General features: G+C 36.5%; 15 protein-coding genes, 1 non-coding gene and 3 pseudogenes across 18 annotated transcripts; 13 read left to right on the forward strand and 6 right to left on the reverse strand.

Annotated features, from left to right (window-relative positions):
* Nucleotides 1-3244: 3244 nt before the first annotated feature.
* LOC103958036 (nuclear transcription factor Y subunit C-1) lies at nt 3245-6112 on the forward strand. Its single transcript, XM_009370259.3, has 2 exons — nt 3245-4034; nt 5838-6112. The coding sequence occupies exons 1-2, from the start codon at nt 3319-3321 to the stop codon at nt 5839-5841; spliced, it is 720 nt and encodes a 239-aa protein (XP_009368534.2). The 5' UTR covers nt 3245-3318; the 3' UTR covers nt 5842-6112.
* A 1323-nt stretch (nt 6113-7435) lies between these two features.
* LOC103964047 (probable methyltransferase At1g27930) lies at nt 7436-8374 on the forward strand. Its single transcript, XM_009376933.3, has one exon. The coding sequence runs from the start codon at nt 7436-7438 to the stop codon at nt 8372-8374; it is 939 nt and encodes a 312-aa protein (XP_009375208.2).
* A 507-nt stretch (nt 8375-8881) lies between these two features.
* Nucleotides 8882-11936, reverse strand: LOC103958053 (TITAN-like protein). Its single transcript, XM_048589409.1, has 7 exons — nt 11515-11936; nt 11195-11321; nt 10777-11062; nt 10529-10605; nt 10370-10424; nt 9706-10133; nt 8882-9189 (listed from the first exon to the last, which is right to left on the reverse strand). The coding sequence occupies exons 1-7, from the start codon at nt 11793-11795 to the stop codon at nt 9169-9171; spliced, it is 1275 nt and encodes a 424-aa protein (XP_048445366.1). The 5' UTR covers nt 11796-11936; the 3' UTR covers nt 8882-9168.
* Nucleotides 11937-17043: 5107 nt separating this feature from the next.
* LOC103958034 (zinc finger protein SHOOT GRAVITROPISM 5-like) lies at nt 17044-17871 on the reverse strand. Its single transcript, XM_009370257.3, has one exon. It carries the CDS (start codon nt 17798-17800, stop codon nt 17288-17290), a length of 513 nt encoding a protein of 170 aa, XP_009368532.1. The 5' UTR covers nt 17801-17871; the 3' UTR covers nt 17044-17287.
* Nucleotides 17872-20442: 2571 nt separating this feature from the next.
* TRNAL-AAG lies at nt 20443-20523 on the reverse strand. The gene has a single exon. It is a non-coding gene; the product is annotated as a tRNA-Leu (tRNA).
* A 4130-nt stretch (nt 20524-24653) lies between these two features.
* LOC103964080 (probable deoxycytidylate deaminase) lies at nt 24654-26133 on the forward strand. The gene is made up of 4 exons (XM_048589932.1): nt 24654-25087; nt 25226-25279; nt 25504-25605; nt 25898-26133. Exons 1-4 carry the CDS (start codon nt 25022-25024, stop codon nt 25976-25978), a joined length of 303 nt encoding a protein of 100 aa, XP_048445889.1. The 5' UTR covers nt 24654-25021; the 3' UTR covers nt 25979-26133.
* A 1561-nt stretch (nt 26134-27694) lies between these two features.
* On the reverse strand, nt 27695-29386 carry LOC103958032 (F-box protein At5g50450-like). The gene is made up of 3 exons (XM_009370256.3): nt 29090-29386; nt 28831-28993; nt 27695-28737 (listed from the first exon to the last, which is right to left on the reverse strand). Exons 1-3 carry the CDS (start codon nt 29257-29259, stop codon nt 28006-28008), a joined length of 1065 nt encoding a protein of 354 aa, XP_009368531.1. The 5' UTR covers nt 29260-29386; the 3' UTR covers nt 27695-28005.
* Nucleotides 29387-40068: 10682 nt separating this feature from the next.
* Nucleotides 40069-44158, forward strand: LOC103958031 (ubiquitin-like modifier-activating enzyme 5). Of its 2 annotated transcripts, XM_009370255.3 has the most exons (14): nt 40069-40341; nt 40820-40888; nt 40977-41090; nt 41191-41319; nt 41495-41563; nt 41765-41917; nt 42001-42037; nt 42419-42501; nt 42620-42694; nt 42877-42951; nt 43112-43198; nt 43307-43422; nt 43597-43643; nt 43810-44158. In XM_009370255.3, the coding sequence occupies exons 1-14, from the start codon at nt 40252-40254 to the stop codon at nt 43941-43943; spliced, it is 1278 nt and encodes a 425-aa protein (XP_009368530.1). In that variant the 5' UTR covers nt 40069-40251; the 3' UTR covers nt 43944-44158. The 2 variants fall into 2 exon arrangements, with proteins under 2 accessions (XP_009368530.1, XP_048445794.1); XM_048589837.1 differs by lacking the exon at nt 40069-40341 and having other exon boundaries at nt 40977-41094.
* Nucleotides 44159-50320: 6162 nt separating this feature from the next.
* LOC103964052 lies at nt 50321-53704 on the forward strand (annotated as a pseudogene).
* Nucleotides 53705-54040: 336 nt separating this feature from the next.
* On the forward strand, nt 54041-56508 carry LOC103964051. Of its 2 annotated transcripts, none has more exons than XM_009376935.3 (5): nt 54041-54487; nt 55059-55409; nt 55563-55641; nt 55930-56023; nt 56111-56508. In XM_009376935.3, the coding sequence occupies exons 1-5, from the start codon at nt 54056-54058 to the stop codon at nt 56172-56174; spliced, it is 1020 nt and encodes a 339-aa protein (XP_009375210.2). In that variant the 5' UTR covers nt 54041-54055; the 3' UTR covers nt 56175-56508. The 2 variants fall into 2 exon arrangements, with proteins under 2 accessions (XP_009375210.2, XP_009375211.2); XM_009376936.3 differs by having other exon boundaries at nt 55059-55316.
* Nucleotides 56509-57666: 1158 nt separating this feature from the next.
* On the forward strand, nt 57667-60987 carry LOC103958029 (probable inactive purple acid phosphatase 27). The gene is made up of 11 exons (XM_009370253.3): nt 57667-57995; nt 58201-58292; nt 58476-58542; nt 58653-58775; nt 58965-59057; nt 59149-59278; nt 59366-59580; nt 59676-59881; nt 59968-60093; nt 60184-60487; nt 60573-60987. Exons 1-11 carry the CDS (start codon nt 57795-57797, stop codon nt 60876-60878), a joined length of 1863 nt encoding a protein of 620 aa, XP_009368528.3. The 5' UTR covers nt 57667-57794; the 3' UTR covers nt 60879-60987.
* Nucleotides 60988-73142: 12155 nt separating this feature from the next.
* On the forward strand, nt 73143-79077 carry LOC103964054 (nucleotide pyrophosphatase/phosphodiesterase). Its single transcript, XM_009376939.2, has 12 exons — nt 73143-73448; nt 73572-73663; nt 75270-75333; nt 75428-75550; nt 75637-75729; nt 75840-75969; nt 76953-77034; nt 77118-77250; nt 77395-77600; nt 77687-77812; nt 77919-78228; nt 78572-79077. Exons 1-12 carry the CDS (start codon nt 73242-73244, stop codon nt 78875-78877), a joined length of 1872 nt encoding a protein of 623 aa, XP_009375214.2. The 5' UTR covers nt 73143-73241; the 3' UTR covers nt 78878-79077.
* A 500-nt stretch (nt 79078-79577) lies between these two features.
* Nucleotides 79578-83817, forward strand: LOC103964082 (probable inactive purple acid phosphatase 27). Its single transcript, XM_048589508.1, has 12 exons — nt 79578-80055; nt 80493-80584; nt 80740-80809; nt 80912-81034; nt 81147-81239; nt 81443-81572; nt 81726-81807; nt 81910-82042; nt 82351-82556; nt 82658-82783; nt 82907-83216; nt 83338-83817. Exons 1-12 carry the CDS (start codon nt 79870-79872, stop codon nt 83641-83643), a joined length of 1857 nt encoding a protein of 618 aa, XP_048445465.1. The 5' UTR covers nt 79578-79869; the 3' UTR covers nt 83644-83817.
* Nucleotides 83818-84271: 454 nt separating this feature from the next.
* Nucleotides 84272-86371, forward strand: LOC103958025. Its single transcript, XM_009370249.3, has 5 exons — nt 84272-84554; nt 84683-84853; nt 84969-85058; nt 85182-85301; nt 85425-86371. Exons 1-5 carry the CDS (start codon nt 84381-84383, stop codon nt 85467-85469), a joined length of 600 nt encoding a protein of 199 aa, XP_009368524.1. The 5' UTR covers nt 84272-84380; the 3' UTR covers nt 85470-86371.
* A 4789-nt stretch (nt 86372-91160) lies between these two features.
* Nucleotides 91161-93690, forward strand: LOC103958024 (annotated as a pseudogene).
* Nucleotides 93691-96404: 2714 nt separating this feature from the next.
* Nucleotides 96405-99113, reverse strand: LOC103964056 (SNF1-related protein kinase regulatory subunit gamma-1). Its single transcript, XM_009376942.3, is given in 7 exon segments — nt 96405-96957; nt 96959-96982; nt 97069-97232; nt 97346-97621; nt 97703-97885; nt 98153-98325; nt 98883-99113. Coding segments are annotated over 7 exon segments (1272 nt in total). The 5' UTR covers nt 99070-99113; the 3' UTR covers nt 96405-96692.
* A 2528-nt stretch (nt 99114-101641) lies between these two features.
* LOC103958021 lies at nt 101642-104482 on the forward strand. The gene is made up of 6 exons (XM_048589155.1): nt 101642-101859; nt 102796-102841; nt 102973-103099; nt 103298-103368; nt 104059-104165; nt 104239-104482. The coding sequence occupies exons 1-6, from the start codon at nt 101737-101739 to the stop codon at nt 104275-104277; spliced, it is 513 nt and encodes a 170-aa protein (XP_048445112.1). The 5' UTR covers nt 101642-101736; the 3' UTR covers nt 104278-104482.
* A 6163-nt stretch (nt 104483-110645) lies between these two features.
* On the forward strand, nt 110646-112983 carry LOC103958049 (cytochrome P450 94B3). The gene is made up of 2 exons (XM_009370269.2): nt 110646-111692; nt 112089-112983. The coding sequence occupies exons 1-2, from the start codon at nt 110909-110911 to the stop codon at nt 112841-112843; spliced, it is 1539 nt and encodes a 512-aa protein (XP_009368544.1). The 5' UTR covers nt 110646-110908; the 3' UTR covers nt 112844-112983.
* A 16780-nt stretch (nt 112984-129763) lies between these two features.
* Nucleotides 129764-132774, reverse strand: LOC103964060 (annotated as a pseudogene).
* Between the last annotated feature and the right edge of the window lie 4604 nt (nt 132775-137378).

The following is a 137378-nucleotide window of genomic DNA, read 5'->3' on the forward strand; positions in this document are numbered from 1 at the left end:
CTTGGAGCTTGATCCCGCGGCTACTCCCTTGGAACTGCTTCAGGTGGAATCAGAAGAATATGAGGATGACATGGAGGTGACAGGTGAAGGATGTGATGGTGAAGATCCAGTTGGATTGTCAAAAACCACCAAGGAAGAGGCTCTGGTGGATAATGGCAAAGTAACTACAGAAACAGGCTTGATAGAAGAGGCTGAGAAAAAAGACTTGGCAGACATGATGAAGAGGGAGAAGGAACACCAAGGGCCGACGTTGCTAGTGTATAGTCGGAAATGTTTCAGGGAAGACAAAAAGAAGGGTGCCGACTGCTAAGTGATTGCAGATTTAGTGGACTGGTCGTTAACAGAAGTAGAAGACTCGCAATCTCGTATCCACCCGTGGAATTGGAAGTTCATCCCCTTTTCCTGCATCTTCTTCTCCAATTAAGCAGATCAGTTATAATGAGTCGCAATACTAAGGTATATCGGTTTTAGTCCTCGTATCTTTATATTGATGAATCCACAGTTTAGTCCGAAGGCGTGCAAATGCCCTTGAGACAAGTTTCAGTTGTATTTTCAATTTGAACAACGGTTTAGGAGCTTTTATTTTCGAAGTTTTAGTACCCGGAGAAGGACTTTTTCGATGTTGTTGCAGCTGGTCGAAAATGCAGACCTAGGAGCTGCTAGATCTTTTTATTGGTATACCAAAAAATGGTTTATGGGTTTGTTTTCTGTGTTGTATCAAACTTGGATAAACTCTTGAGCCAAAGCAGAAAGAGTAAACTGAATGAAATATTCAAGTTTTTAGTTCCTCGTGTTACTTGCTTTTGATTGCTGTTCTCATAACTTTATCATATACTTGATTCTTGATCGTATTAAATTTCAGCATTTCACATTCATTTTTGAGGGATTTCGAATCGAATCGTGGTATTTGTCTTGTAAATGTTTTAGTAAGTTTCTACAGGTCTTGTGGTTTTTAAAGAAAATGCTAAGATTGCAGGAATACTTGTGAAATCCCTGTGTTTTCATAGCTTTGAGTAAGCAAATGGTACTAAAAACTGAGTTGCACAAAAAGGAGTTAAAAATAATGTTTGGTAGGTTAAGAAAATGCAACGTAGAAATAGAGAGAAACTTCGGCAGGTAACCAACACTAGATGAGATCCGTATCCATAAAGTCTTATGTTTTCGTGAGAACTACATTACAGATGACGGAAAATTTCAATAGAGCAGTTGTCATACCAAGTAAAACTAAAATACATAAAATCTTATGTGTTTGTAGGAAGAATGTTGACGCTACAAATAGCGTGATCCGAGGGTCCATGCACAAGTTTTTTTTAGAGAGTTCGAGAGTGTCTTAGAATAAAGCACTGCATGAAAACTGGATACGAGATTCTCGTTCTTGTTTTGGTAAATGTTGTTTAAAGTAAGGGACAGTAGGCATAAGTCAACTACAAAGTGTTTGCTTTTGCTCATTGACTTTTAAATCCTTTTAATAGTCGGCAAGCCTAACTTGCAAGTTTTATTAAAGGCTCACCGGTTCAGAACATCGAATTCGAAATCTCTCACATTTTTTTGTTTATTGGAGAGTCGTAGTTCGCGCCTCAACTATTGAGCCACTTGTTGTGGTTCAACCTATTTTCTAAATTAAGTTTAATTACAACATATTTATATCAAGAAACTATAAAGTTTTCCAAGCGAAATGTGTTTAAGATAAATTAAATATAACTAATTCCGAATAGGTTGATTACAAGTAAAAAATATTTATAATATAGGTAGTTAAAAATGATTTATATGTGATATAAGTAGATTATCGACAAATTAAAAAAAAAAATCTATGATACATGTATATTAAATAAGTAAAAAGATTGTTTTGCATCATGGTTGAAGAGATTTAATTCTTAGATTTTCGATATTATTATTTTTTTAATTTTTTAGTTTTATAACAGACTTATATTATGCACTTATGCCTGATGAAAGCATAAGAGAGAGATAGATGCATATGGTGACTATTTTAAAGGGTTAATAACAAAGGAAGCAATTTTTGCAGTATTATTTTTCCCATTAGCACACATTTGTTCATTTTTAATTTTTGAAGTGACCAAACCAACAAAATTTAACAAACATAAATAAGCAGGAACGTGCAGAAATAGAAATTTGGTGACCGAAAATCATTTCAAAATAACTCTTCCTCTATATTGTATTTCCTCAAGATTCCAGTGTATGAAACTCTTATGGGCGAGACGTTTGTATAAAATATCTTTTCTTTTTCACCTGTCAATACGAAACTCGAACAAATTGGCACGAGTGTGTTCATCTCACAATGAGCTATCAATAATATGGTTCAAATTCGTCTTTGGCGAGAATCAAATCTAAGATATCTCACTTACAAGTAAAGATGAATATCACTAGACTGTAGTACTAAGTAACAAAATAGTAATATAAAATATTCACTCCAAATATGTATACTTTGCAACATATTTTGCATCTGTAGGATACTTAAGAGAAGGCTCTTCGTCGATTACTTTTGATAACGTTCAACTATACCTTATTTGTATTTACAAAAAAAAAAAGAAGTTAATATAATAAAAAATAAACAATGATAAATGATTACTTAATTTTTTATACAACGATACACTAAAAGGTGGGAGATATATTGCAACGTTGCTACTTGCCCTATGTGTAATGTGCAATTTTGCTAGATACTTGGGGGAAAATTCAATGTCTGTTGCTGAATGCGGCTTTGTGGGATGCTCTCTGGATGGCGAGAAGTAGAGGTTTTAAGAAAATTTGTGTGGAAGTTGATTCTAAATTAGTGATTGATACCATTTTAGGATCCTCCAATGTTCCTTGGCGTTTAAAAGTTTGGCGGCCTTTTTTTTAATTCCATTTCTTGGACTCACGTTGTTAGAGAAGCAAATTTTTTAGCAGATACGATTACCAGTGCTAGATTTCATTTTAATAATCTTCTATGTGTGGGATAGATTGTTATCTATTGTGACTCACAAGGTCTATTTATTTGAGTGTATGAAAACTCGTTGTAACCGTTGTCATTTGGTTTAATTTATATCTCAGTATTTAAAAACAAAAACAAAAAAAAAAAAATACTTAGGTGGTATAAGCATATTGGAAGACAAGAAAACCTCCCAATAAACGAGCATCTGCAGTGCTGTATTATATCCCATCCCTGTCTCGATTCCTCTCTCTCTCCCCTCGTATGATATACATCTCCAGCCCTTGAAATCCTCAAATCCCCACCACAAAAATCACCAAAAATCAAATCTCAATCCCACACCCCCACTCCCCCCAAAAAAACCCACCATTTGGTTCCTCCCCATCCCACCAATGGACCCCAACCCCAACTCCGGCGCCCCCACCTCCGCCGCCGCCGCCCCGACCCAGCAACCACCGCAAGCCCAATCCTCTCCTTACGGAGCAACCCAATCCTCCGTCCCCGCCCTCCCATTCCACCACCTCCTCCAGCAGCAGCAGCAGCAGCTCCAGATGTTCTGGACCTACCAGCGCCACGAGATTGAGAGCGTCAACGACTTCAAGAACCACCAGCTGCCGCTTGCCCGCATCAAGAAGATCATGAAGGCCGACGAGGACGTCCGCATGATCTCCGCCGAGGCCCCCGTCCTCTTCGCCAAAGCCTGCGAGCTCTTCATCCTCGAGCTCACCATCCGCTCCTGGCTCCACGCCGAGGAGAACAAGCGCCGGACCCTCCAGAAAAACGACATTGCCGCTGCCATTACCCGCACCGACATATTCGATTTCTTGGTGGATATAGTGCCCCGCGACGAGATCAAGGAGGAGGCCGTGGGGCTCGGAGGGATGGTCGGGGCGACGGCTAGTGGGGTGCCGTACTACTATCCGCCGATGGGGCAGCCGGCTGGTGGCCCCGGAGGGATGATGATAGGGAGGCCTGCGGTAGACCCTGCTGGGGTTTACGGCGTGCAGCCGCCGTCGCAGGCGTGGCAGTCGGTGTGGCAGACTGCGGCGGATGATGGGTCGTACGGGAGTGGAGGGAGCAGTGGACAGGGCAACCTCGACGGTCAAAGGTACTGTGTATCGTACTTATCTATCGAAATGTGGCTTCTTTTCGGAAAACTTTGATGATTCTTGATGTGGGAATTGCACTTTTGAAGTATTGAGTAACTGGGTTTGTGACAGTTTCACGGCTTCTTCGACAAATTTAGCTTCTTTTCGGTTATGTTCTGTTTTCGTTAGCGTGATTAGGCGAAATGTGTAGCTTAATTTGTGAAGTTTGAAATGGTTTCTTTGTGAGTGTCTTCTGCGTTGAATAGGAGTTATGAAGGAGCTAAATTTTATAGGTTTCGAGGCATAACTTATCTTTATTCCAAGAGAAGCATTTGAGTGTTGTGTGATTCGGACTTTCGAGTTTGCAAAGATTATATTTCATTGCTTATTAAGAAAATGGAAATCTTGGATGAATTGGATAATCTAATTAGACCATCTCCAACCCTCGGTTAAAACCTAAAATTTTTAACTTATAAAATTTAGATTTTAATCCAGAAATAGTTTTTGTCCTCCAATTCTTCTAGGTTAAATTTTATTAAAGAATGAATTTAGGATAATTGTTTTATAGAAGTAACATTTAAAAAAAAAAAAAATATTAAGTAGACTCTCATAATTTAATTTTATGAACATTTTAACTTAAAAATATTTAGATTCCAATAAATATTGAAAAATTACTAAGCCAACACCATGAAACTCGTGGAACACTAAGAAATAATATGAAACACATAAAAGAATTATTTTTAATTACTTTAGCGGTTGGATTTAAATTTGGACCGTTAGATCTTTTTTTTTACCATTGGATTGATCATATTAGATCTTAGCTGTTGGAGAGAATGAATTTATAAATATAAAACTAAAAAAAATACACATATATGGTGAGCCAGCCCCACTAACCCAAGGGAATCTGGCCTAAATTTGCCGCAGAAATGAGTTTTGGGTTAAAACTCATATTTGCTAAGGGTTGGAGCAAGTTGGGGTAGGTTTAGAACCAAAAATTTGAGTTTTACTCCCAGTTGGAATAGGTCTTATAGTATCGAAGTTGACGCAACATGAAACTTGAGACTGCCATTTGCATCCAACTCTTGAAACTAGTATTTCTGTGGGTATTGTTGCTATGGGGTTATGTACTCAAATTCAATGGCTTGGTGATTTATGGATCTGCTTGTTTGGGGAAAAGAGTTTGAGGAGAACAAGGAAAATTATTAGCACGATAAAGATGTTCCCTTTACTCGTGGTATAGTGATGATCCAAGTCAAATTCCTTATGAGTTTCACACTTTCACCTTCTATGTAACGGGAAGAGTGGTCTTGGAACCATTGCAGTAGTCTATGATACTGTCCGATGATCTTCTTTGCAGAGTTGCCTTTATGTTTTCTGTGTCTCGAGTCAACTTAAACGACAGGTACTTGCCATCCCAAAAACTGAAATCAAGCCAATTTGCTTTGTATCGATTGATTGATTTATCTTCCGAACGGACTACCTTCTGCATTTTCTTTGCCATCACTTTGCTGGCCTGCTATGGACTGTATATTACAAAACATCGTGATCATGCATTAAAAAACCTGCATTTCGCGGTGATGGTTCAAAATGCCTGTTGAGTTTATGTCGGTTTAAATTCCTTCCGGGATTTTAGTTCCTTCTGCAAACTAGTCATTTTGTGAAGGGAATTTAGTTCCTTGGGTGCATCAGTAAAGGTGACCTTGCTGATTGGCCGTATAATTGTGATCATTGAACCATTAGCATGAAACTTTCTAAGCTGTAGCACGAAACTTTGTAACTCGAAACAAATACTAATACCGAGTGTTTCCAATTTCTGTATGCAGTTAAAGAGACTAATTTGAGGATGATTTGCTGCGTGGGGGGCATGGAGGAACGATCGGCGGATGATTTTTGAATTGCTGAATTAATATTATTGTTCTTTCTTATGAGGATGACTTAAAGACCTGGTAAGACTATTGATCCAGAGCCGTTGGAAAATCACTGCTGTGTAATATTAAATGTGCAGTCTTCTATAATTTAGGCTATCTTCTCTCTTGTTGCTAACTCCAATCATTGTGGCTCATTTCTTATTAATCAAACCTCCTAGGTTTTAGCTCTCTCTCTCTCTCTCTCTCTCTCTCTCAGAAAATGATACACGCACCATTTTTAGCCACTTACGCACTCATGTTTAATCATGGCCGTTGATTTTGTTTGATTTATTGAATCCGATGACTAGGAATAACGTGGGGCTATCTTCTCTCTTGTTGCTGACTCCAATCATTGTGGCTCATTTCTTATTAATCAAACCTCCTAGGTTTTAGCTCTCTCTCTCTCTATCTCTATCTCTATCTCTATCTCTATCTCTCTCTCTCTCTCTCTCTCTCTCTCTCTCTCAGAAAATGATACACGCACCATTTTTAGCCACTTACGCACTCATGTTTAATCATAGCCGTTGATTTTGTTTGATTTATTAAATCCGATGACTAGGAATGTGGGGTGCGTAAGAAGCTAGTGAAAGTCACTTTCCATTTGTAAAGCAATGAGGCGGAGAAACTATGTTACCATTATTAATAGTTTGAGGATGTCATAATTTTCAGCGTTCAACGTAGAATCATTGAATGTTCTTAGTTCTTTTCGATGTCGGATGCTTCAACGGCTCTTCAGTTAGGGAATTTTTTTTTTTTTTTTAATAATTAAATTATGTGACGGTACTTTCTTGGGTACTGCATGAGTACAGAGTAACGGATACTCTGAATATCTTAACCATTAGATCTTTGTTTCAAAATATAAAAATCAAGATCTAGCGGTTAGAATATTCAGAGCACGCCATACTCCAAAGCACCCAAGTCGTGACTAAAACAGCTATGTACTATACAAACTTTTAGAGGTGATATCCGCACACTTTTTTTCTCATTATGCACGCCCATCTTTATTTCTATCTTCAAATCTTTCATTGAGTTCTTCAACTGAAATGTCAAAAGTGAACGAGTGTGCACCATGGAAGAAAAATGATGTGTGAAAATCACTTCCCAAATCGTTTACATCGGTGCCTACAAGCCATCAAAATCAATAATCATCAGTCATATTGTTACTTTGTTAGAACCTAACAAATGGTGGAAAAAAAGTCATTGAAAGTTGCCCAGCAACTACTCACCCGTAGAAATTGTTGTTATTCATTTTCCAGAGGTAAACAAATAGCAATTGGATAAGAAAACGCAGCGTTTTATTATGTAACAACCACGCACCTGACTAATAAAAAAACAAAAGAAACCCTTGAAACCAAAGCAAACCTTTACTTGGTCTTCACTCAACCAGCCGGTGAGCCACCACGCTGTCCTTCAGCCTAACTGCTTCAACCATCAAATACCCCACCACCGGACATCTCCTTACAAGGTGTGATAGCGGCTGCAGAGGAGGTGAAAGAAAAGAGAGACCCAAAAAAATGCCACCAGAAGTGCCTCATTTTCGCTCTATCGTAACTCCTCTGGTTCGGTTCTCTTCTCCTGTCTCACCAGAAGCACAAGAGTGCCAGCCTCATAGACACAAGCAATCGAGAGGATCTAAAGCCATGAACTTTTCCAGAACCAAACTCTTCCCTTTCCTTGTTTTGATCCTTTCGATCGTTTCGGTGCTCAGACTTGTTAGAATTGCTGTAACTACACCTCCTCCTCCTCCTACTCTTGGAAAGACATGTTCTTTCTCTTCCACATGCACCAAGTTTCGTGCAGAAACAAACGCCTCTGCCAACACCTCCGGCCTCATGAAAAAGGAATACCAACTGCTGTTGAATCTCATTTCGCAGAAAGCTCCCTGCAACCTCCTCATATTCGGGCTTGAACCTCAGTATATGTCTCTGTCATCAATCAATGCAGGCGGCATCACTGTCTTTCTAGAGGATGATCAAAAGAAGATAAGCACACTGAAACCAAATTCCAACACCACCAGAGTCTACAAGGTGGACTACCAGATACCTGCAAAAGAGGCGTACAGGCTGCTCAAGCACGCAAGGGAACACCCAGACTGCGCACCCAGCTCAAAACTGCTTCAACGATCAAAATGTCAACTTGCATTGAAAAATTTACCACAAGAAGTTTACCAGCTTAAATGGGATGTGGTGGTGGTGGATGGACCGAGCGGGAATGCACCAGAGGAACCGGGTAGGATGTCAGCAATCTATTCTGCTAGTATGATAGCAAGAAATGCAAACATTACGCATGTGGTAGTGCATGATGTAGACCGAATGATCGAGAAGTGGTTTTCCTGGGAGTTTCTGTGTGATGAGAACTTAGTTTCTTCCAAGGGGAGATTATGGAACTTTAGGATCACAAGCCAATCAAATTCTACAAATTTTTGCCCTGCCAAAGCAATTAGGATAGAGTAACATAATAGCTTTATAATTTAGCTTGTCACCCTGAGCTATAAGTACAAAGAACAAGCTCCTTTGATTATTAAGCTTTTTCAATAGAGCAGTGGTAAAAAGTAGGAAAACCAGATGCCAAAGCAGTTCCTCGTGAACCAGCTCAACATTGAAGATAGAAAGACGGTTATTTCAAATTGTGAGATTTCAATCACAAACAGAGTAGGAGCTCTTTCTATTTCTCTTGGGGTACAGAGACCTAGTAGACAAAGATTTACATCAATTATTTTTATTTTCTTTGCAAATAAGAATCATTATTTGTGTGCAAATCTCTGTGTCTATGACTGGAATGCGGAAATGTACAGATGATAAATCTGCAGTCCAAGTGCGGGGCCTTGCAGGCTCTGATATCCAGTGCCTAACAAAATCAATTCTACTAATTACACTGTTTGAACATGAACTAATTAAAGATGATCTAGGCATTAATGTCACCAAAGAAATATTGTTCTCATTTGCAACATGCATAAGATCTGAGGCAAAAATTTCATTGAATATATTTTATCAGGAAAAATTCAAGTTGGATACAAATGAGTGCCATAGTCGTTTGAACTTACAGCTCTATTTTGTACAGTAGACTAATAATCAAATTCGGGTTGAATTTCACAAGTGTGCTACCTGCCTGCCTTCATACTTCCAGCTCCATTTGACGAGATCTACACCTCCAAATTCAAGGGAAAAAGTAGAGAACATGCACATTCATTCTTCCGACATGTCTGTCATTGGAGCTACTGTCAACTTGCATAACCATCACGGCAAAATTATTCACTCGCATCAGTTCTCTGCAAGAAGAGGGAAACAAATTAAGTGCCTAAGGAATCGGTAAATCTTGAAGAGTGTGTGGTGTTGTGTCTGCCTAAATTTCATGAACTTTACTCACAAAAACACTAAAATGAAAGCCTCTGGTCAGTTCTCTGCATGGTCTGGACTGTGATAAGTTCAGAAATCTATAATCCCAAAGCAATAAAATAAAAGCCACTAAACTAAACCCTTTGGGTTTAGGGTCAGTTTCCTCCCCCACCCCCTTAGTGTAGATAATATCGTTTGTTAAAAAAAAAAAAAAAAAACCCTTTGGAGACTCAATGGTGGAAACTTCTTTTTGGGGCCGTGCCAGACATCTCATCCTCATAACCATGAGGTGGAAAGTGGGTTTAAGTATGTATATGAGTGAATATGCTCAACCAATATGAGGAATGGGGATTACTTCAAAGAAAAATCTACTAAAACGGAAAAAAACTAGCTTTAAAAATCTTGAATTCCACAACAAACTTAAAGCTAAGATGGAACATGGAACTCACCATTCGTTTGCTGACATAAGGCTGTATCTTAATTGGCATGTCCGACTGAATCTCAACCTTACGTAATTTGTGTTTCTCCAACTCAAATTCTTTTCTGGACTCTTTTCGGCTACCAGACTGCCAAACTCTACCAAAATTAGGGAGCCAATTGGCATCACAGTCACTCATGACAATTTCCCCTCTTTTCTCCATCTCCATCTCCCTCTTTCTCCTTTCTGCCCAAGCTGCTCCGACACGGTTTGGATTCAATTTCTTGGACTTCCCCGACTTATTTGACAGGGAGATAAGGCTACCTGAAACTGGTGTCAGTGGAACACTAAACTGAATTTCTTCATCTGCTTGAAGCCAAGGAGGAGGTGCCCCAGTATGCACATTTCCACTAGCCTCTTTAGGACCCAAGGATGATATTTGAGTGAGATTCTGAAAACCTGAAGAGAAATCTTAAATGAGGATCCACAGCTAGAACATACCATATCAACCTCCTACGCCAAGCCATTCAGATTCGAGACAGATGCATACAAGTTTTGCTACAATTCCTAAGAATTGATGGCTCATTGCTCAAGTTATGCATACATTGTGCATCAGGATGATCAGCTGAACAGAAGCAGAGAGAATACGAACATAAAAAGAAAAAGAAAAAAAAAAAAAAATCAAAGGTTGATACCTGGAGAACTGCTCTGCCCTTTTGTCATTCTTCCATGCTGAGACTCCTCTCTCATCTACACCAAACATATCACATGTTTTCCGATTTTATAGCCATTCATATAAATGCAATCACAAGAAACAGATGCTTTTAGTGAAGAGTGTGGATGATCAAACTTACCCTTTCGTTATCGAAGTAACCATCAGCTGAGAATTTTCTACCATTAGAAACCAAAGGATGTTGGGTACTCCTGCTAACTGGGTGAGTGAGTAAGCACACAGCAGAGGGCACAAAACACACATAAGCCTTTTACTCATACGGGAGGAGCTTCTATTAAATACAAACCAAACAGATAATAAATATGATATCAACATCACATAATTGAACATGCATACCTGTTAAACCGTTTGAATTTATGGAATTTGTACCAGACCGTATTCCCACATGATAAGAAACGTTAGCAACAGCTTGCGGAAAGCAGCCAACATTTGTATCTTGAGGGAGTCCTGAATGGGATACCTGATTCTCATTTGTATGATATGGTAAAGGAATGACACCATGTGAAAAACATGAATTACTATTATTTTCAGAAGTATCTATAATTCCATATTTCAGTTCAGTATGGATATCATTCGAAGGTCCAAATGCTGGTCCTCGAGAGCCTTCACCACAAGGCACAGCTTCAAGCTTCAGTGAATTACACTTCTTCTCCCACTGCAGACACAAAATAATCACCGTTCGTTAATGAATTGCCTCTAAAATTGACTAGAAGTCACTATTCTAGTATCTTTTCTCAACAAATCACATCAATGATGACTGAAACTGAAGGCATATATATATATATACCTTAGCAAGTTCATTTTCCGAAATTCTAAATGTATCGATGCGGTCCATTCCTCCACCGTATTTCCACAAGAAATGCTTCAAATTCTTCAGATGTTCAGCGGTCGCAAGGTGATTAATCGCATTACCACTGACAATTAGAAAACCAAAAACAGAGCATAAACCCAATGTGATATATATCAATATATCACAATGCACGATTCAATTTTTTTCCAATTATACAAACTGCACAAATCTCCCTATTTTCTACCACTTTCGTTTGATTTCTCGGCAAACAAACAGAACTTAAACAGCTAATTGAAAATTAAGGACAGAAATCTTACCAGGCGAAGGAGCTATAGAGCTCGTCGATATCGGAGTCGCAGAAGACGCACCAGAGGCGATTGCGGGACGCGTGTTCGGGGCGGAGAGGGCTAGGGTTTTTGAGAAAGAAGCGGACGTCGGCGAGCTTGGACTGGAAGCGAGAGAGGAAGGCGGAGAGGGACTTGGTGTGTTTCGGGATGTACTTGTGGCTCGGACCTTGGTCGTGATTGAGCTTGCAAACCACGCAGTACTCGAACTCGTACTTCTTCTTCTTCGTGATCCCTTGCCTCTTCTCCTGCATCTTTCGATTGGGTTTTAGGGTTAGGGTTTAGGGTTTGACTGTGATCGTCCCTTTCCTCCCTCTATTTTGTTCGGAATTTGGAGGCAAACGTTTAACCGTCGCTAACTGCCACTAAAGTCGCGGTTTCTGTTAACGATTTCACAGTCTGTGATAACGGCGCTGTTTCCCGTACCATAGTCGGATATCGCTACTGCAATAAAAAATGTTAGTCACGACGTTTGGACCGACGTGATCAACATTTTTTTCTTGGTTAATTTCGAGTAAAGTTTTTATTACTGCTGGTAACAAAATTTTGAGGATTTTAATGGTGGAGAAAAACTTTACAGGATAAGTTTTCTTTTGTAGGAAGAAACTCAGTCTTATCGTTCAGGTAATTGGAACATTAAGATGACGGTATTCTAAATCAATCACGCGACGATAAATTTTCTAGTTGTTAGAGAGAAACTCTCACACAACTGGAACGTCAAAATGTCGGTATGTCAAATCAATCAAGCGTTTATGTTCTTAGAGAAAAACTTTCACACAAGTGAAATATCAAGATAACGGTACAGTCCAATGATGCAATGGGGTGTGAATCACATTTCCACATGTATGACTGCAACAATTTGAGTCCCACCATGAATCCATGATCATCTGAACTTTCCCATCTTCAAAAGTGACCTCCTCTTTTTCTCCATTTGGTTCATGGAAGATGATAGACTTGAGTTGACTGCACAACAATAATACTAATGTCTATCTCTATTTTGTTACTAGTTAAAACATATGTACAAAAGTCTCATTATTTATGGAAATTTAACATTCCCAGATCAAATCTACGAACAAATGAATGCATGTGACTATGAACTCCACCCTATCATGTCTCCCACATCTTGCCAAATCTTTTGCCAACTCTCAGTTATTGTAAAAGCATAGGCACTACTACTCTTGGGAGCTCGAGCAGTGGTCGGACTTCTCTTGAGATTCCTGAGCAGTGCTCGAACTCCTCTTGAGACGTTTGAGCAGTGCTCAAACTCCTCGCAAGTGATTAAAATGTTTGAAAATGAAAATACAGACAAAGTCTTTAACATGTCGAGAATTCGACTACTTTTCAAACTCCAAAAGTTGGTTTTATGATAATATCAACAGCATTATTCTGTGCCACATGGACAATGGTTGGTTCTGAATTCCATTTAGATTCAGTCATGCTGCACAGCATATGAACAGTTAATTATATGCTCCACAATAATACTTGAATGCTCTGTAGAACTCGTACAAAAAAAATATCAAACGTATGAATGTGTTGTCTATTTGTTTGTGATATCTGTGGGTTCTGTGGTTCCCCCTTTGCTCATCTACGAGATATTGGAAAAAGATTTCTTTGTCCTACCAAGAACGTCTCACTTGATATGTCTAACGGTCTCGAGTCATGACTCATACTAGTATATCAGCCATCCACGCACCAATATGTGAACATTAATTAATAATTGTCTAATGCTCTCGAGTTGTGACTCATACTAGCATATCAGCCGTCCACGCATTAACAAGAACATTAATTAATAATAGTCTAATGCCCTCGAGTTGTGACTTGTACTAGTATATCAGCCGTTCACGCACCAATACGAGAACATTAATCAATAATTGTCTAACGCTCTCGCATTGTGACTCATACTAGTATATTAACCATCCATGCACCAATACGTGAACCTTAATTAATTTCCACGATCGTCTAACACTCTCAAGTCATGACTCATACTAATATATCAACCATCCATGCACCAATACGTAAATATTAATCAATAGTCGTCGTGTGTGTGGATGGTACAACAGTATAACCCTAATGTAATAAAGATCGTAAGAGTAAGTAAAATGTAGAGTTATATGTATGGTTAAAAGTATATATCTCTACAGAAATAAGAGCATCAAATGCATCATAAGTGGACAATATGAAAAGACAAATGTTAAGGTTATGTCATGATGGCCTAGTTTGATGGTTCAACAAGCAGATGCCCTACATCTTTTATCCCTTTGCTCATCCAACCTTCTGAAAGAATTGATGGATGGCCCTCGTATTTTGGTAGTATTTGGTATTTCTGCAGATAAGAAATTCAAAGACAAGGCATCACCCATACTGTGGGTAGTCATATGTCAGAGTACTGCCTGTATATATATCATCAAAGTTTACGATTACATCATACATTAAATCAAGGCTAAATCTAGGAAAGGACTATGATATATTATATACCACGAGTTTTGTTTCGTCCTTAAACCTACTAATAGTTTATCTCGTCCTCAAATTATGTCATTTGATGCACTAGTAGTCATTTTGGTTAATTCCTTCAACTTTTCTGTTAAGTTGAGAGCCAAATTTAAAAAGACCACTATACAATTAAATTTGACAGAGAAACTAATATGAGAATTAAAGGACGAAAACTAACATGTGATAAGTTCAGAGACCTTAGCTACCACACGACCTTAAATCAATTAGGCTACATTAGTAGGCACTTTTTATAATTATATTTTTTTTTTTTTTGGTACAAATGGTATTGAGAAAGAGAGGAGCCGAATGTGAGGATTTGGAGACTTGTCAACATCATAAAGATTGACAAACCTTGCAAGGGCTTATATACGTTGATCAACTTTCCTAATTGCACGACAATCAGCTTTGAAGTGGAACTTCAATTTTCTTCTTAGTATCATAGCAAGTTTACCTACGTGTGAAATCGATGTATGAGGATGTGAAGAATTGTTCTAATATCAGAAAGTTAAGAAACCTCATAAAGGCTTATAAAAAGTTGATTTACTCCCCTCATTGGCACTTGACCCTGAGAAAGAACCTCAACTTAACTTCTTTCATTGAACACAGAATATCGAGTTCAATAATGAATATTCTTAATCAACTGAGTTATAATACCCTTATTTTATTTTTGTTAACTTTTATGCTTTCAAGAGCCATGAACTTCCATCATTGGTTTCCAACTTTTGAGCAGAGGGCATCTCATGATAACAACTGTTGGGTTCCTATAGGACAAGTACATTCAATTCTTTAAAATATTACCTTTCTTTTGCTCATTGGTGAAGATTTTGATCCTTTTCACAGGAGTAAATATAGAAACATGCAAAGGAAAATCACTTAAAATAAAAAGCAGCCATGATAATGAAACCACTAGGCCATGCTCATATCTGCAGACCAAAAGATTGTTTTAGGGAATCATCTTTTTCAAAGGACAAACAGTGAACAAGGGAAGGGTGGTGGGTATTTCTGTCTTTGTAAGTTTAATGTTAGGACAGTTGGGGAGCTAAGCAGTAAACCCAAAAAGTGAAAAAAGAGGATGACATACAGTTAGTTAAGGCAGTGTATCTTTCTTTTTATACTGGGATTCGAAAATCAAATAAAGGATCTGTCTTGAAATAATTAGCCAAATCTTTTATTACCCTTTGTTTTCCTTCCCATGCCTCCTTGCACTTTTCAGAAGCACCTAGTTTTTGAAAGTTTGTGACCCTTTGTGCCCACTAAACTATGTCTAGCTTTTGCTCTTATGAACTCATCCAGAATCAAAGTCATTGCATTATTGTAGGCAACCATATATATCCTTCCCTGATTAATTGTATTTGACTATGTGTAGAAGCTACTGACAAACGAAGCTAGCTAGAAAATACTTGTCTCCTTACATGTAATAAGACATTCATAAATCGATATGTCGGCAAAACTTTTACTTTTGAGGTTTTAATGAGATGTTTTTGTGTAGCGTCAACCAGACAATAATTTACAGTTAAGGATGAATGACTCATTACGTATAAGGCATCGATGAATGTTTGGTCACTAGTACTGTTGAGTGCTGTGATTGAAGCTTTTTTAGTAGAGTCATGATCTTATCCCAAGAAATGCTTTCCTTTTTGTGTTGGATCGGAGACAAGGGTAGTGGGTGTTTGGTTTCATGAACAAAAGTTTAAGAGGTTGAATCCAAGTGGATGCACAGCAATAATGTCTTGTTGCCGCTGAATTACTTGCCCCTTTTTGTTCTGATTCATTTGCCATTTGCCTTTCTATATCGACATCAAGTTCTGAAACTTGACCCTTTTTACGTCAGATTTGACCATACCCTAGCCCGATCGATCTTTCACTGTCTTCACTTCACTTGGGTTTCAAATCAATATACATATTCTAATCATGTAAAATAAAAAATCTTGGAATTAGAGTTTTCTTACGACTACATTTTTCAATCAGTAGAGAGAGATTCGAACTTGAAAATCTCTTCAAACATTTAGAAAGAGATGTAAAATATTCAAACTAAGGTTGTTAGTTTTGTGGTTTTGTTTGCGATTTAAGAATATCATTGGATTATGTGCCTCCCTTATTGCACCCAAATCAACTTAAAGAATATAGCTTAAAATATCGTTTTCTGGCATAAAGAAATCATAGTTAGGTTAAAAAGTAGTTTTTATAATTTGTGTCATACTAATTCTAATTTCTACCCAAGTCCAACAGGCCAATTTGTTGTATATGTTCAGATACTGCGAAGTCCATAACTGCAAAGGCTCAGAAACTGATAAAAGAGGATACTTTTTCTTTGCTCTGAATTCCATGCAATCTTGGCCAATCTTTTGTATGATGGTTCAGTCAGTCAAATGCAATTAGCTTAATTAAATTCCTAATCCTAATTATTCTCTTTAATTAAGAGAATGGTTGATGAACTGAGTCAGTTTCTCCAAGTCCACATGCTCGATATGGAAGCCTAAAAAGTCTGGTTTTGTTTATGTTCCTTGGCATTCATAGAAGCATAATTTTTGGGTCCAGATTCCAAATTATTTCATATTAATAGATATGCTGTATTTTTGCTGAAATTATCTTGTAGCCTCCAGATAATTAAACATTTTTCAATCAAGTTCCCCAGTCAATTAATGCATAAATTGTTCAGATAGAATTATGCAGCATATAAAATGGGGCTTTAATTAAACTTCTTCCAATTAGGTTTGCGTGATCAAAGTTTTGCCGTATTTTCTCTCCGGTGTACATCTTCAGAGATACTCGAGGGTGCAAACTAGAATGAGAGAATTTGTCCTAGTACAAAAACAAAAATGCGCTTCAAGCTTGACCCAGTTTGGTTCGTGTAAATAGAATTTTGCTTTCTTTCCTCTCTAGTGTATACCATATTCAGGATCGCTAGAGGATGCGAAGTAAGAGGTGAGGATTAGTCCTCGTATCAAAAGAAAATTTTCCTTCAACCTTATCCAGTTGGAATACAAATTAAACATTTAGAACACACATGCATAGGCTGGTTCAACTCTAAATTTTACAAATTAAACATAACACCTTCATCACAAAAAATGAACATAGTTCAAATCTCATCATGTTACACTTTTATTGTATTCATCAATTTGTAATTATTTTCCTTGTGTTTTCTCCAAAGAAACATTCCACAAAATCCAATACTCAATCAGGAAAGAAATACACAAAAATCTTCTTCTCTCGATCTCTCGTCTTGAATCAGCGAACCAAACTGACCCTTTCTTTTTTACGGCCTAAACCTTTGCCGGCACGACTGGCAAGTGATCTCCATGCACGTAGAGTCCATCTGAAGCATTGCCTTCTCCTTCATTCTCTCAGCCTTCTCCACTTCCTCTCTCGCTCTCTCCCACACGTGCCGGGCACGCGCAAACTCCGACTGAGCCAACTCCATCTCTCTCCTCGTCAGCTCCCTCACTCGCTCCGCGTAGGCCTTCTCCATTGCCGCCAGTCTGATTTGCTCCGCCGCCTGCCATTTCAAAGACTCCACGCGGCCGGCTGCCTTGGGATTCAAGGCATCAAACTCGGAAGTGTTTGGATTTCCGAAGACGTAATGATCCGAGGAAGAAGGTTTGGCTGGCCTTACACTGATTGATAATTGTAGGTCAAGCTGGGAATTATTAGGCCCTTCCTGCACGGCTGACTTTGATCGATGATATCTTACCGAAGAACCCGACGGCCGAGATGTCATCAAGTGAGGAGAAGGGAGGAGCTGCAACTCCTTTTGATCATCTCCATCCATTGGAGATAAAAAAGAAGCAAATGAAAGGTTTTGAGTAGAGATATGACTGATGCAAAATAGCTTGTGCGATATTCCAAAACTTGTGTGCCCTATATATACACGCAACTCAAGCATGCCCAAATTACCATCATGCCCATGTTTAATGTTAATTTGTGGATTATTCAAAGGGATAATGGAACTCAGAAAGGTAATCTAGAAAGTCAAAATTATTAATCAAGAGAGTCGTCTTCTATTTATTGTCAAACAATCTCACATGTTATATTATTTTAAAATTAATTATTTAAAAGAGAAGTCAAGGAGATTAATCAATCAAAGAATAAAAAAAGGCATAACGGGTGATGAAGATAGATAGCGAGGATATTTAACATATAATTTGAGAAATTTTCTTGTCAAACTGTCTCACATGTTATATTCTAATATCCGTCTTAGACATTTATAACCTTCATTCGCATATAGTTTGATAAATGTTTTATGGTCAAACAGTCTTACATATATCCAAGAAATGTTTACTGGTCAATCCATCTATTTGTCAAACTCATCTCATTACTGCTTACTAGGAGTTATTGCGGAGGAATTGGATTAGCTCACTTTCACATGTTTATCGTAAAAATGATAAAGTGGCTGATGATAGAATTAGGCCCTGAGTTTGACATTGATCTTCATGTATTTTATGTGCCACCTCCTCTTGTGGATACATTGATCTTTGAGGATGCAGTTGGTTTCCTCAAACCCGTTTTGTCAATAGTAGTTGTTTTTCTTCGGTCTTTTGACCCCCAATATACTAAATATATATATAGGGTTAGAAAACGTTACTCACATGAGTTTTAAACATCCTATTCTTAAGTAGAAGGGTATATTGGTGAATTTACACAATTTTAGAAAGATTTGAATAACGTGAATGCCAATGTCCGTTATAGAAGACCCAAACCCAATGAAAAAACTAACGGATAACGTAATTGGGGTATGATTTGCCTTTTTTATGTGTTCATGTGGACTTATATGGAGTGGTTTTTCCTTTTTTCCCCTTTATTCTTAATATTTAATCTCTTTGACTTTTCTTTTGGAAGAGATGAGTAGTCGAGATCCTCTTTGAATTTCTGTGTTTGAAGTTTGAGAATTTAGAAAATCAAATTACTGAAGATAAAGAAAGAGAGACTTGGATTCTTAATTCGTGCGCGGTGAGCAAGCAAAACACATTAATAGAACAACGTAATTTAAAATGAATAGTCTGAATTTCTGAATTCGTTGTTTCTGGATACAAAGATCCGAAAAGAATTGCAATTCAAAGACGAGAAGGAAAGGGCATGTAATAATTACAGTCGCACGTGCGTTTCGGTTTTGGTTGGGCTTTTTCTTTCCTCACAATTTTTTTAAATTTGTTTTTTGGACGAGGATTTATAAACTTTATTGGTAGGCCCAAGGTTGTCGGCCCTCTTGTTCCAAAAAAGCAACCCACTTTCCATCTCGGCAGCTCACGCTTCGGGCAGATTGGCACGTGGGGATGGGCTCACCCTCAAAGTGTGAAATGTGAGATGAGGACCATGATTGGGTCTCTGATCCTGCCACTTGAACCGTTGGATCACCGGGTCCCCCCCCAACAGACCTTTCTTATTGTAACATCGTGTGGGGATGGGCTCACCCTCAAAGTGTGAAATGTGAGATGAGGACCATGATTGGGTCTCTGATCCTGCCACTTGAACCGTTGGATCACCGGGTCCCCACCCCCCCCAACAGACCTTTCTTATTGTAACATCGTGTGATTGGGAGGTTCACCGAAAAAATGGTGGGTATGCAGTTGAACGCACAACATTGCTTTAGTTTAGTACTTCTTTGGATTTGACGTATGTACTTTATAAGGTGCAGATGGTAACTTTAATAACACGTTAATAACAAAACGTTTGGTATATTATCAATTCATCAAATGAAATTTGCTGTTTAATAAAAGAGGAACATTGTGCGCATCAAATTCTTTTAACTTGTTGGCCGATACAATTTTTGAGTTCGGCATGTTTATTTACATGAAATGACATAAACTGTAAATTAAAAACGAGAAAAAAGGAATGAATATGCTATCAGGTGATTTGATTCCTGATTTTTCAAGTATTGCATTACGAATTTAAATGTGAAAACTCAAATTTTTTTTTTATATTTAATATGCACTAACACAAGAAACGTGTGAAATTGGAATAATTTCAATACTCGTGTCTTAATACGCATGGAGGTAAAAAATTATAGTTATTGTAGTAAACATGTGGGATTCAACCGTGTCGGTTATTTACCTAGATTCCATGATGTTTAAATTCTTATTTTGCTTCTTATGACATATTTACTTACTTAGAAAGAAAAAGTTATGAGTCGGAAAAGGAATGATCGGCTGTGTGATCAATTAACCATATAAACTTGATTTGATTTTTTTTTTTTTTTAAGTTTCAGATTATGAATTTAATTGTGAAACTCACATATTATTCATAGATGAAAAGTTTAGAATTTAAATTAAATTAAACATTCATATTTTAATGAACTCTTAAAGGTCATGAATCATAATAATTTTAGATCACATTCCGTATAAACAAACATGTGACATGATGCAGTAGAAAAAGGAAGGCTGCAAAACAAGAGGGAAAAAAAAAGGCAAAAAGGAATGTTGACAGTGGGATTTGAACCCACGCCCTTTCGGACCAGAACCTTAATCTGGCGCCTTAGACCAACTCGGCCATATCAACGTGGTGCTGTTACATGTGAAAGATAGATATATGAGAGAATTACCATTTGCACATCATTGCACAACGAGAGATTTTTCATTGTGCCGGGAATACGGGGCAGAACATCACATGTCATTATATAATTGAAGGGACACTTAAAAAAAAAAAAATTTCTTCCAATTGCATAATGACATGTGATGTTCCAAGTACATTGAAAAATCTCTTGTAGAACATGACGATACGTTTATTTAATTTTTTTTTTTTTTTCAAAGGGAGGATCAAAAGTTAAAAAAACAGCCTCTTATGATGAATAAAAAAAAGTGATGACATTTACACAACATACATGACGATACGTCTATAGTGTGTTCAAAGTTCATTGAAACTAATAAATTCAATTTCATCAACCATTTTATTGCACACGAGGATTTGATCTTGCCACGCTTCAATTTTTATTTTATTCAATGAGGTACCAATTTCAATTCTCATGAACAATAATTGCCGATTGGAAATTAAAAAACTTAAAACTAATTATATGTGTATCAACGTGTGATTGAAATGCAAGTGAAATCGGATCATGGACGTGACAAGTCCCACCAATAACTTAGGTTGTTGGTATTCATTTGTCACTAAGATGCCACCATAAAAATCAAGTGGAAAGTTTTAAAAATCAAGTGGAAAGTTTTCTTTAAGAGTAATGTTAGGGAGACTAAGGGAGGTGTATTTAATTGGAATTTTGAGGGATTTTAATTCTTTTAATGAATATAGGGTGTATTCAATTGGGATTTTGAGGGATTTTAATTCTTTTCATGAATCGTATTCAATCAGGATTTTAAGTGATTTTCTGAAATTCAATGTGTATTCAATCAGGATTTTAAAATAGTTTATTAAAATTCTTAAAAATTTGGGTGTATTCAATTAGAATTTTAAAGAAGTTTATAACATTCCAGATGTATTCAATTAGAATTTGGAAAAGTTGAGGATTTAGAGAGATTTTGTAGTGTATTTTAAGCATCCACAAATCTCACATCTCCTGATGAGATTTCGAAGGAATTGAATTAAAATTTTATATGGAATTTCTACAAATCAGTTAAACTCATAAAAATCCATGAATTTATAAATCCATGAATATCTCTCAAATTCCCAATTGAATACACCCCCTAAATGTATATATTAAGGGGGGTGTATTCAATTGAGAATTTGAGAGATTTTAATGGATTTATAAATCCATAGATTTTTACGGAGTTTAACTGATTTGTAGAAATTCCATATAAAATTTTAATTCAATTCCCTCGAAATCTCATGGGAAGAAGTGAGATTTGGATACTTAAAATACATTACAAAATCTCTCAAATTCCCTCTAATTCCTCAACTTTTCCAAATTCTCTAAATTTTAATTCTAATTGAATAAACCTGGAATGTTATAAACTTCTTTAAAATTATAATTGAATACACCCGGATTTCTAAGGATTTTAATAAACTATCTTAAAATCTTGATTGAATACACATTGAATTTCAAAGAATCACTTAAAATCTTAATTGAATACACCTAGATTCATTAAAAGAATTAAAATCCCTCAAAATCCCAATTGAATACACCCCTTCTAAATTTGCAAACTAAATGATGTGTCACCAGTAGGAAATAAGTACGTTTATCAACATTTAAGTAATAATTCAATCATCAACTTTCATACCATTTAGTTTACAAAATTTAGTCTATAAATTTAGTCTTCTAATCATTATTCTTTCTTTAAAAGGGAAAGTGGTAGGTTTTGGGGTGGGCAAGGTGCATGTGGAAGTTTGGGAATTGGAGAGGGCTTTTCTAAGGGTATGTGCCGCTAATCTATAGGTATCATCCCTTTCTATCTGCCCAAATTAACCCACCTCATTTGGGGGTAGTGATGGAGCTCACTCAAACTTTAGGACAATGATTAATTTATCATGCCCTCCAACTAAGAACTTCATCAATTTTTCTTCTTTTGGGTCCCCCACCCCACCCCACCCTAATCCCTACACCTCTATCACGTATTTCAACCCTAAAGTATTCCTAGGGAGATAATGTCTAGGAGGACAATCCTATGGTAAGTCAAGTGTGGGACAGTGGGAGTGTCCCCTTCGAAATGTCGGTAAATTTGGAGGACCTACACCTTATGACTATTGAGTAGTAACAACAATGACGGCCAGAGATTCGTAGTTTAAAATGATTAAGAATATTTATTTTTTAATATGCTTAAATTATCGGTTTGATAATCTATCGTATGCATGTACATAACAAGTTTGAGCTAGAATATTCTATTTTTGTCTCTATATTAGATATCTTAAGTTCGAATCTCACACTGTTTGAGTGTTGTACTATCTTAAATTTCATCTTCTCCAAAATAAAATGAACCGTACCCAATTTTGAATTTCATCTTCTCCATTAATTTTAAGAGTTTGCCCAAACAACATTGAGATCATACCTAAAGTATTAGACTTGGAATCCATTCTAACAATCTTCGGGAAATGACCATCGCACACAAACAACCACTACTAAGAAAACCACTTATCGTGATGCCTGAAAAAACGTCATGAAAAGTTGAAAACCATTCCATTGCGTTTTTAAACATCACAAGATGTGCCATTATTTAAGGAGTCATTGAAAAAAAAAATCGAGGCCGAAAATATTTGCTCCATGGCACTTATGGAAATTATGAACATATGTGCTTAGAGCATCTCCAAGGGAGGTAGTATTTAGGTAACAAAGTTAGATTTGCTATGCCCTGTAAGAAAAATACATCTCAAACGAAGGTAGCAACCTAATTAGCAATTTAAAAATTTAGCATTGTATATTTACAGTATCAGTTGCTACTTCTTCAAGCTAGCAAATTGTGTCCTTTAATATAAGAATTTTGAAAATAAAATTGGGGCCCAACCTAAAGAAAGACTATTGGATTGGGCTTACATATTACTCCACAAGTTTTAGATTTTTGCAACAAAGATTCTATATGGGCTTAGCCCACCTAAAGAAAGACTATTGGATTGGGCTACATATTTCTAAACAAACCACAAAACTTTCTCAACCGCATTTTGCCGCGCGTTTCGGTTTCTTCAGCCCAGTTCTCTACCTAATTTTCCCGCTATTTCTTCTACCACCATAGCTCGAAGCTGGAATTCTTCTCGGGAAAGTGACAGTGCAGCCGAAGTTTCGCCCTTTCGAACTCGATGAACTGCCGCGAGCTCGCTCTGGTCTCCACGGCAGCCGTTTTCGGTGCCCTGGCCTCTGCGCTCACTTGCCGCTTCTTCTTTTCAAACCCTAAGAGGCAGTCCGCCAAACTCGATTTGTCCAAAAACGGCGTCGTTTCAGGAAACGCCCTTCTCAGAGCCGTTTTGACCCTTCAAAGCGCCAAGGGTTAGTGTCGAAAATTCCAAGTTTTGTTTTTGGTCAGGCTGTTGTGTTGAAGTAACAAATGGTTATTTCAGTCATATTATTTTTGGCTTTTTAAATTTTAACTGTATTTTTTTTGTTTTGATTGCAGATATTTGTCATGGGATGATTATTTCATGGCAATTGCATTTTTATCAGCGGAAAGATCCAAAAACTCTAACAAGCAGGTCATTGTTATCTGCTCCTTTTTTATTTTTTTTCCATGAATGCTGATGAATTCGTGAATAAATGAGGAGGAATTAAATGTTTTGAGATTTAGCAATGAGAGTGTTGCGAATTTTTTCGATTTGTATTTGGTAAGAACTTGGTGAGTTAGACAGCATATTGATTGGTGGTATGTTTTGTATAGGTTGGAGCCTGCTTAGTGAGTGAAAATGGTGTAATTCTAGGTAAGAATGGGTTCCCAAATGGTGTAATTATACATCCAAAGTTACATTGAATCGTACATTACTTTGTCTATGATTTTTATGAGCATTGAATTTCCACAAATGTAGTTCCATTCGACTTCCAAGCTAATTTATCTCTTTTCAGGAATTGGGTATAATGGGTTCCCGAGAGGTTGTTCGGATGACAGGCTTCCTCGGGCAAGGTTTATGTACGTTATTTCATAAAATTGCAAAATGCAAAAAGAATGATTGTATGATGCTCTGGTGAGTACTCAGAGTAGTAATCAGTAAAGCTGTCCTTTCTTGTTCAGAAATCCAGAACTTGGGATCCTTTGGAGACAAGGTATCCGTTAGTGTTTGTGCTTTCCGAAATTAATTTCTTGATTCGTGGTCTGCTGTTTGCTCTGAACTTGTTCTGAAGTTGGCAACTTGGCATCTAATATCTGTCTTCTTTCTACTGCACTAGTGAAATTTATCTTTCCACCGTTATCACGCATATGATCATATCTAATGGCTGTGCTTCATTGTATACTGATTTATCCTTTTCCCCTACTAATAATTTTTATTTTCTTTCAAATCTCTGGTTATTGCTCTTGGTATTTCTGATTTTGTTTTGAAGTTATGTTGCTTCTGCTGCTGGACAGGTTACTTCTAATTAGACTTTCCCTTTCCCATTTACCATGAATATATCATCTCCATCTGCTGAACTGAAATGTTGTCATCGACCAACTTGACGAATGGATCATCCCTGAGGGACTTTTACGTGGATACTGTTTCGGTACAAACTCGTAAAATGTGCTTTAGTTTAAATGATGGTCGACTATATTCACTTCTTTTCTCTTTTGTGGTTCTTTTGTTTTGTTCCCCTCTGTGACTGAAAGTACTGTGTGAATGCTTATTCTCTATTTCTTTGCAGAGGCTTTATGTGACCATGTTCCCCTGCAATGAGTGTGCCAAGATAATCATTCAGGTTTTTCCTATGCTTTTTTTGTGCTTGTAATATACGGTATGCAAATTTGAAACTACCATGCTTATGTTCTTCCCACCTCCTGCCTTCCCCTCCCTTCGTAGTCCCTCCCAACCCGCCAAAACTCTAGTAATGAGCATAACTTAAACTGCACTTTGCACGTCCAATCTGGTACGTTGCCAGTGTCTAACAGTTTCTTTTTCCTGCCAATTTCCTCTTATTTGCAGTCAGGAGTCGCTGAAGTTGTATATTTTGTGGAAAAGAGGTTAAACAATCCAGATGTCTCCTACATTGCTTCCCACAAACTACTATCGTTGGCTGGTGTGAAAGTATGTCTCATTTATTTCTTGAACTGTTCTATCAAATTCATTTTGATTTAGCATATGCTGTTTACAATTAGAAACGTACGCTTTTAATCTATTGAGCTTCGCGTTTCCTTGTTTCGATGAGCGGTCCCTAATAGTTTCGCTAATTTGGCCTTTATAATGCTAATGCGTCTATGAGATTGCTTGCGTGAACCTCCAAAGTGTTATCCAATTGAGTGAACCTGCAAATCCTTTTTACATAATACAGGTGCCGAAAACTTAACTGATATCTGTGTTGTTGCGTCTCAAATTGCAGGTCAGGAAACGGATCTTCATGCTCGCGGTAACACCTTTTCGCCTCGCTTCTGTACGCATCTGTTTTTTGGTTGTCTCTTGAATCATGAATCACTTGTAGGTACAATGTTTATATTCAATTCTGCACTCTGCTCTGCTAGCAACCCATTGTGATCTTCTTGTGGAAGTGACTTTTCATCTTCCGATTTCAATATTTCTGCGGGAAGTTTGGAATATATGAAAACATGTATCGAAACACCATTTATGTTGGTTTTAGGAGGAGATAGAAGGGAATAAGGGTTTTTAATTGTCCCTTACAATTAACGGCAAAATTGACGGAAAATAACTTAGGTGGTAGGTTCCAACAATTAAGATAACACATGTGGTAAGAAATAAAAGTTGAAAGTTTAGGTGGTATTATCGCACATGCTTACAAGTTAAGATGGTACATGGACGGAAAGTAATGTAGAAATTGGGATCCTAATTCCTAAATCCCTCTGTGGGTGGCTGGCCTACGATGAAAACGAAATTGAAAAAACAAAAGCTTAATTTTGTCAATTAAACTGAAGATAAAATTATGATTCCTGGTAAGAATGGTTAATTTCATTAAATCATTTTGAACACCTTTGACATTTGATCCATTGCAAGGGTTGGCCAGTAAATGATGGGTGAAAATCAGTAGTTCATAACAAAAATTATAGATGATAAAGTAACATAAGGTGCGTGAGAAAATAAGGAGATAATCATTTTTTTTTTAGTTTTTTACGTTTTTGTTTCCACATTTTTTAAAACTAATCAAAATAGTTTCAAATTTTGGCCTTGAATTCCACTTTTTGGTTTTTAAGTTTTCATTTTTTTTGAAAACTGAAAGTAATTATAGAACAAATTTCAGTTAAAAAAAATACTAAATTGAAAATCATTACTAAAAAATGAAAACGAAATGATTATCAAACAACCATTTTAATAAAATTGTTGGTAACACGTGTACTTAATAGAAATAGAATGAGGAAGGAACGAGAGAACTTAAAAATAGGAAAAGTAAGCAAAAGAAATTGTATTAACTAGCGCCCTAGTTGACCGATTTCTAATATTTAGATATTTGATTACGGATTTTAAGAAAAATCAACAATTTTCTGATTCCTTACGTCTTAACATGAGAAAGTTTAAAAATAAACTAATACCCATTCATATATTTTAGTAGACATAAGAAACTCAGAAATCAAAACGAAGAAAAAAGAAACACGACAACATTAAATAGTACAACATAAATAAATAGAAAAACAGTCACAAGTAAATGATTTTATTTCTAGAAAGCTTTTAAGGGAAGGGATCCTCATTTTTTTTCTTTTTTTTTTATAAAAATGGGGATTAGTTGTGGGGTCCACATGACATCGAATTTCAATGATTCGAACCATTTATTTTTCAAGTTGCATAGATAATCCTTGCAAAATATTAGTCAAATTGGAAATGTTTAAGACATCTAACTTGGTTCAAAAAAATTAACGAATACTTAGTTATATAAAAAACAATAAAAATTCTATCTTGATAATTAAATAGGCAAATGATTTTGGATTGCATTGAATTTTTGCAAGGATGATCTATGAATCAAAACTTATAAAGTAGACGGTTCGAATCGTTGAAATTCATTGTGTAATAGGTTCCACACCTAATCTCTGTTTTTTAGAAAAAAAAAATATGAGAATCTTTTTGCACGAAGAGCCTGTTACTTTTGATACCCTATATATGCACAAGTATTGATTCCTCCCATTCCAATTTTAGGTTAACGCTTTTTAGGATAAGTTAACAACAGTCAACAAAATCTAATAAATCATATTGCCCTTAATTATTTAAAAACACACTAATGACAGCATAAAATAAAATAACTCCATAGGCATTGCAATTTGCATGCATGTTTTTGTGGGGTTTGTAAATGTAAGTACGAATTTCCCCCACACCCAACTAACTTGACAGATTGTTAACAAGTCCAACATAAAATGCTAATTGCCCTTTCTGCATACTGTATAATGTACATATATGTAATTTTACCCATAATAACCAAAAAAAAAAAAAAGGCATCGAAATTAATTAAATTTTTTTCTTTTTTATATTTCCATTAAATATATCAATTTATTATCCAACAGCCACATTCTCACCTTCCCCACCCTCCACCAGTCCCCCCAACTCCTCCTCCGCCGCACCGTCAACCGCCAGCCACCGTTCCATTGGCTTACACTTCACATTGTGTCTCAGCTTCCAGTCCAGCGCTTGGCACCCACGCGAGCAATAATTCACCGTCCCGCAAACCGAGCACCTCCTAAACTCGTGCGGCCTCGTCTCCGGCCGCCCGCACCCCATGTGAGAGCACAGCCTCATACCCTGCCCCGCCATCAACCGACCCGACCCGAACCACTCCCTCATGAACCGGTTTACGGGGTGGAACTCCTGGACGGGGACGTTGCATCCGTAGTCGCTCAGCAGAGGGCAGCAGACCAGCCCTGTCAAGCACGCGTAGAAGTGCTGGTAGTGGTGGGACCGCCACGCCGCGGAAGAACGTAGAACGGACGCGAGCTCCCGCGCGTTGGCCTGGACCAGCAATCGGCGTCCCTCGGCGACGTTTTGCTTGACTCCGTAACCGTCCTGGAGGCAATGGCCGAGCTCGCGGAGTGCGTCCACGAGGCCGAGCGAAGCGGCTCGCGCACAAAATGCCACGCCGGCTCTTAAGTCCTTCCCTTTCTTCGAACAGCCGCTGCCGTTGAACTGAATCACCGCTAGCGAGTACAGCGCCGGCGCGTGGGTTCTCATAGCGGCTTTTGCCATGAGCGAGGCTCCGCTTGCTCGGTTTTGTAAACAGTAAAATTGGATCTGTAGCAACAAAAGCGCAAAATTATTTTTAAAAATTACAAAACAAATAAAAATAAAAGTTCAAATAAAAATAGATAAATTTAAGTGACTGACCATTCCGAGAGTGTAGGAGGCTTCGACGTTACCGGCGCTAACGCACTGTTTGAGAAACCGGTGAGCCGAATCGGACCAGTTTTTGGCCCGGATTGCGAATGCTTTTGGACCGGCTTTTGATAGCACCAGGGAGTGGAGTCCTAACCGGTTCAATCTCTTACACCTAAAATTTATATAATTTTCCAAAATTAAAAAATTAACACCTTCATCTAAACCAAGAGGAAAAAAGAAAAGAAATCCGAGTTCTCACAGTGCTTACGTGATGAGGACGCTGATGAGATCGGACGGCGAGGAAGCGGAGGAGCTGAGCTTGCAGAGGATGAATACGACGAGATCTTCGGGCAAGCCGTCGAAGAAATCCGACTTCGCGGCGGTGGTCGATCTCCGGGAGCTTCTGAGCCTTTTTATTTGCGGCGTTGCCGCCTCCATGTTTAGCTTTCTTCTTCTTCTTCTTCTGCAGAACCTTCACATAATCCAAGCGCTCTCTCTCTCTCTCTCTCTCTCTCTCTGCGTATGGTTGGATGTTTGTGTGTTGTGTGAGTGTGGAGATGAAGGGCGAGCACGATGGCGTCGGGAGGGACTTATATACAGCAAAAGACAAGCCAATGCGTGGGGCCCGCGAGATTGATTTGAAGAGAATCAGTTATTAATTGATTGAGAGTTAAATAATGATATTAATTAATTAAATTAACTTTTAATTCTTGATAACGTTTTTTGTTTGATTTAATTTAATTTTAAGTGGGAAATGCTCTCCGGCTCTAGTGGTTTGGGGTGAGAGGAAAGCACTGGTCAAAGGACTCACCGTGGACCCCCGATTGAGCTTTAGGCCAGCAGGTGCAGGCCCAGTACGCGCCCGATTGTTCAGCCGAATCACCTTCGAATCCTTTTTTTTTTTTTTTTTTTTTTTTTTTTCAATCAATTTATTTATTCATAATTCTCCTTGGAGTTATTGATAATTTCTAAAAACAATAATTGAATAATCTATGATAAAGCTCGGTTGAAGTGTTTTGCAATGGTTGAAAACGGCTTTGACTAAAATTGTTTTGGATTTCGAGAGGATTTCAAGTTTTTTTTTGAAAAAATAAAATATCAGTTATGTACTTCTTACATGAAGTACTTCAATTGTTTTTTTTTTTTAAATTCATTTATATTTTTATTGAAGATTGGTTATAAAATATTTTTACCAAAATCGATTTTAATCATTTTAAAAAACTTGCAAACGAACGTAATTCAACTAAATTATAGAGATGAGAGAGTTGAAAATAACGTAGTAGATTAAATAGAAAAATTCTATTCACCACTACATTCCACCACTTGCTAACAACACCTGTAACATCCCACATCGACTAACGGAGAGGGGGTGATGTGCCTTATATATACATGCTCCCCTCTCTATAGCACGAGCCCTTTTGAGAACTCACTGGCTTCGGTTTCCATCGGAACTTCGAAGTTAAGCAAGTTTGGGTGAGAGCAATCCTAGGATGGGTGACCTACTGAGAAGTTCTCGTATGAGTTCCCATAAACAAAACCATGAGGGCGTAGCCCAAAACAGACAATGTCGTGCTACGGCGGAGCGGATCTGGGATGTGACATCACTTCCATTGGCCTTAAACTTCCATGAAACTTCCATGAGAGATGGAATTGAAAAGTTCCTTGGAATTTTCACAATGGTCGTATTCATAATGATGTAGTACATGTTCTTTGTCAAATACTTTACTAGACATAACATCTAATTAAACTATTAGCCAATCAAAAATCTTTTTTGTAACAAATTTAGGTTTGCAAACATTTTTTCATGAAACTTCCATGAGAGATGGAATTGAAAAGTTCCTTGGAATTTTCACAATGGTCGTATTCATAATGATGTAGTACATGTTCTTTGTCAAATACTTTACTAGACATAACATCTAATTAAACTATTAGCCAATCAAAAATCTTTTTTGTAACAAATTTAGGTTTGCAAACATTTTTTCTTTTTGACAAGTGATTTGAAAAGTCCCCTTATATAATATTTAGTTTAATTTAAACATCTAATTAGACTATATATTTGGTTTGGTAGCTATAAACTTTTTTTCTACAATTAATCACTATTTTCCTTGTTTTGGAATTGGGAAGTGATTAGATTCAAACTAAAAGGATGGTCAAAATATATAAAACTTGGACACAATTGAAATTTTATTCATCCAAAATAGGGACCAGATGGTGGCTTTGCTACAACAGTTCATCTTTTCGAGGAGTCGGAAAAATTCATGGAGGTATTTCAGCCTCCCTCTGACCATCATTGGATTTTTAACATCCAATTTAGTTTTATAGTTATGAAAACAAATCCATTTGTTAAGAAAAAAAAAAAAACAATTCCATTGTTAGGAAAAAAGCAAATCCATGTTTATAGTTGAGTGAAATGTTATTTGTGCGTCTTTCATTTTTACTGTAACTAGATAAAGAAAATAATAATAATTTAGGATATGTTTACTCAGTGTGATCATGAGAATGAACAAGTATAGAATAAGTTGTCTGCCTTAGACCATCTCCAATGGAGATGTCAAAGGACAAATGTTAAATGATAATTTGATGGCTGACGTGGCAATGTCAAATTTTATCTTTTTCCAACCGTTGTATTTTTTCATTATAAATAATATTTGTAGGGCCTATTTTAAAAAGAAATTAATTAAAATAATTTTTAAGATGTATAAGGCCATCTCCAACCAAAGGGTCCAGAGGGCCAGATAGTCGAAAATAGCCTGAAAACCATGTCCAACCGAGGGCTAGGCCAGAGGGCTGTGGAATCTCGGAGGGCCCCATGGAATCGGAGAGGGCTAGAGGGTTGGAGGGCTAGCTACAAGCAGCCAGCCTGGGGCTGGCCAGAAATACTTAGAATCCTATTTTAAAAATAATTTTGAAACCAACAGGTAGCTGACGTCAGCTAGCCGGTGCTAGCTGGCGCCAGTTACCGTTGGATTCATTTTTTTTTTTTTTTTTTTAGGGTTTTTTGGGCCTTTTTTTTCTCCTATAAATACCTAAACCATTCCTCACAAAATTTTCACCATTCCTACCATTTCAATTCTCATATTTTCCTTCCTCTTTCAAAAATCTATCCTTCAATTTTTTGAATAATTTTGAAATGGCCTCTTCTGCAATGAAAGGTAGGGCTTGGACCCGAAAAGAAGATGAAGCTCTTTGCAAGGCTTATAGATGGGTGTCGGAAGATAGTGTGAGGGGGAATTGTCAAACAAATGACGGTGTTTGGACTCATGTGTCCAAAAAATACTTAGAAGTCTATGAAGGCACCACTCCAGTGAATATTCGAAACCACGAGAGTTGTTCTTCAAGATGGAAGAAACATCTTCATCCAAGTTTGAACAAATGGCATCAAGCATTGTTAGCAGCCACAAGTAGACATGAAAGCGTCGCTAATTACTACGACGAAGTAAATATTTTCACAATTTATTTTAAATATTTAATTATATTACATTTAATTTCATAAATTAATTTCCTTTAATTTTTTTCTAGGTACGCCAAGCAGAGGAATTGTATATGGAGTGCAGCTCAAAACCCTTTCAGTTTCACAGTTGTTGAGAAATTTGTAAAGGGTGGGTGTTATTTGAAGATCCGCCAAAGAGAGCTCCTACGTCGGTGTTTGAAACTGCATCCTCAACTATAGATATGGATGAAAATGGAATTTAAATTTAAGTCGTTTTAGTTTTTAAATTTAATTTGTCGTTTTTAAATTTAAGTTGTTTTAGTTTTTAAATTAAGTTAATGTTGGTTTCGAATTTAATTTGTAGTTTTTAAATTTAATTTGTCGTTTTTAAATTTTAGTTGTAATTTTTAAATTTAAGTTGTTTTTTTTTTAAATTGAAGTTGTTGTAGTTTTTAAATTTAAATAATAAATTATGTTTGGCCATTTGGCCCTCGATTGGAGACGGTTTTTTGTGGTAGGGCTAAAACAAGCCCTCTGGCCCTCGGTTGGAGACGGAGGCAAATATGGCCATGTACTGTTCATTAAAATATTAATATCTTGGAGAATCTTGGAGGGCCAGAGGGGTAAAACGAGCCCTCTGGCGAGCCATCGGTTGGAGATGGCCTAATTAGTGTAGTAATGGGACCCACACAATAAAATAATTAAAAATTATTTGACATCAAATTTTCTCAAACTACCTCCAAATGAGATTTCAAATCCTAAGTGAAATGTCATGCAATCAAATTTTAAGGTAGAAGTAAGCTCCAATCGATATGTCAATCCTATGTGGATTAACATATGAGTTTTCAAATGTCAATCCATATAGGATTGACATCTCGGTTGGAGCTTGCTCCTACTTTCAAATTTAATCATATGACATTTCACTTAGAATTTGACATCTCATTTGGAGATAGTCTTAGTTATCTCATACCTTTACTTTTTAGATATTCGAGGAATATAACAAGTATGAGATGTACTTACTTTTTTATTTCTTGTTTTTCAGTAAACACATGAATAAAAATACAGAATCTTTTAGTTACCAATTCTTAAAAAACTTTTAGTTAAAATATCATGTTTTTAGTATAGGTACCAATGAAAAATTCAACCACAACAATTCTATAAGTACTATCGTAACTCAAAATAATTACATGATTGTCACTCAATTCTTTCGGCCAACCAACCTTTTTCTACAATCGGTTAATCAAATTTTTCTGCAATCGGCCATTCAAAATTTTCATTCTTAAAGGTCATTGTCCAACATTGACCTTCAAAAAAACATGTTTCGTAATGAATTTTTTCATATGTTCTCTAATTTTGGTGTGTATATATCTAAAACAATAATAAACTCACACAACAAAATATAATTGAAGCTTAAAAGTTGCATATATTGCTTTTTTTAAGCCATTGTTGAACTTGAAATTTTCCAGCGATTGGAAAAAAGTTTTGGCCACAATGAAGGTGGCTGTCGACAATTTATGGCACTAGGACCGGCACTGGTAGCACGTGGATCTTGTGCAATGGAAAAAATATAAATGTTTATATATTTGCCCACAATTTGTGGCTGTTATTTGAATGTACAAAACTAAAACACTTGTTAGTACACTATTTTACGTACGTAGATTCTACGTAGAACAGTAACGCATCTGTTCCGTGTGTCTAAATAACTTTATTGATTGCAGAATATATGTTTCGTTCTCATGGCAAGCAGCATGAAAAACATGTTTATTGACTATTACTTTATTTTTAGCGCTGTCAGTATGAGCGACGGAAAAGCCAAACTTTCCAAGGCCATCAGAAAATTGGGTAAGAGTAAGACCTTACATCATTCAATCCAAACAACCAATGTGTGCATGCATATCCTTTTTTCTCGTTGAATTAAAGGTGGAAGTTTGGCACATACATACACCATTTTGTAAGTTTCGAATATTCAAGCAAGTATAATCTCTTGTAATAAATATAATCTCATTTGATGTATCATAAATTTTGTGAACAGATCGTAATAGTACCATGTGATGTTGTCAACTCATTTATGTAAAAATACGTATTTACTTTAATAATATTAAGTATTTTTGTGCTAATTTTGGTCAAGGTGAGATTCTATGTGTTGAAGTTGAGATGTTTTATTGAGCTGCAACTTGGATGGAATAATGGAAATAAGAAAATTATGGTGAAATTGGATCTCCAATTTCACTACAATTGATTTTAAATGCAAAAGTGGATAATCACCCTTTAGAAAGTTTAGTACTGAATTGTCGTGTCTTTATGCACCAAAGTTAGTCTTGTAAAATTCGTCATATTTATAGTGAAAAGAGTTTTGTTAGTGATGATTTGGCTCGTTTGGGTTTGCAATGCAGTTTGGGTCCATTTTTTTGAGCAAGCTCCTTTTTCTTGTTATCGGTTGCTAGTTGCAGTTATAGTTGAGGTCTTGTAGTCTCATGATATTCTTATGTAATATTTCATAATTTTTTTGGAACTTATGCCACATTGTCAATAAAAAAAACAAAAACATAATCACACTCATACTACAAGACGTAACGGTATTACGATTATATGAAAAAAAAAAATCATGACAGTCAAAACCCTAATATGATGTCTATATCTGCCCCCATCGATTCATTACACATTTCATACTCTAGCGCATGGTCGTGCAAGTTGCAAACTGAGAGTCGTGAAAGTTTCACAACCTTTTATAAAAAATATATATACGTGTCTTATCTTTTCTCTTGTAATTAAACATGGAAGTTGTCACATGCATAAACCATTGTTTAAGTTTCAAATTTTCATGCAAATATTAGTTGTTGGGGATTATTATATAATGTAGGAGGCATTTTTCTAGACTTTTTGCAATATTGTTATGTAGTATTATTAATCTAACACTAGTACAAAAACATGTTTGCGCGACGGCAACTTGAGCGACGCAGGTGCACCTACGTTGCGCAAAACAGTTTTGCGCGACGCCAATCTTTGTCGCGTAAAGTGTCGTTGCACAAAGTATAGTTGTTTATTTTATATAAGTATTTTTATTATTATCTTATTTTATAAATAAACTAATTACGTCACTCGTACAAATAACACATGGCGGTATTAACTAAGGTCCAAGTTGGAATGGTATTTTTATTCTGAAAATTTGAAATGGGGAAAATTCGATTGCATTTAATTAGAGATTTCGACAATTCCAGATTCCCGGTTTGAAAAATTTCTAAGTGTTTCAAACTTATTTCGTTAAAATAATTATGAAATATTTTGATGTTTAATGTTAATTATTTTCTAAAGTTAAGTAATTTATAATTAACTTTTGTATTTTAATGTTAGTTGTGGATACATTTCGTTCCTGGTTTTCATATTAATCATACACTTGTGTATAAAAAAAAGCATAAACATACTATAGTATACCACGAAATTTAATGAATTTATACATAAGCATATACCGAATGATAATACTTGTGTTCTCCCATAGAAAAACCTACTTGTCCTCTCTACTTACAATTAACGAATCTTTACCATCTAAGCATCGTAGTCGGAATAGTTCATGCTTTCTATCATCATTTAAAGATAATATATGCAAAATAATAATTCAATTTGGAGACCTTTTCATCATTTATATGCATAAAACAAAGAAACAGTTCTTCATGAAAATGCTGCTTGTTACTTCCGATTCGATTCTTTCAAAAATCACTCTAATATTACCGTCTCATGCACTCAAAACATTTCATCAGAGTCAAAGCCCTAATACGATGTCTCCATCTGCCCGCATCTTTATCTTGATTACACATTTCATACCCTAGGGCATGATGGTGCAAGTTGTGAGGTGGGAAAGTTTTGCAAACCAAGTTATTAACGTGGATACATATATATTTCACCTCTGTGGGGACGTGAACGAAAATTGAATACCAAAAATAGTAAAAAAATTCCAAACCTCTACAGTTTGGTTATCGAAATGAGGATTTGGATAAGGCGTGACGATGTGGATCTGTTGGTGGAATACAACTCTTGCCCATTTCAAAACAGTTTGGTGGAAACTGAGTGCTGCATTGCCGCCATTTGCCACAAGCATGCATTCACCTTTGACATTTCAGATATTAACAATTTAACAATTGTATCTCTTTAGGCTTTATCCTTTATTGTTTTATTTATTTATTCAGATTTATAATCATTTTGTTTAACTCAATCATAATCTAGACACAAGTAGCTAAATCAATGGTTAATTAATTAATTAATTAATTAAAACCCCCATGATGTAAAGCAGTCGCAATGTAGGTGCTTTGGTCCAGGACAAAATTATACCACTAAACTAATCTGGAAAGGAGGCTATTAGGCTAACTGCATGTTCAAACACTTGGCTTAATCTTTTGCCTATTAGGTTAAGGTGGCAATGTCATCAATCAATTTAAGCTTTTTAAGGTAGTTGCGACGTCGTTTAATGGATTACATATGGCTAATGCTAAAGACCTCAAATAATTAGAACCAGTTAGTTGGCTATATACATGCATCATTATTGAAGCCTCGTGAGAAAGTAGACTTAGATCTTTTCAATTTTGGGGTCCGGCCATAGTTTTGTTACGCTAACGCTAAGTGACAAATTTGTTAATCAAAATTATTTGTACCATATTACCGACCAAACCCTTGTCCACATCTTTTAATTAGGTGTGCGATGGCTCATCTAGTTGACATGTTTTATACTCGGTTAATGTTAGGAAGATTAATTATTTAGATCAAATTATGTAAATCATATGACGTGATTGTTGATGATTGAATTATTACTTAAGTGCTGATTAACGTGCTTATTTTCTATTGATGACATATCACATGATTTGCAAATTTGGTCTAAAATTTGATCTACCTACACATTACTCTTTATACTTTTATGTGCAGTATGAACTTGATAGTATGCATTACGATATTAGATATCGATTTAACTTTAAGTAGAGAAAGGATATGTTTGTCATTCCATTGTGGCGTCATTATGGAAATTTCACATTGTGAAAAATCTCTACATTTATGGACGATTTTACGTAAGTATATGATGTACATACGATATTATGTGTGAAACTTGAGTAATGCTATATATATATATATATATATCACATTTTACTAAAATTTCTCGCGAAAAGAAACTTGGGCGACAATTAATAATTCCATTTGATAAAGAAAGATATAGAACTTAGAAGTCAGCCATGATTAATCTCAGTTGATGAAGAAAGTTATTGTTTTAACGATTAAATCAATAGAAAATGTCGACATTAACTTGTTCATCATCCATGCGATTCAATTATATACGTGGTTGCGTTGCGTGCTGCATAAACATCTAAATAATGTCCATCTTCTTCTGCAAGTTATCCCAATCAGAAGACTAGCTGCTTAATTAATATATGAAGACCTCACTTGAGTCTCCAACGACAGTACTAATATATAAATCTATACATAAGAACACATACTAATTAACTAACAACGGTACTTTCGGAGCAACTATAATACGATTAAATATTTGTTTTAATATTTTTCATCGTCTCCTGGCCAGAAAAACATAATGAGAAGTGAGAACCCACGTCTCAAAAGAGACAGATATACCCACAGATATTTATATCATATATATATATATATTAATTAGGAGGAGTTAATTACTAATTAGCCATAACAACAAGCAAAGTTGCATCATCAGGGGTTAATAATTTTTTAGATAACTTCTAGAGCATGGTCGGTCATCTGTTCTTGTTTTATATTCATATGATTGTTTTCTCAAATACCTGGGCAAGTAAATGATGCAAATTTATGAGTGTCATAGATTTCGCTTATTGACTTCGCAACTCAAGAGGGAATGACAGTGACTGACTGATGTAAGGTTCCCCACATCTTAAATTAACTATTTTGTGTGCTTATGAGAATTTGAGGTAGAAGGATAAACCACTCTTTAAAATCGATATGGATGTATATGAAAGGGATTTGTTAAGTCATTGTATGTCATGCATAAATTTTTTATTGACATAATACTTCATTATTAAGCATGTCATTTAGCGGTTAATCCGTTTTATATAAGCTGTTCTATTCAAAAGCAGTGTACAAGTTTGTTAAGAGAATTTACAAGTGATTATAACTCATGTTGAGGGGCATAATCACAACACCAAGTGCTTCTTCACATGCATGCATATTGAGTGAAAAAGACTCAATGATAAATTTAAACCCTAAATTATTTGTAAAACAATGCTCATTGTTGAAGGATTCCCAAATCTATCCAAACAAATTTTAGAGACCCATTTATCTGCAACTTTTGTGCAACAATAATTTCACTACTAAACGAAGAATATATGCAGTGAAACTTCACTACTTGATTGGCATTCATTCTTGTAATGATACATGGATGGTGCTGTTGCTTCTCTTGCCGCGGCATGCTGAGGCCAAAAAGCTCGGCTGCTAACATCCGAACTGACACCAAATCTGTGCGATCGATCGATTGATTTAGTGTTGGGTAAGGTTTTTAGGTCATAAAATGTGGATTGTGATCAATTGTGAAGCTAGAACCCTAGGAGTGCACCTTCCTTTTTGTGCACGCTAAGGCCACATATATATGAATAATACCATGATATGTGGTACGCTATCGGTTTTATCATGAGCTTTACTGTTGCTATTGCAGCTATAAGGTTGCATTCCTGACAAATGACAACAGCTTGCTTGTCTGCTTTTGGTCAAAGCCAAAGACTACAAAATGATGACCTTGTAAATACCACACACTACATACCATACATACACACACACATGTTATACGTAAGATCGAATACATCTAAATTGATGAAGAACATGGGATTCATCATAGTAAAAGTTGTATATGAGTTGCGTTTGGTGTTGTCCTAAATGGGAAGAAATAAAATTAGAATAGATTCATTGTTCAGTTCCAATCGTATCTCAATCACGAACAGACACTATGATACCCAGGATTGAATTAGTCCAAGTTCATGAAAGCTTTTACTTGGTTCAGTGCACCAAAGAATATGTTCCTACTTCCCATCAATTTTTCTTTAGGATTAAAATGGTCCTAGAATTCTAGAGAGAGGACAAAATGAAAACAGAAAAGTGTGGGAAGTTGTACAAGACTACAACTTAGACCCACTAAAACATGAAAATATATGGTTGACAAAAAATTGGGTGGTGGCTGTTGGGGTGGCGTATCAAACTGTATGATTGATAATTCCATCTGAAATTTCGCCAGCAGGAACAAAAGTCGGGATGCACAATTGCACACAATATTACAATAAGTCGAAAGGTTTTCTTCACTTTAGGCTCCACCTTTACGTTACATACAAAGGGAAAATAATGACTTTGATTCATGTAGTTTGGATGAAGTTATACTGTTGATACGACAATATTCTACATTAAGGGTGCGAAATTTAAGCTAACATGTATAATGAAGCATTCATAATAATTAGATATCAAACTTATCATCAAACTAAATCGATCATGAAACCTCCCACTTCATGTGACGAGGAATATCACTTGCCATACTGCTATTGGCAACGAAGTTCAACTTTGACCTTATATCCCAATGGACACCACTAAATTGTCACAATTTAAGTCGTGTAGCTTACTAATTTGACCAAGGATAATAATAGCTTAATTTCGTTAATCAACAAAAACGAAAGTGGAACTCTGTCCCCACCACCCCAAAAGCGTACTTTGCGGTCATACATGAGCCCAATATTCCAGCCCAAATTATAATTGGGCCGGCCTCAACCCAGCCCAACAACGCAAAGGGTAGCAAAGTTTGTTGTTGGTCCACTACTCAGTCTCACAGACTCGCAGACCAGCTCCGGCAATTCCTTCGCTGCCAAATTCCAATTCCGCCAAAAAAAAAATCGCAACGGTAAAGTGCATCGCATGTAAACGCTTCTCGCAAGGAAGGTAGCGATCCGAATAGGACCGAATTTAAGAGCGTTTTTGAGAGAGGGAGAGGGAGGAGAGAGAGAGAGGCAATGGAGGTGGAACTGAAGGAGATGCTGAACGATCTGGAATCGCTGAAGAGATCGCTGGCCGATCCTTCTCATCATGCTCCAATCGATAAGGTGAAATCTCGCATTTCCGATTCGTTTGAGATACAGATGAGAATTTGTGAGAGCTTTTGGTTTGGATTTTACTGGTTTCGATCGAATTAGCTGCTTGATTTGGCTGAAACGGATCAGTTTTTTGTTTTATTAAATATTGTTAATTGTTCATGTGAAAATTCAGGTGCCGGTTTTTAATCTGTGATAATTTTCAGTAATATATGCGCAATCATTTGATTAGGATTGCTTGTTTATTGGTTGCATGTTATATTAGTTTAGTTTTATGGTGGTTGTTTGTTTCCTGAGAAAATTAAGAGAAAGAAACAAGGATAATTGATTTTATATTTGTTCAGCTTGAAGTTTAATTTATGAAAATTTAGTAAATTGTGAGTTTCAGCTCGCCGAATGCTGATAAGTTTAAAGGATGAGTTTATAGTTTTGTAATTTTTTCTTGTAGAACTGACTTTTCATTTTGCTTCATGAAAAATGTAATTTGTAGCTACAATTGCGCGTAGAACGCCTTACGAGCCTTTCAAAGTCTGGACCTGTCCGGCGTTCAAAAGTGAAGGTAATTTTACGGTTTATCTACTATCATTGTCAAAATGTGTGATGATGATTGTATTGTTGGTTCATGCATTACATGTTTGTGTTGACAGGATATGAGCGCCGAGGTGGTAGATAGCAATCCTTACAGTAGGCTTATGGCACTTCAGAGGATGGGTATTGTGGAGAACTATGAAAGAATACGGGATTTCTCAGTTGCCATTGTTGTCTGTATTTATCTCCTCTTTTAGTGTTCCTTCTGTTATTGTAGAACGAAATTTAATTTTGTTACATCAATGCCTGATGTCCTATTTGGTTTGTTTGCAGGGAGTAGGCGGTGTAGGAAGTGTAGCAGCTGAGATGCTTACAAGATGTGGTATTGGTCGCCTTTTGTTGTATGATTATGACAAAGTAGAGTTAGCTAACATGAATAGGTTATTCTTTCGACCAGAACAGGTATTGATACTTGTTTTTCTCATTCGTCATTCTTTGTTTTTGAATTGTCTTCACTAGTTTTGTCTCAGTCATGTCATTTTCTGCTTCAAAGGTTAGGTGCTGCGATCATCATTATAATTTCCAAGTACTTCATGATTAAAATTTTAATGTGATTTTTTTTTTTTTTCCGTTTCAGAGTGGCATGACAAAAACAGATGCTGCTGTACAGACCCTTTCAGACATAAATCCCGATGTTATACTCGAGGTAATCATTTCTCATGATTTTTCTTCTATCTAATTTCATTATCTCTGTAAAATGCATCCAATCTTGAGTTTCCATCTGTAGTTTCTAGGCGTAGATGAGTGATTATATGTTGATGCTATTAGTACGGATCCTTGTATATTTAATTGTTCAAACATAGTGCCTATATTTTATAACCGTGCTGATCAACTTCTTTGTGTTTAGAGCTATACACTGAACATCACAACAGTGCAAGGTTTTGATACCTTTATGTCTAGTTTAAAAAATAAATCGTTTCGCCCAAATAAAGAAGGCACTGGAATAGACCTTGTGTTAAGCTGTGTTGATAATTATGAAGCAAGAATGGCTGTTAATCAGGTATGAGGTTGTATAGTTGGTTGTCTTCGTTCCTTCCGCCTCCAAGAAAACTTTTGTCTAATTTCTTTCCCTGTCTGATACAGGCTTGCAATGAACTGAATCAGACATGGATGGAGTCTGGTAAGCAAAGTAGTTACTAATTGTATTACCCTAAGCGTTAACTGAAGGTCCCATGGTGTGCGACATGCATTGAGATTCATGTTTGGTGAGATCTAATCAGGACCTAAGATACCCACATCTAGATCAGATATACAAGGCTGAAGTGCACAGTTGATCAGATGCATCTCAGCTGTAGATATATGTGCATGTATCATTTGTATGTATGAAATATATGGTACTCGCATTTGTTAGACATACAAACTTTATTCTGCATGTGTTTTTCTTAATCAAAGAGGTATACAGGCTATATCTTGAAAAAAGAAAATTTTTGAAATACACATCTATACGAAATCTAGTTATAATGTACGTGGAAATTCACATGAAGAACATAAACTTTGACAGGTGTGTCTGAGGATGCCGTTTCAGGCCATATTCAGTTGCTGATTCCTGGTGAAACTGCATGTTTTGCATGTGCACCACCTTTGGTATGCTTTTTTGTTTTTGTTTGAATTTTGATGATGTTGGAGGATTCTCAGTGAGAAATATGGAACATGAATGCTGGAAGAGTGATAACTTTTTTCTTCTTCTGTATCTCTTCCTTAGGTTGTAGCATCTGGAGTGGATGAACGTACACTTAAGCGTGAAGGGGTTTGTGCTGCATCTTTACCTACCACTATGGTAAGAAGGTTTCCTTTCCAATCTCTGGTGGCTCTCCCTTCTTGGGACTTTTGTTAATTCAAACTTATTAGTGTTTGGGTTTGCACTGGTACTTTGCTTCAGATTTATATTGTGGTACTATGGACAATGGTACAGCTGTTATTCGTATAGCAATAGCAACTAACTTTCGTTTCATCTTATAGGGAGTTGTTGCTGGGCTTCTAGTCCAAAATACACTAAAATACTTGCTGAACTTCGGAAACGTCTCCCCATACTTGGTAAGTCGTATGTTTTATTCTCTCTTGTTCTGCTTTTATTTGGCAAAGACATCTCGAAGGATTTAATAAGTTCATAGATCTATATTTTTAACATTTAGCATCAAATGTTTCGTCACTGCTCCATGCTGATCCGCCTAAATTTTGATTTTCTTGGTTGCAGGGATATAATTCTCTTAAAGACTTCTTCCCAACTATGGAAATGAAGCCAAACCCTCAGTGTTCTAATTTTGCTTGTCTGGAACGGCAGGTAAAGAAACTAAGATCCAGCCTTGGGCACCCGAACTGAACCTAATGATTATTTAAACATCTGGTTAATTGGTTTGTCATTGACGCTGAGGCAATGACTACCGTGCAGAAAGAATACTTGCTTGTAAAGCCAGCTAGGGATGCTGCAATTAAAGCAAAGATGGAAGCTGAAGCATCATCAGTTCCGGAATCTCCACTTCATCTTGATAATGAATGGGAAATAAGGTACTTCTACCAACAATGGAACGTTCTTCGTATTTAGTAGTTAATGTTTCTTCATGTTAATACTTACGCGCATCAGGGATGTTTCCTAAGTTGCATATAAAAAGAATGACACGCATTTCCGAGGACTAGTTTCATGGAAATGAAAACATACGTTTGGTTTGTGTTTGTTTGCAGTGTTGTTGATGACACCGAGCCGGAAAGTACAGAGGCCACAACTTCAGGTGATTTATCCTTTAATGTTTCAAGTTCTATTGATTTCACTCAAAACACTTTTCCACCTTTTAAAACCGAAATTCTGTAGGGTTTTACAATTCCTTTTATATTTGATCTGTTTATGAGTTTCCAAATTTATGAATCACTTGTTTTCTCATCATCACTTGTCATCAGATGCACTTCCGGAAGGTCTTGTTCGCGAGCTCCCCAGTGCAGATGAGTTTCAAAAACCGCCAACTGAAGCTACAGAGGGTACTATCGACGACCTAGAAGATCTTCGAAAGCAACTTGAGGCCCTAAATTCTTGAATACATCGTAGACGATCTTTTTTTATATGGTCCATCCCAATTATTGCTTTAGCAATCGAAATCGACCTGCAGCTTTCGTGGTTTTAAGGTTATGGTCACACCCAGAAGTGGGTTGTACATGAGACGGATAATACTAACTTCTCACACTTCAAAGACATGGAGGTTTCTTCATGTTACATTATCTGAAATTTCCGGTTAAATTCTCAAATTTATTCTCCTCGGACTTATGAATCATGTATGCCTGTTTGGTTTGTCCTTTTGGACTTTTTGCGTTGCCTAAATTCTCATAAACTTATGTCCGAACGGCTGCATACGACTTTAGAGAGTGTTTTTTGGTCAAACAATAGATGTTGTTAGATTAGATAGTTAGATTAGCTACTGATGGGGTTTGAATCTACACCGTCATGTAAGGGCTCAACACATTTTCATCATTGTGATAAGGGCCACTTGCACTTTAGAGAGAGTTGGAGACCACAGATGTGATGGGAAATTTTTTATGTATGAACCCCTCAAATATCGATGACGTTTGTGTCATCCCATAACCATGTGGTTCAAAGTTTTGATTAAATTTCGACCAAAATCAAATTTCCTTGGTGACGACGTATCGCTCAAATATCAACCATGTGTCAAGAGCTAATCATTTTAGCAACTAGGGGCTAAAATTAGATGATTAATTTCATCCAAAATGTTGTACCCAACTTGCAAAAATAAAAAGTATTTGGTGCACCTTACGTGCATACAATATTGTATAATTCTATATGATATTATTAATAAAGGGGTTTTGGGAAGAAAATAAATATCAAAACGTATCGATGGGATCAATTTGCACATGAGACAAAGGTCTTTGTACTTTTTAGAGCAATTTGCACATGAGACAAAAGTATTTCTAATTTTCAGAGTTTGTGGTCATTTTATAAAATTAGTACAATTTATAAATTGAGAAAATTGTAGTATTAGTTTCTTAAGTTTAATTACTTAGAGTGTTGGTCTCTTAACTATAATCTATGATTATTAATCTCTTAACTTATTAAAACGTGTAGCTATACTTTTTTTAGTTAATTCCATCAGAACTTTGAGTTAAAGTTGAGGGACCAATGCTTCAGTTGAGTTAAAGTTGAGGGACTGTTGCTCTAATTCAGTTAAAGTTGAGAGACTATTGCTATAATTTTCTCATTTAGTTTTTCATATTAGCCCTTGATTCAATCTCATTTGTGTTCAACATGACTCAATTTTGACGGAACTTCTGACGGAGTTAATGAAAGGGACCTTATCCGTACGTTTTGAATCTTTGATGAGAAAGGGATCATTGGTTACAGATTTTTAATTGAGGAACCATTGCTCCAAATTCAATTAAAATTGAATGATCATTGATACAGTCTCCTCTTATAAATGTAGACCCATATTGGAAGTCTCTAAGCACGCACAACCTAAACTTTAGCATCTCCCCACTTTCACTACTGTTAGTAACCACATCACCCAATCAGACCCAGTTATCGAGAAATTTTTTATTGTGACCGGAACACGAGTGGTACACCACGTGTTTTTATATAAGTGGTGAAATTTTATTCTTTAAGTTATTAATTTTTTAACACACGTATCTCACAATTTGTATAATAACACGTGGTGTATTACCCCATGTACCGATCACATTGAAAAATCACTCCCAGTTATCCTGCCAAAAGTTGCACTCATAAGGATCCAGATCCTAAGGCTAAGGATCAAATGATCCGGTCCATTGAAATTTGATCCAACGACTACAATTATTATAACTTTTAAACGGGCCTCCTGTTTGTAACTGTTGGATCAAATTTCAACAGGTCGAATCATTTGATCCTTAGGTTCAGGATCCTTGGATCCGGAGAGGATTTGTGTCACATCCCGCCCCGGGCGGGACCACTTCCCGGGCTCGACTACACCATAGCACGATATTGTCCGCTTTGGGCCCCAACCACGTCCTCACAGTTTTGTTTTTGGGAACTCACACGAGAACTTCCCGATGGGTCACCCATCCTGGGAATGCTTTCGCGCGCTACTCGCTTAACTTCAAAAATCCGATGGAACCCGAAGCCAATGAGCTCCCAAAAGGCCTCGTGCTAGATAAAGATGAGAATATACATATAAGGATCACTTCCCTGGGCGATGTAGGATCTTACAATCCACCCCCCTTAGGGGCCCGACGTCCTTGTCTGCACACCACGGCCAGGGTTAGGCTTTGATACCAAATTGTCACATTCCGGCCCGGGCGGGACCACTTCCCCGGCCCGACTCCACCATAGCACGATATTGTCCGCTTTGGGCCCTAACCACGCCCTCACGGTTTTGTTTTTGGGAACTCACACGAGAACTTCCTGATGGGTCACCCATCCTGGGAATGCTCTTCGCACGCTACTCGCGTAACTTCGGAGTTCCGATGAAACCCGAAGCCAATGAGCTCCCAAAAGGCCTCGTGCTAGATAGAGATGAGAATATACATATAAGGGTCACTCCCCTGGACGATATGAGATCTTACAATTTGGATCCCACTCGTAGAACCTAAGATGCCACGTGGTTTAAGAAATGCCACGTGGATTGATTGCCATGTGGAAATTTTAACATTAAACAAAAAAATCTTGAACATGGCAATTTCATCGTGCAAAATGAGGATCCTCTTCGAATCCTCTTTTTGAGGATCCTGAGAATTCTCTAATCATATCCGTTTATCGTATATTGTATGGTCATAAATCATTGTAAATCTTTTTATTTAAGATTAAATATAAACAGTACTTGATGAAAACTAGCTGCACGATATACGATGAACGGATGTGATTGGAGAATCCTCAGGATTCTCACAAAGAGAATCTGGAGATGATCCTCATTCCATCGTGCAAACGCAATTTCTTAGCAACCTCATGAGATTTACAATTCAAAATTTAAAGGAGCAAGCCTTTATGCAAAGGGATCCCTTTTCCTTTTCTTTTTTTCAAAAAAATGGGATTAGGTGTGGGTTCACTCAACATCGAACTTCAAGGATCCAAACATCTATTTTGTAAGTCTCAATTCATAGATCATCCTTGCAAAAATTGAGTTTAATCCGAAACCATTTACCTATTTAATTATCAAGATAAAATTTCATTATTTTTTATATAACAAAGTATTTGTTAATTTCTTTGAACCTAATTAAATGTCTTAAACACTTCCGATTTGACTAATATTTTGCAAAGATGATCTATGAGGTGCAACTTGAAAAATAAACGGTTCAACGTTAAAGCTCAATGTACTGTGGACAATACACCTAAACCCCATTTTCATAAAAAAAATAAAAAAAAAAAAAAAAAAAATGAGGATCCCTTCTTTTAAAGATAAAGGAAACCAAAGTACTACCAAACATTATGAGATGCTTGCTAAACCTGAGTACAGGTGTCACCAAAGCACATCAACTAAACATTATGAGATCCTTTTTATAACTCAGCTGAAAGGTATGACAATTAAATTCCCTCAATATGAAATCATTTTATGATTAATTTTTCATTGTAGAGGTTGGAAACATGAAACCAAATTTTCATTGTAGAGGTTGGAAACATGAAACCCATTCAATTTCTTATAGGAATATTCCCAATCAAAATATGTATGACAAAATATCAAGAAACTATTCCGTCAAAATACACATATCTATTAATTTATTCAATTCACTAAAAGCATAAACGTTGAAATAAAACCATACAAAAAACATAACTGAACCTATGACCATTGCTAACATTCATCAATTTGAAAATGAATAAATAAGAAATTCTATTGAACATTCACAATGTAAAATTGACATTAAACAGAATAGAAAAAATAAAAGAAACTTTAACGAAAAGCTCTCGGTACTATTCACTTTAACGAAAAACTAGATTTTTACACTAAAAAGTCAATTATGGTACTATTCACTTTACTCTTTATTTTATCTTTATCGTTAAAACTCAAAGTTTTCAAATCTTTTTTATTAGTTTTCCATAAAAATTAAAAGTAATCGTAATATAGCTTAATACTTTTAGCTGCATATACTGGCGAGAGAATACCTACTACTACTGCGCTTATGGTCGTGCTCTTTCCCTGCTCCCTCGCTTTGGCTTTTCTTAGAGCCTTTTTCCAGAAAGACAACTGAGGCATTGGAAATACTCATGCTTGACCTTATTAAACTTAACAACCTTGATTCACTGGGTTTACAAATCACAACCATTTTCTTCAAATTCTGAGCATGTTCGAGCACATACCTTGCAAACTCGATTAGATTAGAGTCGTTAGACCCTTCAGAAACCTCTAAGGTTACATCCTTTAGCTGAGATATAAAATCTAGGTTTTGGAGTTGCCAATACCTCCTATCAAATCTATGTTTTGGTATGCCAAATAAATAGGATACGTAAATCTCCAAGGTATTCAAGTTAGGAAGTCTTCTGAAAAGAGAGGCCACTGTTGGGACTAGGTTGTTGTCAGATTCGTAACAAATCCAAGTACTAATTCGCAAGCACCGAACATTATGTAGTGGTGGTGCAGTGCAACCTTCCTTGGAGAGAGTTGTTATAGTCCATTTGTAGCGTAAAGTAAGAACCTTAACAGTCTGAATAACCCTAGAGAGGAGGGACTGGTCACGAGATGTGCTGTTATCCATATCAACTCCGTGCTCAATGGAGTCAACTTCAAGGTCTGCTTTCTCCAAACAATTAAATTCCCCTGGATTCCGAATGCTCATCACCTTGATTCCTCTCCAATGCAGCTTCAAATACCTAAGATTTGGAGCAGAAATTTCCATTCTCCTGCCCCTAAGTTCTCGAGTCACGCAGGCTATATTTACATGCTCAAGTTTCTCAGCAGAGATATGAAGATGGTGGAGGGGATGCCGCTCCGATAACATGAGCAGCCGAAATGATTCCAAAGACGAGCTTTCAATGGTGATATTTTGTAACCTATCGACATCTTCAAGCACCAATTCCTTAATAAATCTGCAAGCCGACGAAACCCATTTACAAAAGCCCTCACCATCTTCCATAATCACATTTTCAGATTAGAGATAATGCAGGTAGAAAAGCTGCGAGCTTTAATAATTGTACCAAGCATTTCAAAATCTATAGACTTCAGAGACCTAGAACTTAAAACGCAACAAGGAAACTCTTACGGTTCAGGACTTCCCGGACTGGTAGCCAACCCGCGGTGGCTTCGAAGGAGACGGCGTCACGAGCCTGTCTCCCGGCGAAAACAGAAAAATTTTCAACACGACACCCGACAGCCTTACGAATACAAGCGCAAACTTGACGTGCCTCATATTCCCTCCAATTTGGGATGTTGATTTGCCGCTTAAACTGACGGGGCGGAAATTCCCAATTAATATTAAGAGTTTGTAATTGTACATTGTCGACGTTGTCGTTGCAATCGCGGTGGGAGAAGAAGCTGTACAAGGAAGCCAGCAGATCCAACCGCTTTTCGAAGGTGGCTGTGGAATCTGAGGGAAATTCAGAGAAGTTCAAGGTGGGAATTGAGGAACAAACTTGCCCGCATCTTTTCGACAAGCTTTCGACTCGGATGACATCTGAGAAGGAAAGAGGGGACAGGATACGATGAATAACTTCATCGGGAAGAGCACTGAATCTGTCGTCTCTGTATAGTGCATTAGCATCCCTGTTCTCAATCTCATCGGAAGCAGAAGCAGGAGGAGCCTACTTGTAATTGCTTCATCGTCGATGGAAAATCGACTTGAGGTTTTTGCTAAACCCTAGCTACATATGTGTGTGTATTTAGTATTTGCAATTCGTACGCATGCATATTATGGAAGGGACAATCCTTAATCCTTATGGAAGTTACGGAATAAATGATAAAAAAAAAAAAAAAAAAAATGAGAGAGAGAGAGAGAGAGAGAGAGAGAAGAGAATGATTAACTGCAACTTTTAATTACTAGTAATGTTAAGTAGATTAATTTTTAAACATAATTTACAAATTATATGATGTGTTACTAATAAAAAATAAGTATGTTAAAAATTTGATTTTTCTAACAGTACCTTTTAATTATACCTTGCTACCGTTTTTTCAAAAAAAATATATATATATATATTAACATAAAGAAGAGTAGGAAGAGTTCGAAACTATTTCAATTATTTAGATGAGGGACGGTTTATTTCAATTATTTAGGCTAGCGAGAGTTTCATATCTAATAAGTATTAGTGGAAACCTAACACTCTATCCACTAGAATATTAAATCAGACGCAATTAAATTCAATTTTATCCCTATGTTAAGGGACTTTACAGTTAGAGGGATTTCATTCGAGGTGCTCCTGCTAAGGAAGTCTCGAGCAATGAAAATTACCTAACTAAGAGTTTAAATTTGTTCTTTCAATTTAACCCTTTCGACTTCGAGGTGATATTGTATAAAACTTACAGTTATGGTGGTGCTTTTTCTAATTAAGAAGAAATTTCATAGTCTGACGTGGCGTCCTCCATCGCGCGCAAAACCCTATATCGCAAGCGGCTTTCGGCCGTTTCTGAAATCAAAACCACCAAAAACTCCGTCGGGCCTCCGACTGCGCCGCCTCACACGGTGTCAGCTCAGCTCCCCACAACCTTCCCTCCTCTGCAAAATACCCACAAAAATTAGTATACCAATCGCAAATGGCCGCCGTTGAAGAAATAGCAGAGAAAGAGAAAGCACCTCCTGAAGGAAAACCAGAAGCAGAGGAGGAAGAAGAAAACGAAGAGGAAGAGGGGATTTGGACGTCGGACTCGGGGTCGGAGACGCATTGGACTATTTGGACTCCAAGGACGACGACAGAGGAGTAGAAGGTGGCTTCACCATCAATTCACGGCGGCCCAATGCCCACGGCGGCCTTCATTCCCGCCCTGCTTCCTTGACCCTTCAGCCTCTCGCCAATCGCAACCAGAAGTTCACTACCCACATCCGAGCTTCGCCTTTGGAGGTACAAATTTTGCAAATTTAGAACTGGAGTTCAGTTGGGTTTGTGTTCTTGCTGTTGTAATTGTATGTAGGACTTCGAATTTCAAGTGGGTTTCGATTCTTAATTGTTGGGTTGTGATTCTGTCTATTTTTTGGTGCTGATTTTCTTGCAAAGTTGACGTCTTTGTTTCGGGTTTTGCGGTGTAGGAGTGGGAAGGGAGGTTGAATGTTGGAATGTCCAACTCTGTGACAACTGCCATTCGGGGAAGTGTTAGGGACATGGCGATTGGCAGAAGGAAAACTACTGAGAAAGCGGACTGTGCCACTGTTGAGCAGGTGAAAGACAACATTTTTCATTCATGGGTTTTCTTTAGTCATTCCAAATGTGTATTTTATCTTATTAGTTTTGTGATTGTGTATTATCTTGCTGCAGTGAATCAGTGATGATAACTATGTAATTAAGTTTAGCCCGATACTTGATTTAATCATGGAATTGTTCTTTCTTCTTGAACAGGCAAATGTGTATCACACAACAAAATCTGATGGTCAAGAAATGGCGATTAAAGTGTTCAAAACATCTATTCTGGTTTTTAAGTAAGTTTTCTGTGACACTTTGAGCTAGTCCCGTTGGCTAATTGATAAGATTGACAAGTTGGCCATGCAATCATAGAACATGCAGAAAGGAAAAAAAAGCTTTTCAGTTTTAAGGACGACCAGTTAGCATGCTGGATTCCATACGTGCGTTTATAGCAATAGATTTATAATATATCTTACTTGTTTGCCGGCCAAAAAATTTCAGGGACAGGGATAGATACGTACAAGGGGACTACCGATTCAGACATGGATACTGCAGGCGCAATCCTAGGAAAATGGTGCAGACATGGGTTGAGAAAGAAATGAGGGATTTGAAGAGGCAAGACAAACACAATTTTAAATATGAGTACTATTAATTCTTTGGTAACTAGCAGCACTAATTTAACCAAAACTTCTGTTTCAGTCCGATTAAAGCCTCTTGTTATAAAGCTGGTTTTATTGTGCTAACGAAAGTGAGATGGTCTCTGAAAATGCAGGCTAAAGGACAATGGAATTAGGTGCCCATCTACAGTTATTTTAAGACTTCATGTTCTAGTCATGGAATTCATAGGTATTTCTAATTTTAATGTGATTATGTGACATATTCTGACGGATTGGCATATCAATTTGATTTGCTAGTTAGAGTAACCTTGATTGATGTAGTCTATTACAGGGAAGTCAGGTTGGACAGCGCCTCGTCTGAAGGATGCTGCATTATCACTAGACAAGCTTCGAGAAGGTTATATGGAGGTGTGCCAAAATATTTGTGATATAATAATTTAAATACAAGAACCTATTGGCTAAGATAGTTCTATATGTTACTGGGAAACTTTTAATTGAATTAATTTTACACTAGCAAAAATGTTTTTTGTATTTGATATTTTCTTTGGGTACTAGAGTGATGACGGAGTAATTTTTTACCAGATGATTATTGCTATGCGAACAATGTATCAGAAGAGCAAACTGGTGCATGGAGACCTTAGTGAATACAACATACTTTACTTTGAGGTGAGTTGCACTTAACCACTTTGAAGTTGGAGCTTATTTTACATGATAGTATGCTATGTTCTTGTGTCATCCCTTCCTTTTTGGCAGGGTCGCTTGTACATTATCAACGTTTCTCAAGCAGTTGATTTGGACCACCCTCATGCCCTTGATTTCCTACGTGAAGATTGTGTCCATGTATCGGTAAGTTCTTCATACTGAGGTCACTTTCTAAAGTTCTGCATCCATTGCTTATGAAAAGTAGAAGTAATGCATTTGGTGTTTTGAGCTTACCAAGCATTTGTCGGCATACAGGATTTCTTCAGAAAACATGGTGTAGCTGTTATGACAATTCGCGAGCTCTTTGATTTTATAGTTGATCCAACAATTGCTGATGATGCGGTGGAGAGTTATCTCGATATGGTTTGATTTCTTCCATTTTGTTCTCAAATATTAAAGAATATAGGTCCGTACAAACAATAAATAAATAGATAAACAACTTAAATAAGATCTCTGTTTGACTGGCTGACTTCAGGTACAACAAAGGTTACGGCAAGAGGAGATACATCTGCAGAGGAGGAAATTGCAGGACTCTGTATTTGTACAGGTGATGACAATGTAACTATGTTTATTGAATGGCTTTGACTTTGCGTTTTTGCGTATTTGCGTGATTGTGGGCACCTAAACTTTTGAGATATTGATATATTTTTCTTCTCTTCTTTCCAGTCATACATTCCGAAGACATTAGATGACGTGAAGAATGCTGAGCAGGATGTAGTAAGGTTAACGAGCGGAGAGGACACTGGAGACATGTACTATAAAACGATTACAGGACTGAAGGAGGCACTTCCTCAAGGTCAACCAGCTCCATCGGAGAAAGAGCAGCAACAAGATGCTACTGCTGCAGAGCAGTCTGAAAATCCTGAGACTGAATCCGACTCTGATACAGATGAGGAGAACTCAAGTGACTCAGAAGGGCAGAGTTCCTCTTCCGAAACCAAGGCACAGGATCCTCTCGAAAAGAAAGCTGCTAGAAACGAGAACAAAAACAAAGTGAAAGAAGAGAAGAAACGAAAGAAAAAGATGGCCAAAGCACACAAGACCAGGTAGTTCTGCTTGGGATAACTATATAGAGCAATGGATGCAGTTATTGAGAAAGCATTCCAGAAATTTTGTTACAAAATTTAAATTAAGAAAATTGCTTAGCTTCCAACATGTACTCTTTTTATTTTTGCTAAGAATTAAGAACTACAACATATATTTTTGATATATGAGAAATATAATCCTTATTTTTTATTTCGTATGTCATCATGTTATACCATATAAAGTCTCACGTTCCTAGATGGAATTTGTGCGCCATGTTGGCGTCCCGTGCCGTGTCGTGCGTCTCGTCATATAGTATTGTATTATCAACATCAGACGTCATCATCATATAATATTGTATTATCGGTACCAGATGTAATGGTGACTGTACGAGTTGTTCTCCTCTTACACACGATCATTCTGCATTTAGCGGATCTTTTGGTCAACGTGATGGAAGTTTTAAATTGGTACAATTTAAATAGGGTATGAAAAGCTAAAACTACGATTCTGTGGCCTATTTTTGAAACTCAGCTCAACTCTTGGGGCTAAAATATGAATAAATAGAAAATAGATGTCACCGTTAAAACGACGTCGTTTCCACCCCCTGTTTTTAATTGCAGTTCACAGAAAGCTGCAAAAATTCGCAGCGCTGTCAGCTTCCGTTCTCTTCGCGGGAAGCAAAATGTCGAGCTCCGGTGACGAAACCCTAGCAGCGACACCACCAGCACCACCGCCAGCGGCAACCGAAGAAGAAGAAGCGGCGGCGGAACAGAGAGTTTCCGACACCGACAACGCCAGCGAGCAGTCCTCCCAGGAATGGGAGACCATGGCCCGAGCTTGGCTCTGCTCGTTTCCCGAGGCCAAGGCTGTCTCCATGGACGAGGTCGAAGCCTGGATCGACTCCAACTTCGATTTCATACCCCAAGGCATCAAATCCATGCCCCGGGCCGACCTCTGCCAACGCCTCATTGCCATTCAGAATTGCATGCGACTCCCCAGTCAGGTCCCAAATTCACCAATTCAGTTTCAAATTTTGATAATCCTTCGAATAAAAATTGGGTTTTTGTTAAAGGTGTAATCTATGTGTGATGAAGCTATTGGGATTAGAAAGATGAGATTTTTAGGCAAATTAGTGAAAGTTTTGGGTGCCTTCTGGCAGATTACTAGGCAAATGTGGTTATGGATAGAGTTAAAATGATCGGGCTTTTCGCTTATAAACCCATGATAAGGTTACACTTTGCGAAAGGCCACCTCGAACCCCATGCTTCAGAAAAATACTCTTTTTGGTTTGCAATGGAGAAAGGTAAGAACGGAATTTCGCAACTAAGAATCAATTAGAGCGTGGCGAGTAGATAGTTGAGGAGTTCTTTTCTCCAATTAAGCTCTTGTGTTTCTGCAAAACTTATAACTGTCATCGGTGTTTTTTCTAATTTACTAATCGATTTTGGGAAACACACCATTGATGTTTGAATTGATAATATTATTTAACTTGGCTTTGGTTTTCGATTTTAGGCTAATGCTCTTTTTGTATTATGCAGAAGTTTTGACATGGTTTCTGTAATGTTAAATGGCAGGAAGGAAAGGAAGAAAACCAAGGTGATGTTGATATTCCACATGCTCGATTTAAACGCACTGATCAGTGGAGACCGGTTTATATTTGGTTAGAATCGTTGGATAAAGATGACGTGGTTAAGTCCAAAGATATAGCAGACTGGCTAACTGAGAACCCGGATATCCAAGCAGAGTTGTGCTCTAGGCATTCTAAGTATCATTTGATGCACTACATCAAGAAGTGCCATATGAAGATATTGAAGAGGCGGGAAAAGAGGAAGGTATTGGATACTTCTTGTTTTAGCCCAATTACCCTAGAAAATTCCAAGCGTCCGTCTGAAGATGCAGATGCTTCTTCCATATGGACCACATCAGTAAGAATTGTTTGTCTCAGTAGTTTTTATTTCTTGCAATGGAGGATGCATCCACTAAATGATCATAATCTATTCAAAAGTTTCACTCGACTGCTATGTATTTCTGTATGCTGTTTAGATGGGTTACATGGTCATATTGCTCGTGTTGAGCAGGTTATCTTGCAGCCCGACACACCAGCCGCTCTAAAGGTTCACAAAGACGTGCAGATGAAACAAGAAGCTCCAGTGCCATGTATGGACCATTTTCTTTATAATCTAGGGAATATTTGAAAACCATTCTAATGGAATGATCGATGTGCTTGTCTTTTCGACAGCACATTCTCTAGTTTGGTTGCATTACGGAGAATGGAGCCATTGCCTAAAATTGAACAAAATAAACTGTTTAATGATCAAATAAACTCGGTTTAAAGGCTATTGATAGCTATATAGATTATATTAAATGCTATACAGGCTTTTGCATTTTTTTTCTTCTTAATTTTGTTATTTGACTCAAATTCTGTTGGTTTGATCTGCTTCCCAGCTCCACTATCTGTGTGCAATGCGTTTGTCAATGTACCTAAAGATAGTGATGCATTTGCGATGAAACGAAAGGAAGCAATTCAGAAATACGAGATGTAAGTCCACGATTGATGTTTTCTGCTGCATTTTATTCTCCAGAACATATTTCTGTTTGTTTACTAATTATTTTCATGTGGTTTCAGATTAGTGGAGCTGGAGAAGCTGCTTGCCCCCATCTTTTTAACGCGCGTAGATACGAATAAATGAAGGGAATGTGTAACACCAAGCTCGTGCCGGAGTCCTGCCAGCACTTTTGTAGTTCTGTAATGTAGCTAGAGCTTTGCTGGCTCATTACTAGTTTTTTTCGCTTTCAACTGATCCGAATGATAGTTCTTCTTAGGAAAAGAAGGTTCTAAAAGACGCTAAATGCTAGTTGGGCGGCGAGTTGGGGTCTAGCGTCTAGGCAGTTAGGGAGGGGCTAGGCGAATTTAAATAAATTTATTATATTTCATGTAAATAAGTGTCTGTGTATACTTAAAATATATGTAATTACATCATAAACTACAAAATAGAATGATATATATATATATATTAAGAAGAATTGGAACATAATGAAAACATGGGGAACTAGCATATAATGTGTGTTTATTTAAGTATTCAACAAGTCTCTTACAATTTATTAAAAAAAATAAAATGCAAAATGAAGTTATTTATTTTCTATTTAAGTGAGTCGCAACCTAGGCGGGTGCTTAGGTAGTTTAGGCGGGCATCTATACGGGTATAGACGCCCTTTCCTTAATTTTCAAACGCTTAAGCATTAATCGAGACGGTGACTAATCGTGTAGCGCCTAAGCTTAGGCGGCACTAGACGGGGATTTTTAGAACGGTGGGAAACCCGGATACTACTTCACTGAGATTATATATTTCCGTTGTAATTGTACTGACACTGCCTCTCCTAAATTAATGAATCATTAACCTTGACTTGCATTGGATTTTAATTTCGTCAACTGAAGAAGCTTGTGGTGCAAGAGCATGATACGGAGAATATGCTCTCATAAATCTACCTTTTTTATGTTTTTCAAAGTCTTCAAAGTCTACTTGTTCAAATGTGTAGACTAAGTTATTGCTTAGAAACTGCCGTGTGCTTGGTATGTGTTTACACTGGCTGCGTGCTTACCGACTTGGAAGCAGAAGTCATAAATTAGAATGATACCTGATTGTTCAAGTATGATATATGTGAAGAATCGAATTCATTCATTACATATCCGTTCTTATTTTATAGATTTGGATATACGAAAGAGTAATGCTAACGAGACTAAATTTTGAATTTAATCTAGTATTATCTTAAACGACAACAGTCCGGTCAATCGGCTATCTTTGCACTGCAAGATTCTTAAAATAGTTAATTAGCTATACAAGGTTAAATTTAATATTTAAAAATGTGATTGTTTATTACCTAAACAATAAGGAATATGGGTGAGACTCTGTTTTTGTATGTTTTTTAATTTTATATTTTATCCGACGATATTAAACTAAAAGAATTGAGAATTTTAGTTAAGTCAAACAAAGAGCCAACCGTAATATTGATATTAAACTCGCCATCCTCACAACTCAAATTTGAAACCTTCCACGTATAAGTAGAGAGAAATACTACTAAAACGCAGACAATTATTCACCGAAATAAATAATAAGAATCTTAGAAATGCAGCTTCTCTAGCTCACTCACGTGGTGCAGGCTTAACAATAAATTCAACACAAAAGTCGGCAATTTTAGTCAACAATTACGAAAGGCTAGAAAGAGGTAGAGACAAATTTGGCTGGCCTGCTAATGTACAAGATGGTTGAAAAATCAAGGATTAAACACTTGGGTCTCAGAAGTTTGGACAGATGGAGGGCTACAGCTTCTTGTCCGTCAAAGTTGTGTTGGTGTTGGTTTTGCTGGTGCAGTTCACAGCAGCTGATCACAGTCACAAGAAGCACGCCGGCGATGGGGTGCAGCCGCTGTCCAAGATTCAAATCCACCGAGCTGTTTACGACCTTCACGAAAATGCTTCCGTCAAAGCTTACCCTGTCCTTCTTGGCACCAAAGTATGTCAACCTGTATCTCTTCGCTATTAGCCCATACGTATATACATCGGGTATCCCGCTACATGAACAGCGGAGCGGAATCCCCTTATGAAGTTTCTCATATACATACATATACATATATACATATATATATATATATATATATATGTATGTATCTATATAATCTTCACGATGATTTTGGCTGAAAAATTCACTTTATGCTCAGGGGGAAGATTCTCAGTGGGTAACTATTGAAGTTGCAAGTCCGAAGCCTGCTGAAGATGATTGGTTGGCAGTCTTTTCTCCTGCAGATTTCAAGTAATGTCCATCTTGTTAACTCTTAATCTCCGTTGTTTTCAACATAATCCGTTTCTTGCAAGCGTAGGTGTAATCACATTGACTAGAGCGGATGCTTTCCCCATTGATTAGATTAATATAGAATGTCATACTTTCACACCAAAAAAAAATTAGTAGATTCACGAACTCAATCTTTTATGGCAGTTCATCGACTTGTCCACCTACCGACGATAGAGAAGTGGCTCCAAATATATGCTCAGCTCCGATAAAGGTTTGTGTTATTTCAAATTCATAGTCTCTCTTGGAATTTGAGGAAATTATAGCTCTTATTGTTCTCTAACCGTTGACCTGCGTACTGAAATCTTGATGTTCTCATTTCAGTACAGATTTGCCAATGATTCCAATGCTGGCTATACAAAAACGGGCAAAGCTTCTTTGAAGTTTCAGTTGATCAATCAACGGGCGGATTTTTCATTCGCATTATTCTCAGGCGGGCTGTCTACCGTGCGTTCATGTCCCTTCTCTTTCAGCTTTGCTTCATACAATATTAAATATCACTGTTTCAATATTTCAGCTAATTGATTGCTTTTGGAAAGACTAATCAAACTTCAAGTGTGTCGCCATTTTCGTGTGTTTCTTCACGCTAACTTTGACATTTCAAGTGTTGTCTAACTATATATCCACAAAATGCAGCCAAAACTGGTGGCAGTTTCTAATTCTATAAGTTTTGCTAATCCGAATGTACCCCTTTACCCGCGTCTTGCTCAAGGGAAGGACTGGAATGAAGTAAGTTTATATAATTTATCCACCACTTTCCTTTCTCATAAAAATCTGGACGGAAATTGAGTTATAATAATGTTCTTTTGTTCTTTTGCAGATGACAGTAACCTGGACAAGTGGCTACAACATCAACAAAGCTGTACCTTTTGTGAAGTGGGGTCTCAAGGGCGAAGCTCAAATTCGATCTCCAGCAGGAACACTGACTTTCCCTCGAGGAAGCTTGTGTGGTACGGATCATATGGTCAATCCAATTCATACAGATAATGCCAATCGAAACAAGAAAATTAATGTAAGAAAGTTCTTGTGATTCGCAGGTCCACCAGCACGAACAGTTGGTTGGCGGGATCCTGGTTTCATCCATACAAGTTTTCTAAAAGATTTGTGGCCAAACTCATTGTACACTTACAAGCTCGGTCATAAATTATCTAATGGTTCCTATATCTGGAGCAAGTCCTACCACTTCAAGTCATCACCATACCCGGGGGAGGACTCATTACAGCGCGTGGTTATATTTGGCGACATGGGAAAGGTAACATCAATAAAAATAAGAACTATCTGGCTTGGTGAATGTTCATATTATCAAGCTGAGTCATGAAAATTTACTTTTCGTTTCATAAATTTCAGGCTGAGCGTGACGGTTCAAATGAATACACTGATTATCAGCCCGGCTCACTCAATACTACAGATACACTGATAAAGGACTTAGATAACATTGACATAGTATTTCACATCGGAGATATTGTCTATGCCAATGGATACATCTCACAGTGGGATCAGTTCACGTCACAGGTGGAGCCGATTGCATCAAATGTGCCATATATGATTGCAAGGTTTGTTGCTCGATTTATCCTTGTTTCTGTGCATGTATGTATAAGTTCACATTTCCCTCTGAAACTCACATGAAGTGTTCTGACAGTGGCAATCACGAACGCGATGCACCAGGGACAGGATCCTTCTATGACCTCAATGATTCAGGCGGCGAATGTGGTGTCCTGGCGGAGACTATGTTTTATGTTCCTGCTGAGAACAGAGCGAAGTTCTGGTAAATAAACCAATTATTTTGCAAAAATAAAAGTATACCAATCATCTGATAAATTGGGTAGTTAAGCATATTGTAACTGTTCTTTTACAGGTATTCGACAGATTATGGGATGTTCCACTTTTGCATAGCTGACAGTGAGCACGATTGGAGGGAAGGCTCTGAGCAGTACAAATTCATTGAGAAATGCCTTGCGTCCGCAGACAGGCAGAAACAGCCTTGGCTGATATTTGCTGCTCATCGTGTTCTTGGTTATTCGTCCGCACAGTGGCAAGGTGGCGCATTTGGCGAGCCTATGGGAAGGGAAAGCTTGCAAAAGCTTTGGCAAAAGTACAAGGTGGACATTGCATTGTACGGTCATGTCCATAACTACGAAAGAACATGCCCCATTTACCAGGTAACGCACACAAAAGATTGTATTAACTAGAAATTGCACACATGTTGTATTCTGATCCTTCATCAATGACGTTCGTGTGCTGCAGAATCAGTGTGTGAATACAGAAAAGTCTCATTACTCGGGAACTGTGAATGGAACTATACATGTTGTTGTTGGTGGAGGAGGCAGCCACTTATCTGCTTTTGGCCCGGTGCAAACGAGTTGGAGCCTTTTCAGAGATTTCGACTTTGGCTTCGTAAAACTTACGGCATTTAACCACTCGTCGCTTCTGTTTGAGTACAAGAAGAGCAAGGATGGGAAGGTGTATGATTCCTTCACTATCTCAAGGGATTATAAAGATGTTTTGGCTTGTGTTCATGATGGCTGTGAACCAACTACTTTAGCTCCATGATGAACACTTTTTTCTGATCAACAAATGATGTATTCTTGACAAGAAATTGTGCATCGAACAATCGACAATGTATTCTTGAAGTATTATTGTATTTTGAAGGGGATTTCAAGCGCTTTCAGATAACTAAAACTGTATTTAAGACCGCGTATTCGTGAGTTTTTGGTAGAAAACGTTAAAATATGTTCAGTAGAAAAAGTCTTTTAAGTGTTTTTCAGTACATTTGGAGAAGGCGCTTCTCTAAGGAATTTCAGATCTAAAGGTCGCCACATTACAAAGTTAAATCGCTTAATTGGTATAACGACTGAAAGGTATCCATCCGAAATTTAGCCATCACATTACGTTACAGAACTTTAAAATCATTTGCTATGTCAAGTATTTCTGCATTTCTTGTTGACTCTTTACTATGTTCGTAATGGACGTGAATTGATGAAGTAAACCCTCTGCTATGTCCACTGTCTTGTCCGAAGCAAGCTCGCCTTCATAGTCACAGGATTGTCACAAATTCAGTTAATCAATGGTACTTTTAGAGACATGTCCAAGTCAATAAGTTGGCCTGTGATATGAATCTGACAAGCGCTATTGAACTTTTCGAAAAATTATGCAGATAAAAGAACAAAAAGATCACAATGAAGACGTTGCAGCGCAAGCGTGTCCATTGTATTTCCAGAGTGAGCAAGTCTCACTGTAACTGTGAAGAAAGGGTTCCAAGAGAGAAGAAAGAAATTTGCAAAATAGCAGCGATTTGTGACTCGAACGAGACATTAAGCTTGGGAGTAGCATTTCTTGCTAATGTCACACTGGACCAAACAGCCTACGTTAAGGATGTTTGGAAGGGAGGTTGCGGTTAGACTTTCTAGTGATCAAAGTAAACATATATAGAGATGCAGCACCTGATATGTCAAGACACTATGCAGCAAGGATCAAATACTTGCAAATGAAAGCGCGCTATTTCTGATATGTCAAGAACTCGTTAGTTTCGTAAGGTTTTGATGAGTTTTTGATAACTTACGTGACTTTTTTTTTGTCTCCTGTTTTGCAAGCTTAGACCACCTCCAACCTTGGAGTAAAATTTAAAAATTTTAACCTAGAAACAATTTTTCTCTTCCAACCCTTAGACCATCTCCAATGGTTGGACTAAAAGTCAAATTTTTTAGCCCGAAAAATTTAGCTTTTAGCCCAAAAACAACTTTTCTACTGCAATCATTCTACCCTAAAATTTTAGCCCGGGATTATTAAAGAATGAATTTAGTCTATTTTTTTTGTTAAATTAAATTTAAAAAAAAAATATGTAAACTATCGTAAATTAATTTTATGAACATTTTAATCTAAAAAAATTTAAATTCCGATAAATATTGGGTAGAGTCCACCCCGATTTCTGGGCTAAATTTCGGGGGGAATTTGGCATTGATTTAGCATTTAGCTCAAAACTTCCCCTTGGGTTGGAGTGTGTTTGGGGGGTAATTTGGCTTTTAGCCCACCATTGGAGTTGGTCTTATGGGTTAAATTTTTAGCCCGAGATTATTAAATAATGAATTTAGAATATTTTTTTTAAAGTAACTTTTAAGGAAAAAAAATTATGTAGAATATCCTAATTTAATTTTATGAACATTTTAGCCTAAAAATATTTAGATTCCGATAAATATTAAAAAAATCACTAAATCGGCTCCATGAAACTCGTGGAACACTACGAAAGAATATGAAACGGATAAAAAAAAAATTTTAATTACTTTAGCCATTGTATTATTTGAACCGTTAGATTTTTTTTTTTTTTTTTTTGTTACCGTTGAATTTGATCAAATTAGATTTTAGCCATCGAATTCAATGAATTTATAAATATAAAACTAAAAAAATATATACATATATGGTGGGCCAGCCCCCTAATCCAAAGGGAATCCCGGGCTAAATTTGCCTCGTAAATGAGTTTTGAATTTTAACTCATATTCACCCCAAGGGTTGGAGCAAATTGAGGTAAGTTAGAACCTAAAATTTGAGTTTCACTCTAAGGGTTGGAGTAGGTCTTAGAGAAGGTTGTGGGATGGCCTTTAAGCCATCATTTTATGCCTTCAAAAGATTGACGTATTGTCACACTTCCTTCGTTTATATTAGCTTCTTGCATTCAACACACATTGATGGTAAACTTGCCGGATGCTCCCCAATATAGCAAAGATATTGAAAGTCAAACGGGCCAAAGAGGACTTATCTTCTGATGCTGATTTTGATGCAATAGCGAGTGTGACCTTAAGGTAATATATAAATGTGTGATATTGTTTTTCTCGTTTTCTTGCTTCTTGTGGAAAAATGTAATTGATACTTCAAACACGTCATTCTGTACTACTTCTTACTTAAATTTATAAAGGAAAGCCAGGATCTGAATTCTTTTTCGAAGTACTGGAAACAATTTTTTTTTTACCTTGATGACAGATCTAGTGTCTATATGAAAAATTATTACTACAATGCAGGATCTATGTGTAACTGCTGCACGCCATCCGATTAAAGAGCTTTTGGAGAAGGAAAAAAAAGGTCGATCTTTCGTGTTTTTTCACCATTTTTTAACGTAACTTTAATCTTATATGTTTCACTGATGGCATGCAAGAGGTTGCTGCAGCCCTAGCAGAAGGTAAACCAGCTCCGGCTTGAGTGGGAGTGCTGATATCGGGCCTTTAAACATGGAAGACTTCAAATATGCTCATCAACGGCTAAAAAAAATGCATACCAAATATACCATTAGTACCATTTTCCTTGTTTCTTACATAAATTTGTGATCTGGAAATAGATAAGTGCTAGCGTTTCGACGGAATCCATGAACATGGCTGAGCTTGGCGAAGAGGGTTCAAGAAGAAAGAAAACCCTATCTTATGCAAACTCATGACCTCTCATGTCTGTCGAAACGTTAAAGTTGTTTCAATATAATATAAAATACCAAGCCAAATGCTTGGTGTGTAAGAGGCCACATGTGCCAATATAGAGTTAATTACCTCCCAGTCTAGACTTTATTGGAGCTGACATTTGAGTTTCGAAATTTGTAATTTTATTTCTTCACTTCTTTGCCAAAATTCCAACAATGTCGGCAGGTTGTGAAGAACATCTTCACGATAATTCGCTTTAGAGGACGTATGAGTTGAACATGTCTAAATCAGCTAAATTGAGTTTTTAAATTTCATAGATTTTTAATTAAAAATATATAAATTGTGATTTTTATGTTTTCTTCTCCTATTTCATTTTCATTCATATTTCGAATGAATCTAAAGAGAATCCTCATCCATTTCATCCCTCATTCCTTTCAATTATTCTCTCTCCTATTTTAACTGGCACTCCATCCAAACTCTAGTGACATATAAAAATTGAAAGGAAAAAAAAAATACAAGAAGCCTATAATAATTTCAACAAAAAAAAGTGACGATGGCAAGAGGAAGGGAGGAACATACACTGATGACACTTAAAAATTAGAGGTTGATTGATTTTTTTAATCTTGAGAACCAAGACGACGATGGCAAGAGATTGATTTCTTAATCTTTTTTTATTAATGAAAAAATCGTAGTATTTTTTTAATTTATGTGATTATCCGTCTCATTTGTCATAAAATTCTTCTTAATTGACGTGGATTATCCACCTTAATTGTTACATAAAATGGTATGAAATTGTGGTATATTTGAAATGGTAAGAGTAACATTACTTTTAAAAATTTACATTTATATAATGTTGCAGTCTTATTAGATTAGGAATATGATTGTGTAAATCCTAGTGTATTTAAGGATATATTGGAATATTCTCTAGAGTTAGATATTATCCTATTAAAGTTGTAATCATATTTAGGTAAGGAATTAAGCTTCTCTACTACTATAAATAAAGGCACAATGGGATGAAATAGAACATACCTCACAATTACACATCTCTCTCTTCTCTCTATGTGCCGCACCCTCTCTTTCTATGGACTTTATAATTGTTCAGTAAGTTATGTCTACAATATATATATATATAATTTTTCTACACTAAAAATAGTAGAAGAATTTGAATTTGAAACGCAATAATTTTTTTTCTTTCTAAAGTTAGAAATTTCATTAGATTAGAATGGTAACGTTTACATCAAAGAACAAAGTATTAAACAATCCCTCTGGCTCGGCTCAACCAGAGTTTAAAATTTCTTTGATACGGTTGACATTTCCATGAAAAATATGCAAAAAATCAGAGAAAGATATAGAAATGAGGGTTGAAGTCTAAACTTCGCTTCACATTGTTAATTAATCTAAAATAAGCATATATTGCTGATATTTCTGACATATTTATTACATATTGGAGAAAATTTTATATTTCCTCGAAATCAATGTTTGACAAACCCTAAAATTTTATTGTTAAATTTCCATCATTTCTATTGATAGCAACCGATATCGATATAGATATCGATATTCAATATTTAGTATATTTATAAATATTTTCATAAATTTACATATCGATATTTTTACTAATACAGATATTTTAAACATCGAGCTCAACACAATCCCCTTCCTAAAGGCCATCCTCCCTCGAAACAACTGTAGAAGCGGAGACAAGTTAATTATCCACGTTTGTGAAGTAACTGACAGACTTTTAGTTTCGCGGGCCAAAGTTTCTTCGGACAAGAGCTGCGGAGCATATATCACAAGATATGCTGTGATCACTGTACATATTAGATCACGATTTCGTTTTTTTCCATATAAAAAAATAATTTCTTTGTGTCCTATTTGCAGTAAGGATAAGATATCCAGAAATGCTAAATTCCAAAAGTTAACATGTTTTTTGCCCTTTCGGTATATATATTGGGACAAGATGGAATTATTTTTTCATAAAAAAATAATTTCTTTGTGTCCTGTCTGGAATTGTTTAGATTTCGAAAGTCACAACATGTTTTTAGCACTTTCGGTATATATTAGGACCATCTTCAACCCTAATGCTAAATTCCAAATAAGGAAATGCGAAATGCTAAAACTATTTTAGTCTTTTTTTTCTTTCTTAACATTTAAAAAATATATATATATGTTATACAAGTAATCTTAGTTTTTTTTTATGAACATTTTAATTTAAAAGTTGTAAAATTTTGACAAATATGAAATTTACTAAACCATCCATTGGCACACAAATTACATTTAAATTCTTTTTAGACACAAAACGCATGAAAAACAATTATGAAAGGCACCAAATACATGACACACGACAAGAGGATTGGAGACGGTTTGGATGGGCGAGAGCAGAAATATGGGGAAGAAAAATAAAAAAAAAAATGCAACCGTTGGATCACGATGGTCACCTGATATGGATCGTTGATTTCAGAGTCAAAAATTCAAAGAGGCAGACAACTACTTTCTTTTGTGGCCTGCTAGTTTTTATGGTCGAGATGAATTTTGATGTGACCTTGACATTATTATTTTGGAGACCGAAAAAATATTAGGACATGTTTAGTTATAACATATATGAATTTAAATTATTCTGATTTTTAAATTTCCTGCGTTTAGTCTAAAATATAGGTAAAGGAATCATTTTATTCTTTAATTTTTTTTCTACGTTTACTTATACGTAAGAAATCGAAGGAGTATAAGTTTGTTATTGAAATTCGTAATCAAATACTTAAACATTAGGAATTAGATCGACAAGGAGGGACTAGTTGATTTGATTTCCTTTTCATACTTCTTCTATTTTTAATCTCTCTAATTCTTTCATTTTCTCATTTATGTTAAGTAAACATGTATTTGGGATTGCAATCTTTGAAATCTCCACAAATATGAACTGGGGAGCGAAGCTGTCGCTTCTCGTTCTCGTTGGTTGGTATAGGCCCACTTTTTTAATTTATAAGCAAATGTAATCCCATACTCTTTATTGCTTCATGTTGTGTTTCGGACTTGGTTTAGGCCAGTTGACAATAGTAATATATCCATTTTCTAATATATGAGTTTGAAACTCTCTTTTTGTTGAATGTAATTTAGAATTGTTTTGTGAACAAAGAAATTTTGACCAAGGAAATGGTTTGTAACTTAAGTGATTAAGTGCATTACTACTACATATGGTCTTAGGTCCAATTTCAACCTCCCCCAATACGGTTTGTATAGAAAATGAAAACCTTCGCAAAAGTATCAAACAAAAACAATGACTTGTAATTCATGTAATTAAGAGCAAATGCCTCGCACCCAAAGTTCAATATTATGTTCGATTTATCCTCCTCAATATTTGCTTGTATAATAGATAGAAGAAGGAAAAATAAGGATTTTTATCACAAATAATTTCTGAAATTGTCATATATCATCACTTTGGTCCCTCAATTTGAAAATCAATTAATATCGCCCCTAAATTTGAGTACTGCACTTTAATGTAGTATCTACCTGTCCAAATCCGTCAAATTTTCTATTAGTTTGCTGATGTGGCAAAAACTCACACAACCAATATACCTAAAAGATTTCACTTGTTTGTAGTTAAAAAAACAATTAGAACCAAATAAATAAATAAAAATAAAAAAAAAAACCCAACCACATCTTCTTCGCCCCCTCCGCCCATTTGCCACACCCATCCACCCCAAGCGAGTCACACCCCGTCGACGACATGGGAGAGGAGGGAGCTCAAAGCAAATTTTGAGCTACCCAGAATTGGTTGGTGCAACTGGGTTGGTGGGTATTTGAATCCATTTAATGGCGTGCTCTATTTGGCAGTGTGGGGATTTGAATTATAGGCACGCATTATCTGCAAAATGAGCTCAGCTCCCTTCAAACCTTCAAGCTTCAATCTTAAATCTTAAATCTTTAATGGCAGAATGGTAAAATGAAAGAAGCCCAGGAGAGAAAAAAAGGAAACAAAAGAACCCAAATGCTAGATTGGGTAATGACGAGGCAAAGGCGCTGAAGAGGGGAAAATAGCGCGGGCAAAAATCATAGCTAGAGTTGAAGATAAACAGAGCATTTGTAATTAATTGAAACCTTGAAGTCTGTTGCAATAGAGGTAGAGAGAGAAATATGCAAATTGCGAAGCAAAGACGGAGAGATTGACTGCAAGCCTCACAGGTAGCTCAACGGCATAACCGCCACCGGGGTGGCGGGTGAGTGTGGCAGATGGCGGATTGGGCTGGGGTGATATGGCTGGTATGGTTTTTGCTTTTCAATTTAAATTTTAATTCATTACCAAAAAAAAAATTATTTTACTTGGTTTATAATTGTTTTTCAAACTTTAAAAAAGATTTTTTTTGCCATGTCAGCGATTTAACAAAAAATTTGAAGATTTAGACGATAGAGATTACATTGATGTGTGGTAGCCAAATTCAAGGACGAAATTTATAGATTTCGAAATTGAGAGACTACAATAATGAGTTTGGTCAATTTCAATAAATATTTATGATAAAAACTCGAAAAATAAACATCATAACCAAAACCGAAAACAGCATCAAGCATAATTGTAGCAAAAGAAGCCATAAAAAGTAACAAAAAGTTTCAAAGCAAATTAAAAGTAAAGGCATATAATTTCTTTTCAATCAAACAATATCGTTAGTGAATTAGGTAGTTAAATGTTAAGGAGAAAAAAAATCGATAGAGATCAACTTCGTACCAAAGTGCTTAAACATTATTACTTTCCATCATTGCCATAAAGTGTCACTTGCAACTGCAAGCAAAGGCATATATGCATTAGTACTACATGGGACACAAAGGAAGGTTATAACTAGTCAAAGATAGGAAAAGAGTTCACTAATTATGGTTTTGTTTGTCATTAGTTGATGTAAAGGGGATTAGGATTCTTTCCCTTCCTCTTTCAATCTTCTTCTATCCTCTCCTCTCACATTCTCTATTTTGTCTTTCTTTTTCTATAAAAAATTAATATAAATAGGTGTAGGATAATGTTTCGTTCAATTATGAACTATCCCTACAGTCGAACACAATTTTAAAACATTGTCAACCATAAGAGATTTGGATTTTGGAGGTGGGAAAGGGATCCTCTCCGGATCCCTTCCACCAAGTTCACCTATCCGGACCCTTGAAATTTGATCCGACGACTAAAGTTATTGTAACTTTTAAAGGGGTTCTCTGTTTGTAGTCGTTGAATCAAATTTCAAGAGCCCAGATAAGTGGACTCAGTGGATTTGATGAAAGGGATTTGAAGGTGATCAATGCAAACAAAAATAGAGTATTATTATAATTACAGAGCCTTAATCCAAAGGGATATTCATTTTTTGGTAAAAGTAGGGACTAATTGTGGGGCCCTTATAGATCGAACTTCAATAATTTAGATCATCTATTATTGAAGTCTTCACTCAGATATCATTTTTGTAAAAAAATCAATTCAATCCAAAACCATTTATTCATTTGATTGCCCTTATGAAATTTCAATGTTTATTGGAACATAATGTTCGTTAATTTCTTTGAACTAAATTAGGTGTCTCAAACATTTTCGATCTGGCTAATATTTTGCAAAGATGATCCATAAAGTGCAACTTGAAAAATAGACGGTTCAGATCGTTGAAGTTTAATGTGGGGTGAGCTCCACAACTAGTCTCTATTTTTACCAAAAAATGGGAATACCTTTGAATAAAGGGCCTAATTATAATTATTGTAAGTGGGGATTTGCTTAAGTGAGTTGGGATTTCTTTTCCAATTATTACTTTTCGAGATCAAACTATCTTCTTTTCTTTTGGGATGTAATATCCACACATTTTTTTTTACTTCTTACATATCTTTTTAATTTTTTATTGTCAGATCAGATGAATTGAAAAAAATCAAATGACACAATTAACAAAAAGTGTGTAAGAAGTAAAAACGAGTGTGTGAATTGCACAACCCTTTCTTTATATCTAGTTTAGATTAGTCGTATCACTTATAAATCTTAAATCTTTAATGGTAGAATGGTAAAATGAAAGAAAGCCAGGAGAGAAAAAATGGAAAACAAAAGAACCCAAATGTTAGATTGGGTAATGAGGAGGCAAAGGCACTGAAGAGGGTAAAAGGGCGCGAGCAAAAATCTTAGCCAGAGTTGAAGATAAACAGAGCATTTGTAATTAATTGAAACCTTGACGTCTGTTGCAATAGAGGTAGAGAGAGAAAGGTGCAGATTGCGAAGCAAAGACAGAGAGACTGACTACAAGCCTCACAAGTAGCTCAACAGCATAACCGCCACCGGGGTGTGGCTAGGCTTGGGGGGTGGCGGGTGAGCGTGGCAGATGGCGAATTGGGCTGGATTGGTTTTTGCTTTTCAATTTAAATTTTAATTCATTACAAAACAAAATTATTTTACTCGGTTTTTAATTGTTTTTTTAACTTTAAAAAAGATTTTTTTGCCACATCAGCGATTTAACAAAAAATTTGACGAATTTAGACGGTAGGGGCTACATTGATGTGTGATAGTCAAATTCAAAGACGAAATTTATTGATTTTGAAAATGAAGGACTACGATGATAAGTTTGGTCAATTTCAAGAAATATTTATGATAAAAACTCAGAAAATAAACTTCATGGCCAAAACCCAAAACAGCATCAAACATAATTGTAGCAAAAGAAGCCATAAAAAGTAAGAAAAAGTTTCAAAGCAAATTAAAAGTAAAGGCATATAATTTCTTTTTAATCAAATAATATCGCTAATGAATTAGATAGTTAAATGCTAAGGAGAAAGAAAATTGATAAAGATTAAATTTGTATCAAGATGCTTAAACATTATTACTTTCAATCACTACTGTAAAGCGTAACTTGCAACTACAGGCAAAGGCATATATGCATTTGTACTAAATGGGACACAAAGAAAGGTTATCGCTAATCAAAGATGGGACAAGAGTTCACTAATTATGGTTTTGTTTGTCCTAGTTGCTCCCAGGAGGGTGTGTCGATATTTTAAGTCATAAATAGGTGTAGGATAATGTTTCATTCAATTATGAACTGTCCCTACAATCGAACACAATTTTAAAACATTGTCAACCATAAGAGATTTGGATTTTAGAGGTGATCAATGCAAACAAAAATAGAGTATTATTATAATTACACAGCCTTAATCCAAAGGGATGTTCATTTTTTGGTAACAGTGGGGACTAATTGTGGGGCCCTTATACATCGAATTTCAATAATTTAGACCGTTTATTATTTAAGTTTTCATTCAAAAATCATCTTTGCAAAAAAAATTAATTTAATCTAAAACTATTTACTCATTTGATTGCCATGATGAAATTTCAATGTTTATTAGAACATAACGTTCGTCAATTTCTTTGAATTAAATTAGATGCCTCAAACATTTTCGATTTAGCTAATATTTTACAAGGATGATCTATAAAGTGTAACTTGAAAAATACACGGTTCGAATCGTTAAAGTTTGACGTAATGTGGATTTCACAACTAGTCCCCTTTTTACCAAAAAAATAGGGATCCCTTTGATTATAATGGGAACTTAACGAAAACTTTCGGTACTATTCACTTTAATGAAAACCATATTTTTACACTAAAAAGTCAATAATGGTACTATTCACTTTACTCTATATTTTATCCTTATTATTAAAACTCAAAATTTTCAAACTATTTTCATTAGTTTTTCTTTATAATTATTGTAAGTGGTGGATTTGCTTTAGTGAGTAGGGATTTCTTTTCCAATTCTTACTTTTTGAGTTCAAACTGTTTTCTTTTCTTTTAGGGTGTAATATCCATTCACGTCTTTTTATTTCTCACATATTCTTTTAATTTTTAATTGCTAGATCAGATAAATTAAAGAAAAATCAAATAACACAATCAATAAAAAGTGTGTAAGAAATTTAAAAAATGAAAAAGTGTTTGAATAGGACACCCCTTTTTTCATATCTAGTGTAGATTAGTCGTATCACTTATAAAAACGTGTCAGTATTAAAGAACTATTGTCATGTCTATTGACTTGAAATGTGTTGGAATGGATATCAAGGGATGAGAAATGATTTTTACACATTTTTTTAAGCTGCTTTTACACGTTTTTATTTAATTATTATCGTTAATTTTCATTTGATTTATTTAACATGATAATTATAAATAATAAAAGCATAAAAGCTACAAATTTGTTTTTTTGAAAATCACTTCTCTTAACCTGTTTCGCTTCCCAACTTATGTTTGCTAACATAAGATATTGGTAGCATCACGATTCTTTGCTATCCTTGCATTTACTTCATACCAAAAAAAAAAAAAAAAAGAAATTTATGTAGCTCTCAGCCTCTCAATCTCATATATGTAAACACGTAAACTAATACTTGAAAAACTAAAAATTAGATTGAGTAGGTAGGAAAGTTTGACCATGATCTAATTCTGCAGCCAAGGACTCTCATGACTTTTTATTTTTCAAAAAAGAGAAATGTTAAGAAGGCAAAGTGAAACTCTTCTCTACCATCTTACAATTTAACGTTAGTTTTCATACTGATATTATAAAATATTATGTCAAAACATAAAGTAACATAAGGTTGTAGGCAATTATACTTTTTAGAGACTTTTCTTGCCATTTCATTTCAACAAAAAAACATATCATATGTGCCCTAAATTCTCACGTGGTAGTATTGTAGTATTGCAGACTTACAGGGGATGAGGATCCTCTTCGGATTTTCTTTGTGGAAATCCTAGGGATTTTCATATCATAACTGTTCATAGTACATCGTGCGGTCAGTTTTCATTAGATACTATTTGTGTTTAATTTTAAATAAATAAATAAATTTTAAATAATTTATAACTGTACGATATAAGATAACGGTTATGATTGTATAATGTTGCATGTCCGTTCCTCCAGGTATCGTTTGGTATGCAAACGGGACGGGACGGAACGGAATGAGACGGACGAGACGGATAGGACGGAACGGAACGGAGTGGGAGTAAAGATGCCCTCGGATGGAAACAAGGAGGAAGAAGAAGCAGACGGAGAGGTTATAATTTTGTGTTCTACGGATGTGGAACGAGTCGTTCCAGGGAGGTGAGGTGGAACGAAAATTCACCCAAAACTTGTTCCGTGGAACAGCTCGTTTCACCCGTTTTAGATGCACCAAACGTGAGACGGAACGTCTTGCCCCACTCTAGTTTCGTCTCGTCCCACGTACCAAACGGTACTCCAAATCCACTTGGAGGAATAGACATGCAACATTTCGACATCTCAGTCAAATGTTTTCTTTGTCCTTTCTTCTTCTGGTATCTTCCTTTATGGCATCCAATGAAACCGGCCGACGAAAAGGACAATAATAATAAATAAATATTATCTACAAGATCAAGCCAATAATCACTGCATCAAAGTCTAAAAAAAAAATAGTTCTCAAAAAAAAAAAAAAAAAAAAAAAAGACTAAAAAAATTAATTAGTGCTTAAACCTGGTCTGAAGTTGTACATAAATATGGCTTGGGACGTATCAGTGTTAGGCAAATTTGGGTTTGACCACTTTTAACAGAGATGGAGAGCTTCTTCAGCTTCTTGTCTCTGAAAGCCACGTTCTTATTGATTTTCTTAGTGAATTTCTCAGAAGGTCATAAACATTACAGGAACAAGGAGGGAGGTGATGGAGTGCAACCACTTTCCAAGATTTTAATCCACAAAACCGTGAACGCGATTCACGAAAAGGCTTCCGTTCATGCGTCCCCTCTACTTCTCGGCACCACGGTAACGTCATCAACTACAATTTTGTATCATATTTGTTCGTCAAATTGATAAATATGCGGTCCAAACATAGTTATGTTCGGAAAATTAATATAATGATGTTTTTGGTTCATTTTCTGTTTTCAGGGGAAGGATTATGAATGGGTAACTGTGAATGTTGTTGGTCCTAATCCTTCTGCTAATGACTGGTTGGGAGTCTTTTCTCCAGCAAAATTCAAGTAATGTGCAATTTTTCCACTCTCTAATTATTAAGAATGCTGATATCTTCATGCCTTTGTCTTATTTTCCACCCGTATTTTAATAAAAAGTTTATTTTCAAATTTACCTCTTAACAAAATGGCGAATAAGGACAAAGAAGTTGTTCAAAGTGCAATCTTTGATTTTTGAGGAATGATATTCGTACCATATTTTTGTACCGCATTTCTATATCATTTTAGGTGACATTTGATGTAGACAGCCACATCATTTGAACAATTTGCAAAACTCAAGAAAATGAAGGAGAAAGACTTCTCGTATACCATAATCATTATTTAATTAAATAGTTTTTTCTTAATTATGAGCTTATTAAATAATGAATTAAAATAAAAATCTGATTAATTCAAATGATGTGACTGTCCACATCAAATACCACCTAAGGTGGCTATGAAAATATGGTATAAAAATATGGTATGAATAACATTACTTTTGATTTTTATTGTTCTTACATTGCTTTCTCAGCTCATTTTCATCCCCTTTCCCTCACAATTTTATCCTCCTTTTTTCTTTTTTCCTTCTAAATGTTTTTCCCATCTGGGTTGTTTTGTGAAAGTCAAATGAAGCTACTTATGTTAGTGTGCTTTCTTCCCAAGCTAATTTGGATAGGTTGTGATCTATTTATTGGAGAAAGCAAATCCATAGGCATGTTATTTGGACTGAGATTGAATTGAATAAGTTTTTGGGGACTGCATTGGTGGATCTTTATAGAAGACTGGTTGTTTGGATAGCGCTGGATATGTGTTCCAGCAAATGGTAGTTAAAAAAATATGTACTTGGAATGCGATGATTTCTACACTTTCTTTGAGAATGAGGCTTAGGACTTGTTTGAAAAAAATGAAGATCGAGAGGTTGCCGTCGAGTTGCATTGTGTTGTAAGAGGTTGGGTGGTAGTTGGGTTGAGTGCTTTTTTTAGTTTATTTCTTTCAATTTCTGCAAAATAGTAGAATATGTAAAGGACATTTTAGGAATATAGGTGGATGGAGAAAGAGTGTTTTATTTTTTTTTAACTTTTTTGAGGGATGGTAATATAAGGTGGGGTGGGGAAATAGGGTTCTAGGATGAGTTTAGTAACTCTCATTATTATTCAAGTTCATTTTAGCCCTTAGATTTTTTATAGGGTTGAGATTAAAAATGTCATTTCAGTTCAATATACTTGGGTTTTTGCTCTTCTTAATGATCTTCCACTTTCTAATATTTTGGCTCTTTAATTCAAGGACACAAATGAGCTTCCCTCTTCTTTCTTGTTTGATTCATACATGCAGCAAATTATTCAATTTTTCTTTGATTCAAGGACACAAACTACGTGCACATATTTCTTCATTTTTCTTATTATTTTTTTAAATTTTTAGGAAGAGGGGGAGAGTTTGAAATTATTATAATAATTCAAGGGAAATGAGAGTTTTGAACCCGAAATATATAGGTAGAAACCCAACATCAGACCGCATGCACTTCATTGTTCTTTGATATTTTACTGCATAATCTTCTTTACTTCCACTGCATATGTTTAAATAAAGCTTGTAGGTTAATTAGTTAATTAATTAATTAAACAAGTCAAATATATAATTGCAGTGCATCAACTTGTCCATTTACAGAAGATTACTATGAGCCATATCTATGCACAGCTCCTATCAAGGTAAATATGTTGTTACTTGGCGTTGTTGCACTTCAAAATGCTCGAGCTATTTGTCTCACTGAACTCAAATCTTGTTACTTCTCCTTTCTTGCAGTACAAATATGCGAACCACTCCAATGCCAATTACAACAAGACAGGCAAAAACACTTTGTATTTCCGGTTGATCAATCAACGCGCGGATTTCGCATTTGCATTGTTCTCCGGCGGGCTGTCGAGCGTGAGTCCATCCGTTGCACACTTCTCTTTTGCACTTCAACTGTTGTTAATTGATTCTGAGTATATGATATTTTTCGTGCAATGCAGCCGAAATTAGTGTCAATTTCTAATGCTGTAGTTTTCGCAAATCCAAAGGCGCCTCTTTACCCTCGTCTTGCTCTTGGGAAGCACTGGGATGAAGTACGTTTATGTTCCGGTCATGCTGATAAAGTGCTCCATTTTTTTAAGCTATGTATTATATGTGCCTGTGAAACTGAGTTCCTAAGAATGTTTGTTTTATTCTTTTGCAGACGACAGTAACCTGGACAAGCGGCTACGACATCAGTGAAGCTGTACCATTTGTTGAGTGGGGTTTCGCGGGAGAAGCTCAAACTCGATCCCCAGCAGGAACATTGACTTTCCCTCGAGGAAGCATGTGTGGTACGAATCATATGATCAAATCTAATTTCAAGAACAAGTAGGCCAGTCCTGAGAATTTGGGGGCCTTAAGCGAGTTTTCGAAATGGGACCTTAAAATTCTCTGATTTCCGATTCTTTGTGCATTGATATATATAAAAAAGAATTCGCTAAATACATAAAAATTCTATTTCCACATCCAATATCATTAAAAATTAATATAAAAAAAGATAAATACACAAACATTACTTAAACATTACACGGCTCATGTTTTTAGACACAGATGTACTAAATGTTTGTAGTCAAAAGTCTAAGCTTGAGAGTGAAAAACGATAAAACTTGATGATCAAGGGAGTAAAGAACAATAAAACTTGATTGATGAGTATAATGAATTCAACAACACCAATTGTTTCTCTTGTGCTTTTTTCATCAAATCAACATCACACTAGCAATCGAATACTAAAACAATCCATTGAATAAAAAATTATTGAAAAGCAAAATATAAATTCAAAGTTTTGATTATCTTAAAGTACGATCTTCAAGACCATGTGATAATTGGTTTAAAAATTCGATAGAAATGGAGAGATTAGGAAGTTGAAAGAAAAAAAAGATTGCAAAGGGACTTGAGTTTTTTAACTTTATATGCATTTGGCCAGATGAATTGGCAGTAAATTTGAAAAACAAGAAAAAATTAATGACTAAAAAAGACATCTCCGTGTTTTGAACTCAATACCCCAAAGAAAATAAAACCGAGCATTTCTACTATGCCAACAAATGAATTATGATATTTTTTAACTTTTTATGTATTTATATGTTATTTACATGATATAAAAAATTTTGGGACCCCTTCGAGGTGGGGGCCCTAGGCGGGTGCCTACTTGGGCTACCATCAGGGCCGACCTGAGAACAAGGCTAAGTTTCTATATAAGGATTTGTGGAAAGAGAGAGACACTGAAAAGGAAAAATAAATTGTTGTGGAATGAAATTCTTGTTGTAATAATCTGCAGATGAACCAGCACGAACAGTTGGTTGGCGCGATCCTGGTTTCTTCCATACAAGTTTTTTGAAAAATTTGTGGCCTAATTCAAAGTATGCAGCTTGAAAATCATCACATTCATAAGAAATTTTTATTTTGTACGTAGTGCTCGAATATTGATTGCCTGTTTCTACAGGTACACTTACAAGCTTGGTCATAGGTTAAACACTGGTTCCTACATCTGGAGCAAGACCTACAATTTTACGTCATCCCCGTATCCAGGACAGGACTCGTTACAGAAGGTTATCATATTCGGTGACATGGGAAAGGTAATTTCAAGAAAACAAAAACTAGCAAATCAAAGCTTGGCGGAGATGTTGAATGGAAAATGAAAATTTCTGCAAATGTATCTGCCTAGATATTTATCTTTATTCGTTGAAGGAAAGTTTCATATGCCCTCGCGCGAATTTCAGGCTGAGCGTGATGGTTCAAATGAATACGCTGATTACCAGCCCGGGGCACTCCTTACCACTGATGCACTGATCAAGGACCTGGATAACATTGACATAGTCTTTCACATTGGGGATATGCCCTATGCCAATGGATACATCTCACAGTGGGACCAGTTTACATCACAGGTGGAGCCCATTGCATCAGCTGTGCCTTATATGGTTGCAAGGTTTGCATTGCTTGTTGTATCCTTGCTGATGTGTTTGATGTAGAAGTTCACATTTCTGAAACTTACACGATGATTTGCTCCAACAGCGGCAATCACGAACGAGATACACCAAACACCGGAGGCTTCTATGACACAAATGATTCAGGTGGTGAATGTGGTGTGCCGGCTGAGACCATGTTTTTTGTTCCTGCTGAGAACAGAGCTAAGTTCTGGTAAATAAGATCAAATGATTATGTGCCTCATTATTTTGACTTGTTACACAAGAAAGATTTTCGAGAAGTAAGAAATGTTCTTTTGTTTGTACCTGAATCTTTACAGGTATCAAACAGACTATGGGATGTTCCACTTCTGCATAGCAGACACTGAGCATGATTGGAGGGATGGTTCTGAGCAGTACAGATTCATTGAGAAGTGCCTTGCAGCTGCTGACAGGAACAAACAGCCTTGGCTGATATTTGCTGCTCATCGTGTTCTCGGTTATTCCACCAACTCCTGGTATGGCCAGGAGGGTCAATTTTCAGAGCCTATGGGAAGAGATGACATGCAAAAGCTCTGGCAAAAGTACAAGGTGGACATTGCATTTTATGGCCATGTCCATAACTATGAAAGAATATGCCCCATTTATCAGGTATGTCCTGCAAACTACATTTCTTCTTAACGGACAATAGCGAGTACAATAGAGGATTAGGCAACCAGAACTACACATCAGGGCTAAGTCATCGGACTACGAGAGTAGCCTACCCTCCCCTTGCTCGAAGCGGTCAGAAGGAAGCTAACCCTGATATGTCCTGCTAGGATTAGACGGCCAGAATTACACATCAGAAACAAGTCATCAGACTTCTAAAGCAGTAGAGAGAACCTATCCCTGAGAGAAAGCTCTCGTCCCTCCAAACACTCACTAGCCAATAGTTATTAAGTCCTGCAAAAACAATACTGATTATTCATCGTTTGACGCCGGATTGTTTTTGTAGAATCAATGTGTGAATTCGGAAATCTCTCACTATTCGGGGACGGTGAACGGAACAATCCATGTAGTTGTTGGAGGAGGAGGCAGCCACTTATCGGATTTCAGCACACTGAAGACAGTTTGGAGTGTTCACCAAGATCTGGACTTTGGGTACACGAAACTCACAGCATTCAACCACTCATCACTTCTGTTTGAGTACATGAAGAGCAGTGATGGCAAGGTCTATGATTCCTTCACAATCTCAAGAGATTACAGAGATGTTTTGGCCTGTGTTCATGATGGCTGTGAACCAACCACTTTGGCTACGTAATCAAAGTTACATCTAATCAAGCCGACTTATTAGCTTGGAAAAGAGATTATCCATTTAATTAGTGAAAATCAGTTTTGAATGCAAGAAGCAAGCCAGTGAGACTTCTGGTTATTTTCTATCAATGAATCATTCCTATCGTCTTCATGTTTAAGAAGTTTCGCATACTAGTTAAAAATAAAAAAAGTTTTCACATACTGCCAGTGGCGGATTGTCCTAGTGAGTAGGGCACTCTTGATCATGAAAGTAAAAGTTATACGGTCAAGGGTTTGTTGTCCTCAATTTGATGTCTACTTCATGTTTAGGAACGTTTTTATACAAATTAAGAAACCAATGTATATGAATTTCAAAAGTATAATAACTATTTTTAATTTGATAAATAGAGTGGGCTAACGTACTAAAGCATCTTGATCAAATTCATGAAGATCAATGCTAATGAGACTCTATCTAGTCTATGCTTCCTCAATTTTTTTGTGCAATATTTTATAATATTAACACAAAAATTAATATTAAATTAAGAAGTAACAGAAAATCATCATAATATTAGTCATTCATGAAAGACTCATATGTTTGATCTAAAAGATATATTAGATTTGGAGTTATTTAAATCTAATTTCCTCTTTGTGTTTATATTCTTACTTATTGACACGTGTCAAATCAGTTAACCTCAAATTTGTACAAAATTAAAATTTAAAACTAAAAATAAATCAGAGAAAATATCAAAATACAGACTCATCAGACGTCTCTTTCCCTTCCCCTGCTCTTCTCCGGGAGAGGCCGAGAGAGTCTCACTTGTGGTTTCTGAAAATCCAAGCTGTTTCTCTCACTAGGTTTCCCTCCCTCTCAAATCCTCCCCCAATTCAAATTGCAATCCAATTTTGTCTCCCAATTGCAAAAACATAACTCCAAGAATTTACCGGGAAAAAGAAGAAGAAAAGAGTGAAACTTTGGGTTATATCGAATCTTGTTTTCGTTTTCAAAAACCCAACTCAAAAATGGAGCAAAGTTTTCAACTTTTTGCATTTCTGGTGATTCTGGGTTTGACCAACTTGGGCGGAGCTGCCGCTGGCGGCGGTCGTTTTGGGGAACAGCCGCTTTCCAAGATTGCCATTGAGAAAGCCACCCTCAACCTCTCATGCACTGCCTCCATCAATGCCTCTCCTTTGGTGCTCGGCTTGCAGGTAACAATTTATTTTTACTGTTTTGATTCAATGGCTGACAACGATCATCTGTTAAGTTATTAACTGCTGTTGCTGCAATGACTTTATAGGAGTCAATGTGAAATAAAGGAAAACAGATTGGCATTGTGAAAAAAGTGTGGAGTAAAAGTAGATTGTTGAAATTGGCTCGATCATCATTCATCATTTACTTTTGAATTTGATTGCTGCAGTCTCCAATTTCTTACCTTTAATATGTATAATAACCGTTGGGGGCTGTGTGGGCTTGGGCCGTGTTCCCGCCCCCTTGCCTTTTGGATGTATATTGCGTGTCACTGTTGGCGAGTGTGTGGTGACTTTTCAAGGACATGAGTTTTTGCATGACATTCAAGTTTTGAGTTCATATGATCTTCATGGAGTTGAAGTGTTGATAATATGTAGTTTGATTCATATGACTGCAGGGTGAGGATACCGAATGGGTAACTGTGAAGCTTGAGAACCATACTCCGACTGGAGATGATTGGGTTGGAGTCTTTTCTCCTGCAAGATTCAAGTAATGTGTCTAAGAACAATTACATAACCTATATTACCACGAATTATCTAGCTATCGATTCAACTTAATCCAACCTTCTGTGCAAAAGTGTTTACAAAATCTTTTTTTTATTTTTTATGATTGGAGATTGAAGTAATAATGTTTTGATATGACAGTGCATCGATGTGCCCGCCAGTGAATGCACCAGAAGAACAAACTCCCTATATATGCACTGCCCCTATAAAGGTTTGTGCTTGTAGTTTGCAACTCTGTAATAGTAAATAGCGGACGAAACAATTTCGATTGAACTTATCTAACCATTGTCGTATACGGATGCCTATGTTTCAGTACAAGTATGCAACAGACTCCAATGCAAATTATACAAAGACTGGCAAAGCTACTTTGAAGTTTCAGCTTATCAATCAGCGGGCAGATTTCTCGTTCGCATTATTTACAGGCGGGTTATTGAATGTATGAGCATGATTCTTTCTTGTGTTCCCTTGGCTCCTCATATTCTATTTTTGTTTTTTTATAGAATCTTTGTCTTTATTTATGTGACTGATCCAATACTTGAATGTTGCAGCCAAAACTGGTGGCAGTTTCAAACTTCATAACTTTTTCCAATCCCAAAGCACCTGTCTATCCACGCCTTGCTCAAGGGAAATCTTGGAACGAAGTGAGTTCATCCTAATTTACGGTCCCCCATGTGTTTATGTTAAACTTTATTTTAATCCAGACCTTTAGTTATTTGATGCTAATTCTTTTATAAGCATCCGAGAATTTGAAACGTTATGTTATCGTTTGTGTGCCTTTTGGCTGGCTGCAAACTCATATTAAGGTATTGATGTTTTTTTTCAAATTTATTTTTTATATTTTCAGATGACAGTAACTTGGACAAGTGGCTACGACATAAATGAAGCTGTTCCATTTGTTGAGTGGGGTATAGAAGGGCAAACCCGAATGCGATCTGGAGCTGGGACATTGACATTTGATCGGAGCATGATGTGTGGTATAATTCATTTTATGTATTCACGACCATCTCACATTTACATGATTTACTGAGACATCTATTTTAATCATAAAATGATTAAAACTGTGGTGGTACATTAAGGTGTGGTTAGGCCATGTTGCATACTGAGTGTGTTATTGCCTTCATCTTTAGGTGCACCTGCAAAGACAGTCGGATGGCGTGATCCTGGTTTCATACATACAAGTTTCCTGAAGGATTTGTGGCCAAATATCGAGTATGCATATACGGATTTTTTTCCCTGTTTGTTGTCTTTTCCTCTAAGAGTGCTGTTAAGTATCGATGATATCTACTTACTGTTGTGGTGATTGTTTTTCAGGCAATTCTACAGGATGGGCCATCGTTTATCCAATGGTACAATCATTTGGAGCAAGAAGTACACATTCAGATCATCTCCATATCCTGGACAGGACTCCTTACAGCGTGTCATAATGTTTGGTGACATGGGGAAGGTACTTTCATTTGTAATTATTATTTGCAAATAAAACTAACTGTTAGGCACCCAAAAATGATAGAAACACTTGATGTCATTTACATTTTAGTGGAAGATCTAAGGAGAGAGATTTTGAGCCACACCATTTACCAGTTACATAGAACTTCCATTTTGTGGTTGCTTGTACATTCCTGCTCGGGGTTTAACTTTTTAGGTTTAATCCCCAGCCTTTTTACTGTTCAATGTTGTGTGCTTGTAGGATACAAAAGGAGTGTGATTACATTGACTTTTCGGTGTGTGTTACATGTTTCCTCTATCATCTTTCAGGGGGAGCGCGATGGTTCAAATGAATACAGTAATTACCAGCCTGGTGCCCTGAACACTACCGATCAAATTATAAAAGATTTGAAAAACATTGATATCGTTTTTCATATTGGAGATTTATCGTATGCCAACGGGTACATCTCACAATGGGACCAGTTCACAGCACAGGTGGAGCCCATTGCATCAACTGTGCCATATATGGTTGGCAGGTTAGTGGAATTATTCATTACATGTTTTCATCAGTTTCAAATGAGATTTATAAAACTGATTTATGATCTCGGTTGATGAATCTTGAATTTGATTCCTGCAGTGGTAATCATGAACGTGATTGGCCTGATTCAGGGTCCTTTTACGACAAAGTGGATTCTGGTGGAGAATGTGGTGTGCTGGCTGAGACCATGTTTTATGTTCCAGCTGAGAACCGAGCAAAGTTTTGGTAAATTACATGAGTGCAATTTCTTGTAATTTGAAGTATTTATACTGATTTAGAAGTATAGGATGTGTGCATCAGTGTCATGTGTCCTGCCCACATTCTAATGAGATTTCTATGGATGAACAGGTACAAAACCGACTATGGCATGTTTCGCTTCTGTATAGCTGACACTGAACACGACTGGAGAGAAGGATCAGAGCAGTACAAGTTCATCGAGAATTGCCTTGCAACTGTCGATAGACAGAAACAGCCTTGGTTGATCTTTGCCGCTCATCGGGTGCTTGGCTATTCCTCTGACTATTGGTATGGGCAGGAGGGCTCGTTTGAAGAGCCTATGGGAAGGGAAAGCTTGCAGAGACTTTGGCAGAAGTACAAGGTTGACATTGCCTTTTACGGCCATGTCCATAACTATGAAAGATCATGCCCCGTCTACCAGGTATCAATTTCTTCAGCGTGAAAATCTCTCACTTTTACTTTCATCAAATAGTTGTCTATGACTTCCATTTCATTTCTTTTTAATCTCTTCGTTTTTCTCACCCTCGGGTGCGGTGCTGCAGAGCCAGTGCGTAACTTCAGAAAAATCCCATTATTCCGGCGCTGTGAAAGGAACAATCCATGTTGTCGTTGGTGGCGCAGGGAGCCACTTGTCTGACTTCAGCCAAGTGACTCCTAACTGGAGTATTTTCAGAGATTATGACTACGGCTTTGTCAAAATGACGGCATTCAATCACACATCTCTCCTGTTCGAGTACAAGAAAAGCAGCGACGGCAAGGTCTACGATTCCTTCACCATGTCAAGGGACTACACAGACGTATTGGCTTGTGTGCACGACAGTTGCGAAGCGACGACCGCTGCGTCCTAGATAATTAGGACCCTTTCTTCCAATTCTTTTCGGCTTTCATGGGGGCAATAATGTAGCATATTATCTTATTTACTCAACTATTTATTGACAGTTAAATTATGTTACATGGGGAATGTAATTTCCAATTGGGGTATTAATATTATCAAGATCAATTTAGATTAAGAAATTTCACCATGCTTCGTCCTGATTGCATTTTAATTTCTCATTTCTTACTTTTTTATGGTTCTCCTCTATCTTTAACCGAAAAAATGACGCTTTGAAACGAAGAAGGGTGGAGGCTAAGCGGAGCGTGGAGCTCGGTGTCATGCTGGGCTTACTCTTGGCGCTGCAGCACGATCTTTCGATGTGTTGGTATGAGATTGCGCGTACAAGAGACCAGCGATCTCAGACCAGCATACATGTTGAGAGATCGCACCATCGCACCATGTTATGGTTGTCGTAAATTGAATTTAAGGAACCGGCGCTCTTCAGAAATTTTAAAACGGCAACGGCTAAAGCAAAAGGGGGCTTTTTTAAATACAAATAATAAAGCAGCTAATTACTAAATGTTCTCAAATTTAGGGGTGTGTCTGTGATTAACTCAAAAACTGCAGGGTCATACTTGCAATACTAGTATAAGCTTCTAACTTAGAACGATAAACGTCACGCCGTTTTGATGCTCGTCTTCCACGGGCGCGAAAATCCGCCAATTTCTGGAGTCGAGGAGCTAGGGCATTGATTTCCGAGCTCGACGAGCCATGGAGCACACGCTGTGGAGCCATTTGCCGCTACTGGTCCGGTCCAATTCGAAGGAGTCGGTGGAGTACATTCTTCAGGCCCTTTGGAGGACCCGAAAAACAGGTCTCGACCCGGCCGACCGAGACATAATCCGAGATATGCTTCAGCTCCAGAACGAATCGGACATCGACCCGGTACACTACTCTCACTCTTTCTGCTTTCAATTTCGAATTTTTATGAATTTTGTGCTTTTTATTGGGAATTTGTTACTGAATTTCATTTGGGTAATTTGTGAAATATTGTTTTGTTTTTTGTTGGGCAGCTTTTGGTGTGCCTGCGAATGTTGATTCGGCGATGTGTTTACGATAACGTCAAGAGGGAAGAGATTCAGAAGCTGTTTCCCAGTGAGGTGTTGCCTGAGTTGCAGAGGCTGTTGACGCTTTTGCTGCAGAAGTTTCAGGGAGAATGGCGGCGAGATGCACTCAAAGATCAGGTTAGAGATTCGCGTTGTTGGACATTTGTATGTAAACACATTGATTTACCAGGTAGGAGGACACTAGGCTAATGACATTTTATGTGTGTAATTGTGAACTCAATGGCGTAAATAGGGTGCTTTGCCACGGTTAAAGACAATGACATGGGACATGGCGAATCCTGACGCTGAATTTGCAGTCCCCATGGCTGTGATCAACTTGAAGGTAATGAAAAACTAGCATTACGTCTAAGTGTGATGTTATTAGCGTATGTGAAAATGCCATAAAGATGTCATTTTAATCTGCTTATTGGTTTTGATTTATAAGTTATAACTGCTCTTTCTGCAGCTACTAAATGATTCGCAGTCCCGCTCAAAAGAATCCGAAGTGAAGTTCGAATTAGCTAATGATACTCTTGAATCAATGCTGAATTCCATGTATTGCATAAGAGACCAGTTCTCTAACACGGTAAGTGTCATGCTTCCGAGATTTGCTTTTTTTCATTCGGTCATATGTTGTCGAGAATGCAAATATTTCTCTGTTTGGTTTTGGGAATCTGATCATGCCTTCTCATCTCCTTCTCACTCTCAGGGTGAGGCATCAAATGACCAGTTATATCATGATGTGAATATATAGAAGATAATCCGTACGCCTAGGATTGGATGGTATGGCTGGTTCTACTGTCTTTGGTGATATCGATTTCGTGACAACACCCTTGCCAGATTAATTATAAGACGTGAACTTTTTTTAGTTTTTGTGTTGTTTGTGTTGGGAGTCCAATCTAGCATCGGTGACTTACTTCACCATGCCCCAAACTTCAGCAAAACCTTAGGTGTATATTCCCTTGTATGTATCTCTCTCCTCATGTGATATGTTATGTGGGGAGAGAGTGTGGCATGATAGGGTATAAACCCGTTGCACCTAAGTTTCTCTCCCAAACTTCAGAGAGGGACTAGTAACCAGTTAGAGTTTTGAAAGCATTTAAAACCAAAGAGTTGCTCTCCAAGTCCAGTGTCCGTTTCTTCACTATGTTAGATTTCAAGGAAAATATTGTTAAAAGGCTTCGAGAATGCTGGTAGTGAACCACAAAAGCATGTCAGATTTGGCTCATACAAGCAACCTTCTAGCTAGGTAGACTTATGGAGTTCGTTAGTAGTTACTGACTGCCGTATTTGTTGTCTTATAACCCATAAAGATTTCATAAGGATTCGACGTAACCTAGGAGTGCCGGCTGTCGACTATCTGACACCCTCCCCCTCCTCCTTTATCCGGGCTTGGGACCGGCAATGTAAGATAAACTTACACAGGCGGAGTTATAACCCATAAAGATGAAGAAAAAAAAAAAAAATGGTAGAAGAAACTCGTAGAGCTCCGTGATTTGTATATTGCTAGCTTAGCTTCATACTCTGATTATTGTAATGCAAATTGAGATAATATGGAACTTTATGGTTCCAATTTTCCTTGTGTATCATGCCGGTTAGGAAACTCCGGTGCATCCCAAACGACTACGGTGACTTGCAATTATTTTCTTTTCTCCAGCTTGGATGAATATTGTTGTGTGAAGGTGCTGAGGATGATTTTTCCCCAAACAAAATTCAGTGCCATTGTACAATTGAAACCTTTATTGGCAGAGAAACTTACATGTCTCGGGTGTTGGAACAGATGTTCCTACAAGTTACAACACTCATCACGTGACGTTCCCATCACTTGTTGAGTGTCGTAAAAATGTTAGATCACTCGGATGTTGGTGGTTTTTCTTCCTTTTATTGGTTATAAGATATTCATCACTGTTGTCACAAATAATGTTGATATGACCCATGTTGAGGATGTTCCACACCCCCTCACCCAAAAAAAAAAAGTAAAAAAAAAAAAAAAAAATCGGTGCCATTGTATAATTGAAACCTTTATTGGGAGAGGCTGACATGTCTCGGGTGTTGGAACAGATGTTCCTACGAGTTACAACGCTCATCATGTGACCATCCCATCACTTGTTGAGTAATGTACAAATAATGGATCACTCGGATGTCGGTGATTTTTTTCCCCTTATTGGTTATAAGATATTTATCGCTGTATGTCACAAATAATGTTGATATGACCCATAGATGGGTGTCCCTTTTTCATTTCGTAGTTGTTTCCAAGTGTTCGTTACGTCTTACAAGTGACAAAAATTAGTTCAAAGAATTGGTTGGCTAATGTTTTGATGTTCTTTCTATTTGTGCCGTGTAAAAAGGTTTTCAAAATTGACTTGTCTTGGAGTTGTTTGAACTTTCAATGGCATGCCATTTTCATGAGAAAGTTCTGTTTTGATGCAAATCACTTTCGTTTGGAGCTTAATTTGAGGAGGAAACTAAGCCCTTTGCCCATGTAGGAAAACCATTCTCCTCTTTCTGCGGGGTGGGGAGAGCCGCTAGGACCTCGGATGTGGGGTAAATGTTCCAATGGGGACGTGTTTGGGTTTACTAATTTATGTGTGTTTGTGTTCGTGTCAATCCAAGTAGCGTTTAAAATATATCAGTATCGATATGCAAATTTGTAGTAATATCAATGAATATATCGATATTGACATCAACATCGGTTGCTTTCAATAGAAATGTTAAAACTTCAAATACAACCTTAGGAAATGTCAAAACACTAGTTTAGATGAAATAGAAGAGTTTTTTCGATATTTAATTGGTATGTGTAAAATATTAACGATATCTGTTAATTTTAGCTAAAAGTTAAGAGTTTTTCTCATATGGTGTGAAGTTTAGACTCCACCTTTCCATATCTTGTGTGATTTTTTGGATATTTTTCACGAAAATATCGACTGTATCAAAAAAAATTTAAACCCAAAATCCAAGTGGGTTGATCAACACACAAAATAGTAATAAAATAATAGTTTAATAATACAATAAATCACACTATTCTTCAGAAGAAAAAAAAAAAAGAAAAGAAAAGAAAAGTAGTCATTTTGTTAATATGACACTGATAATAGTTGAACAATCGTAATCATGTAAACATCAAGTGCTGTATTCGTATGGGTTTTCAATCGTTAACGTGACACTTGATCTATATTTTTAAGATTGAAACGTAGCAGAAACATCATTTGTTTTTGTCCTTTCTTAAAACGATAATACAATAATAAAAGGGTCTTATTTCAATAAGTGAGTTAGTTTTATAAATTCCTAGAACGCCTTTGCGCTAAGCCTCTTTCAAGTCATCCTCGGTCTTCATCTACTCATGTTGTCCTGAATCTCAATCTTATAATTGTATTTTCTAACCGGAGTATCTGTAGGTCTTTGGTTTACATGTCCAAACCACCTTAATCGATTTTCTCTCATCTTATCTTCAATTACGACCACTCCTACTTTACCTCAGACATTCTCGTTCTTAATCTTGTCATTTCTCGTGTGCCCATACATTCAACGAATCATTATGTTTATTGGTAAAATTAATCCCAAAAAACCTTTAACTTGTGAGGTATGAAACTGCAGGTTTGATGGTTTTGGACTTTTAGTCATGAGTCATGAGTCATGGTCCAAGCTTTTGCTTTCCACGTTTGGGTGTGAAACTGGAAACCCTAATTTAGGAGAGACAACCGTAACAACATTTTGTAAAATAATCAACTAATGGGATTATAAAATATCCCATAATTGATGGATAGATTAGGACAATTAAGCCACATGGTCCTGCATCCAAAATTGAGGCCAAGAATTTTAGGTGCAGATTTTTTGGAAATAGTCTCTTGTTTGCTTTGATTTTACGTTGTGGGTATGTAAAATTTGATTTGATAGACGTGTTCCTGTTTACATTGGTTAGAGCGAGTGTTCTTTCAGTTATCTGCTTGAATTTGAATTTCGCGTTTTCGCAGTTTAATTCATAGCTAAATAATCTATTAACAGAAGAGGGGTGAAAAGACAATTTGGTTTTCTACCACAACATAAAATCATGGGCAGTAATGTAATTTAAAGAAATCAATTTTTCCTTTTTTTTTACCGTTATCCACATGTCATCCTAGCATATTTTTATTTTTAATTTAATAAAAATTTTAAACATCTTTCCCATTCTCGCTCTCTTACGTTCGCATATCTCGCAAAATTTGTCTCTTCCATATATATATATATTTTTTTTTCTTTTTAAATTTTTTTATATTTACACCCACATGGTATGTGAACTTCATCTCTTATATTATTAATAAAATAAATAATCATAATTATAATATGTTATGGTTAAATACGCTAATTCGAAGTTGTCTGTAAAATAATATAACAAATTATTATTTTGAGAAATCAAAGTTTAAGTTTTGTGTGCATGTGCTCAACTCATCACACCTAACCCAACTAAGATTCTTAATATTCTCTAAAAATGTTGATGGAAATTGAATGATTTGCAAAGCAAGCATGGATTTGGATTCAAGATTTGAGAAATTAGAAATCTGACGTGTTAGGTGAGTTAGTTTATTTTTTTTATTTATTTGTTTCATTTTTTTAATAGTCCACAAAATAAATTATAAAATAAAATAAAAGGATATTTGGGGGTTCTAGTAGTTTATTGGTCAACCAATGGGGGTTTGTAGTTGACAATCACAAAAAGTCACATTCGTGACATATTGCAAAGTGCAAACCACCAACGAAAAAATATAATATTTGAGTACTTATTAGTTATGTGCTCACTTGCTGATTTGGTGTAATAAAAACGAGAAAAAAAAACCCATTGATTTCAAAAGAGTTGAACAAGCAGTCGTATAAAGTAAAATTTTCATGTACTGTTATGTAGAATGGCAGTAAGGATGACTTCTCTGTTAACTTTTTCACTATCATTCCCAAGAAACCAAACTCTGTCTAAGCGTGGAGGAACCGCACCAACCCATCCGAACTTGGTAGTTAAACTCTACTCCGGTAACGGTATTGTAAGTGAGGTACTGAAAGTGTTTCTTGTTTTTTAAGGTATATAAAAATTAGATAACATTTTTGTTATTTTTTAAAATAATAAAGACAAGTGTTAAAATATTATTGGACAAAATAAAAAAATAAGTGCTGATTAGTAAGTATGCAAGTATTATAAAAACTCGAAAAAGAAGAGTTTTCTTCTCATTTATTTTTGTCAACTTAAAACTTAGGTTTTTTTTTTTTTTTTTTGCACAAAAATACTGAAATTACGATAAAGCTACTCTGTGGTAACTCGTGCTTCTGTAATCTTTATCAAAACAAATCCGGATTAGATGGGATGATTAGGACATGGATCCTCTTCGGAACCATGCATCCTAATCCTAGGAATCCACAAATCCGAGCCATTGAAATTTGATTTAATGGCTAAAGTTGTTATAACTTTTAAAGTAGGTTCCTGTTTGTAACCGTTGGATCAAATTTTAATGGTCCGAATTGATGGATCTCTAGGATTAGGATGCATAGATCCGGAGAGAATCCATGTCCAGATGATTAACTTTATGAGATGAGATGGTTGAATTTGAAGTGTCATGGTACCAAATCAAGTACACGGTTAAGAGTTTAAAAATTTAAAGAGTTTACAATTCATTCAGTTTACGGGTATTCATTCAAAATCTTAAATAAGTTTATAAAACTCTATATAAATCAGATTGTATTCATTCTGAATTTTAAGGTAGTTCATAAAATTTCATATATATTTATTTATAAGTATTAAAAAGATGAAAGATTTTCTACCTCAAAAGAAAAAGATGAATTTTTTTTATGCATTTAGAGGGATTTTACGATGTTTTTTATGATTTAAAAAAATCAGACCTCAACCTCTAAAATTTCTAATAATTTCACCCAAAAAAATTTACATGAAGTGTATGAAACTCCACTAAACTCAAATTTATAATTCGTTTAGAAGTTTTTAAAGTCTCAATTGAATACGCTTCTAAAATCTATAAGTGGAAAAAGAGATTTAGGATTCCAATAAACCGACATTTTATCCTCTTGGGAGATTTTTCGGTATGACCGACACATGAGGTGGTAGATCACTTGTCACTATACAAATAGTGGAATATGTGTTAATGACTTAATAACTTAAAAAATAAAATTTTTCACCACTTACATAAAAATACATAGTATACCATACGTATTCCCGTCACAATTAAAATTTTTTCATCCTTTTGACGGTGGGCTCACATTTATCCTAAATATATGTGTGTGAACAGGGTTATTATTTGTCAAATAAAACATTTCTGTGTCACGCTGTTTAAAAATTAAATTCCCGTTATCGTGCAAAAGGAAACTATAAGGTCAGATGGTAGGCCCCACCTAATTTGACCCAATCAAAACGGTACAATTGATTACTTAACCCCAGGTTAACACTCCTGCACCAGCACCGCTCCCGATCTCCCCACTCTAACACTCCTCAAAGTTCAAAGCACGACAAGGAGTTTCCGTAAACTCACTCCTCTCTCTCTTTCTCTCTCTCTCTCTAAAATTCTTTTCTTCTCTCTTGTCGAAAACCAGCACAACCACAAAGCAGCCGGCCAGAAGCCAAACGGACAGTTTCGTCAATTCCGTCGCAGTCTCAGATAAATTCCGCAACCAAACACCCCCCAAAGTCCCCGACTTCGCCGTCTGCCGAATGTTCTCCTCCGCCTCTAATCCCAGCTTCCTCAAATCCAAATCCTAACTCCATCCGTCCTTTGTTATCCCCGCAACCGAATACCAGTTTACCCTAGCAGCCAAACATCTCCCAAATGACCACCACCACCACCAGCGTAGGCGGTGGCGGAGAGGACCGGGTCCTCGCCACGGCCCAGCAGATCGTCAAGAGCCTCAACACCCCCAAGGAGGTCCGCGAGGACATGCTCCTGATCTTCTCGAGCTTCGACAATAGATTATCTAACATCACCAATTTGATCAACGGCGAGGATTCCAAGGCCGACGAGGACCGGTTCGGGGAAGCCGAGAAGGTGATTTTCCGGTGGGAGTCCAATTCCGAAGCTCACAGAAACTCGGTCCCGTGGGAGGAGTCGCCGGTCGAGGCCGCCGAGTATTTGGCGGCCGTCGATGAGATCCTCACGCACATGGAGGGGCTTTCGGTCCGGTCCGATAACGAATTGGTGGACCGGGTCGAGAACGCGCTCCAAATCGCGATGACTCGGCTGGAGGACGAGTTCCGCCACATTCTGATCAGGAACACGGTGCCTCTCGACTCCGATCGACTCTACTGGCTCGATCCGGAGAGTGTCTCTGTCGTTCGCGTCAAACGACGGCGAAATCGACGATGAATTCGAGAGTTTTGGCGAGGAGGACCGCGACGCCGGCAGGTTCCACGAGCGCGGCGGCAGCCTCGGCGATACGGACGTCGATTTGATACATCCTGACGCCGTCGTGGAGCTGAAGGAGATCGCCGAGCGTATGATTCGGTCCGGCTACGAAAAGGAGTGTGTGCAGGTGTATAGCAGCGTCAGGCGCGACGCTTTGGACGAGTGTTTGGTGATTCTCGGTGTCGAGAAGCTGAGCATTGAGGAGGTGCAGAAGATTGAGTGGAAGAGTTTGGATGAGAAGATGAAGAAGTGGATACAAGCTGTGAAAATCGGCGTTAGGGTTTTGATAAACGGCGAAAGGAGGCTCTCTGATCAGATTTTTGAAGGGATTGATGAGACTAGGGAGTGTTGCTTCAATGACACTTCCAAAGGGTGTATTATGCAGCTGTTGAATTTCGGAGAGGCGGTCGCCATTGGTCGAAGGTCGCCCGAGAAGCTGTTTCGGATACTTGACATGTATGATGCCGTGGCAGATGTGTTGCCGGACTTGCAGCAAATGATGACTGATGCATATGTGGTTGGTGAGGCGAGGGGAGTGTTGGATGCGCTCGGTGATGCGGCGAGAGGGACGTTTGCTGAGTTTGAAAATGCAGTTCAGACTGAGGCCAGTAAGAAACCAATGCTGAGCGGCGAGATTCACCCGCTTACTCGGTATGTCATGAACTATGTTAGATTGTTGGTTGATTATAGTGATACCCTCAATTTGCTTTTGGATACCGGTGAGGAAGAGTTGCAAAGGTTGCAAGGATTGCCAAATGATGATTTGGGTATAGACAGCATGTCTCCTATAGGCCGTAGGTTGTTGTTGTTGATTTCAAATTTGGAAGCCAATCTCGAGGAGAAGTCTAGGGTTTATGATGATGGAGCAATGCACAGTGTGTTTTTGATGAATAACATTCAGTACTATAGTGCAGAAAGTGAAGGATTCTGAGATTAGAAAGCTCTTGGGAGACCAATGGGTTCGCAAGCGTCGTGGTCAGGTACGCCAGTATGCTACTGGGTATCTAAGAGCTGCTTGGAGCAAGGCCCTCTCTTGTTTGAAAGATGAGGGGATTGGCGGGAGCACGAGTAATGCTTCGAGGATGGCTTTGAAGGAAAGGTTTAAGAACTTCAATGCACACTTTGAAGAAATCTATCGGACCCAGACAGCTTGGAAGGTCCCGGATGCTCAACTTCGGGAGGAGCTTCGGATATCTATATCGGAGAAGGTGATCCCAGCTTACAGATCGTTTATGGGGAGGTTTGGGAGTCAGCTGGAGAGTGGAAGGCATGCCGGGAAGTATATAAAATACACAGCAGATGATTTGGAGAGCTACGTGTTGGATTTGTTTGAAGGGACACCGTGTGTTCTGCACCATCTGAGAAGAAAAAGTACATAGGAATACAGGTATGCCCTTTGATTTTCTCATGGCCTAGTCAGAAGTTGGGAATCGAAGTTCTATTGTCGAAAATGAAAAAAAAAATAGTAGCTTGATTATGATGATGATATCTGTTTAATATTAAGGTGTTAATGTTATAAACACAGGATTTTGTGAAAGCTATTTTCCAACCCGTCTATCAATCTACTGTAATAACTTTTGTACAGGTTCTATAGAATTTAGCTTTACGTTTGCTGTGGATTTATTTTTTCGTGGTTCATGTGTTTGATTTCCATGAATTGCCATTGAGTCTTGTATGTTATCTGCGTGCGGAAGAAGAACTAAAACCATTCGTGTAAAATAGTGAATTCGATATACACAAAGATTCAGAAATTAAGTTTCGATTTTGTTTTTTCATTTGAACATAGAGTGAAAGTTGAGCTATTAATTTGAAGAATGGAGATGTAAATTTTATGTCTATTGAATATGCAGTGAATCTCTCTAGCTGGGTTGCTACAATTCTTCTCTTCTTTTATTGAGTTTTCGGAATTGTGTAAAAGCGATGTTATGAATTTGTCATCGCTAGATTCATTCGTGCATTTCCGATCTTGAACTTTTCGGCTATAAATAGGGAAGATCATGAAGATGTCTGGCTAGAATTAGGACCTATTTATGAGCAACATAAGTTGTTTGAAGTTTCCAGAGGGTAAAGTTGAAGGTTGTTCAGATGACGAACTTGTAGACGGGGACGGGATTGCGATGACTCGGCTCAAAGACGAGTTCCGCCACATTCTGAACCGAACCGAGGTCTTTCTCGACTCGGTTCGGTTTTCTGCATGTGGCAAATTTTTGCAATTAGTGTTTAGATGCAACTTGGTGGTTTCGTGTAGCATTAAGTTCCCAAAGTTGGGAACATTGCTGGTTTTGGAACGCTCTGTTTGGCTTCTGCAGGGCATTGCTGCATCGGGTAGGAAAGGGAAGGGAGTTGAAAATTAAATTAATTAATTAGAAATAGTTTCTTGTAGTCTTCGCCCTCCTTTGAACTCTTTTAACTAATTAATTAGACTAAATATATTATTTTTAATTAATTAATGATGAACCTACAAATGCTTATTGACAAACAACGCAACAACTATAATAAAGCTTTATCTCACAATGTAGGGTTGGTTGTATGAATCTTTGGACGCTATTGCGTTTATTTTTGTGCCAAATTTTTCGTTAGCTTGTAGGTTGTCGATTACTTGATGCCCTCCCCCTCCTCCTTTATCCGGACTTAGATTGATAGTGTAAAATAAATTTATGCATGCGGAGCTTTACAAATGCTTATTGAATTAAAAATATAAAATATAAAAAATATATATAAAAATATAAAAAAACCTTTTTAAGTCAACATGGTCCATGAGTTTGACATAACTTCACTTTGGTCCTTAAGAATGAAAATATAAGGAAATGCTCCATGAGTTTGTCCACCGTAAATCATTTTGGTCATTCTAGAATAAATTTATCCTCGTTAAATTGTCACGTGAACGATCACGTGATCACCTTTTTTAGGGTTTTTTTGTCGAACAAATCTCTTCATTTAGCGATGATATTGACAATTTTTAATGGCATGGCCAAAATAATTCACGATGGACAAACTCAGAGACTATTATCGATTTTGAATGTCAAGGATTAAAAGTGAAGAGTTAACCAAATCTTATAGACCATTTTAGATAAAATACCAAAAATAAATATGAAAAAGACAAAGGTGGGACATAACATAATGTTTCATAGTCATCCACTCAAATTTCAACTATTTGGTGGATGATGATGATGATGATGATGAGAGAGAGAGAGAGAGCCCGAATCGCTATGCTCCAAGTGCGCAAACCCCAATTGCTATGCTCCAAGTGCGCAAACCATAAACGGGCCTTGTCTGCAACTGTAAATTGGCTATTATAGGTTTATAGTAATATACATGTATAACCTTTATATGTAAATATCATAACTTAAAAGCCTTGGTGTTTTTTTGTGTTTATGTGGCCACAAAGATTAAGTTGATGGGACCTCAAGGAGGTTTAATTTTGCCCTTAATAATTAGCCACCTCTTGCCTTTAATATGAAGAGTGTTAAGATCAGTCGAATACGAGTAAGAATTGTTAAGATTAGTTCACACATGTGTATGCAATTGATTTTAACATTTTTCAATAGCTAATGTTTCATGAAACCATCCAACTTGGTCTTCAAACAAGAATATCATGATTAGTTTGTGAATGCGTGGGCAACTGATTCTAGCCTTTTCCAACAACAAATGTTTGGAAAATCAACTAGTTGGTCTTTCTAAAGTTATGAATTTGGAAATCCAAGCCCTCATTTATCTAACTCAAAATTACATTAGGAGGGAGATAGATAGGTATTTGGATCCTCTCTAGACCTCACAGTTTGGAGCCTAAATATCATGGACTCCCGACCGTTCAAGAGAGAAAAAGAGATATGGGCCCTTGGTTTGTGAGGTGAGTTAGCGGAGTGAGTTAATTAGGACTGTTGGATTCAATTTGAACGGTCTAGATTACCTGCTCCTTGGGTTCTAAACAATAAGATCTAGAAAAGTCATCTGTCCGATGGATAGATGATTATATGTCATGGTAGAAAGCTATCATGTATGAGATGCAACGCATAGAAGTGTTCACTTCTTGCTTGAAATGAGGAAACTTGTCTAAAAAGCTTAATCTAGGTAATACAAGAGAAGTTGGCTTCTTGCTTGGGAGGAGAGTAGTTGTGGATACCAAAGTCTCAACCCCCAAAACCTTCTAAACATCCCAATGAAGATATTCCCATTACCAATAGAGGTTAAAACTTTACTAATCTCCGTAAAGTGGCTTGTAACTCAAGTCGTCAAGAGATCTACCCCTTATACCGAGATCCAAAGTTCGTCTCCTCGCTTTCTCAATATCGCTTGTAAATGCCAAGACTCATAGAGCAGACAAGTAGATAGAAAGAGAGAGTTTTGATTATTAGATTATTACTGCAAAAAAGCTCCCATGGAGCTCATGGATACAACAAATTTACAGAAAGTTAAAAGCTCTGTCAAACTGAAGAACACTAGTTACAAAAGACTTGCCTACAACGAAAACACAACCAGCAAAACCACCATAGGACTAAGACAGAGATCATTACATACAAGGGGGAAAGGAAAAAAAGAAAAAAAGAAAACGAAATAGGAACATGCTCATTTCGGTTTGGGGGAAGATCGGAATGTTGCTCTTGATGCCTCTCTCAAACCCTGCTGTTTTGGGGCAGCGGTAGAACACCGTCAAAAAAGTCACCAAAGTAGCCACGGGGTTCGTGAACTAGCCTTGAGATGATGTCCCTAAGGGTAATGACTCCTTCCAGATTCCCATCATCGTCCACAACATATACCCTGTGGATCTTTTTGGAGTCCAGCATCAAGATTAAATCCTTAACTGTGTCATCCCTTTTGCACGTAACCATGGTACTCAACGTTGGGTAGACTTCATGATGCTTGCTTTCAACCTGCTGTCAGGAAGTTCTTCGCCGTGATGGATCTGTTGAGACATGTCAAAAAGGTGATCCAGATTTACATTGCAACTAAAAATTCTCAGGAAAATGTTGAACACTTTTCGCTACGAACCTGTAATCATGGTAAATTTCTGGTGCAGTAAGCAAGAACTGGACATCTCTTAGGCTTATATTACCTACTGCCTTGCTACTGCCGGTTTCAATCACAGGTACCCCTCCAACCCTCTTTTTCCTCATCAACTTAAACGCTTGCAGCACTGGTTCATCCTCGTACACCTGCAACAGAATATTACGCATTCAAAGTTAAGCGTTAAGGGTAACTATGCATGAGAAAAATCTCCCAGTTCATCAAAAGATAATTTTATATGGGAAATGAGAAGAGATTTCACCTTGACAATGCGATTAGCAGTCATCATGGGAAGACCAAGCTCGGATAGTTTCTTGGTTCCCCAGCTCTCGAACCACTGAAGTCCAGCGCATTCCGCTAACATGTGAATCACAGCAGATTGTGTGATGATATTATCAATCTTTCCATCACCCAAATCGACGACAGGAACACTCTTCATTTTGTACTTTGAAAGAAGCAAGAGCATGGTCAAAAACGAGTTGGAGCTCTGCAAAGCAAGAAACGGAGCCCAACGGAATGACCCCGAGATATCTCGAACCTGTATGCTAAAATGTTAATCCATATATCATGGGAATGAATAATGCTTATGTTATTGAAGATGTCAACAGTATTGAATGACCTGTGTGTTCTTGTAAAACTCGGAAGAAGTCAAAGCCTCGAAAAAACTTCCTGAAGTTGCTGCGGCAAACTCAGAGCCGAAATCAAGTCCTGCAAGATCAAGACCCTTCAGTCCATTAGCTGCTGCTGCAATAGCAGTTGCACTAGATGGACTAGTCGGGGTCCTTGGGGACGGTGGTTCTGACTGCCAAGATTAACACAATTATCATGTTTTCAGTTCCTCCACATTGATACGATATAGCGAGTAGTTCCCAAGTATATAGCTAAAAGGTAAAATACTTCGGCTCCTTAACATTGAAGGAGTCGTTCCTCCTTCCAGACAAATCACAATTTGACATGTATGCATAACTTTTCTTTTTATGATTTGCTGGCAAGGAGGAACACTAAGACAACGCATTTATAAACAACATAGTTAACGTTTTCAATGCATAAGGTTTGTTAACTTGCTAACCTGATGCAGGATCCACACGACAATTCCGGCAAACTCGACAATACCGATGTATCTGTCGATCCAGCTAGCGTCCTCAGGCGCATCGACATCCACCACCGGTGCACTAAGGATTTTGTGTTGGGACAGGATTTTAACAGCTTCTGCTAAACTGGTGTCTGACTTTATCTCAATCACTGAATCACAACAAATTTTCCAAAACATTAATCCAGATTAAAGACAAACATCAAATGATTATAAAAAGCAAATTTTCAATCCCAAATTCAATCTTCCACCTTTTTTTCAACACCTCCTCAATTTATCAAATTCCAACAAAACTGATCCCTCCTTTTTATCTCTTAATTTTTGTTTAATTCTCCTAAAAACATTGATCTGATTGGCTCCGTACCTCCTTACTTGCAACAAATCACAGTCTGATACGTATACAAAAATATCTCGCTAAATCTCAAAAGAAAAATTCGATCTCCACAAACTACAATTTGGTGATTTGTTTGCAACGAGAAACGACATGTAATGAGCCAAGTATTTTCCTGAATTTCTAATCAACTAATCATTTGACCATCACAACATATGCACCTACTAAAATTTCTAACATGATCATGTTATTACATCTGTTACCTGTATAAGCATGCATACATACATACATACATACATACATACATACATATATATATATTATATTTATGTTACATGCATGTATGTGTGGATGGATGGATGGATGTAAAACTGGTACCTTGATTTTCAGGAGCAGGAGGGAAAGCAGAAACAGGGACACCCTCAAAGCAAGCATTGAGCTTCTCAGTTGGACTCAGCTGAGGCTCCTGAACGTCCCACAAATCCTCTACCTGCATCCCCAGCTTCGCCTCTGGACTCCTCGGACTCCCTCCCTCCCCCGTCGTCATCACCGCCGGCACACCCATCCTTCCTCTCAACACACCCAAAATTCCAACTCTCTCTCTTTGGAAACTGTGTTACTCAGAATCGGACAGACATAGGATCGCCCACTCCGACATCATTTAACTACAAAAACCAAAACCAAAACACACGTCACTCCTCTTTCCGCAATGAACAATCCAGGCCGTTGGATAATCATCTTCCTTGTCAACGTTACTGGTTCGGACGCGTGGACGGTTGCGATGACGAAGGTGCATTGTTCGTGATGAAAGCGTCGGTTCAATCATTACGTGCTGTATACGTCCGATTCGCTGAGATTACTTTAAGCACAAGTTCTTATCCGGTTTTCAATGCTGGCCATACTGGTGGGCGTCTCTACCGTGCGCTCGAGCGCGGTTTACGCACCCTGAGTTCGAGGATGAACCGGTGACGTGGAAGTGAGACCGACACGTGGTTGTAGTTTACGAGATTGGCTTTTAGCTTTGCTCAGTGTTACATGAGGTTCGGTCGTTGACCGTTGACCGTTGACCGTTGACGGTTACTAGCGAAACAGTGGGCGAGCGAGGCGGCGGGGCAATTTGTATGGGCCGGGTCGGAGTACATTATACCAGGCCCAATATTGTCGTGTCCGATTGTGGGCTTCGAAAAGACTAAAACTATAGCGGTTTGGTTATTTTGGATTGGACAATACTAGCCTTGAGTCCAACCCATTCCATTAGTCTCATGATACAAAGCCACTGGCATTTCAAGTAAACTTTCTCTAATCCACCATCATAATTTTGCAGTAGGGGATTAAAATGTGTCACGTCAGCATATAAATAGACTTTTTTAACAAAATTCAAACTGAAGAACAACATTGATTTGCATCATTCATTTTTAGAGATGATAGTGATCGATATCAACTAACACATCTTGGCTCAAAATGTCAATGTGTCTATCAGAATGTGATGTGCTGGCCAACACCTGAAGGGTGACAAAACCATAAAATATGGTTTTATGTGTAAAAGTGAGACTAAATTTAAACTTTAAATAAATCAATCAACGTGCACAACACCCGATGAAAGTAGTCCAAAATTTAAAAGTATTCTTGGGTCATAGTAAAAAATGATTCAATTTCAAGAATCATTTTGATGATGTGGGTCAATTTCAAAAACCATTTGGAATAAAAGCCTTATTTTAAATTTAACTAGCATATTGGCACACACTGTGTGGGTGAATAATTTCTCTTAATACGTACATATTTTTTTTAATATAACATAATTACTGTTTTGTCATCCTTATGTAAATATTTTGTATAACAAATGAGGGTAAAAATAGAAAAATAAGTATGTGATTGTCATTTTCTCAAAAAAAAAAAAAAAAGGGTCAAATAGGAAAAATAGGGATATGATTGTCATTTTGTCAAAGATACAAAATTACTATTTTGCCCTCCTTTTGTCAATAGTGTCTATCAAAAGTGAGGGCAAAATAGGAAAAAATGAGAAAAAAAAGTTGACAAGGAGGGTTCTCTTAATAGTATGGGTCAATTTCAAAAACCATTTGGAATAAAAACCTTATTTTGAATTTAACTAGCAGAGAGCACACATTGTGTGTGTGTAAACAATTTCTCTTAATAAGTACATATTTTTTTTTAATATTACATAATTACTGTTTTGTCATCCTTACGTAAATATTGTGTATCAAAAGTGAGGGTAAAATTACAAAAATAAGTATATGATTGTCATTTTCTCAAAAAAAAAAAAAAAAAAAAAAAAAAAGGTCAAATAGGAAAAATAGGGATATGATTGTCATTTTGTCAAAAGGTACACAATTACTATTTTACCCTCCTTTTTGTCAATAGTGTTTATTAAAAAGGAGGGTAAAATAGGAAAAAAGTTGACAAGGAGGATTCTCTTAAGAAAGTAGACCCACCCCACAATCCTATTTCTTCACCCACCTTATATTTTCACCCTGCATAAAAAAATTAAAAAATAAAAACACTATTTTCTCACCCACTAATATTCCTAAAATGCCCTTGCATTAATTTAAGTTTTCACTAAAAATTAAAATAAATAAAAACTGAGAATATGAAAGCCACCCATCCACCCGAGCCTGACACCACCATACCCAACTCAACGACAACCTCCTTAACTGCCAGTCGACCTTTTCTCTCTATGGAAATTTGGAGGAGAAAACATTAACTAGCAACGACATCCTCGATGGAATTGTAATTGTTCATAGACTGATAACGATGATTTTAGTTGAATTGAGTTTGATTGAGATAGAGAAAGAAAAATGATTTGGGTTGCAGAAAAAAGAGAATCGTTGCAGTCAGAAGTCAATTTGGTTTGGGAATGACTCTGGCTCGTGGTTTTTGTGTAGGCATAACACCACTCTTCTCTTAATAGTATAGAAGTATAGATAAACATAAAGAAACAGCACAAAAAGGAAAATAGTCTCCGGAAGTCATTTCAGTTTTTTATTTTTATTTTCAGATATGGAAATTTAAAATACCTCAATTTCCTCCAAAAAAAAACCGAGAATTACCGCCAAATTATTATTACAGTATCAGTGGGACCCAGGGGGTCCCACCCCCATATATAGCGAAACGGGAAGAGTGGTGGCATCAAATCAAACTAGACTCTCCGTCTCCCGCTATTTACCTTTTGTGTGGGTGAGTACTTTTTTGCCCAAGGGGTTGTTCACGCGCCACCATGGAGGCCTCTCCTTCTCAGCCGCCGTCCGATTCGAATCAAACGACTTCCGGCCCTTCCATGCTCCTCCAGAACCTCCCCTCCCGCGGCCTCTTCTCCTCCACCGTCCTCTTCTCCAATCCGGTTATCAATTTCTCTTCTTTACTTTTGGGTTGCCGATATAATATTGAAAAAATAATCTGTTTTTCATCTTACACGGTTCCAATTAATCTGTGACTAAAACAAGCATTTGGGTTTTAGGGTTTTACAGTTAGGAAGTAAATTCAGAGTAAAGACCTCGACTTTTTCTTTTTTCTTTTTTGAATTTTTTTAAGGTTGATTTGGGTTCAGACTGAATTGTATAATTTGCGTTTGTATGTAGTCGATTGTGAATAATCTTGGTGTAATTCTGTATCTTAGGAAGTAAAAGGTATTGGGTTTTGTTTTGATTGAGCTTATGACTATTGATTTTACCTGTGGACGATTTTCTATTTATTTATACAGATGTTTTGCGTGTTATATAGACACACACACACACACACACACACACACACACACATATATATATAGCTTGTATGCATTTTGAAAGTACTGAATTGCTAATCGTATGTTTACGAACTTGGAGCATTTATCTATTACCAAATATACATGTGAATGCTCTCTTTTTTTTTTCTCAATTGCATTAAAATATGTTGCTGTGTTCATAGAATGGAGTTAGTGGCCTAGAATGCTTCATCGGAGAACAACAATGTACCAAGTTATTTGAATCAATACTTTATTGATCAAATGCTGGAAACAGTATAAAGTCTAAAAAAATTGAAAATTATAGAGGTAATCATAATTTTCTGTATGTAGGTTTTGTTTTCTAATATGAGAAGTCAGTTAGATCAAGCTTACGAAATCAATTTTCTGTGATGCATTTCTTTGTGTGTTTCACTCATTTGGCCGGTTAGAAGGAAAGTGCTTTTAGAAATTAATGTAAAGAACTACTTGGACCAATTATCTTGTCTGCTTCCTATCTGGTTCTTCCGCCACCTACCCTTCTCTCGATTTTGCTTACGTGATGCAGAACTTTTACAGGGCGGGGTGCGAGTTTATGTATGTACCCGTGACACCTCACCCCCAGGTTTACATGTGCTTTTAAGTTTCTAAAGTACTTTTATTTTGCTCACGCTAATGTTTTGTAGAATTTGTTATTTTTGTATCCCATTCATTTTATTCCACTTCTGACTTTACAGCTTGATCTTGTTTATCCAGATGGTCAACTGATACAGACAAACCAACAGAACATATTGATTAGGTCACTTACACTTAAGAAACAGAAGGGAGATTCCAGTTCAAAGGATGTGAAAGGCGCCAGTGCAGCTGAAGGTTCTAAAAAGAGGTACGACATGAATTTTATTTATAAGATCCACATGTTTGTGTTTGAATGAACTAACTATTTTGAGGTTTTACTTTATGGGCATCCCTTGGTGCAGCGTTTTTGGGTGCTCGTATATATTTATCATTGTATTCAGTCTCTATTTGACCTGAAAAAAAGATTGTGTGCAGTTTCGTTTACCTGTTTTCGTTTATCATTTAGGCCTGCTGAAAGAGTTTTGGATAGCAAGCCTTCAGCTAAGAAAGCCATTAGTCAAACTAGTTCTCGACAAGGTAAGGCTCTATAGCTTTTATATTGCATTTGCTATCAGTCAGCCATAAGTCATCATCAAGTGTTTTGACTGAAAGAATTGTGTTGGATGAATTGGGTTCTCAGTTTTGAATAACTAGAACGTTTTGTTCGTGATAGTTTGTAAGGGTTTTAGTGTGGTGGTCCCTTGACATCTATCTCCTACGCTTAACTTTAATTTTTAAGTTTCATAATTTTGTTAAGTTGTAAAGTCCCATCTTTGAATTGTATCACCTTTGTTGCTTGTTAAAGGGTTCAAGTTTTCTCTTATATGTGAAATTGATGGCCAATTGCATAAATTTACGGTCTCATTGTGGTTTGAAATGGTTACCAATCAACAATGATTGCATGGTGCAAAGAGTTTCACATTGTGCAGTTTTGATTCCGAAGGTTCTGCCGTCTTGTTACTTCTACAATTTCAAGTCATATATTTTAATTCAACTCTCTTGTTTTTGCCGACGTCTCTGATTTTAATTATAGTATTGGAGAGATGTGTTTGTATTTGGAACTTCCATGTATAATGGGTGGAGCCATTCAGTCTTCACCGGAAGACCCAATGCTTTTTAAATTCGAGCAGTTTTTTATAATCTGTTGGATGAGTTCTATTCTTCTGAATTTCTCGTTAAATCAATTGTATTTTTATAGTTATAGCTTACAATTGCTTTAACGTGCAGAGGGATCAAGCAGTCAAGCATCATCTAGTAGGGACTTCAACGGGTTAACTGTAGAGAGGCTCCGTGCCCTTCTGAAGGCTAAGCGTCTTTCTGTAAAGGGAAAAAAGGTAAATATTAATCTCAAGTCTAAGTATCTCTTTAGAGGACCTATTTACATGTTAACCGAAATGATGCGTGCAGGATGAATTGATTGCACGGCTGAAAAGTTCAAGTGGTTAAGCACGGTTCAGACAGCGGGGGCAACAACTGTGTTATCTGTACGTGTTTTCTAGGGGAAGGAAAGTAGTTTCATCCGTTTTGATGTAAGTTAGGAATGATGTAAGATGGAATTATCGAGAATTTGAATGACAACGACAAGTTCTAGGGACCATGAACCGCGTTTTGTATCATCTTGTTCGATAAATTGTATTTCGCTCTTTTAGCATTGCATTTTGTACTTCGCTCTTGTAGTGTTGTCCATCTTTAATGGAGTTTATACGGACAGATCTGGCTATAATGCTCAAGCTACTGCAAATGAGGAACTTGGATTAGAAATATTCCCATAATTTTTAGAAAGGAGTGTGCTGAGTGGTTTAGTGGGTGCAGTTTTCTAATTGGAATATGCAGTTTTCTACACCCTTTCTTTCTTACGAATGGAGGGCGTGCTACTCGAATTTAGGATCTCTTTCAACATTAAGAGAAGTAAGTTGGGAGTTTTTCAATAGTACACATGTGTATTGGAATGCACTAATGTTTGAAAGTCTAAATTGAAACTATCAAATCAAATTGTCTAATGCACCGATGCATTGCAGAATTGTCGATTAGTTGATACAATTCTGAACACTTAATCGACATTAACTTGTTATTCTTGTAGACTAAACTTATGAATACTATTGTGGATTGAACTGGTGAATACTTTTTCATCCAACTATATATCACATTTGAGCCCTTTTCCGTACCCCTAGCTTAACTTAAAGTGGAAATATATCGTTTGTAATAAAAAAAAAAACTTATATATAAGAAAAACTTATATATATCGTTCGTATATATATACACACTAACTTGATATGTACTTATTAAAAGAAGGTTCGTGCTTTTATAAAAAGTGTGGTCCAACAACTTGGGTCTACGAAAGTTATTGGTACAAGTAGCTAACAACCCACGTGCAAATTTGAGACTGCGTTTGTAACCTGGGCGGCGCACGTTTCGGGATCAGTTTGGTACATTTATTTCCGACAGGAGTATCTAACTTGTTGAAGGCTTCAAGATTTAAAACTGGTTTGGATGTTTCCAACAAGGCCTACTTTGCGAGCACCCCACCATTTAGACTCAGAGGGCCTGTCCAAATTGCGGGGATTACACGGCGCCGTATTGATGATGGGGAAATGATTGGGTGGTGCACCGGTCACTTCTTGGACGGAGATAGTATCTCTCTGATTGGAATGGAGAGATAAAGGTGACAGCACGTGTCAATATCTCTATGGGGAGAAATGATCTGGTGTCAATATCTCTATGGGGGATAAAAGGGACATCTTCTAAGCAAGTTTCCCACGAAACAAAATTGGGAGCTTTTGGTTCACATGGTAAGCATATTTGATTGTTCTCCATTATTTTTGTGCCGTGAGGTATGAGATGGGAAATCATTTTCGTACGTACGTGCAAGGGGATTCGGGTGCAAAATTTCACAGAAAAAACGGTTTGGTTGAGTTTAACTTAAGTTTGAAAACAATCAAACTAATATTAACATTACGATTCGATTTGATTTAGTTTAGGTTGTAATTTGAAAGAAAAAAAAAAACCCTATTCGGTAACGAAAAATCAAAATGAATGATATAATTGATTTGGTTCACTTTTGGCTAGATCTGATTGATTTTATTCAATTCAGGAAAGAGTATGGAAGAGAAGGAGAGGGGGAGAAAATAAGAGATGCAGAAAGAGATATAAAATAAAAAAGCCGAATGCGCCAATGTGATGACTGGTTCAACAAGACCCAAGTCTTAACCAAAATTGAACTTTTGAATTTTTACGGCTCAATTCACCGAGAGAGGATCCTTGCCATATTCTCTTTGTGAGGATCTCGGGAATCCTCCAATCACGTATGTTCATCGTACATCGTGCGGTCAGTTTTTGTCAGATACTGTTTACATTCAATTTTAAATAAATAAAAATTACAATGATTTCTGACTGCACGATGTACAATGAACGGATGTGATTGGAGGATTCGGCGAGGATCCTCCTGGCAGTTCACCCACTTTCATTAGTTTGTCAGTTCAGATACTTACTCATACAATGAATTGAATTTTTTTTGCATGTTTACTTAGAGAATACTGCTTGCAGTCATTTTATTGAGATGAGTTCATTCTTCCACGTGCAAATAACAAATATTCACCATAACAATATTATAATCAGAACAGTTCAATGTCTTAATCTTCATTTGCAACTCATCCTTACAAAATGTCCATTCGAAATGAAGATCGTTTTGACATCCAAATGTATCAAATAAGTCTAATACATTTATAAATAATTAACGCAAGATCAACATTCTTTAGAGATGATTGTTTTTTTTTTTTTTTTTTTAACAAACGATATTACCTATACTAAGGAAGAGGGGGTGAATTTAACCTTATAATAGGCTATCAATAATATGATTCAATCAATTGTTTATTAAATATTATTTTCTTGGAAGGAGAAGCATCACTCTGATTGGAATGGAGAGATAAAGGTAACAACACGTGTCAATATCTCTATGAGAGAAAATATCTGGTGTCAATATCTCTGTGGGGAGAAATGGAACTAATATTAATATTAGTTTAAATGTGAGGAATGGAGAGATAAAGGTGACAACACGATTTGGTTGAGTTTAGTTTAAGTTTGAAAACAATCGAACTAATATTAACATTACGATTCAATTTGATTTAGTTTAGGTTGTAATTTGAGAAAGAAAAAAAAACCTTATTCATTGATACCATATTCAGTAACGAAAAATCAAAATGAATGATATAATTGATTTGGTTCACTTTTGGCTAGATCTGATTGATTTTATTCAAATCAGGAAAAAGTACGGAAGAGAAGAAGAGGGGGAGAAAATAAGAGATGCAGAAAGAGATATAAAATAAAAAAGCCGAATGCGCCAATGTGACGACTGGTTCAACAAGACCCAAGTCTTAACCAAAATTGAACTTTTGAATTTTTATAGCTCAGTTCACTGAGAGAGGATCCTCCAATCACATCCGTTCATCGTACATCGTGTGGTCAGTTTTTGTTAGGTACTGTTTATATTCAATTTTAAATTTAAAAAAATTACAATGATTTCTAACTGCACGATGTATGATAAATGAATGTGATTGGAGGATCCAGTGAGGATCCTCCCGGCAGTTCACCCACTTTCATTAGTTTGTCGGTTTAGATACCTACTCATACTATGAATTGAATTTTTTTGCATGTTTACTTAGAGAATACTGCTTGCAGTCATTTTTTTGAGATGAGCTCATTCTTACACGTGCAAATAACAAATATTCACTATAACAATATTATAATCAGAACCATTCAATGTCTTAATCTTCATTTGCAACTCATCCTTACAAAATATCCATTTGAAATGAAGATCGTTTTGGCATCCAAATGTATCAAATAAGTCTGATACATTTATAAATAATTAACGCAAGATCAACATTATTTAGAGATGATTTTTTTTAATAAACAATATTATTTATACTAAGGGGGAGAGGGTGAACTTAGCCTCACAATAGGCTAGCAATAATGTGATTCAATCAATTGTTTATTAAATATTATTTTCTCTATTCTTAATGTAAATTCTATAGAGACAGATTTTATTATGTGAATTCAACTGCTTTAATTGGTTTATGAGGGGTTTCTTCTAGCATGATCTAAGATTATTCATTTACTTCAAATATTTGACTTTCCCTTTGTCAATTTACACATAACATTTAAACCGTGTAAGTTACACGTAGCACGTTTTAATTCAAAAAATACCTTATGCGCACGTGCATGAAGGCTAGTTCTAATCTAATTTGAAAAATCAATTAGTTGTTGTAGCCAAAGAAAACATTAATTCTTTGGTTGTCGGTTGATTATCTTTTTCTTGTGCGGACTTCAATTGAAAACAGAAAGCTTGATCAGTCGTTTTTAAAAGCAACAAAAACACTCGACGCAAGCTCCAAAACACTTTTAACTAATTAACAAATGGCACTAGCAAATACAGTTGAATTTGAACTCTCATTATTTATTCAAAAACAAGATTTGCACTACCTAATTTTCCATGGACAATTTTTGCTTGATGTTGTCATACATGACAGAAATCAATTTCGAATCTCACTGTTTAGAGTCTAAGAGCCAAGCAATCCAGAACATTCAAATTAAATCTGATGATCATTATTAACTCATCCTATTTGCCGACCTTACACAAATTAAGAGGTTTGATTTCTGTTTCATATAAATCAAGAGTCCAGATTCTTTGATTCTTAAGCTCCAGATACTAAAGTCAGAATAGAATCCAAATTCAATTGGACATTTGATTATGGGATCCAATGGGGATAAGGTAGGTCTGAAAAATGGATGGCTTTTATATTTCTAATTCTTCTCCAACTGGAAAGTGCTAGTTCCACTTGAGGAAAGAAAAAACGTGCTAAATACTTTCCACGTGGTTTTTTTTTCTTAATATTTCGGCACAGAATAAAGCCATGTTTAATTTCATTTTGTAAATTGGATTTGTTATTTATACATGAAGTCAAAAGAAAAAAGGTTAAAAATTGCGCCTCCATTTAGGGTTTGATTGAAAATTCCAATTTGACATCTGTGTTTGAAAGGTGGAGACTCATTATTTTTTTTAATATTATTTTTTAAAATACAATAAAATACCAAAGCAGCTAACCCTACACACTTACAAAGCTCAAAAACCAGAGCTCCTAGTTAACCCTGTCTAACCATCAGAGAGAGGGTCAAAGACCTATTTCTAATTATATCGATATTGTCTTTAACTTATTAATTAACATATGCACAGTACAACATGTATGAGGTTTTATCAAAAGATCTCGGTATCAGTTGAATTACGATTAAGGTATTTAAACTTTTATTCTCTGCCTCTACCTGACGTGGCATATTTCAACGAACTCTACATATTATTAATATAATCATCTCGTGTTCGAAAGGTGATTAATTACTATATGTATCTCTCTCTCTCACTGCCTATGAGGCAGAACAGCTGTGATATATATAATGCTAAAACTTGAGGCAGTCAAGAAGAGAAGGCAATCATGCACGATTAGTTAGTAACAATTCCTACTATTAGCTTCATTATCCGCTCATAGTAAAGTCATGCACCTAATTTGCAGGACAAGCAAATATGGGCGTAGCTACAAGCTTACGATTATTAGAGCAAGTGTACTGCACTCAAGTTTGAATTTCATTTACAATAGTTAGATTCATTTAAACTAAAATATCATTTCTATAAAACAATTCCAAAACAATGCTTAGGTCTTGACTAATCAAATGGCGCAGACTATGACTCCCCAATAAAAAAAAAATGTGGGAGGTCCCGAGTTCGATGCTCCAAGCTGGTGAGTTTGCTTGATTGTGGCCACAGGCAAGGTGAAATTCTCCATAGCCTTTCCGGACCCGAAAAAAGATGAATAATCGTGGTTTGCCACCAGCTGTCTCCATTTTTTTAAAGAATTAAAAAAAAAAAAAAAAAAAAAACCTTCTCATCTTTATAATTTTATATGGCTCAATGATATTATTACGTATATGTACAATATTTTGACCAAGCTTACTAAAGAAGTAATAAACGAGCACTTTGCAGTGTACTATGAGTTAACATAGCCCATGGTGTTATTATTCTACTCAAATTATAACACGTAAATTTGTTTTTTATTAATATATCTACAAATATGACATATCAAACCCTATTGTCCATTCTTAAATTATACTAGGCGGAATAATACATATATGTACCCAGCACATCCATCTAACTAATACAAAGAGTGACACGAGAAACCTTTCAACTGAATAAATTAAATGAGAATTAAAAAAAAAATAATAATAAGTGTGTAGACAAAGAAAAAAAAAATGTACATAAATCACTTTTTAATGTATGTTAATAAATTCTAAATTCTATTTCCTAATAGATTTTAACAATACCAAAACATATATATATATATATATATATATATAATCTTTATGTTTAAACGAAAATATCGCAATTTGCACTTGGAATTTCTTTATGAGTAATGTTAAATAGACTAAACTATAAACTAAATTTACAAAATAAATAATGTGCGACTAATAAAAAATAAGCAAGTTAATTAACATTTAAGTAATAATCTAATCATCAGCTTTCATATTATTTAGTTTTTTTCAAAATTTAGTCTACAAAGTAAGTCTCCATAGCATTACCCATTCGTTTTATTGCAACACTTTTTTTTTATGTGATTTAATATAATATAACAATTATTTTATAATTTGGGTCTCGTGACTCTCGTGATCTCATGATATTCTTATATAATCTTTCATTTTCTTTCGGACTTTTGCCGGTTGTTAATTAAAAAAAAAAAGAAAAAAAGGACAGTAAGAATAACGAGTTATACCAACAACATTATTTTTTTTAGACGACTAATTAATTTTGTTGCACATTTTATGCAAGTAGAGTAGGGACGGATTCAATATCTCTAGATGATGTAGACCCTAGCTACCTTTGAGTGGAGACCTCACAAATTTACAAACAATTTATATATCAACAAAATTTTGAAGTCCATGTCTTCGCATATAGTGTATATAATACTCCCTCTTACCCTCTCATCTTTCATCCTCAAAAACTCTCCATTTGCAAACCGAAGTTTTCTCTTCAAGGGCAGCAATGTTTGTAGCTCTCCTTTTACTTTGGTCTCTTTTGTTCCTCCTCTATGTCTTCTTCACCACCATCCAGAAATATCAAACAAAACTACCGAAACCACCATTGAGTTCTACCTATGGGCCTCCTTCCTACCCCATAATTGGCTGTTTTATCTCTTTCTGCAAGAACCAACACAACCTCCTAGACTGGTACACCAGTCTCCTCTCAGCCTCACCGTCACAGACTATAGTTGTGCACAGGATAGGTGCACGACGTATTGTTGTGACGGCAAACCCATCCAACGTGGAGCACATTCTCAAAACAAACTTTGTAAACTTCCCCAAGGGAAAACCCCTAACTGAGTTCCTCGGGGACCTTCTGGGCTGCGGCATATTCAACGTGGATGGCGACTTGTGGTCCACGCAGAGGAAGCTCGCGAGCCATGAGTTCAGCACAAAGTCCCTGAGGGAGTTTGTTGTGAAGACTCTTGAGGAAGAAGTCGAGGGTCGACTTATTCCGCTGCTGGAAGAAGCTGCAGAGAGCCAAAGGGTTTTGGATATGCAGGAAATACTGAAGATGTTCGCTTTTGACACTGTGTGTAAGGTTTCATTGGGCACCGACCCATTTTGCTTGGATTTGAGCCGACCCGTGCCTCCCCTTGTGAAAGCTTTTGATTGTGCTGCTGAGATAAGTGCCAGAAGGGCTAGAGCTCCTTTGTATTTGATGTGGAAGATGAAGCGTGCTTTGAGCATTGGGTCCGAAAAGAAGCTCAGGGAAGCAGTGAAACTCGTTCATGGCTCTGTTCATGGTATGAAATTTCAATAACTTCCCGATTTTATTTTGGTTTACACTGAAACATTAATTGTCCATAACTGGTTAAGATTTGGTTTATATTTGGCAATATGGAGGATAAAATTTTGATTAATATAATTGATATTAGTCGATACTATTCACGTTAATTTGTTCATATCAACAAGACACTGAAAATACTTAAGATTGAATCTCTTTTCGTAAATTAAAGTAGCGTAAAATATTCTCTTGGGAAGAAAAATTACTGACAATGTACTGTAAATAAAGTACGGGTATTTTAGTTTTTGTAAACAAAATTCGGGTATTTTATTTGATATTTTTGTATATATTTTCATACCCGGACATTTCCGTTGTCATCGGTGCTTAATACTGTGATTTGATTGATTTGTTGCAGAAATAATCCAAAACAAAAAGAAGATTCTTCAAAGAGATGAAGGAAAGAGAATTGAAAGCCGCGACATATTGTCACGGTTGTTACTAGCAGGACACGGGGAGGAAGTGGTGAGAGACATGGTGATAAGTTTCATACTTGCCGGACGTGACACCACCTCAGCAGCCATGACTTGGCTCTTCTGGTTGCTCAGCAAGCATCCTGACATAACCCACAAGATTGTGAACGAAGTCGAAAATGTCGTCGTACAAAACAATGGTACGGAAAAACTAGGGTTTGATGATTTGCAAAAAATGAGGTTTCTGAGGGCTAGTTTGTGTGAGACTATGAGGCTCTACCCACCAGTCCCATGGGATTCCAAGCATGCTGAGGTGGACACTGTCTTGCCAGATGGGACTTGGGTTGGGAAGGGAGATAGGGTTACTTATTTTCCATATGGGATGGGGAGGATGGAGGAGCTGTGGGGAAAAGACCGGTTTGAGTTTAACCCGGACAGGTGGTTTGACATTGAACCGGGTTGTGATGGTGATAGGGTTTTGAAATTTGTGAGTCCATACAAGTTCCCGGTTTTTCAGGCCGGTCCAAGGGTTTGTCTTGGGAAGGAGATGGCTTTTATTCAGATGAAGTATGTGATGGCTTCGGTGTTGAGGCGGTTTGAGATCAGACCGGTTTGTGGGGAGGACCGGCCGGCTTTTGTTCCCCTCTTGACGGCTCATATGGCAGGTGGGTTGAAGGTGTTGGTTCGAAAAAGAAGTTAGCTAGATTGGTAAATTCTATGCTTGAAAAGGCATTGCATTCATTAAGAATATGCACGTTTCTTTACTTCTTGTGTAGCTATGATAAATTTGTTGAAATGCAAAAATGTCTTTAGAAATATGGCAATTATAATTCAGGGTAAAAGTCGTTTAATCAGACATCCTTATTTATAACGAGTTTAACCCACTTATTTAGTTCCAACAGAGAATTCAAGTTCATCTCGTCCGATTTAAATAAAACATCCCTTGCTTTATTTAAATCCAATCGTGTTACAATTAGTAGATCAAGTTTAAATGGCTTATCATTTGAATTTTCGTAAAATCTCATAATCGGGTGGACTTACAAGGTTAACCTGAGTTTTAACCCACTTATTTAATTCACATTCAACATTCAAGTTAACCTCGATTAAGCCGATCCAAATAAATTAATGTAATTAATAGTTTCGAATCATTCTCCTCTTTTTAATAATAATATTAAAAAGATCAGATCCAAATAAATTCAACCCAAATGCAAAACCTCGCTCAAATCGATCGGGTTGCCTGAAGACCGGTACAAATGTACATCAATTGATTTGGTTCATATATTAAGAAGCTGTTATTTTCACTTTAAAATATCTTGCACTCTATCCGGTAAAAGGAATACAGTTGGGAAACGTGACTCCAAAACTAGGGTTCCATGTTAGTGTAGTCTAGCAGACTATACTGCATCTAAAGTTGGTAAGTTTTTTCCCAAAAGCAGAAGAGCTCAGGACATGAAATGTGATATTTATCGCCACAATACAATAGACTTTACTGGTTTTAGACGAATACAGAGTTGTAATTAGGTTTCACTTTTACCTCAGAAATTGGTAAAAGTTAGCGTGCAAACTACAAACACCCCCCACCAAAGTTTTGTTGAAGTTCCAAATCCATATTTACTCATTTTTAGCAAGCACATAACTTAGAGCCTATGTGGAATCTTACGCAGAGTTACAATATTATTGCTTGCTCGATATATATAATATATGTTGACAGAATTCATCACCTGCCTGGACAATTAATGCCAATGAACAAGTGGAGTCACGCATCTATATTTCCGAACTTTTTTAAATTTATTGTTTTTGAAGTTGAGTGATTAATAGTCGTTGATTGAATACGTAAGTGATTCATACGAATTCTAGTAGACTTCACACTTATAGTCAAACAATACAAAGTTGCGTACGTGCCACTTTATTCTTGTCGATTGTGTGCATGAACAGTAGATTATTTTCGTTTTTGTTGGGGTGGGGGGTGAACAATTGGTAGTTGGTTCCGTTCTTGTACAGCATAATATAAAGCTTCCACTGAACCTTCGTTTGAAATGTGCATGACATGTTTGTGATGACTGATGACTAAAACAATGTCAAACATGAGGTGGGATGATCAATATCTATAGTTGGAAGAGTACCAAGTTTTTGCTTTCACTCAATAAAATATAATCATGTTTGGGTTAGATTCTTATAGGATTAAAGAAACTTTCGGACAACAAAAAAAAAAACTTTTGACCGCAATTGGCTGAAAAAACTTAAACTTGCTTCTACATCATAAAAGCGTTTCTTGAAAGAAAGAGGAAGAAAGACACATGCCAAATGCTTCTCAGCCATCTCCTCACAGCCCCTTCTAAGTAAGCACTTAAATTTTTAATAAGAAAAGTTTCAACGTATTTATAATAAAATGAAAGTTATATATTTTTCTTCCCACAGGGTATCGTATCAGATTTTGACAAATGGAAATTTCAAAGAAATTTGAACTTTATATAGTGTTATGGGTGTGAAGTCCCTGCAGTGGTCTGCTGTTTCAAAGATGAAAGAACTGTGAAACCAAATTATCTCCTGCATCAAATTTTGGCAGGCCAAAGCATATATATGTGTGTGTGTGTATATATATACACACACATATATGCATCCAATTTAAGTTCCCAAAATGCAAATATGAAATTATATATGCATGCCAAGTGAAAAATTAATTAATTTATTTATTTATAAGAAATTACAATGTGAAAGAAAAGAAAAACAAATAAAAGTCAAACAAAACTAATCAAACTCTCAGATGGGTTTTCTTCAAAGCTCTTCACAATCACCTTCTGTACAATATCTCTACAAATGGAGCTTCAAAATTGAAGGCCTGCTGTAATATTATGATCATCATTTGGTATATAGAAATTTCCAAATTTATATGTTTTAGCTAACTACCAATTAACTACCGCATATAAAATAATTTATTATGAATATAAATTAACTAAACAAGCTAGCTAGATAAATATGTGTTTTTCTGGAAATGGGAGTTCTTCAAAAAACTTGAAAGATCATTGCTTCTTGTGTAAGGGTTCGATCCCGCCGGAGCCCTTCGCTTGTGTAAAGGGTGTCCAACAAAAAATGGACACCCTAAGAGGGACTAAAATAATTAAGTTTTACTTTGGACAGTTTGACTGACAGGCTAGAGTGGGAAATATCAAATATGATAAAAATCTAAAAGACAAAAAGAAACCCTAAGAAGAGGAACTCAAAGTTCCTTTGGACAGTCTGTCTGACAGACTAGGACGGGAAATATCAAGTATGATAAATTAAACGGCAAAAGAATTTCGTATTTTTATAAGAAGTGTCACACAAATGACTTCAGTCTAAGTACAAGTAATTGAAACCTACATGCATAATTGACACCGACGTTTCGTAGCCCGGACGGCGCCCGTGTCGGATTCAGTTTCATACTTTTATTTCCGATCAGAGTATCTAACTTGTTAGAAGCTTCAAGTTTTAAAACTGGTTTGATGCTTAGAGCAAGGCCAACTTTGTGGAAGAGCCTACTTTGTTTAGGGCCTGTCCAAATTGCGGGAATTACACGGCGCCGTATGGATGTTGAGGGAAAATGAGCGGATGATGTAACTTCAATGATTGGTCACTTCTTCGAAGTAAAAGCATCTCTGCTTGGAGAGATGAGGGTGACAACACGTGTCAATATCTCCACGGGGACAAAAAAGGAACGTAATCTAAGCTAGTTTCCCACCAAACAAAATTGAGAGCTTTTGGTTCACAAGATAAGCATATTTCCCATTATTTTTGTGCCATGAGATGGGGAATGATTTTCGTACATGTAAAGAGATTCACGTGCAAAATTTTACGAAAAAAACGATTCAGTTTAATTTGGTTTAAGTTTAAAAACAATATGATAACAACACGATTTGATTTGATTTGAGTTACAATTTGGTAAAAGGTCAATTCATTAATATCATATTCAGTTCTTTGATGTAAGCAAGTCCCGTTCACATCACCACAAAACAAAAATCAAAATGATTGATATAAACTGGTTTGGTTCACTCTTGGCCTGATGTGATTGATTTTATTCAATTCAGGGAACAGTTAGGGAAAGAAGAAGAGGGGGAGAGATGAATAGATGCAGAAAGAGAGAAAAGAAAAAACTGAATGCGCTAATGTGCGGACTGGCTCAACCAAACTAGTTCAATAAGACCCAAAACAGTCTCAACCAAAATTGAACTTTTCAAATTTTCACGTCTCAGTTTAGCCACCTTCATCAGTTTTCTAGTTCAAATACCCACTCTTACTATGAATCAAGATTTAATGCATGTTTACTTCGTGTTGACATTATTTTGAGAATACGACTTGCATTTCTTCTTTTGGAGGTGAGCTTATTGCCCCACTTGTAAATTATATATCTTTACTGTAGAAATATTATAATCAGAACATTCAATGTCTTGATCTTCATTTGAAACTCATCATTAAACAAAACAAAAAAAAAAAAAAAAAGAAGAAGAAGAAGAAATCATTCATAATGGAGATCGTTTTGTCATCCACATGTATCAAATATGTGAACAGTTCATCATTGATATATACTTGGTACCTACACCTTAATTTATTTAATATATTTGAATGATTAAAAGATCTCCATTAAGAATGATTTTTGTATAAATGATCTTCAAATAAAGATTAAGACATTGAAAGATTCTGATTATAAAATTTCTAAAATGAAAATACATTATTTGCAAGTGAAAAAATAAACTCACCTCCCAATGAAAAATGCAATTACTATTTTCATTTTTACTCCTCTCTTTCCTTGAGTTTTTTTAATACACATATATTAGAATTATTCTAATTCATGACTTTCTCACAATAGTAATACATGCAAAATCTTAAAGTACTGCACTATATATGTGATCCAATACTTAAAAAGCCAAGAATCAGTGTGATTAAGAAGGGTAATTAATCTCAAGCAAAATCAATTAGTTGTAGGAAAAGAAAACATCCTATGGTTGTCGGTTGATTATCTTTTTCTGGTGCCCACTTCAAATGAAAACAGGAAGCTTAACAAGTCGTTTTTTAAAGCAACAAAAACACTTGCCGCAAGCAAGCTCCAAAAACTAAATCAGCTTCGTATTTCACATATTATGTTCTGAGTTTGATTCCTGCTTTTGATGAATTACACGATGTGATCAAGAGAAGACTAAAATACCTCTGTAAGCCTTTTCAATTTGCGAAATAAAGATTGACGTATCGAAACCACCAACTAATTTTTTATTTTAAAATAAACAAGATATAGAGAAATCACCAATTGATTTTTTTTTTTTAAATAAACAACGACACGAGCAAATACAATTGAATTTGAACTGTCATTGCTCATTCAAACACAAGATTTTCTGTACATATTTTTCCATGGAAAGTCTTTGTTTGATGTAGTCATATCCAACTGCAAGTGCTAGTTCCACTTGGGGAGACAAAAAACGTGCTTAATACTTTACACGTGGTTTTTCTAATATTTTGGCACAGAATAAAGCCATGTTTAATTTCATTTTGAAATTTAAAAAAAACTACGCCTCCATTTAGGGTTTGATTGAAAATTCCAATCTGACATCTATGTTTGGCAGGTGGAGACTCAGTGTTTTTTTGATATTATTCGATAATAATATTGTTGTAAATGAAATACCAATGCTGTTACCCTACATATTAAGGTCAAAAAACTACACTACAAAAAATATGGGCACTGCGCACAATAAATTATATGTGCTCTTTGAGGACAAAGAGCACCAACATATGTGCCCATAGACCAATAGCAACAATGCAGCAACTATATTTGTATATGTGCCATCTATGGGCGTTACCTTTGATTAGAGGGCACGATATGACTATTGGTGCTCAAAGGGTTGAGCACAAATAAGGGTTTTTTTTGCACCCTGTTCTGACACCTGTGTCAGATGACACTTCAAATTCATGTTAGCACAATTTTTGTAATTGTGCCCTATGAGATAAATATAAAAAATAAAAGAATAAAAATAAAAATAACATCATCGTAACACCTTACAACCTGAAACAAACATTTGAAAACACTAGATCGGAATAGCAAAATATTGCTCAGTTTCTCTTCTTGACAGATCAGACTCAACCAGGTAATCAACACTATAAATTAAAGAAAAAAACATGGCAACGATTTCAAACATATATTCTTCCTTTCAGCTATTCCTCCTTCAGTGGAGGCGTCTATGCTCCACATGCCATCCCCAGCAGTGCCACACACAGCTCCACGCGTGCTATTATGACCGCCTCCTGCAACTACACCACGGGTTTTAGAATCCATTTTGGGTCCAAAACAAAATCATTTTCAGCAATTCAAAAGCCCAAAAAGAGCTACAAAGGTAAGGATTCAAACTATACCTTCCTCAGGGCCATTGGGCGGCTAGTGATAGCCTAAAATCAACTTGAAACTCGCGGGCCTCACCGAAAATTTGGGGAATTTCTCCCGAGTTGAAACTGCATCCGACCTTAAACAAATTAGGCGTGCAATGCATGAAAACGTCTCTAAACAACCTAAAGAACCTAACTATGGTGTTTTCGAGACTCATCTATACTAGATTCGACGGAAAATCTCGCCGAGAAGTCAGGCTGCGACGAAGCTCATCACTTCACCGAGTCGATTTTGGTTTCCAAAAAGCAAAGAGTAATGGGAGTCTGTGGTGATGAGAGGAAGAAAGCTGGTGGTTGCCTCGCCAGAGAACGACAGTTCCCCCTTCGTGTGTCAAGGAAGAATCCGAGAGGGAGAGAGAGGAGAGAGAGAGTGGCAGTATGGTGTTTGGGTGGTGGCAAGGTTCACCGAAGTGGGGAATGAGGTGGAGATGGTGCTACAGTTTCTGTGCAGTGAGCATAGAGATGGTGAAGGATATGACAGAGAATAGAGTGGAGAAGTAGAGAGAGTTAATGAGAGAATGATTGAGTGAAGGAGAGACGGAAGAGTGATGTAGTGAAAAAAAAAAGTGAGTGCGCGGTTAGAAATCATTTTAAAATATATTATTTAAATTGAACGCAAACAGTATCTGATGAAAACTGACCGCACGATATATAATGAACGGATAGAATTAAAAGATCTTCTGAATCCTCACAAAGAGAATCCGCCAAGAATCCTATCTCATTCAATATCTCTAGATATGTGTCCCCAGCTACCTTTGAGCGGAGACCTCACAAATTTACGAATAATCTTTGTGTCAACAAAATTTTGAAGTCCACATCGACGCAAATATATATATATATATATATATATATAATATAATACTATATATATATATATATAAAATATAATACTCCTTGTTGAGTCTCATCTTTTCATCCTCAAAAACTCTCCATTTGCAACTCTCAATTTGAAAAGGCATTGCATAAGAATGTGCGCGTTTTTTTTTTTTTTTTCCCTTCTTGTCTAGCTATGTTAAATTTGTTGAAATGCAAAAATGTCTTTAGAAATATGGCAGTTATAACCCAGGGTAAAAGTCACTTAACTAGACATTCTAATGTATAATGAGTATCGACCTTTTTAGTTCAAACTAAGAAATAAAGTTTATTTGGATCGATTCAAATGAAACATCCCAATCGTGTTGGACTTAGTAGAAGCTTCAAGTTTTAAAACCGGTTTGGATGCTTACACCAAGGCCTACTTTGTGGAGGAGCCTACTTGTTTAGGGCCTATCCTAATTGTGGGAATCACACGGCGCCGTATTGATGTTGAGGGAAAATGATTGGATGGTGTAACTTCAATGATTGGCCACTTCTTCGAAGGAAAAGCATCTCTGATTGGATTGGAGAGATGAGGGTGACAATAGGAATATCTCCATGGGGACGAAAAAGGAACGTCTTCTAAGCTAGTTTCCCACCAAACAAAATTGAGAGCTTTTGGTTCACATGCTAAGCATATTTCCCATTTATTTGCCCCCCTAAATTCGTCATGGGCCTCGCGGGCATGCTAGAAATTTACTTGAACAAGAAATTGGTAAGTGCGAGCGTACCATTACTAGATGCTGCTAGTAGACAAGATCTAAATGATTGAGATTGTGCCTGAGTTTGACTTCTAACTAAGAGATTGTGTCATTGAGTGAGAGTGACTCAAATCAAGGTTCATCTTTGCCTTAAGGATAAGGACTTCACTTATGTGGATAAATGTAACAACATGTAAATGACAAGGCTGCTGGAAAAGTGAATGAGAGAGGAAAGTAAATGACTGGTATTGTAGATAAATTAAATGACTGGAAATGAGTTGTACAAAAATGTAATTATTTAAAGTATAAAGCATTATAAGTAAAAAGGGATGCCAAATACAAGGTTCAAGCTTGTTTTTGATGGATCGGGCAAGTTGATCTAGACTTGTGGTAATTTCGGGTGGTTTGGGGAATGGCTTTGAAGGTTATAAATAAAACTACAAGGGAGATCAATACTACCAGTAAGCAGCAGAGCTAAAAACAAAGAAAGTAAAGAGTGCTTGCCTAAAAGTAAATATCTACAAGGAGATTGAGTAGTTGATTTGAGTAGAGTTGCTTCGTTGATTGGTTGAGTGTCCATAATCCTTGTGCCTCTACTTCTTTATATAGAGATATGAGAAAGCCCCTTTGGTGATAACATTGAACTTGCTCGATGGAACTCAACTGCCAGCTTGCATATGAAATAATATTAAAAGAGGCAAACTCACATTTCCACCCCATGTTTCCATCACATGTTTCCACCACATGTAATAAATTAATAATTAAAAGAAGCAAGCTAGCTTCTTTTACCACATGTCCTCTGCCCAAATGCCCGCATGTTGCCTTCCAATCCACTTGCAATGGGAAAACATGCAATTGTCTTGATTAAATAAAGCTCTTGGCACACCTCCACCAGCCAAACAAAAGGGAAAAACAATATTTTAATGTCAAAACGTTCCACTTGACGTAACCAAATATCTTCCTAGTTAGCCCTCTTGCACAATAATCTTCCAAATCCCTTATTTTGACTTTAGGCCCAGATAAATAAAATTGTACACATTTTAGGTCCAAATACCATTATTTTTGTGCCATGAGATAGGGAATCATTTTCATACATGTAAAGGAATTCACATGCAAAATTTTACGGAAAAAATGGTTCGGTTTAATTTGGTTTAAGTTTGAAAACAATCTGAGCACAACATGATTCGATTTAAATTAGTTTAAGTTAAAATTTGGAAAAAGGCCAATTCATTAATAACATATTTAAGTCTTTGATGTAAGTAATTCATGTTCACATCACTGCAAAACAAAAATCAAACTGAATGATATAAATTGGCTTGGTTCACTCTTGGCCTGATCTGATTGATTTTATTCAATTCAGGGAAAAGTTAGGAAGAGAAGAAGAGGGGAAGAGATCAATAGATGCAGAAAGGAAAAAACCGAATGTGCTAATGTACGGACTGATTCAACCAGATCGGTTCAATAAGACCCAAACCAGTTTTTAACCAAAATTGAACTTTTCAATTTATTACGTCTCACTTCAGACCCACTTTCATCAGTTTTCTAGTTCAAATACCAACTCTTACTATGAATCAAGATTTAATGCATGTTTACTTCGTGTTGGCATTATTTTGAGAATACTACCTGCATTCCTTTCTATGGGGGTGAGCTTATTCCCCCACTTGCAAATTATATATCTTCACCGTAGAAATATCATAATCAGAGCCATTCCCTATCTTAATCTTCATTTGAAACTCATCCTTATAAAAAAAATAAAAAAATAAATAAAAAATCATTTGTAATGGAGATTGTTTTATCATCTAAATGAATAAAATAATTGAATGGTTCATCATTGATATATACTTGGTATCTATACCTTGATTTATTAATAAGTTTGAATGACTAAACGATATCCATATAGAATTATTTTTTATAAGAATGATCTTCAAATGAAGATTAAGACATTGAAAGGTTCTGATTATAAAATTTCTAGGATGAAAATACTTTATTTACAAGTGAAAGAATGAACTCATCCCCTATTAAAATGCAAGTATTATTTTTATTTCTTACTTTCCTTGAGTTTATTAACACACATGTCTTCTAACTATCCTGATTCATCACCTTCTCACATTAAGTAATACATGCAAAATGTTAAAGTATACGTACTACACTATATATGTGATCCAATACCTAAAAAGCCAAGAATTAGTTGATTAAGAGGGGTAATTAATCTCATGCAAAATCAATTAGTTGTTGTAGCAAAAGAAAACATTCTTCGGTTGTCGGTTGATTATCTTTATCCTCTGCCGACTTCAAATGAAAACAGGAAGCTTAACAAGTCGTTTAACAGTGAACTGTTGTGACAGAAGGGGGCAAAAAAGCTCAATGATGATCAAAAAGAGATCAGAAAGCCTCTGCACGTTTTTCTGAACCTTAAAAAAGAACTGTTGTGACAATACCATCAGTTCAACTTTTCTTCAAAACAAACAAATAACAATGACACGAGCAAATATGATTGATTTTGAAATGTCCTTCCTTATTCAAACACATGATTTGCTGTACATATTTTTCCATGGAAAATCTTTGTTTGATGTTGTCATATCCAACTGCAAGCGCTATTTACTCTTGGGGAAACAAAAAACGTGCTTAATACTTTCCACGTGGTTGTTTTTAAAATATTTCGGCACAGAATAAAGCCATGTTTGATTTCATTTTGGAATTGAATAAAACTTCGCCTCCATTTAGGGTTTGATTGAAAATTCCAATCTGCCTCCATTTAGGGTTTGATTGAAAATTCCAATCTGACATCTGTGTTTGAAAGGTGGAGTCTCAATGATTTTTTTAATATTATTCGATAAAATGTAGTCAATGAAAGAATGAGGATCCTCTTCGGATCATCTTTGTGAAAATCTTAGGAATCCTCAAATCGTGTTCATTCATCGTACATCGTGCGGTTAGAAATTATTTTAAATATTTTTATTTAAAATGAAATATGAATAGTACCCAACAAAAATTGACCGCATGATGTACGATAAACGGACACGATTTGAGAATCTTTAGGATCCTCACAAAGAGGATCCTGATTCTAAATGAAATATCATAGTTGTTACCTTATATAGAGGGTAGACTAAGTCTTACAATGGGCTGGCAATAAGTTGATTCAAATTCACTTTTGACGAAAATCGAACTTAAAACCTCTAACTTACAAATGAAAATGAATACCACTAGACCTCTCACTTATGAACTGCCTGGTTAGCCTCTCGACAGACATGATTCAATTTTTCCTAGGAAAATGCTTGGAGAAAGTTTTTTTTTTTTTTTTTTTTTTTTTTTTGTATTTTATGAATGCATCGATAGATATTTCATAAAGGGGAAGACGAAAGCCTTGAAAACCCAGTGATAGAGTTTTACAAGTTAGACAGTCCAAAATCAACCAAAAATGAAATTACAAACGATCCCCAAAGAGGAGATTGACAATGAAGGATGGAGGACTATCAAACCAATCACAATGAAATTGTGTGTTTGAAAACCAAGTGAAAGGGAAGAGTGGTTAGACTTTCTCTTGATTTGAGAGTTCTTTTCACTGTCTGTGTGAGAGCTTCAAATTTGCACAGATCTGGTGGCGCTGACCCTAGCTTCAACTGGGGTTGGTTAGCCGTTCTCCCCTTGCTCTCAGTGTCTCATTTTCCTTCCTTCAACTGCGTTTTCCCTGCTCCCTATTTCAATTTGTCATTTTCTTCTCATCCCACTTGAGTCTTTCTTCCTCGTTTATCCTTACTTTTATTTGTAGTTCTGCTTTACTGAGATGGTGCGTAGAGCTTCAGTGCTTGCATAAGCTCGTGTGTTCCCAACACCAGCACCTTCATATCTCTGTCTGCCTTCACTAGCAGTGTTACCCGTGAGTTCTCACGGGCTTCTTTCTTCTGGCAGCTGGATTTCTTCATCTGGTTGTTGGATTTCTTCAATTGAGGTTGTGTACCTGGTGGTGCTTGGAGTTGGATGTTACGATCGCCAAGCTGACGTGAGGTTGGAGGAGTGGAATTGGACGGATCGTGCTGCAATGTTGCAGCTGCAGTCAATTTCTCGCGCTCTTTTTTCTGTTCTGAGCTCCAACTGTTGTTTGAGCTGTGCTTTTGTTTGTTTTTCGTTGGCCCATATTTTGCTTATTCAAATGCTAGCTTTGGGCCTTTGGTTTGTGTTTGTTTTTTTGGTTCGTAAAGTTTGTGTTTTTTGTTTGTAATAAATGTTGCTCTCTAGAGCTTTGACCAAAAAAAAAACCAATCACAATTATCAGCAATTCTCAAACTATAGGGGGCAAGACGATGAGCAACATTGTTAGCTTGGCGAGGAATGTGGTACAAGCTTCTTCAATGATCGCAGGAAGCCAAAGCTTTGCATCTTCCATAATATGTTCAATGGTGGACAAATTACGAGAAGAATTAGCGAGAGTTCCAACAATCTGAGGAGAATCACCTTCAACAACACTATTATGGAATCCCCTTGTCGTCGCCCAAAACCCACCGTTGATTGATCATCACCTTGTCGCTGCATAGGAGCAAGAGTGACACTTGAATCCCCTTCAAACACAACATTCACTCCTGGATAAACATCTTGACTCGAGTGCAATTTCATTTCAGTTAGTTAGAATAATTTAAACTAAAATATCGCTTGTCTAAAAGAATTCAAAGAATATCCTTATATTGACTAATCAAAACCTTCTTATCGTTATAATTTTATACGGCTCGATGATGTTATTACGCATGTACGATTTATTTTGACCAAGCTTACTGAAGAAGCAATCAAACAAGCAATTTTCTATGTATTAGGAATTAACAGTGGCGTGATGTTATTGTTCTACACTAATCGCAACATGCGAATTTATTTTTTTATTAATATATTTACAAATAGAACATATCAAACCCTCCTTTGTTTCTTTTTTTTTTTTTATAATACAAATTATAATACGCGAATTTCACATGACATTATTGTTCCACTCAAATCAAAACATGACGTTTGAAAAAAAAAGAAAAAAAAAATTAAAACGTGGCGATATTGTTCCACTCAAAGATAACATGTGAACTTAATTAATTAATTTATTAATTAATGCATCAAACGCACACACATGTACAAAAAAGATATGAAACCTCCAAACTCATTTCCTTGTATGCACATCTTATCTTTTTCTTAGAGCCTTCTAACTAAATAGATTAGAATTAAAAAATAATAATAGTCACTGTGTAGACAAAGAAAACAAAAATGTACATAAATCACTTCTTTAGTGTATGTTAATTAATTATGTATTATATTTCCTAATAAATTTTAACAATACCAAAACATATATAATCTTTATGTTTAATTTAAATGGAAATGTCACAACCACGAGCTGGTGACCCATTAGTAAAGAGTGGATGTCACACCCCGGCCCAGAGTCCACCACATCCTGAGCCCGTTCCACCACCGTAGCACAATATTGTCCGTTTTGGGCCCCGACCACGCCCTCATGGTTTTGTTTCTGGGAACTCACATGAGAACTTCCCAGTGGATCACTCATCATGGGAGTGCTCTCGCACGCTACTCGCTTAACTTCGAAGTTCTCATGGAACCCGAAGCCAGTGAGCTCCCAAAAGGCCTCGTGCTAGCTAGGTAGGGATGGGAATATACATATAAGGATCACTGCTCTGAGTGATGTGGGATCTTACAATCCACCCCCTTTAAGGGCTCGACGTCCTCGTTGGCACACCACTGCCAAGGTTAGGCTCTGATACCAAATTGTCACACCCGGCCTGGGGTCCACCACATCCCGGGCCCGCTCCACCACTGTAGCACGATATTGTCCGCTTTGATCCCTGACCACGCCCTCACGATTTTGTTTCTAGGAACTCACATGAGAACTTCCTAGTGGGTCACCCATCATGGGAGTGCTTTCGCGCGCTACTCGCTTAACTTTGGAGCTCCCATGGAACCCGACGCCAGTGAGCTCCCAAAATGTCTCGTGCTAGCTAGGTAGGGATGAGAATATACATATAATGATCACTCCCCTTGGCGATGTGGGATCTTACAGCGAATGAGGCTTTCTTAAAACTAAAAACTGGGGGTCTTAGGTTCGAAACCCGCTGCAAGTGTGGAAGTCAAACTTATGGTCAGGAGCTTTCGCACTAGCAGCGGGAGGCTGAAATGCCTTTGTGAGTCTTCCCAGAACCCAAAATGGATGAATAACTGTGGCTTGCCACCAGTTGTCCCTTTAAAAAAAAAAAAAAATAGAAATGCCACAATTTTCCCTCCTAATTCGTTATATTGCAACACTATTTTTTTAATTAGTCTTATGTGAAAAATCTCCGTTAAATTGAAGAAACTGTCAGTTCAAGGGAAGGGGTTGTTTTGACAAAATACTCTCAATTTAACGGCGATTTCTTACAGAATGACCAAAATGATTAACGGCAGACAATCTCAGAGACTACTCCTATCGATTTAAAATCTCATAACCAAATTAAGGAGTTATGCCAATCTTAATGACAATTTTAGATAAAAAGCTCCTTTTTATGTGATTTAATATAATACAACAATTATTTTATAAACAAACTGTGAGTACGAATAACGAGTCACAGCAACTACATTTTTCTTTTTTTTTTAAATACTGATTAATTTTGTTGCACATTTTGTCCAAGTAGAGTAGGGACGGATTCAATATTTCTAGATGATGTAGACCCTAGCTACCTTTGAATGGAGACCTCACAATTTTACAAACAATTTTTATATCAACAAAATTTTGAAGTCCACAAATATACATATATAATATAACACTCCCTCTCAATTCTCATCTAAACTCTCCAATTGAAAAGGCATTACATAAGAATGTGCACGTTTTTTTTTTACTTCTTATGTAGCTATGTTAAATTTGTTGAAATGCAAAAATGTCTTTAGAAATATGGCAGTTATAATTCAAGATGAAGTCGCTTAACTAGGCATCCTTATGGATAACAAGTATCTATTTTTTTAGTTCGAACTGAGAAATCAAGTTCATTTGGTTCGATTCACATAAAACATCCCAATTGTGTTATACTTAGTAGATCGGTTTAACCGGCTTATCATATGGATTTTGGTAAAATCTCATAATCGGCGGCCTTACTTATTTAATTCAAACTCAACATTCATGTTAAACTCGACTAAACCGACTCAAATAAATTAATTTCATTAGTAATTTCGAACCCTTCCCCTACCTTTTAATAATAATATTTAAAAAAACATATTCAAATAAATTTAACTCAAGCCCAACAACGTTCAAATCGATTAGGTTGGCTGAAGTCCCATACAAATGTACATCAATTTGATTTGCTACATATAATACATTTGATAAGAAGTTGTTATTCACACTTCGAAATATCTTGTACTCTATACAGTAAAAGGAATACACATGTGAAACGTGACTTCAAAGGACCAAAACTAGGGTTCCATGTTAGTATAGTATAGCAGACTAGATTGCATCTAAAGATGGTAAGTCTTTTCCAAAAGCAGGAGAACTCGGGTCAGGACATGAAATGTGATAATTATAGCTACAATACAATAAGTTTTTACCTGAGAAATTGGTGAAAGTTGACGTGCAAACTACATACCCTAAGCAGATGACTTAGAGCCTATGTGGAATCTTACGCAAAGTTGCAACATTATTGCCTAATACACACACACACACACACACACACACATATATATCCACACATCCTTCTCAATTTTCGACCATCGGATTATTTGATTTGAAGAAAATCAATGGATAAAAATTAACTAAGGTATATGAGAGGTAAAAATGAATGTGCGAATAACAGTACCCTATATATATTAACAAAAGTCATCACATGCCTAGACAGTGCCAATGAACAAGCGGCGCCACGTGGATATATCCGCATCCTCTGAATTCTTTTTAAATCTATTGCTTTTGAGGTTGAGTGATTAACAGTCGTTAATTGGTTTAAACTTCATGTGCTATGTGTACGTATACGTAAGTGATTGATGCAAATTCTAGTAGATTTCACACCCATAAAAAATACAAAGTTGTGTACGTGCCACTTTATTCTTATCGATCGTGTGCATGAATAGTAAATTCTTTCGTTTTTGTTGGAGTGGAGGGTGAATAATTAGTAGTTGATTCCATTCTTGTACCAAAAAAAAAAAAGCTTCCACTCAACCTTGGTTTGAAATGTGCATGACATGTTTGTGTAGAAAGAGTACTCAATAAAATATGGGTCTCTTACGCAAGTACTATCTAAACTTGTAAGCATGTACGATACTACTACCTAAATTTTTTTTTTTTTTTTTTTTTTTACTACTTGGACTCTCTTAATTGTTAGAATGTACTACCTGCGTTACTTTCCATCTATTTTTCCATTATAACATGTGACGTGTAGAGACATTTTCTACAATTAACTTTACGGGACTGGTTAGAATCAAATTGGCTCCAAAATAAAATTGCCTAGGCCAATATGGCACCAAAGTTAGGGCTTAAGACAAACTCATTTCGGCAATTCCCTTCATAAGAGTTTGAAAACTACAAAAAAAAATATATTGAAAGTTCAGTGTAAATGAAATACTAGAATTTTGTATAATTTTCACTTCAACTCTTCAACAACCCATGCCAAAGTCAAACCCAAAATCAACTTCTCCCTTTCTCTTCATATTCTGTCTCAAGCGCCGCTAAAAAACGCTTGCCTTTGTACAAATAAATTCCAACTATCCCTAAGAAGTGAATTGACAAAAATATATTTCCACGTTAGGGGTGCGTGACATATTTTAATAAAAAATAAAAGTTCAAGTGATATATGTAAGTCTAATGAGAGCTGCACACTTGTTTAGCACGTGCATGAGGGATTGAGATAATAAGAGTTTATGTATGACAATAGTTGTTGGTTATTAAGGAATGTATAAAGACTAAAAGTGCAATTGGTGTTAACCATTTTGATATGGATGCTTTTGATATTAGTGATAAGGGTTACCAAATTGATGACTTTGATAAGGATTACATGATGGGAAGTATCCTTATCAAAGACCACTGTTTACAATATAAATAAAGGGTCTCTACTCTCGCACAATACGTGCAAACAGAAACATTAAGCCCCATTGATTGACAATGCATACAGATAGTATTGAGAGGAGAAGAACCTTTATTTTCTGCTACTACGACTTTACAAGGTTAGTGGTTAATTGGATATGCTGAGTTCTTTTGTTTCCGCTATATTTAAAGTTACAATATTAACACACATACTTGTAAGTTCAGGTAGTACTTGTTTAAAACCCCACAAAAAGTATAATCATATTTGGGCTTTATGGAAGGATCTAACAACATAAAAATGCTTATGGGTGGATTTGGCTAAAAAAAACGTGAACTTTCGTCTAGATCATAAAAGCGTTTCTTAAAAGACACATGCCAAATGCTTCCCAGCCAATCCCCACACACCCATTTTCCATGTCAGCACTTGAATGTTAAAAAAAAAAGTTTCAACTTGTTTCTAATAAAATGAAAATAATATATTTTTCTTCTCAAAGGTATCCAACAGGATCCTCTCCGGATTCTTTTGGTGAGGATCTTGAAAATCCGTAAATAATGTCCGTTCATCGTACATCGTGCGGTCAGTTTTTATCAAGCACAAATTCAATAAAACTACAACAAAAAAAAAAAAAAAAAAAAAAAAAAACGACCAAGGAGCTACTCAACATAGGCTTCCTGTCTACAATGTCCAATACTCTCTTAACCGAAAAGGAAAGAATTGGATTGAAGAAACGAAATAAAGACGATATCAAAACAACAGGATCTAGATATCTTTGTAATACACGACTGCCACTTATCGAGACTTTCGGTTCTTTATTTCAAGTGCTTCCAGGAGCATCACTTCCGGCTGACTTTCGGTTCAGGTAACGAATAACAGCATCCTCAACCCTGAAAAAAAAAGGAACACCAAATTGGAAATTAATTGGGAGAAAAACATGGCAGAGTCCCAAGTTTATACATAATCCCCTGAGCAACTAGTATTGTCTGTATTCATACAACACGAAAGTGCCGTAGATACTGCAATATTTGAGATTCCGTGGAATTCACGCATTTTCATGAGAAACGATGAAGTTCTACTATATTTGATTTGCGAAATGTACGGAAGTTAACATCATAAGGCCTTAAAAATTGTTAAGTTTTATACCGTAAGGAAAAGTGGCAGAGAACCAACAGAAAACCAATGTCTTTAATTGGACCAAGAAACTGTGGAAGTTCATCAAACAATATGGATAAACTTCTACTGCAAACTAGAAATTACTAGTATTCAACAGTCACCGAGCAAGGATCTTATCACCAACACAAAAGCGACGTGAACCTCTGGGTTCTGTATAGATAAGAGTTATAAAGGACGTCAATGCTAAAATAGTTTTCTGTTTTATCCTTAATCTAATCAAACTGTATTTCGTTGGCCAGCTATTAACAGTGACATGAAATTATTTTGAGCAATATGATCATACCATACGTGAAAAAATGGAAGGGAAGGCATTAAATGCCGAGAAGAAGCTTACCAGGGTTGATTATAGAAATCAGAACGGCGCTCCTTTTCCGCATTACGGCTAGCATCTCCAGCAACAAGCCTTAGATCCTTGCTCTGGGAAGCAATCAAGGTGTTAATGAACTCTGCAGGAGATTGACTGAACCCAAGAAAGAAAGCCCGCCGCCGTCGATGTTCATGGATTTTTTTTATGGATGCACATATCAATTCATCACAACCATCAATCTCTTTGCTCCTCTCGGTGCTTCCCAAGAATGCAGACATCTCCTTCTCTAATATCATGGGTACATCAACCAGTATATCATAGCAAGTAGTTCCAGCTGGACAATTTCCAGAAAGTTTTATCTTATGCTCTATATGTATAGGCTGTGGTGGCGTTAAATGCTGTGATATCTTTTGTGAAACCATTGAAAACTTCATCTTCTCTTCCCCAAAAATCTTCTGAAGTGGTGGATCACACACAAAGAACGTAGGGTCATTCGGGTTCTGCAACTTCCTGGCCTTGACATAGTGCCAAATAGCACCTATAATTCTGGGTCGGGTCTCTACCTCAATTCCCAGAACTTCATGGAGGGCCGGTGAAAGTTTGAATTTCTCAGGTACATAATTCATCTCTAGTCTTAGTATTGCAGTAAACTCCTTATCCCCTTTTCTTTTCACCTCAAAGCCATCATGAAGAGCAGGGTGAACGGGAACTTTCCCATAAAATCACTTGGTTATCTGGATAGAGGGTTTGGTCCAAGTATATGGTAACTTTCTTGAACAGGGATGAAAATTTTGCCCTTGATTTCGGTGTCAATCCAGACACCACAGGATCCCGCCCGTCTTCCAGTAACCTCCCAATTATCTTAAGTGACCATGAAGGGGGTTCCACATTTGTCTTCTCAGGATTTGTTTGTGTCTGATTTGCAAAGGTGTTGAATACATATATTCTAAGTGTTTTTTGAACACGGGGAGGACATTTAAGGGACTCCTGGATGTCCATCTTCTTCCTTGCCAAAGCAGCATCAACACGAGCTTCAAATTCAAGCAACTGAGTATAAAGACCAGATTCTGGCAGAAGTGCAGCCACTTTGTCCGGTATTTGTTTATCAGGTAGCTTTCGCTTCTTTCTACTAGCAGCTGGGGTGAGCTCCATGGTTTTAAATGGTGAACCCGTGTTGGCACTAGATGAACCTGGAGGCCGGGAAGGCGGCCTCTGGTTCGCCCGCTTAGCGGTTCCTGTGCTAGGCGTTGCCAAAGAGGGTGATGAAGCACCAGCATTACTAGTATTTGCATTATGCAACTGGGAACGTGACTGAGCTTGAGCTTGCAACTGAACAAATTGGGCATGGGCAGCTTGAGTTTGGGCTTGTGCGTGAGCATTCACATACTGCGCCTGTGCAAGTGCCTGCGCTTGCGGCTCAGACAACTGAAAGTGTCCCGGAAAATGAGCTCCCCCTTGTGTCGGAGGCTGCGATTGAGTGAGAAGATTAGGCTGGTGATTCATGGCCATAGGTTGCGGCACCGGCCCAGAATTGCCAAAGTGAGGTGGCACGCCCACATTCTTGGACTGATCATTATTATTATTCATCGTTGCGGTTATCAAAAAATCACAACCTTCAACACACAAAAACTATTCCATCAAAAACCCCAAAACCCTAATCAACCTCCGAAATCCTCAACTTCCAAACCCCAAGAACGAAATTAATCCCGGGTTTCGGCTCTACCGAGCTTTCTCCTTCTACCAAACAAAAAGACACGATCTTTCACCCATAAAGGCTTAAAGTTGCGCTGAAACTGTAAAGATTCAAACTTCCAAGCAAGAACTTTCTGTAGAACATAAAACCCTAATTTGAGTAATTTCAGAAGCAAAACCCATAATTCATATATCAAAAGCAGCAATATTCAACCCAACTTTGAGCATTACAGAAGCAGCCAGTGAGTTCAAAACTTATGCAGGCTGTGTTAATACAAAGCTAATTATTATCTATCAGAATTAAGAAGCTAATTACGGAAAATTTAAACAATAATTAGGAATATTAAATCATACGACGATAATTACATCATCAAATAATTGACCATAGGACATGTAATTACTTGTTAGTAGCTTCTGGGGCTTCTCCTTCCCTCTCTCTGTGCTTCCAGATCGGCAATGGAGCTGAACCGGTTCTCTTTCCACTCTCTCTCTCTCTCTCTCTGTTCTTTGCGGTTTAGTTCAGCTGTCGAAGTTACACAATTGCCCTTTTTAGTTAGATTAGCACGTGCTTAAATTTCTAAGAAGAATTTTGGAAAGGGCACATGCACTTACCTTATTTACGAGATTTCCCAAAATACTTTCTACTTATAATGTTTTTCTAGGATACACATCACTATTTGGTCTGAAATAATTAATAATTTAAATTTTTTATATTGAGATTTTATTAATTTTCAAAATAATTGGATTGTGAATAAAAAACATGTCACTTTTAATTGAACGAATCGATGTCGCTCATGCCAATGATTGAGTACAAATTGTACGATGCATGAGCTCATAGACCCTTATGTGAACTTACCTACCGTAATCTTCATACACGTGTCCATGTCCACCCCACTCCTTTATTTTCTTTTTGGCATATTTTACTAATTACTTATTTTAAGCAGTTCCGCATTATAATGCGTAATCTAATATTTTTAGTATTTTCGTTTCTAGTTGATCCCTTGCTTATTCCTTTTTCTTTTTCCCAGGTCCGAACTTTAATTTCAAGTAAGAATGCATGTCCTTAATATTTTAAAACATGTACATTTGTCTATTGTTCTCGAATTTGTCAAATTGAGAGTAATATTTTCCTTCAAAAATAAAAAAATAACGTACAAATGTGATGAAAATTTTGCGTTCGGAACAACGTGTCACAATTTAAATGAATAAAAACACGTAACCCATGATACACTACCGTTTTGCCTAAAAAATCACTTAATCAAATTGAAAATCGAAAGAAAAATGGAAAAATCATAATCGAAGACCCAAAAAAAAGCTCAAATCAAAGGCCCATTTCCAAGCTGTTAGTGTGGACTTCGGCCCAAAGAAAAAATTTTGAGCCCAGAAGCAGTAAGTAAACCCTACACACACACGCACACTCTCTCTCTCTCTCTCACAACCCTGCGTCTCAAAGACCCTTTCTGCATGTAGCAATGCAGAGGTATTATGATTCACATCTGTATGCTAACTGCATATATGTTTGCTGTTGACATATTCTCCAGGTGAAGGGTTTAGATGTGGATTCGTGAGTGTTTCGGACATACCGTGCTCCGAAGCAAAGGCGCCTGCACATACCGTGCTCATGGAAGAGTTAATCGTGAGTGTTTCGGACATTCTTACCATACAGTTTCTTTTATGTTTCGAGCAAATAGTAGTAACTTTATACTCTCATGGCAGCTACATGTCGTCTCCATGCCATATCGAGTTGATTTTGCCGAGAAAACGTTCTTGGTTATTTTTTCTTAGGATTTTGTGCGTACAGTTGTATTTCTTAAGCTTCCATCGTTAATATTATGGCATTCCTCGTCGGTTATGCAGCCTGAGACTCAGCTAGCTTGCAGGAAAGAGAAGGGTAAGGCTCTACGCAGCGGTGCTTCTTCTTAAACAGCGACGGACTAGTTGAAGTTGTTGTGAGCTGGATTACTTCCTTTGGTCCTCAGTAACAAGAGAACATCTTTATCTAATTTTGTTTACTCGTATGGTGAAACCTCGTGTTTGTTCTATCGCGGTACTTTTGTTTCTTGGATCTCATTAATTTGGAACGCGAAACATGTTTGTACTTTTTTTATATGTATGCCGCCGGTGTCCCGAGTACATTTTTTTGTTGAAACTCCACAAAACTACAACTTTGAGTTACGAATGAAGTATAACGAATGATTTTGATTGTGGCATTGGGTTTGGTTATAGTTGCAGTTTGTTTGCTATTCTTGTTCCGAACGTCCACATATCCTATGATTCCCTAGGGTACAGGTTTTAATACAACTTCGATTGATTCCTATATGAGACTTCTACTATACATCAATGTAGAGCATACATTGCATTTGAAACGGCTCATGTCTAGCGGTTTAAGAGCACGTTAGAATTGTTTTTAAAATAACTGAAATAGTTTTTAAGTACATTTACAGAATTCACTTGTATTTTTACTAAAAATATGTTCTAAAAACGTTTGCACCCGGAGTGTTTTTGGCTGCCTCGTTAAGTTCAACCTTCCCTACTATACCTGTATAGAAAACAGTGATGGTTATTTGTCCACAACTAATTTAGGTCGGTTGAAATCTTTATATAAACAACTTTTTGGCAATCAATTACTTTTCTCCTTTTTTGTCTTGTTCCCGAACAGTCAAACTATATTTTTCTACGCAACAAAAATAAATTAAACCTTTTGCTGGTAGGATTTGACTTATCTTTCATAAAATACAAAAAATTCATCTGCAATGTCACGAAATCAATCCAGGTATTATATTAGAGCGGTAATGGAGATTGTGAAGCATCCTAATTTGAAGTCAATTAACCGAAAAAAAATAAATACAATAAAAACACAAATAAATAAACAAGTGTTTTTTTTTTTTTTTAAAATCTTTTTCTCATGCAACTTTGGTATCATATCAGGTGCTTGACTCTAGTGACACGTCTAAAATCATAACTTTGGATGGTTACAATGTAATACTTTCAATTTTTTTTCAAGAACAATAACATTAAAAAACTAAATGATAATACTTTTAATTTGTAAATCATGATAAAATAACACTCCAAGTTACACAGTCTAAAAGCTAAACGTTGTTTCAGCCATATCATTAGGAAAAAAATATCCCACCTTCTCTTATATTGATAGATTTTCAAAATTTTAGATAGAGAAAAAAATCAAAATTTTCTTTAACGAGAAACGAAGATATTGATTCTTTATTATGTGATATTATGAACTTTTTTTTGTATTACATTATCTTAAAAAAGTCAACTTCCAAAAATAAAAAATTATAGGTCAAACATAGTGGCCTCTTTTTTTTTTGGTAAAAACCTTTTTAGCCCTCTTTAAACTGCTAGTCCATATAGATCTATGTAATGTGAAATGACAACGTAGAAGGAAAAAGAAAATTTTCAGCATGTGTTTTCTTCCTCGCGAGAATGTTGCTACAACTCCTCCATGGATGCACCAGAAATTTGATTGCACTATACTTAGACAAAATAAATTGGTAGCCCATATACTCCTAGGCTTAGATCCATCCTCCATGACGAAACAGTTGGAGGGTTACCAAAAGACCTTTATAGGCATTTTTTTTCTGGTTGCCAGAGGGCTCCGGGACTGCCTTGGTGACCCTCCGTGAATTCGCCCTTGTTTAGCCCCTGGATCAAACTGTATGCCAAAGTAAAACCGGTAGTCCAAAAAATGTGAAAGTTCAAACTCGGGTTCAGAATTTCAAACCTCTACTCACTTTCCGCTAAACAAACCTTTTGGAATTTTCTCTTTATTTTATCAAACTAGGAGTTGGTAATGCGTACGTATCCTAATACAGTATTGGGTAATTGAATTAAAGGTTGTAATACATGAGTAATACAAATAGATTTCCGTAGATGGAACTATAGAATATTACCATAACAAATACAAGAATATATTTGTAGATTTTACACGAAAGTAACATAAAAAACGGTAATATATTTTACATCGACGCATTACAAGAAAGACAATATGAGCACAATATAAGAGTTTTAATTCACGTCTCCACAAGTGATAGGGTGACATATCATTTCTCCAAGAAGACTGTGCATAAGTCCAATATTTTTCTTCACTTCTCTCCCCCTCCTTTGTTGTTTTATCATTTTACTCCCCCTACATTATTTTTCTCCATTATTTTTCAGTATATTATGCATTATGTACATTTTATTTTTAGTTTAAGATCTACACTTTGGTCTTGATATGAGCCTTTCTATTTTTGATTTATATTTATATGCACACTTTCTATCTTCCGATCACAAATTTTGTAGATCTAGTAGTGGAACTCAAATTTACTTAAATCTGTGGTTGAAATATGTGTTTGGTATTAGAAGTAGAAATTTAGAAAAAAAAACGTATATATAATTTTGGTTAGAACCATAAACTGGCATGAACTGAACTGATAACGTCATGAATCGAACCGAAACCGTCATGAATCTAACCATACATTTTTAGTAATAAATTTAAGCGGAACCGCACCGAACCGAACCGTTGAAATTTTCCGATTCCGGTTCCATTTTGAGAGTGGAACCGGGCCAAACCGGACCGTGCACATCCCTCATTAAAAATGTTACAATTAGTATATTTATGTTTATAGCTAAATTTTTTATCATATATTTTTATTTTTAGTTTGTAACCATTTTTAATTTGCAAACCTTTTTTAATTTGTACCAATTTTCTTTTTAGTTTTAATTTGTACCCATATATGAATTTCTTTTTGTGCCCATATTGTTTAAAGTTTTATTTGTATTTATGCCCATGTGTTTACTATCGCGTGACATTGTATAATTAATCAATGATAGAAAAATTACATATGGTATATTTATGTTTTATGGCTAAACTTTGTATTATACATATATATTTTTTTAGTGCATCGATATTTTTACACTAGGGAAGAAGGAGTTCGGCTAAGCCACGCAATGGGAGCCTAAATTTAGACGGGAATTCGCCATTCACAAAATTCGAATATAAGACCTTTCACTTTTAAGCAAAGAAAAATACCACCAGATCGTAGTACTGAGTAGCGACTAATACAAATATATTAAACATGCATAAAACAC

The sequence above is a fragment of a genome, unplaced genomic scaffold (assembly GCF_019419815.1).
Source record: "Pyrus x bretschneideri cultivar Hongxiangsu unplaced genomic scaffold, Pyrus_bretschneideri_v1 Contig3, whole genome shotgun sequence".
NCBI classification, from domain to species: domain Eukaryota; kingdom Viridiplantae; phylum Streptophyta; class Magnoliopsida; order Rosales; family Rosaceae; genus Pyrus; species Pyrus x bretschneideri.

Excerpts from the sequence above, each read along its gene's own strand:
- LOC103958036 (XM_009370259.3), top strand. The coding sequence starts at position 3,319 with ATGGACCCCAACCCCAACTCCGGCGCCCCCACCTCCGCCGCCGCCGCC.
- LOC103964047 (XM_009376933.3), top strand. The coding sequence starts at position 7,436 with ATGCCACCAGAAGTGCCTCATTTTCGCTCTATCGTAACTCCTCTGGTT.
- LOC103958053 (XM_048589409.1), bottom strand. The coding sequence starts at position 11,795 with ATGCAGGAGAAGAGGCAAGGGATCACGAAGAAGAAGAAGTACGAGTTC. Across the intron at positions 10,606-10,776 it reads TCATGTGGGAATACGGTCTG|TTAGCAGGAGTACCCAACAT; the intron begins GTACAAATTCCA and ends TCACTCACCCAG. Across the intron at positions 10,425-10,528 it reads GTTACTTCGATAACGAAAGG|ATGAGAGAGGAGTCTCAGCA; the intron begins GTAAGTTTGATC and ends TGTTTGGTGTAG.
- LOC103958034 (XM_009370257.3), bottom strand. The coding sequence starts at position 17,800 with ATGGATGGAGATGATCAAAAGGAGTTGCAGCTCCTCCCTTCTCCTCAC.
- LOC103964080 (XM_048589932.1), top strand. The coding sequence starts at position 25,022 with ATGTTGTCATCGACCAACTTGACGAATGGATCATCCCTGAGGGACTTT. Across the intron at positions 25,280-25,503 it reads GTGCCAAGATAATCATTCAG|TCAGGAGTCGCTGAAGTTGT; the intron begins GTTTTTCCTATG and ends TCTTATTTGCAG. Across the intron at positions 25,606-25,897 it reads TATCGTTGGCTGGTGTGAAA|GTCAGGAAACGGATCTTCAT; the intron begins GTATGTCTCATT and ends CTCAAATTGCAG.
- LOC103958032 (XM_009370256.3), bottom strand. The coding sequence starts at position 29,259 with ATGGAGGCGGCAACGCCGCAAATAAAAAGGCTCAGAAGCTCCCGGAGA. Across the intron at positions 28,994-29,089 it reads CTCATCAGCGTCCTCATCAC|GTGTAAGAGATTGAACCGGT; the intron begins GTAAGCACTGTG and ends TATAAATTTTAG. Across the intron at positions 28,738-28,830 it reads CCTCCTACACTCTCGGAATG|ATCCAATTTTACTGTTTACA; the intron begins GTCAGTCACTTA and ends TTGTTGCTACAG.
- LOC103958031 (XM_009370255.3), top strand. The coding sequence starts at position 40,252 with ATGGAGGTGGAACTGAAGGAGATGCTGAACGATCTGGAATCGCTGAAG. Across the intron at positions 40,889-40,976 it reads TCCGGCGTTCAAAAGTGAAG|GATATGAGCGCCGAGGTGGT; the intron begins GTAATTTTACGG and ends TTGTGTTGACAG. Across the intron at positions 41,564-41,764 it reads ATCCCGATGTTATACTCGAG|AGCTATACACTGAACATCAC; the intron begins GTAATCATTTCT and ends CTTTGTGTTTAG.
- LOC103964051 (XM_009376935.3), top strand. The coding sequence starts at position 54,056 with ATGTCACCGTTAAAACGACGTCGTTTCCACCCCCTGTTTTTAATTGCA. Across the intron at positions 55,410-55,562 it reads CTTCCATATGGACCACATCA|GTTATCTTGCAGCCCGACAC; the intron begins GTAAGAATTGTT and ends CGTGTTGAGCAG. Across the intron at positions 56,024-56,110 it reads GCAATTCAGAAATACGAGAT|ATTAGTGGAGCTGGAGAAGC; the intron begins GTAAGTCCACGA and ends ATGTGGTTTCAG.
- LOC103958029 (XM_009370253.3), top strand. The coding sequence starts at position 57,795 with ATGGAGGGCTACAGCTTCTTGTCCGTCAAAGTTGTGTTGGTGTTGGTT. Across the intron at positions 58,293-58,475 it reads TTTTCTCCTGCAGATTTCAA|TTCATCGACTTGTCCACCTA; the intron begins GTAATGTCCATC and ends CTTTTATGGCAG. Across the intron at positions 58,776-58,964 it reads TCTCAGGCGGGCTGTCTACC|CCAAAACTGGTGGCAGTTTC; the intron begins GTGCGTTCATGT and ends CACAAAATGCAG.
- LOC103964054 (XM_009376939.2), top strand. The coding sequence starts at position 73,242 with ATGGAGAGCTTCTTCAGCTTCTTGTCTCTGAAAGCCACGTTCTTATTG. Across the intron at positions 77,813-77,918 it reads GAGAACAGAGCTAAGTTCTG|GTATCAAACAGACTATGGGA; the intron begins GTAAATAAGATC and ends GAATCTTTACAG. Across the intron at positions 78,229-78,571 it reads GAATATGCCCCATTTATCAG|AATCAATGTGTGAATTCGGA; the intron begins GTATGTCCTGCA and ends TTGTTTTTGTAG.
- LOC103964082 (XM_048589508.1), top strand. The coding sequence starts at position 79,870 with ATGGAGCAAAGTTTTCAACTTTTTGCATTTCTGGTGATTCTGGGTTTG. Across the intron at positions 80,585-80,739 it reads TTTTCTCCTGCAAGATTCAA|TGCATCGATGTGCCCGCCAG; the intron begins GTAATGTGTCTA and ends TTGATATGACAG. Across the intron at positions 81,573-81,725 it reads TGATCGGAGCATGATGTGTG|GTGCACCTGCAAAGACAGTC; the intron begins GTATAATTCATT and ends CTTCATCTTTAG.
- LOC103958025 (XM_009370249.3), top strand. The coding sequence starts at position 84,381 with ATGGAGCACACGCTGTGGAGCCATTTGCCGCTACTGGTCCGGTCCAAT. Across the intron at positions 84,854-84,968 it reads GAGATGCACTCAAAGATCAG|GGTGCTTTGCCACGGTTAAA; the intron begins GTTAGAGATTCG and ends TGGCGTAAATAG. Across the intron at positions 85,059-85,181 it reads TGGCTGTGATCAACTTGAAG|CTACTAAATGATTCGCAGTC; the intron begins GTAATGAAAAAC and ends CTCTTTCTGCAG.
- LOC103958021 (XM_048589155.1), top strand. The coding sequence starts at position 101,737 with ATGGAGGCCTCTCCTTCTCAGCCGCCGTCCGATTCGAATCAAACGACT. Across the intron at positions 103,100-103,297 it reads GCTGAAGGTTCTAAAAAGAG|GCCTGCTGAAAGAGTTTTGG; the intron begins GTACGACATGAA and ends TTTATCATTTAG. Across the intron at positions 103,369-104,058 it reads TCAAACTAGTTCTCGACAAG|AGGGATCAAGCAGTCAAGCA; the intron begins GTAAGGCTCTAT and ends TTTAACGTGCAG.
- LOC103958049 (XM_009370269.2), top strand. The coding sequence starts at position 110,909 with ATGTTTGTAGCTCTCCTTTTACTTTGGTCTCTTTTGTTCCTCCTCTAT. Across the intron at positions 111,693-112,088 it reads CGTTCATGGCTCTGTTCATG|AAATAATCCAAAACAAAAAG; the intron begins GTATGAAATTTC and ends GATTTGTTGCAG.